Raw genomic sequence first — 144,179 nt, forward strand, 5'->3', positions numbered from 1 at the left:
GGTATTTTATAGCGCTGTTTTGCCACCTAAATGGGAATTGCCTTTTCAGCCTTTGTTCTTCTGCCCTAGGGACCGTGACATTCAGAATCTCTGTCTTTTGGAGATTAATTTTAAAATTACTAATTTTACTGAATCTGTTGAACTCTTGTAGCACTACCGGGATGCCGACGCTTGGGCAGGACAGGTAGACCAGGAGGTCATCAGCGAATAGGGATAGTTTGTATTCCGCCTGACCTGCTCTGACGCCTCTGATGGAATCGTTTCCTCTGATCGCGTTAGCTAACGATTCCATCGTTAATATGTAGAGGGTGGGTGATAGTGGGCATCCCTGTCTAGTTCCGTTATGGATAGAGAAGGATTCCGACAGGACCCCGTTGACCCTCACCCTAGCTGTGGGGTTCGTGTACAAGGCCTTAATTCTCTCTAACATGCGGGGTCCCAGACCCGTGCTCCGCAGGGATGCCTCCAAAAAGCTCCATCTCACCCTGTCGAAGGCCTTTTCGGCATCGACAGCCATGAGGCAGAGTGGGGTCTCCGACTCCCGTGCCCTCGAGATCAAGGATATGGATTTGATCACATTATCCCTACCCTCCCTTCCTGGGACAAACCCCACCTGATCCCTATGTATAAATTTCGGGATGAAGGGTTGCAGACGGGTCGCAATCAGCTTGGCAAAGAGCTTAATGTCTACATTCAGGAGTGATATGGGCCTGTAATTACTACAGACTGCAGGGTCTTTTCCCGGTTTTGGTAAAACCACTATATGCGCCTGCATAGCCTGAGCTGGAAAGGCACACCTCCCATTCACCGAGGTAAACGCTCCCAGCAACCATGGGGTGATTTCATTCCTGAACATTTTGTAGAACTTGGAGGAGAACCCATCCGGGCCCGGACTCTTACCCGTTTTAAGCTCTTTTATTAAGCTGTTTAATTCAGGTGTCGAGAAGTCCCCCTCCAAGTCCCCCAGCTCATCTACATTAGCTAATTTTGGGGCAAAATTATTTAAGTAATCTCTGGTATCCTCCTCATCCGCCTCCTTGGTTCTCTCTGAATCTGATTTAAGGTTATATAGGTCCTTGTAATAGGTTCGAAACACCTCCAATATCTCGGAGGTCGCGTGGGCTACGCCCCCTGATTTCTGTATTTTGGGAATGTGGTTTATGGGGGCTTTCGGGTGCAATGTTCTCGATAGCCACCTTCCGCTTTTATCCCCGTATTCAAATGCGCATCTGCGTAGTCTTTCTCTGGCCCCGAGGGATCGTTGGTCTAGAATTTGCAGGATTTGATGGCGAATCACTGAGATTTCTGCCTTTGTTACGTCCGAGGGGCAGCTTTTATTACGGGATTCCTTTGTGTGCAGCTCTCCCAACAACCCCTGTAGCTTGGCTGATCTAAATTTCTTCAGACGAGCCCCATGCGAGATGAATATTCCCCTCAAAACGCACTTGAGCGCTTCCCACTTAACCGGGGGGTCTGTGGTGTCATTACTATGGGTAGCCTCGAAGTCCGCTATTGTTTTTTTAATGTCATCGACACAAAGTGGGTCATTAAGGAGGTTTTCGTTAAGTCTCCATAGGTTCGAGCGAGGTCGTCCCCCCAGGTCCGACAACCCCCCATATATTGGGGCGTGGTCCGACCAGAGGAAGGGCCCCACCGAGCATGTCGGGTTCTGGTCCAGGAGGCTATGGGAAATTAGAATGTGGTCTATGCGACTATAGCTATTGTGGGCTGCCGAGTGAAAGCTGTAGTCCCTGACACCCGGGTGCAAGATCCTCCACATGTCCGTTAGGTGCATTCTTTCTAGCTCCCTTTTCAGTGCTTTTCGTGCTGTGTGTGAGATGGGGGACTTACCCACCGATGTATCCAGCTCCGGGTCCATTACCAGGTTAAGGTCCCCTCCAAGTATCACCTGGGATCCGGCTGCGAATGATTCCAACTTTCTCAGCGTGGTTATCCCGAAAGGAACCTGGCCCTGGTTGGGGAAGTAGATGTTAGCAAATGTTAGTATTACCCCTGTAACTTCCAGTTTAATAAAAACGTAGCGTCCCATCGGGTCTGTCTCATGGTCCACCACGGTGTGCTGCAGAGATTTATGTAACCCTATTGAGACACCTCCTGCCTTTTTCTCAGGATGGGGGCCGTGAAACCATATTGGGTAGTATCTGGAAGAGAAGCGTGGAACACTGTCTACCTTAAAATGGGTCTCCTGCAGCATGGCAACCTTAATCTTCTTTCTATGCAAGTGATACAGAATCTGATTTCTTTTTTCTGGGGTATTGAGCCCCTTGACATTGAAAGTACACATAGATACATTAGCCATCAGGGGGGGCTGTCGATTAGAAGCTTATGAAATCCCGGCATCCACGCCCCTTTAGGGTGTTGGGAAGGAAGGAGGGGGAGGGGGAGGGGGGAGGGGAAGAAAAAACCAGAGAAACATGAGGCTTAGGGCCTCTCAAACTAAACAACACAGCAGTACGAAATGCCATTTCGATATAGCACATAGGCTATAGCCCCTATGGGGGGGGGGTGATAACCGACAGCAGGGCCGCCATCCCTAGCGGCTTCGGCCAAATGACAAACATTATGCATTGAGATATTAGCACATTACCGGCATGTGAAAATGACGTTTAGCGAGGGGTTCTTGCCATCTTGGAACCTAGAACATGAAGCAAACAAGAACCCGCCAAACAGGCAAGCGTTACATCACATTAGACTCAGACTTATGATATCAGCGTTTGTCCTTGGCTCCCACTTTCTGCCAGGGGGAGTGAAGGGCAGGGGCTAATATCCCCTCTTGGGGGGGCCAGTCCGGAAGGGCTATCATCGGAAGTCCCAAGGAGCCTAAAAAGCCCGGCAAGTCCCCCAGAGCTCTGAAGGAGACCCTCTTGTTTCCTTTTCTTGCCGTCAGTTGGAACGGGTATCCCCACTGATATTGTATTTCTTTTTCTCTCAGGACTAACAGCAGAGGTTTCAGCGCTTTTCTTAACTGTAGTGTACGTCGTGACAAGTCCTGAAGAAGGAGGATGGGGTTGCCCTGAAAAATCAGCTCCCCGGCCTCTCTAGCTTTGCGCATTAACAATTCCTTATCCTGAAAAAAATGAATCCTGCATAGGACGTCGCGAGGTCTCGCCGGATCTAAGGCTCTCGGGCCCAGCGTGCGGTGAATCCTATCAATTTCGATAAATTTGTCTGCCGGTCTCTGAAGAATGTCATTGAAAAATTTTTGGGCCCAAGCTTCCAGCTGATGATTTTCCACCTTCTCGCTTAGGCCTCTGATTCGCAGGTTGTTCCTCCTATGCCGGTTTTCTAAATCATCCAGATGCACGAACAACTCTTCAATTTGCGCTGCCTGTTTCTGAATAACTTTTCTATGGGATTCAGTTGTTTCTAGAATTTTGTCTTGGAGATCTTCCACCTCGGTCAGGCGTTGGCCCACGTGGACGATGTCCTTTTGTAATGCTGCAATGTCTCTCTTGTGGGACGCCTCTAACTTATGTAAGGCACCGTCCAAGTCTCCTTTTGTGGGTAGGGATCTTAAATGGGCCCTCCAGTCCCATCCCTCTCCTGTGTCGCTATTGTCTGCAGCGCTGTGCTGGGGGCTGCATTTTTGTCTGGATACATGTGTACTTCTGTAGGGGGACTCTGAGGGGCTATCGGGCTCGCTGTTGTCTCCCCTCCGACCGCTATCTTGTTCAGCATGGCTATGGGCTGCGGGGTGTATGGGCCTGGACTGCCCTGTTTGCTGTTGTGTTCGTGGCAGTCTCTTGTCAAGGGGCACTGATGAAGGTGAGTGTCTTGCAGGGTCAGGGTCTGCTGTCTCCTGCTCATCCCCCCCCCTCGCTGGGTACTGCTCTGGGTGTCTGTGGGTTGCAGGGTGAGTGGTAGTAGTCTGACCTGTATGCTGCTGCTGCTCCTGTATCTGGCCGATGGTCTCCTTCTGCCTCTTGGAGTGGAGCGTCTGTGGTGAGGAGTGCTGCGCTGCTTCAGCCTCCGCTGTCTGCCGCTCGCCTCCCTCCGTCTCTGGGTACTTCTCATGGGCTTCTGCCCGAACCCTTCCTTCAGCGGCCGCACAGCCGCTCCGCGCGCTCCCCTCCCCCGCCGGCGCCATCTTAAGTTCAGCGCCGCGGTCAGGAGCCTCTCTCTGCGGCCGTGGGAAGTGCTGCACCGCTTCAGCCCCCGTTGCCTGCCGCTCGCCTCCCTCCATCTCTGGGCTCTTTTCCCTGTGCACCTCTGTCCGAGCCCGTCCTTCGGCGGCCGCGCCGCCGCTCCGCGCGCTCCCCTCCCCCGCCGGCGCCATCTTGGGTTCAGCGCCTCGGTCGGGAGCCTCTCTTTGCGGCCGTAGAAAGTGCTCCAGTCCTCCTCTTTCTCGTCCCAGCAGGTGTCCAGAGGTACTCTGGGCTCTCCTGCGTCCCATCTTGCCTGTTTGGGCTTGTTCTTTGTGCCGGTAAATAGCTTTTAGGGCCGTTGCCGCGGGAGCTCACTCAGGGCACAACTTCCACTCGTACTGCTGATTTTTGCCTTGTATCATTTGAAGTTATTATTCAGTAAAGTTATTCCAAGCCTTGACCATTCCGGGAGACCTGAGGTACTATACTACTGTCTGTAGCTCATTTATTTCCTTGCCGAAGATCATACCGGTGGGTGCCGGAACGGTGGCATCACCTGTGATAACCCCTTCACCTGTCCTAATGTTTACTGGGCATGCCCATGCCGGGGGTGTCTGGAAGAGGCCCAGCGCTGCCCTGGCCTTGGCTGCATATGTCCCTTCACGAGGGAGCATGGTAAGTGTCGCCGTGACAAACCAGCATCTTGCCCTCCCATCTCCTCAGCATATGCCATGTGTCCGGGATGCTGGACGCTGCACAATCACTTCTAATGCCTTCTCTTTTCCTAATGAGATCATGCATCTCTGCAACTAGGTTCCAAAGTTAGCCATATGCAAATGAGTAGAAAAGGGTAATTTGGCTAAGAAGAGTCACGCTGATTCATGAGTTGCTGAGCTAACTAAACCCCCTTTCCCTTTGATAGACACTGTTTCCTGTATAATGGAGGGGGAGGTGCAACAAGCTGTCTCTCAAGAGAAAGGGGGCATGGTCAGCTGAGCAGTTCATGAGTCAGCATGACTTTTCTCGAGCATGATCTCTCTCTGCTCATTTGCATACAACATGGGGTAACTTTGGACCCCAATTGGAACCTAATTGCTGAGTTGCAAGAGCTCAATCTCATTAGAAGTGTTTGATTTTTCTTCCCCTGTCGAGGCAGTGAGGTTAGTTTTAGAAGTGAACTGGTGGGGACAGGTTCCCTTTAACCCCTTAATGACACGGCCTATTTTGGCGTTGAGGACCAAGCGATTTTTTGGTATTTTTCCATCTCCATTTTTCAAAAGCCATAACTTTTTTATTTTTCCGTGGACGCGGCCGTATAAGGGCTTGTTTTTTGCGTGGCGATCTGTAGTTTTTATCGGTGCCACTTTTGGGTATATAGACAATATCGTAAAATTTTTTTTTTTTTTTTTTAATGATAACAGGGAGAGAAAACGCATCAATTCTGCCATAGATTTTTCTTTTTTCTTTTACAGCGTTAATCATGCAGCATAAATGACACACTAAATTTTTTCTGCGGGTCGGTACGGCTACAACAATACCAAAATTGTTATATTTTTTTTAGGTTTTTACACTTTTTTGCAATAAAACCCCCTTTTTTTGGAAATCTTTTTTTTTTCTCTATAGCTGCATTCAAAGTCCTGTAACTTTTTTATTTTTCTATGTACGGAGCTCTTTAAGGGCTTTTTTTTTGCGAGACGAGCTGTAGTTTTTATTGGTACCATTTTGGGAAATGTACGGCTTTTTTGATCACTTTTATTGCATTTTTTGTGAGGCAAAATGCTAAAAATTAGCATTTTGCCTCTGTTTTTTAGCGTTTTTTTTTATGCTTTTTGTCGTACAAAATAAAAAGCGTGTTCAACTTTTTGTACACGTCGTTACGGACGCGTCAATATCCAATATGTGGGGTTTTAGTTTTTTTTCCCTTTTTTTATGCTAATATTAGAAAAAGCATAAAAAAGGGGTTTTTTACATTTTTTTTTTTTACATTTTTCTTTTTTTTACACTTTTCTTTTCTTTTTTTTATACTATTTGAGTCCCTCTGAGGGACTTACATCACTGTGCCTATGATCGCTGTCATAAGGCATGGCAAAGCTACTGCTCTGCCATGCCTTATCGCTTGTACAGCGATTATAGGCACAGGCAATACAGGACGCCAGTGTCTGGCGTCCTGTTGCCATGGTGACAGGCCGGGCTCTCGCGATAACATCGCGAGTTCCGGCCGGAGACACACAGGGATCGCGATCCCTCTGTGAACTCTTTCCCTGCCGCGATCTACTTAGATCGCGGCAGGTAAGGGGTTAACAGCGGGGGGCGCATCTCCGATGTCCCCCCGCTGTTGGAGCGGGACGCCGGCTGTGACTGACAGCCGGCTCCCGCTGCGGGATAGCGCGGGATCTTATGTGATCCCGTGCTATCTCCAGGACGTACCAGGTACGTCATGTTGCGGGAAGTACCAGGCTGCCATGACGTACCAGGTACGTCCAGGAGCGGGAAGGAGTTAAGCACCTGTGGGTGGCAATGCCTTCTATGACATTTTCCTGATACACACGTGACACTATGGTTTGGATAGAGGAATATTAAATGCCCACACAACTTCAGAAATGGAATGTCCAATGCATCTGGCACCTATTATAATGCTTTGTTCAAACACTAATACGTTGCCTTGCCAAGTGCATGCTGGACAGTATTCAACCTCACTCACAAGATAACACCTTATAACTTATACAAGCCATCACCTGAGGTAGTGCCACTTCGTAATCAATTTACATACTTCTATCCCGTAAGTTTTGGCATGTCAGTGTAGTAGAGATCTATTATCTCCCCATAGCCATGTATGGATGTGAAAGCTGGACTGCGAAAAAAGCTGATAAAAGGAGGGTTGATGCGTTGGAGCTGGGGTGCTGATGAAAGCTGCTGCGTATACCCTGGACGGCGAGAGTAACAAACAGAGAAGTCCTGAATCGTATAAGACCCGATATATCACTGGAGGGCAAGATGACCGGGCTCAGACTCACAGAAGACAAGGCGACCGGGCTCAGGCTCACGTATTTTGGCCATGTGATGTGAGCAGAGTTGCTAGAAAAATCTATAATGCTTGAACAGATCAGTGGCAAAAGAAGACCCGACCACCAAAGGACACGGTGGCTGATACTGTCAGAGCTGATACTGGCATGGATATCACACAACTGAAAGAAGCAGTGCAAGACCAAAAAACATGGAGGGAGCTCGCCTTTAGGGTCGCGAGGGTCATAAACAATGAAACAGCTAACAATAATAATATCTTGCTGCTCTAGGGCAGGGTTTCGAAATTCCAGTCCTTGGAGCACACCAATAGGTCATGTTTTTAGGGTAACCTATAGTAAGAACACCTGTGGCAATAATCACATCACCTGTGCAATACTGAGGAAGTCCTGAAAACATGACCTGTTTGGGTGCCCGGAGGACTGGACTGGGGGAACACTAGGGGATCAGCCTGAGGCTTTGTTGCAAATGTGCCTGTGTTTTATGTACATACTAGTCTTTTATCAATACAAATCCTGGATATTTAGGAACTTCAGGCTCCTCTGCTAGATAAATTGTACAACACAGTACCACTTTGGTGACCACAAGCCACTGATTTTACCACTACCAGTAACAACTGATGTAGTTTCCACTGGCTAAATGTGCTATAGCTCATTAACCCCTTCCCTCCACATGACATAAGGGTACGTCCTGGCAGCGTGGTACTTCCCGCAACTGGACGTACCCTTATGCCCTGTGGATAGTGCGAGATCATAAGAGATCTCTTGCTATCCGGCAGTGGGAGCTGGCTGTCACTGATAGATGGCCTCCTTCTGCAACAGTGGGGGTGCATTGGAGATGCGCCCCCTGCTGTTAACCTCTTCCCTGCCGCGATCTATGTAGATCGCGGCAAGGGAAGGGTTCACAGAGAGAGTGTGCTCCCTCGGTGACATTATCGGGCTCTCGCGATGTAATCGCAGAGAGCCTGGCTGGTTGCCATGGTAACAGGATGCCACCTATAGGTGTTCTGAATTACCATTGCCTATGATCGCTGTAATAAGCGATAAGGCATTGCAGGAGAGAAGTCCTGCAATGCCTTTTTATAGCGATCATCGGTGCAATGGTGTCAGTCCCCCAGAGGGACACAAATGGTGTAAAAAAAGATCAAAATAAGGTACAAAAAAGAAAAATGTAAAAAAAAATTTGAAAAAAACCCTTTTTTTGTTCTTTTTCTCATTTTTGCATTAAAAATTCCACATATTTGGTATTGTCATGGCCATAATGAAATTTAAAAATTAAATAAAATTGTTTCTTTTTCTATAAATTTTATACTTGGGGGAAGCTCTTTTTTAAGAGAAACCCCAATTGTTTCTGCTGCTCTCCCCATATCTGGAGGATAAGAACTGTTCCGCTTAAACAATCAATTGGCGACCCTGAGGCGCTTTCTGAACACCGTTTGTATACCAAGATGTCCATAATTACACGTACTATAAGCTGAACATGCTTTTTATCCTGCACTGCAAAAAACGTTTTAAAAAAACGCTAAAAAATTGAGGCAAAATGCTATTTTTTAGCATTTTGCCTCCCAAAAAATGCAATAAAAGTGGTAAAAAAAGCAGCTCGTCTTGCAAAAAATAAGCCCTAAGAGCTCCATCCATAAAAAGGTTCTAAGACTTTGAATGCAGTGATTTAGAAAAAAAAAAGATTTCCAAAAAAAGTGTTTTTATTGCAAAAAAGTGGAAAAATCTAAAAAAAAGAATTTTGGTATTGTTGTAATCGTACCGGCCCACAGAAAAAATGTATTGTGTCATTTATGCTGCATAATTAATGCTTTTAAAAAAAAATTATGGCAGAATTTTTGCGTTTTCTCTCCCTGCGATCATAAAAATAAATAAATAAAAGTTTTACCCTAAAATAGCACGAATAAAAACTACAAGCCCTCATAAAAAGTTATGGCTTTTGAAAAATAGAGATTAAAATCCGCCAAAAATCGTTGCGTCCTTAGGCCCAAAATAGGCCATGTCCTTAAGGGGTTAACATACATGTCTGTCATAAGTTGTCACTTTGACCAAAATTCCACCCCCCCCAACCCAAGTAACAACACATCCAAATAATATATATATATATAAACAAACAAGGGAAAGGAAAGAAGGCAAAAGGGGGAGGTTATATGTACATGAGGGGAGCATAAATCATTTTTAACCCTTTCCAATCCACTGTCTGACGTCTAAAGACATTCTAATTGAAGGCTGCGCAGCTTCGGTGTCGGAAGACGTCCGACAGGATATTCTTACTGTAAACTACTGGACGCTCTGTTGTCGGGGGGCCTCTCCAGCATGTCCCATACCGCAGTACTGGTTCTAGCCAGCAGATGGCGCCATGGCGTAATGGCAGAAAGAGAAAGCCCTCTAGGAAACCCTGAACCCAAAATTGGATTGCAAAGGGTTAAAGGGGCCTCACACTAATATGCATTAAGTCATGTCAATAAGACATGATGCAAGGAGTGTGATTGGTAGGCATCTGATTACTGGAGCCCCCACTGATGCTGGAGGAAATGGGTCCAAAATCTCACTAGCCTGTTTCTGTAAGCCCCATTCCCTTTTATGCAGAGTGGCTTCTGGTGGCCAAGACATTTTACACAACGCTCACTTAACCAGTTTATTAAAGAATTTGTTTTTTTGTGGGGTGGTTTGCCATTGACTTCTCCAGTCATCTTTAGGTTAATAGATGGGGCACAAATGTTGCACTGAGCCAAAACTAGAATAGTATGTGTGAGAGGGATGAAAGGAGAAAAAAAGGGATATCATCTGACAATTATTTTAATAATTAAATTATGGAATACATTTAACCCCTTGAGTGGCGGGTTTCCTACCACCCTGTCAGACCCACCAGGGCAGGTTTTTTAAAATGGTCTAATCATTTAATTTCAACTCATTTTGCAGTCGCGTTCCAAGAGCCATAACTTTTTTCATTCTTCCATTGACACGGCCATGTGAGGGCTTGTTTTTTGCGGGACAAGTTGTACTTTTTGATGGCATCATTTTTGGGTATATATAATGTATTGCGTAACTTTTGTAAAAAAAATAGTAGGGAGATTGGGGGGGAAAAAAGACATTCTGCCATTTGTTTTTTTGGATTTCATTTTTACGGCGTTCAGCGGGCAGAATAAATAGTGTGATAACGTTATTCTCTGAGTCACACGATTCCAGCGATATCAAGTTTTTTTATGTTTTGCTATTTTTGTACATTTAAAACATTTATTTTTTTTATAAAGGTTTGCTTTTGTGTTTCCACATTCCAAGAGCCGTATAAATTTTATTTTTCCATTGCCAGAGCTCTAGAAGGCCTTGTTTTTTGCGGGATGAACTCTAGTCTTCATTTATCTAATTTTTTGGAACATGTAAAATGTTGATCGCTTTTTATTCCATTTTTTCTAGGGGCAGGATGAACAAAATCTGTAATTTTGGCATGTTTTTTATTTTTATTTTTCACTGCCTTCTCTGAGTAGTATAAATAATATATTAAAGTCATTCTACAGGCCAGTACAGATTATGCCAATACCAAATTGTAATAGTTTTTTTCTTTTTTGCAACTTTTTCACAGTTTAAAAAAAAAGTTATAAAAGTTTAAATCACCTAATTTTGCCATACCTATAATAAAAAAATCTAAATCATAAGAAAAAATACATATTTGGTATCGCCGCGTCCGTAAAAGTCCGATCTATCAAAATAGTGCATTATTTACCCCACACGGTGAACGAAGTCCAAAAAAAAAAAAAAAGAACCCCACAAATGCACTTTTTCAGTCACCCCGTCTCCCAGAAAAAATGCAATAAAAAGCGATCAAAAAGTCGTATGTATTCCGAGTTAGTAAGAACGTAAACTACAGGACAACCGTCGAAAAATGAGCCCTTGCTCAAGTACGTCGACGGAAAAATAAAAAGGTTATTGCGCGCCGAAGATGCAGCAGAAAATAATTTTAAAAAATTAAATGTCTTTGAAAAAAAATGCAAGTACTGCAGCAAAAAAAAACTATACAAATTTGGTATTGTAGTAATCGTACCGACCCATAGAATAAAGTTATCATATCGTTTTTGTTGCAGTTTGTGCGTCGTAGAAACAAAACGCACTGAAAGATGGCGGAATGTCATTTTTTTTCCATTTTACTCCACTTGGAATTTTGTAAAAGTTTTTCAGTACATTATATGGTACTTTAAATGGCACCATTGAAAAATACAACTCGTCCTGCAAAAGACAAGCCCTCATACAGCGACGTCAATGGAGAAATAAAGGAGTTATGATTTTTTAAACGGGGGGAGGAAAAAAAGAAAAGGGGGAAAAAAAAAAGGGGGCCGTGTCATTAAGGGGTTAAATAATGTACTAACTTCCCTCTCTGGGTCATTATGACGCAGGAATACCACATGGGGAATTTTGTTTTAAATTTTTTACAAAGTAAAGGGAGACAAGTGTTTTTATTTTTTAAATAATTTTTTTACTTTATTTTTTTTATTTTTGTCCCTTTAGGGGACTTCCACAAAGACCCATCAGGACCCCCTGATCACATTCTGGGGGTCTGATGGTGACAGCCCTTTACATGCTGCAGTCGCATAGACTGCAGCATTTAAAGGCTTAACACAGTAGAGATTGGAGGTTTTCTCCATTCTCTGCTGTGTAGAGCTGGTGCCCGGCTATCCTCTGACAGCCAAGCACCAGCTCTCCCTGCCACAAAGACCATTGGCTGACTTCTGACAAGCTGATGGTCTCTATGGCAACCTGTAAACAAAGCAGTGCAGGACTTTGAAAATTAGAAGCGGGAGATTGCCGGCAGATTGGCGATGTCTTCCTTCTTCTGCTTTTTAAAGTCCTGCACTGTTCTGTGTGGGACTGTGCAGGCAGAGCAAAATGCCACAGCTTGTGGCATTGTGCTCTGCAGCTCCCATAGTGAAACATAGCCTGGAAATCTTCCGGGCTATATCGCTATGGGTAGTGGAGCTCGTCCCGGAAAATTTCCAGGTGTGCCACTCAAGGGGTTAAGCGGATGCAGCAACTAGATGGATATACTACATACACCCCCTCTCTGCAGGACCCCTAAATTGCCAGAGCTTTTTAGGCTGGAGAAATTTTCATCATGGAGGGGGGTATAATTTTTCTGCAATAGATCCATTCTGGGGTCCTTTTTAAATGTTTTTGAGCAATTTAGAGAGATTTATGATGTTCCCCATAATCGTTTCTAGTTCCTTCAGTTACGACACACATTTGCTGCTCAGGCCCGATCAGTATCCGTGCTTATAGTTCAACACTAGAGATGAGCGAGTATACTCGCTAAGGGCAATTACTTGAGTGAGCATTGCCCTTAGCGAGTACCTGCCCGCTCGGAAGAAAAGATTCGGCTGCCGGTGCGGGGGAGCGGTGAGTTGCGGGAGTGAGCAGGGGGGAGCGGGGTGGACAGAGGGAGAGATCTCCGCTCCCCCCGACCGCTCCCCACCGGCAGCCGATTCAACACCCTTTAGTGAATTGTCTTGGGTGTTCTGGAGCTACGAAGGGTGTAACATCTTATTAACCCCTTAATGACACGGCCTATTTTGGGCTTAAGGACGCAACAATTTTTGGCGGATTTTCTTCTCCGTTTATCAAAAGCCATAACTTTTTTATTTTTCTGTCGACGCGGCCGTATAAGGGCTTGTTTTTTGCGTGGCGAACTGTAGTTTTTAATCGGTGCCACTTTTGGGTACATTTGACTATATTGTAAAACTTTTATTTATTTTTTTATGATAGCAGGGAGAGAAAAACGCATCAATCATAGATTTTTTAAAAATTTTTTTACAGCGTTAATCATGCAGCATAAATGAGACATTCCAATTTTTCTGCAGGCCGGTACAATTACGACGATACCAAAATTCTTACATTTTTTTTAGTTTTTCCACTTTTCTGCAATAAAAACCCTTTTTCTGGAAATCTGTTTTTTTTCTAAAAAGCATTAAAAAAATGTTTTTTTTACTCTTTTTTTACATTTTTTTAAATTCATTTTTTTAATCTTTGTGTTTTTTACAACATTTGTGTCCCCCTGGGGGACTTTAACCACTGCCCTGATGATCGCTGTCATAAGGCATGGCAGAGCTACTGCTCTGCCATGCCTTATTGCTTATACGGCGATCTCAGGCACTGGCATGCCAGTGTCTGGCATCCTGTTACCATGGCGACAGGCCGGGCTCTCGCGATAACATCGTGAGAGCCGGCCGGAGACACAGAGGGAGTGCGCTCCCTCTGTGAACTCTTTCCCTGCCGCGATCTACTGAGATCGCGGCAGGGAAGGGGTTAACAGCGGAGGGCGCATCTCTGATGCCACCCCGCTGTTGCAGCTGGACGCCGCCTGTGACTGACAGCCGACTCCCGCTGCGGGATAGCGCGGGATCATATGTGATCTCGCGCTATCCCCAGGACGTAAGTTTATGTCCTGTTGCGGGAAGTACCCTGCTGCCAGGACGTAAACTTACGCCCTGCAGCGGGAATGGGTTAACCCTTTCCAATCCACTGTCTGACGTCTAAAGACATTCTAATTAAAGGCTGTACAGCTCCAATGTCGGAAGACGTCCCGCGGGGTATTCTTACTGTAGATTACTGGCTGCTCTGTTGTCAGGGGCCTCTCCAGCGTGTCACATACCGCAGTACTGGCTCTAGCCAGCAGATGGCGTCATTGTATAATGGCAGAAAGAGAAAGCCCCCTAGGAAACCCTGAATCCAAAATTGGATTGCAAAGGGTTAATATAGACAGATGCTTATTTGTCATTTACACGAATTCCCTTTAAAGATAAAAGAAAAATGTTAAATAGATTTTAGGCCACATTAGCGAATATAAATGGGCCACAGTGTTGCATACGATTCCAATGATCTCTGCCTGAAAGTCCATGAGTATAGCAACAGTATTTAGTGTATAGAGTCTATCGTACTCCATTAACGCTCTTTAACACGGGTATTAGATTAAACTCAGGCTGTCCGGAATGTGACATGGATGCTGCAGATTTAATGCATAAGGTCTGCGATTGTGTCAAATTGTGTGAATTTTGGAATGGGATACTAGAGATAAACTATATCTTGTCAATATTGGTCTTGATCCCAGAACTTGTATATTGGGTGTTGTTGATGGTCCGGTAGGTATACTCTTTCGAGAAGTCAGAAAGCATTATATCAGGCATGGAAGCTGATTACTGCCCGTTGGAGAGCGAATTCTTTCTTTCTATATTTTTGAGTGAATTTCTGGTTTTGAATGTATTTCGTGTGTCATAGGCCATGTCAGCAACCTGACTACACAACCCACTGGAATTTTTAATCAACTTAGTGTGCCATCTAGTGGAGATTTCTGGAACAGGCATTAGTACCACTGCAAGAAAACACTTAACCCCTTGAGTGGCAGGTTTCCTACCACCCTGTCGTGCCCACCAGGGCAGGTTTTTTAAAATGGTCTAATCATTGAATTTCAACTAGTTTTGCAGTTGCGTCTCAAGAGCCATAACTTTTTCATTTTTCCATTGACACGGCCATATAAGGGCTTGTTTTTTGCGGGACAAGTTGTGATTTTTTAAACAGGGGGGAGGAAAAAAAGAAATGGGGAAAAAAGAAAAAAGGGGCCATGTCATTAAGGGGTTAAATAATGTATTAACTTCCTTCTCTGGGTCATTACGACGCACATGGATACCACATGTGTGATTGTATTTTTGATTTTTTACAAAGTAAAGGGAGACAAGTGTTTTTTTAATTTTTTTAATAATTTTTTTACTTTTTTTTTTTTTAATTTTTAAAAAAATTTTTATTTTTTTTTTGTCCCTTTAGGGGACTTCTACAGGGACCCATCAGGACCCCTGATCACATTCCGGGGGTCCGATGGTGACAGCCCTTTACATGCTGCAGTGACAGCCCTTTACATGCTGCAGTCACATAGACTGCAGCATGTAAAGGGTTAACACAGCAGAGATCGGAGGTTTTCTCTGATCTCTGCTGTAAGAGCTGGTACCTAGCTGTCCTCTGACAGCTAACAACCAGCTCTCCCTGCCACAGAGACCATCGGCTTGCTTCTGACAAGCCGATGGTCTCTATGGCAACCTGTAAACAAAGCAGGAGGTTGCCGACATGTCGGCAATATCTTCTGCTGGTTTTTCAAAGCCCTTGCTTTGTTCTCTGTGGGTCTGTGCAGGCAGAGCACACTGTCACAGCTTGTGGCATTGTGCTCTGCAGCTCCCATAGTGATACATAGCCCGGAAATCTTCCGGGCTATGTTGCTATGAGCAGTGGAGCTCGTCACGGAACTTTTCCGGGCGTGCCACTCAAGGGGTTAAAGGGGTTGTCCTGCGAAACAAAGTTGGGGTTCAGCACTTCTGTATGGCCATATTAATGCACTTTGTAATATACATCGTGCATTAATTATGAGCCATACAGAAGTTATTCACTTACCTGTTCCGTTGCTGGCGTCCCCGTCTCCATGGTGCCGTCTAATTTTCAGCGTCTAATCGCCCGATTAGACGCGTTTGCGCAGTCCGGTCTTCTCCCTTCTGAATAGGGCCGCTCGTTCCAGAGAGCTGCTCCTCGTAGCTCCGCCCCGTCACGTGTGCCGATTCCAGCCAATCAGGAGGCTGGAATCGGCAATGGACCGCACAGAAGACCTGCGGTCCACCGAGGGTGAAGATCCCGGCGGCCATCTTCACAAGGTAAGTAAGAAGTCGCCGGAGCGCGGGGATTCGGGTAAGTACTATCCGTTTGTTTTTTTTTAAACCCCTGCATCGGGTTTGTCTCGCGCCGAACGGGGGGGCTATTGAAAAAAAAAAAAAACGTTTCGGCGCGGGACAACCCCTTTAAAGGCATTTGCGTTACTAATTGTAGCAGTCGGTATTTCACTAAAGAATAATAAAATGGAGCATCTAAACCTTTTTATTTCTTTTACCCCTGAATTTAGTTCTTTATTTCTTGGGTCAGTTTTACAAAAAAAACCCTACTAATTTTTTAGTCTATAAATTGGGTGAAGCTCTGATCAATATGGTACGACTCTGATCAACAGAAAGATATTACAGGTTGCTCAAGATTATATAGATTTTTAAGAAATACATTTGGTTATGGTATGTCACACAGAATTGTTTTGCTACCAATTGAACAGGGCCCCTCCATAATGTTAAGTGTTTGTCCTGTGCAATCGTGCTGTCAGTATCTTCTATGTTGAATGCATTTGATGTGTATTGCATCTCTGCAGCACTGAATGGGTTAACGTCTGGGTTATGTCTGAGAAATGTATCTTGTTGTATGTCACATGACAGTATCATATATACGTGTTTGCAGGGTGTACGCAAGGGTCTTTGGTTTTTCGGGCTTCTGCTTCCTGCCAGAGAGATCTACAAGTGAGTCACACAGACACTGTCTGGTCTGTCTGGTCCAGAATGGAGGAAGCTAAAAGATATCCATCACCTTAACCAGTGCCTGCACTGAGGAGGGAGAAGAATACCAGAGGAGTGTGTGATGACCGGTAGAGAGTATGAGAGTTTTTTGCCGGGAGCAGGATCTCACAGACAACTGAGACTGTGGACTTACTGGGTTACCTCGATAGTCCTCCCTGTCTCACCACCTTCTGAAAATGTAAATGGGTTATTCTTTTGAATTGTTACTGTTTTATTGGATTTAAGTAAACGCGCATTACCGACTGTTCCCGGTTTGCTTTAGAAAGTTATCCCTCTGCATGGACTACTTTATTTCCGTCTCAAGGTTCACCTCAGAGGAAGGAACGGTGGCGTCACGAGTGACAAATAACTGTAAGTTAACCGCTAGTTACCCTTTCTCTTTAACCTCCCCCAACAATAACTTAGACAGGTCCCGAGCTAACCCCAGAGAAGCAGATGGTAGAGCCACCGTGACAGAAACCTTTATCTACCCCGCCATCTCCTCGGCTGTATGGCCCGCACCTCGGACGCTGCACAGTCCTGGACTGAGCAGAGCTGATTACTTCTTTATGGGCTGGGCTTATACAATTTTAGTATTAGATGCTGAAACGAGCAAGGCCAATTACTTATATATGTACTGTGCTTACATGACTTCCATAGGAGCTGATATGACCATATATGACTTCAGTAGGGATTATCCACTAGCCAGTGTGAGGATGTTTTTTGCCAAGCGGAGCTCAAAGTTAGCTCTGCTGCCTCCCGCTATTGACTAATGGCCCTAACATAGAGGTGGTATGGTGTGCAATGCTATTCAGAGGGCACAGTGTGGCAGTATTACCTTCAGGGGCACCATATGTGACACGATTATATTGGTATAGAAGAAAAGAAACAACATCTACAGAGAAGCCATTAGCTCTCCTGACCTGTCTATTATGGTAAATTCTTGTTTTGGAGCATCTACTTAGAGTTGCACTCTTTGTCAAGAAAAATCAAGCACCCAGGAGTTGTCGTTTTGATGCAAAAGTCTTTATGCAGTTACATCTCAGGCAGATATGTAAATTTTAATAGAGTTGTGGTTGAGTAGAGGAATGGTCTTGACACCCATAGCCTGAGAGCCTTTTTATAGGCCACTTGTGTGTAGTGACCTCTTTTTCCACTTGTTGACCACTAGAAATGACTCTACAATGTAATCAAAGAGACTGCGCCCAGTTAATAGAGTTGGAGGGAGGCGGGGTTGGGGGTGGCGATAAGGGGCGCATTATTGAATGCCAGAAGATGAATGGTTGTATTGACGAATTGCTATCAACTGGGCCATTCTGACCGGACTGTTAGGAGGTGTTGGGACCAGAGTTATCATACAACAAGCAGCTCCAACTGTTTTGTTGTCCATCATCCAAAGACAGGTGGCGCCATCATTACAGAATTCTGTATCTGTCAGAACCATTTTCAGGCGCTTGGCTGAAGGACATTTGGTCTCACGTCACCTATTAGATTTTTCCGCCTTTGATACCCACACACAGTTCTCTCTGTTTACAGTGGTGTTGTGAACAATAAAATTGTGCGGCTATGGAGTGGAACTGGGTGGTCTTACAGCTACAAATTCAGGTTTGGTTTGGGTGCTAATAATGGCAGTGTTGGTCACTGCTTGGGTCTCCAGAGACTACCTCAATCCTGCTTGTGCTATGGAACGGCACAGTGCCCCCACTGCTGGTGTGATGGTCTGGCAGGAATCACATACAACAGTTAGTCCCCCACTAGTAGTGATACGAGGGACTATGACAGCTCAGTGATATGTTCAGGCCATCCTGCAGCCACATGTGTTGCCTCTCATTGCAGGGCTTCCAAGAGGCATCAGGATAATGCTTGGCCCCACACAGCAAGAGGGTCCACAACATTGCCATACTTCTGTGGCTGCCTGGTCACCAGATGTATCGCCAATAGAACATGTATGGGAGCATATATGGGACATAAACTTCAACAACCTATGGGTTTTATTCAAGCTAGAGGTGGCTCAGCAGGGTACCAGAGCCTCCATGCCGCCCCGTATCGCATCTTGTATCCAAAGCTAAAGGCAGTACAAGAGGGTACTAGAGCCTCCATGCCTGCCTGTATCACATCCTGTATCCAAGTTAGAGGCGGTACAACAGGGTACTAGAGCCTCAATGCCTGCTCGTATCACATCTTGTATCCAAGCTAGTGGCAGTACAACAGGGTACTAGAGCCTCCATGCCCGTCTGTATCACATCTTGTATCCAAGCTAGAGGCGATACAACAGGGTACTAGAGCCTCAATGCCCACCCGTATAACATCTGTATCCAAGCTAGAGGCGGTACAACAGGGTAGTAGAGCCTCCATGCCTGTCCGTATCACATCTTGTATCCAAGCTAGAGGCGGTACAACAGGGTACTAGAGCCTCAATTCAAGGGGTCAGTTTTCCGTAATAAACCATCCCTTTGCTCTGATACTGTAATCACATACTGCAGTTATGACGGTGTTTTTTGGAATGATTCATCATATTGTAATGATCGATAGCCCATAAAGTGGGTTTCTGAATTCTATAGAAACGGTCTCATGGGGAGGTGTGTCCCTTTGGCCGTCTCCACCTCCAAGATGGCCGCCGTCAGAGGGGACACACACAGTTCCTGGAGACACCTATGAAACTTCTAATTGTAAGTTATGTCTATATATACTGTTAATGTAGAATGTTTTTATGCTTGAAAAAGGCCATCTCTACGGCCGAAACGCGTTGCAAATAAACCAGGAATACTTCTTATCATTTAGTGGAATATTCTTCCCCAGTGAGCGCTGGGGTCATTTTTTCTTTTAACTTTTCTGTAATCCTTGTGGGTCCCCTTCTGGGTGATCCACAGATCCCAGCAGCTCTCCCAACAACTGGATTTGGAGGAAGAATTTCCTTTATTAAGGCGACCTTGGACTAGGAGATGCTGGCGGGGCCTGTCCTCTGTGGGGCCCTGCTTAGTACCGGGTAAGTCCTTTTGAGTATTTATCTTAAACCTCATATGGTCGACCGCAGGAGCGCCGAATTGACCTCTGTTCACTTTACCTAGAATGTGAGTTTGTAGTGAATCACTCTAGACTGATAGGTTATCGCAGAAGCACACATTTGGTAAAAAGGCCAGTGACCCTTAGTGCACTTTTATATGGGGCAGAATGTGCCATCCTGGAATTCCGCATGTCTAAATGCGGATTTTAATGTGGAGTTGAAGACAGAATTCTGACATTTTCAATTCTATATGTTACCAGTTCGGATTTTGATGCAGAATATTCCACAACTCTCCATTGCATGCACACACATTCCATCCCGTGTAAAAACACTCTTTAAGGCCCCCGTGCAGACAACAGTTGTGCAAACTCTACAATTTCGGAGGGATCCAGAGGAATCTTCATGTGTATGAGGGGACCTCCTCGCTTTCTCCTGACAGATGTTGGGGTAAAGGATCAGACTTGTTGCATTTCAGCAACTGATCCTTTTTCCCACCTAACTGGAGATAAGCCGCCACCAGACCAGTTTGAACGGTCACCTCCACTGAGTGTGATTTTACGCTTTGGCCCGTTTGACCATTGTTGTGATTAGTTACACCCCCGAGTGCTGGTATATATTTTCTTTCCCGTATATGTTGAGATTAGAGATGAGCAAGCGTACTCGGTAAGGGCAAATACTCGAGTGAGTATTGTCTTTTGCGAGTACCTGCCCGCTCGTCTCAAAAGATTCGGGTGCCGGCGGAGGAGAGCGGGGAGATTTCTCTCTCTCTTCTTCCCCCCCGCTGCCCACTCCCGCAAATCATCGCTCACCCCCGCCGACACCCGAATCTTTTGAGACGAACGGGCAGGTACTCGCATAAGGCACTACTCACTCGAGTATTTGCCCTTAGCGAGTACGCTCGCTCATCTCTAGTTGAGATTCAGAAACTGGAACCAATTACAAGATCAGTGCGCTTCTCCTGGGCAGATGTCCACCTTGGACTGGTGGACAGATTCAGAAAGTCACTATTAATTGTTTTAAGACTTCCAAGTATTGACGGTGTGAGGGAGTGCTGTCGGGCGCTGCTATCACACTAGGAGAGTCCTAAACTTGTTTTTATTGAACAAGTCTGCAGATTTGCCAGTTAGAGCACATTGTGCTTTAAGTTCGTATTGAAACTAGGAGCAGGTTGCAAACTGCATATCACGGGTCCTGAAAACAAATGAGGAAATGAAAATTGAAGCCTAAAACTAAGGGCTTATGCATAAGGCCAGATCCGTGTGTTTACAAAATCGGACCCAATTACCCATTTACACATGTAATTTTTTTTTGCTCAAAACATATCCATAGGCTTCAACCCTTTGCCTGCCAAGGATGTTATGTTCTATGTCTATGCACAGTGTCCAGCAGCCAAGGATTATGAGAAATGTCCTTGCTTCAAACAGCTATATCTCAGGCTGTAATGCAGATAGAGTTTTGACTGTAGTCTTGTTTTAACACGACTAATCATAGCTTTTAAAACGACCATATATAATACAGCCATCTGAAGTGGGAGTTGCATATACCTGTAGCTCTCGCTGTAGCCTCCACTCCCAATTATAATAATAATAATCTTTATTTGTATAGCGCCAACTTATTCCGCAGCGCTTTCAGGCATGGATAAATGCAACACAATACAACAATTGCAACAATTACAATGTGAGATACATTGGGTTAGACACAAATGGGTTGAGGGTGGTACAGGAGGTGCAGGGGTTGGGGAACACAGGCAATAGGAAATTTTATGTACAGATCATTTATCAGAAGGCAAACAGGCTGGGGCACCATAGGGAGGGGCGAGGGACTAGGTCAGGAGATTTGGTATGCTTCCCTGAAGAAGTGCGTTTTTAAGGCACGTCTGAAATTTCGTGCATCGGGAATTGTCCGGATGCCTTGGGGTAGAGCATTCCAGTGGATGGGTGCTGCTCTGGTGAAGTCCTGTAGGCGAGCATGTGAGGTTCGTATTACAGGGGTGTTTAGTCTGAGTGTGTTAGGCGATCAGAGTGAGCGGGCTGGGTGGTGTACTGACAGTAGGGAGGCGATGTATGGTGGTGCAGCACCATGCAGAGTTTTATGAGTGAGGTAGAAGAGTTTAAATTTAGTTCTGCAGTGGATGGGCAGCCAATGCAGCGACTGGCATAATGCAGAGGCCTCTGAATAACGAATGGATAGAAAAATGAGTCTAGCTGCTCCAATTATATTTCTACCCCCCATATATCAGGCTATATTGCAGCTAGAGCTTTGCGGTCTAGTTTTAAAAAGAGCATTGATTTTGGTTGTTTTAAAGCCAGGATTTCGCATCAGCAAGACGGCCTGGTATATAGTGAGATAATGTGAGTTTCGGGCACAAATGTTCTGCATGAAGAATCCGCAGCGGTCCTGATTTTCCCTGTGGGCATGAGGCCTAATGGTATAAGCACTCATAATATGTTGACCAAAGACTTGTATTTTGTAGTAAAGTTTACTTAATCGCCAGTATAGAAATAAGACTTCTGGATTTATGACAACATTTTTCAAAGCTTTATTCAGTGTTGTGAAATGTGCTTTCGGTATAAATTATAATTCTAAATTTAAAAAGGAATGTAACCAAGAAAATGAAAAATACAAAATTGCAGTTTTTACCTAAATTCCTTCAAATCTGAAAGTTTGCAGTTCTATTAAGCGTGAAACGGAGGCTAATAATTATCTCTATCGGAAAACCACATTTACCATTGCCAGAAGGGCCATAGAATCAGTAGGAAATGACAACCACAACCTAGCAGTAGGTTGTGCCTTCCTATGGATATACCAGATGACCCATTTAAGAGTAGTAGAAAGACATTAAAGCTTTCCTCCATAGACTGTACTGGGCATCAGGCACGTCTGACTCTATGGAGTATGTCTAGGGATAGATATCACAATTATATAACAAAAAGCAGCTATATAATATTGGAGACAACCATTATAAAGACAACGCTTTACTACTCAAGAGGCAGCAACGATACTTTATATAATGTGATATATGTTTTCTTACCAGTGCTAATAGAGAGAACAACTGACTTCCGATTTCAGTGTTAAAAGGGTCAAGTTGTAAACTATTTATGGGCTATCCTCAGTCAAACCGTAAAGTTTCCACTGAAATGAATGGGAACTTTGCTTGTAATACCAAATCTGGCCACTGCAGTGAGAATGGAGCTGTCTGCTTCCTGCAGAAATCAGCTCAGTGCACCAACTGGAGAACAACTGATCAGCAGAGCTCCTAGGCAGCGGACCCTCAACAATCTACTATTGATGGCTTATCCCAAGGATAACCCATTAGTAGTTTACATCTGGACAACCCCTTTAAAACTTTAAAAAAGTGGTATTTAAAAAAATAAAAAAAATATATAAAAAGTGTAAAAGTTAACTATCATCTAATCAAATCAGCAAAAGCACAGGCAAATAAAAGAATCTACCGATTTCCGTATAAAGTGTATAAGCAATATATCATTCTGAGATAAGCCCGCTGCTGAATACTATTACAACAGACTACGGCTTGAAAAAAATAGAGATTTCGCTCACAGTTTCGTAACTTAATCTATCATGCAGGCAACAGATAAACTACGGAAAACAACATTTACATCGTTTTCCATACAGGGAGTGGCGTCCAAATGCTATAAGAACACTCCCCAAAAGCTTCCATCTATTTATCAAACGTTCTCCGGGATTATTTGCTCCCCTCATCTGAATTAACAACGATCCAACTGGCTTAGGGTGGATTCAGACGACTGTATATCGGCTCGGTTTTCACGCCAAACAGATATACGTTGACTCATCTGCAGGGGGGGGGGGGGGAATGGAAGAGCCAGGAGCAGGAACTGAGCTCCCGCCCCCTCTCTGCCTCCTCTCCGCCTCTCTGCACTATTTGCAATGAAAGGAGGTGGGACAGGGGTGGGGCTAAGTTCCAAGAATTAGCCCCGCCCCGTCACCCCTCTCCCCATTGCAAATAGTGCAGAGGGGCAGAGAGGAGGCAGAGAGGGGGCGGGAGCTCAGAGCACTGCTCCCAGCTCTTCCAGCCTCCCCCCACGCAGAGAGACGACGTATATCGGCAGGCGTGAAAACCGAGCCGATATACGGTCGTCTGATTCCAGCCTTATACTGAAAAAAGTGAACAATGCAAAATAACATTTCGGTCTCGCATCCTTATATGCTCTCCATGACTTTGAATTCACTGAGCGCCTGCACGGGGTTGACGTGCTTCTTCTGAGAGGCCCGTTTGATTTTGGTCTGAGTCTCGTCCTGTTTTTCTCTCTTGACCAGGGGCTTTTTCTCGGGAGCCTTCATTTTCCAAGAAACTGCGGGGAGGTTTAAGGAGGCCATTCCTTGTGATTTCTGGTACTTTGTAGAAGCCACGTAAGATGCCTTCACTGTTTGCACCACGGCATTCATCAGATTCTTGGCAGCTTGAATGAGGGACATGGCGCTATCCACCTAAAATAGTCGAAAAACCAGATTATAGTTACCAGAGAACACTGACTAGAGATGAGCGAGCACCCAAATGCTCAGGTCCGCGTTATTCGAGTCGAGCTTTTCGTAAAATTCGAGAGCTCTACTCAAGTAACGAACCCCATTGACTACAATGGGAGACTCGAGCATTTTTGTATGTGGGACGCCGGGTCCCGAGCTTTTTTTTTTTCCCTTGGTTCGTCTCTCTCCCTCTCCCCGTCTCTCCCTCTCCCCCTCCCCCTCCCAGACCAAAAATTTTCAAATGACAGGCACAACACAGCGGGGAGGAGCCAAAAGCTGGGGCGGGGTCGAACGGGATTTGATGCTCATTCGAGTAACGAGCACCATCGAGTACGCTAATACTCGAACGAGCATCAAGCTCGCCCGAGTATGTTCGCTCAACTCTAACACTGACACGTCTGCATTGGTTGCACTATAAATATTTCTTCTAGGTTAGGGATGCACAACATGTGGCCCCCAAACCAAGTTTATAGAAGTTGGGAAAACTTTGCCTATTTCCACAACACCCATGATCTAGAATGGAGAAAGCCAAATGCATGCATGCTCTCCTTCTCTCTGGGGTGCTAAGTGGTGGAAAGGTCGAATCCCATTATATAGATAAGTGGGAGTCCTCGAAATAGAGCTACCACCTAGTAGATATACCGTGTTTCCCCCAAAATAAGACCCTGTCTTATATAATTTTTTGCCCCAATAGAGGCTCAGGGTCTTATTTTTGGGGGATGTCTTCTACTCAACTAGCAGGCAAGGTCCGGGTCCCTCCTGCTGATTTCCAGCATTCTGTGTAGTTGTCAGCGTGACAGTGCATCTCTTGTTGCCTGCAGCAAGAGATTGCTCTGATTGGCTGAGCCGGCAATCAAGAACCAATCAGAGCCGGTGCTCGATGAACCAATCACAGGAATTCATTAATTGAACACCGGGACAGCAGGAGGGACCCGGACAGCGCCTGCTAGGTGAGTATTTATTCATTTTTCACGTAGTGTAGCTAGGGCTTATTTTAGGGGTAGGGCTTATATTTCAAGACACCCCTCCCTGGAAATCAGGGTAAGGCTTATTACTCGGGTAGGTCTTACTTTGGGGAAACACAGTACATGTTATATGTTTTTGATATATCTCAGATTGGAAAACCCTTTTAAGTTTTATTGGACGTGCTTTATTATGACAACGGGGCTCTCAGACCAGACAGAATAGGCTGCACAGGGCAATTCAATATCACCGTTATCATATCCTTAACATCAATATTCAAAAACAAATATCTGCCATGATGCAACAGTTAGGACAGTAACAAGATGTACTGATATCATTCACGCTGGAAGTTCAGTACGATCACACATTAGAGCTCCGTTTCCAAGGAGAATCTGTGCTAAAGTAGATCATTTCATTTAAAGCAATCAAATAACTTATTTTAAAGCTTTTTAAAAAAAAAAAAAAAAAAAAAGGTTTTGTTATGGATGGATATGAACAAGTCAAACGGAAAAAAAATATATAAAAGAGTCCAAAACATATGCGTGTCTATACTTTATAAACGAGGTGCAAGTCTTAATATAACGAGAGCCGCAGACACAGCATATCTCCCAATTCACTCAGATTCTGCGCTATATGATCCGACAGCTTATGCTTACAAGGGGGAATATTTTCTGTTTTTTTCCCCGCACAGGGGGCGTCTTAGAAACTTAAAGGGGTTGTCCCGCGAAAGCAAGTGGGGTTATACACTTCTGTATGGCCATATTAATGCACTTTGTAATATACATCGTGCATTAATTATGAGCCATACAGAAGTTATTCACTTACCTGTTCCGTTGCTAGCGTCCCCGTCTCCATGGTGCCGTCTAATTTTCAGCGTCTAATCGCCCGATTAGACGCGCTTGCACAGTCCGGTCTTCTCCCTTCTGAATGGGGCCGCTCGTGCCGGAGAGCGGCTCCTCGTAGCTCCGCCCCGTCACGTGCCGATTCCAGCCAATCAGGAGGCTGGAATCGGCAATGGACCGCACAGAAGACCTGCGGTCCACCGAGGGTGAAGATCCCGGCGGCCATCTTCGCAAGGTAAGTAAGAAGTCACCGGAGCACGGGGATTCGGGTAAGTTCTATCTGTTTTTTTCTTTAAACCCCTGCATCGGGTTTGTCTCGCGCCGAACGGGGGTGGGGGGTGGGGGTGTCTATTGAAAAAAAACAAACCCCGTTTCGTCGCGGGACAACCCCTTTAATGAAGTTACAAAATCGTTATTCAGAAACGCTCTTTTCTCCTTAGGGAGAGCAACTAAATACTATAAACTAAGTGAGGAGACTCAAATGGCCACGCACGCTCCTCTGGGTAATATGCAAATAAGGGAGATGGAATAAATCCTCCACAGTGCCACCTTAAAAGGAATGCTGCCGTTCAATAGGTGGCACTGTGGAGGATTTATTCCATCTCCCTTAGTAAAATAGTTAGTATGATACTTTGCATAAAGACACAGGAGCCGACTTACTCCAGAGACGACCAATTCACCTCCGAGATTCTGAACTTCAGCTTTAACTTTGCTGCAGATGTTCAGCTGGTGGCAGTATAGCGCGATGCGCTGCAGATACGCCAGAAGATCCTGTTTACAAGTGGAATCAGGACACTGGGAAATAAAAGAAAGTTTCAGGTGAGCACAAAGTAGAGACTGTTTATTTAGCACCAATAGGTTTTTATCTTGCTTGCAGTATCAGCTCCCAGTTCTCCTGAAAGGGCTAGCTCCATGCCAATAGTGAAAACAGACAGCAACTCGATTAAAGGTCCCTTTAGACATCTCTCAAAATTTGCTCAAAAGCCATCCTTTGAGCGATAATCGTTGTGTCTAAATGTGCCCATCTTTCAGCTTTCAGTTCTGCTTAAAAACCATCATTCAGCAGAACAGCTGATAAGCAGGTCCGCTGCTGTGTTTGCTGTCCATGGTGCTGAATTCTCCATGGGAAGCTAGAGATTACATTGTTTTCTCTTAGCAGCCCCTGGCTGAACTGAACAATGGAGCTAATTACAGAGCTCAGACCTCCTGATTTCCACAACAGCTCCCAGAAGCTCATTTGCATGCAAATGAAGCTGATCCAGTACTGATAGCAATTAGGGCCCATTAGTACTTCATGCAAAATGATCACTGATCTTTCAAACTTTTGAAAGATTATCTGTGTGTGTAAATGGGCCTTCAGAGACATAAATTAGAATTTGGGAAGTTCTGCAAGTCAGAGAAAGTAGAAGTGATATAAAAGCGGTAGATGCACAATGGGAATATAGTACCTGCCTTGGCTTTAAAGAAGGATTAAATATACTTACATGATCAGCTATGGTACGTCCCAATTTGTCCATACGTGACCCAGCTTCTGCAATCTTCTTTGCTGCACTAATTACATCTGATGTATTTTTAAGTGGTCCCTTTCCCCTGTAATTAAAAGTGTATTTAGAAGATTTTGTGAAAATAAAAAAAAACAAAAAAAAACACACAAACCTCAAAATATTAAGGCCGCGTTCACACGGGCGACAAAATTGCACGATTTTCTCACAATACAACAGTGCTACAAATCGCATGTATGTGAAGCCGCAATTAGCGATGTTTTGTAGCCCACGTGTCCCTATGGAGCCTTCCTTTCTGTTGCTTCGGTTTTCGTGCAGTGCGATGCAACTTTCACAGTAGGAAGTCCTATTGTTTGTCCCTAAAATAAGGTCTGGCTACATAAAAAAAGGAAGAACACCACATTACCTAACAGGCGCTGTCCACTCCGCCGCACTTCTCCTAAAGCTCCGGCACTTGTTTGTAGTCTTCAGCCAGCGCTTCCTGGTGGACGGGTTAAAAAACCCCACCTCCAGGAAGCGCTGGCTCTGATTGGTTCATTGAGCGCTGCAGTGATTGGTTGTTGTGCACCGTGGCTCAGCCAATCACAGCCGGTCACTAGGAAGCGCTGGCTAAAGACTACAGAATATAGTGCTGGAGCTTTGGAAAAACAGCGGCGGAACAGATCGCGCCTGTTAGATAATGCATTGTTTTTTCTTTTTTAATGTAGCCAGGGATTATTTTCGGGGGTAGGGCCTATATTTAAAGCCTTCCCCCGAAAATGCCGGCAAAAAAGTGCAACAAAGTCATGTGACTTTGTAGCGCCGCAAGATCATAACAACACAAGAAAATGCAGCGATATCGCACAAAACACAGATGCGATATCGCTGAGATTTTCCCACGACGATATCACTGTTGCCCGTGAGAAAGAGGCCTAGAACACTGATGCTACTGTGCATGCCATGTTCACTGCCCCCATGGGGGCATAGATGTTCACTGCCGTCATGGGGGACATAGATAGTAAAAAACACAATTACACACACATATAAAACAAAATAACAGAATAAAACCCGTTCCCATACTTTATTTTAGCATAAATATACAAAATTTTTAAAAAACTATAAAAAAGTAAAAAAAATCATTTTCTTTACCATTTTACTCCCAACAAAACTCAAAAAACAAAAAAAAACGGGAAAAAAAGTTAGTGAAAAAGATATTTAAAAACAAATAAAATTAAAAAAAATAAAAAAAAAAAATAAAAAAAAAATCACCCTATATGTCACAGAAAAAAAAAACGCAGTAAAAATGGGGCAGTAAAACCACCACATGGGTAAAATCCCTAAAAAGTGTCTGGTCCTTACGGTACAAAACAGCGTAAGGGGTTAATAAAGAACCATAGTGCGTGCAAGCAAGTCCACATTTCCAAATGGATTCTAGAACACGGCTGACCTAGTAAAGTCGGTCATCTCCATCATTATCATACACATCTGCTTGGCCAGAACGATGATGTCATTGCCGCTGTCATCCCATTTCGATACTTCAGCATCGAGTTTACTCTTCTCTTCCTGGAAGCTGGCGACCTGCTCAGCAATCTTAGCTTTCTGTTCTTGTGGCAGTTGAGCCATAATTGCCTAAAATATATGAAAAAGAAATTATTTTTCTGCCCAACCAAGAAGTAACCTGTTAGTTTCAGAGGCCGGTCAATCCCGCCAAGCTAGCAGGGAGAAGCCATTTGTTAAAGGGGTTTTGCAGGGAGATGACCTATCATCAGCATAGGTTATCAATAGTTGATCGGCTGAGGTCCGACGCTCGGAACCCTGACCGTTCAGCTCAGCGGGCGCATGAAGTCAGCGTCGCAATAACGCAAGAGGTCGGAGCAGTAGCCTCCGCACCGACATCCATGTAGTGGCCGGCGCTTGGAACTGCAGGCCATGGTGCTGACTGCATGCGCCCGCTCAGCTGATAGTTTGGGGTTCCGGGGCGTCAGACCCCGACCGACCGACTAAACTGTTGATAACCTATCCTGATGATAGGTCATCAATAGAATTTCCTGGAGATCCCCTTTAACATTTAACCCTTTCCAATCCACTGTCTGATGTCTAAAGACATTCTGATTGAGGGCTGTACAGCTCCGATGTCAGAAGACGTCCGGCAGGGTATTATTACTTTATATTACTGGCTGCTGTGTTGTCGGGGGGCCTCCCCAACATGTCCCATACCGCAGTACTGGCTCCAGCCCGCAGATGGCACCATTGTAAATTGGCAGAAAGAGAAAACCCCCTAGGAAACCCCGAATCCAAAATTGGGTTAAATTCTACAGAACGTCTGATACCCTAGTAGTAACAAACAGATACAAAATAAATCAGTTGAACTCAGCTGGCACTTGAACGTTGCCGATTCCAGCAATGAAATGTATAGGGCAGCGATGTATATACAAAGCCACTATTCCATTATTTCAGCGTACACAGGACCCCTATTCTTGGGATCGGTGGGGTCCCAGTGGTCTTACTCCCATTGATCAGCTAGTAATCCCCTATCCTACGGCTGGCTAGGTGTTAAAAGGAGCATTCTGGTAACATGCAGTTAACTATTGTGCGATTCCCAACTTACATTCCTACATCTAGGTCAGCAGCATACAGATAGACAAACTGAATTTAGGAAAGTGATTAAATGAATACTATTTGATCAAAATCCCAAATAAACTCACTCTAGCACTCTGTCCTGCAATAAGCTGGTCATCTTCCGTCTGGACGCTGGTTCGACTTCTTACATCAAAGTCTTCAGTCTCAAAATCGGAATCATCCAACTCTTCAGGAGTCTGGAACAACAGCAATAAGAGTGAAAACAAGATCTATGATCATTTAATTGCATGTATGGAAATTACATATCAATTATAAGAAAATCTGTGCCGATCGTTACTTTCTCAATCATCAGGGGTGGCCAAATTGCAAATCTGGCAGGGACCCGTAAATATTGATCGGAGGTCACTAGGCTATTCTCTTGCTGGCTTCACATATTTGCCCTCCTGTATCAGTAAGTATATGGCAATTGTCAGCGATTGTTTGTTTTTATATTTCCCTTTCTCTGATACATTTATATTAGTGTAGGGACTCACAAAATGCGAGGGGCCTTGGCGATTGGCTTGTGAGCTTAAGTATTCTGGCCAAAATCAAACTCATACCTCGCATTTGCTATGTATTATTCACATGCAGTGTGGCTTTAAACGCCGGGGGTGGCAGAACCAATGTGGTTCACTCTTCGAGGTGCAGGGCAACCCGCCGAACGATTATGGCATCATTAATAGGTTGCTACTCTGCATGGTGCACTACAAGTATCAGAAGGTCTGGTACTTTGTATCTACTCTGTGAAGGAGTATGAACTAAGCAGCCACCCCCCTCTATATTAGGAGTTTGTGTGAGTGGCTGTCTCATCGGTGTCCCCCACAGGTGTAACTGGCTCCCTCATTTGTTAGTTTGGCAGCCTGCATGTTGAGGTGGTGCACATATATGGCAGTTTTCAGTGATTGTTCAACTCTGAAAGACACGTCTACAAGGATGCAGTATTGCCAATTCTATGTGTCTGTTAACTAGTGAAATGCTCATAATCTAATCGGAGAGACCAGCAGAAATTGACAAGAGGTAATAGCAAATTTGGTTCTCACACACTCCCTGACCACTAATATACAGAGTACAGGGCAGAGCAGAGGAGCAGCAGCGCCGTCCTGTATAAATAATGGAGAAGGCCTCGAGGCGAAGTAAGGGTAATAAGTAACGGGGTTTGGCCGCTACAGCCGTTACGGTGGCCATCTGGAAGAGGCATGTAAAAAGTCAGCATTGTCTTTCAAGTAACAACTAGTCCCATGGTTGATTATAAACTCAAGTTAAACTTGTAAATTTGCTGTTCTGTCTCATCACTTTCCAAAATGAGCAGCGCCTGCCCAAATGGAATATTTAACATAAATCTTGTAAAACCTACTCTTATCATTAGCACTGCCTTCCGGATATCCCGAATCCCATCGTACACTAAACGAGATGCATCAATGAACTCATTTTCATCCATCGGCTGATTGGTGTCCCCGCTGAGAGCCTCCACTGCTGCTTCCACTTGCTCTGTGAATCGTGGCATGACTGAAAAGAACATTGACAGCTCAAAACACGTAGTAGAACGGGACTGCGGAGCCTACAACTCAAAGCGACAGACAACAGCACTGACTCCAGCATAACAGTGCAGCTCGCGAAATACAATTATGCATCAAGACTTCCTTTTCTTATAGACCCATTTTTAACCCTTTCCAATCCACTGTCTGACATCTAAAGACATTCTGATTGAAAGCTGTAAAGCTTCCAATGGTGGAAGACGTCCGGCAGGGTATTCTTACTGTATATTACTGGCCGCTCTGTTGTCGGGGGGACCTCTCCAGCACGTCCAATACCGTAGTACTGGCTCTAGGCAGCAGGTGGCACCATTGTATAATGGTAGAAAGAGAAAAACCGCTAGGAAACCCTGAATAAAAAATTGGATTGCAAAGGTTAACCCCTTTCAGACATATGTAGTGACCCAGAAGGATACTATGACTCTCTAATGAAAAACTGAGGTAGTTTTTTGAAATAACCCCAGGTTCAGGAATGGGTGAAAGCAGCACCCCTGATGAGTAAGTCTGCCTAGCAACAGGGTACAATAGACCTTTGCTATTGGTTGCAGGAAGTGATTTTTTTTTTCTCATTGGCCAGTCTGCTAAATGTGAGAAATAACGTCACTTGCCAGAAGACAGTGGTGTGAGAAGCCTGGAATTGGAGGATCAGTTGCTTAAGGTGCTGCTGAGAAAGTCCCGCACAGGTAGGAAGTGTGCAAGGAGTCTTCCGGTGCTTGCCGAGAAAGTCCCGCACAGGTAGGAAGTGTGCGAGGAGTCTGCCAGAGCTTGCTGACCACCACTGATTCAACCTTACTCTCTGCTTCTGCATTACTGCTATTAATTCCATCATTGTGCTAAACGGCACTGGCGTCACGATTATCATTGACTGTAAAAAGCATAAACACCCATTTCAACCACTGCAGATGGCATTGGTGGAGGAAAGTGCTGGTGATAACCACTGTGATCCAAGTTACCTACTGCCACTTTCACCATCCATAGCTCCCTGCAGCACATACAATGCTAACTTACCAGTAATAACCTAAGCAGTATAATTAGTTTCAGCCCAGCTCAGTTGCATCCACCCATTTTTGAACGCTTTCGTTAGGGACCGCTATATCATGTGATCCTCTGTGAACTGCCAGTCCATGTCAGACTCTGCCGTGTGAAGGACTTCCCGTGAACTACAGGATTACATCAGCATCTATCAAATGGCAGTTCCTCCTGGTAGCTTCCATACTCTTCTCCTAACCACCAGATTCCAATCTCCTTGTCTTTCTGCAAATCCCTCCCAACATGTAGACTGCTGATGACTGTATCATTCATGCCTTATCAGAAAGGCCGAGAGTGCGGTGAAATAGTAGGGAAGTCCATACAACGATTAGTTGACTCACAATAACTACCCTGACTCACACTGCTCTCCCGTCTCCTGCTTGTTAAACCTGACGAGGTACTCGAGTATCGTATACAAGCGTTAATCATAGAGTAGATTACCTGTAAGGAGTACTGACTAATAAATGTAGGTTACGTCCCAATTTTTACATTTTTGTTTTTTTAGACATGAGGGAGCAATTTTACTTTTCAAAGATTCGGCTTTTCTGAATGCTAATCTTGGGTTTCTCATAAAGACCATATTTAAAATTGGGTCATTTAGAAAGAGGCTAGAGTTGAGCGAACATACTCTGCCGAGCTTGATGCTCGTTCGAGTATTAGCGTACTCGATGGTGCTCGCTACTCGAACGAGCATCAAGCCGTGTTCGACCCCGCCCCAGTTTTTGGCTCCTCCCCACTGTGACGTGCCTGTTTTGGCCCCTTAATGTTCTCAAAGTATGCTTCCAACTCTACCCTCAAACCTTTCCATAAGTTGCTTAAAGATAAAAAAAAAACCTTGAAGACAATAACCCCCTTTCAATCTCAAAAGCCCACATACACAAGTCTTCCTACCAAAGATTTTGGTTTAATCCTTCATTAACCCTTTGCAATCCAATTTTGGATTCAGGGTTTCCTAGGGAGCTCTCTCTTTCTGCCATTACACAATGTACTTCAGTATGGGACATGCTGGAGAGGCCCCCCCCAACAACAGAGCGGCCAGTAATATACAGTAAGAATACCCTGCCGGACGTCTTCCGACATCGGAGCTGTACAGCCTTCAATCAGAATGTCTTCAGACGTCAGACAGTGGATTGGAAAGGGTTAATTTCTTAGAGTATTCTACATCGCATCGAATGCCACAGGATTCCTTATGATACTACCGCATAATCAGAGTCCATAATGAGTATACCACCAGCGGAATGCACATTCTTAAAGGGCCACTCCGTTCTGGTTTTTTTTTATTCATTTATTACGCAGCTATCCCCCAGTGTACAGAAGTGGGCTAATATTACCTTAAGTTATTTCTTTTTCTGTCTGATTCTTCCAGCCTTTTTTTCCTCAGATGGTCATGTGATCTCAATTCTGACCAGCTCAGGTCTACTTGGGGTTATGTAGTCATTTTCTAGTCAGATTCTCAGTTTGTGCAATGCTGTTACATGGAACTACTACAGAAACAAACTTACAGGAGGAGACCGGTATTCCGGTTAGGACTTATTCAGACGGGCGTATATTGGTCGGGTTTTAACGCCCAGACGATATAATGGGGAGGAGGCTAGTGCACTGAGCTCCCGCCCCCTCTCTACTGTTTGCAATGGGCGGGACGGAGCCAAGTTCTGCCCCGCCCCCTATCAAACACAAAAGGAAACCCTGCAGACCTGAGCAGCCATTGTACCTGTATTTGACAAGAGTTTGGTCGCTTCCAGCACTTTCTCCGTGTATACGCCAGGTTCATAATTATCCATCTCCGAAGTGACAACATAAATGACTCTAGCTGCGCGGCCGCGTATGGCACCGGCCGTACGGTCCAGACCATCAACATCTTTTTCCTGAAGCGCTATGACACATTTGTTGACATCCTCCAAAATATGATTTTCTAGGATAAAAAAACAAAATCATACAATTATGAAAAAGTTACAGCAGTGGCCAAAAGTCAATTCCAGTTATTATATATTTTTTTCTATTTGCTTGCACCGGCTGTTGTCACTAAAGTAAAACCGGGAGGTGCAGCCATCTCTTCTGACTTCCGCTCCTCAAAAAACAAATTAAAAGTACTTGGCGGCACGTTTCATCGATAGCAAATGGTCAGCGCACAGAATAGATAAATAAAAGGCCAATATATCCACGTGTGGAAGGAGAATTAAAACACTACTGCTCTTGCCTATAACTTACAATTTATGAATATTTTTACATTTTGGATGTTTTATGGGTCTGTTAGAAAGAAGGGACGAAGCAGGCAGGATGATCTGCGCCCGTGACGAAGCAGGCAGGATGATCTGCGCCCACGACGAAGCAGGCAGGATGATCTGCGCCCACGACAAAGCAGGCAGGATGATCTGCGCCCACGACAAAGCAGGCAGGATGATCTGCGCCCACGACAAAGCAGGCAGGATGATCTGCGCCCACGACAAAGCAGGCAGGATGATCTGCGCCCACGACAAAGCAGGCAGGATGATCTGCGCCCACGACAAAGCAGGCAGGATGATCTGCGCCCACGACAAAGCAGGCAGGATGATCTGCGCCCACGACAAAGCAGGCAGGATGATCTGCGCCCACGACAAAGCAGGCAGGATGATCTGCGCCCACGACAAAGCAGGCAGGATGATCTGCGCCCACGACAAAGCAGGCAGGATGATCTGCGCCCACGACAAAGCAGGCAGGATGATCTGCGCCCACGACAAAGCAGGCAGGATGATCTGCGCCCACGACAAAGCAGGCAGGATGATCTGCGCCCACGACAAAGCAGGCAGGATGATCTGCGCCCACGACAAAGCAGGCAGGATGATCTGCGCCCACGACAAAGCAGGCAGGATGATCTGCGCCCACGACAAAGCAGGCAGGATGATCTGCGCCCACGACAAAGCAGGCAGGATGATCTGCGCCCACGACAAAGCAGGCAGGATGATCTGCGCCCACGACAAAGCAGGCAGGATGATCTGCGCCCACGACAAAGCAGGCAGGATGATCTGCGCCCACGACAAAGCAGGCAGGATGATCTGCGCCCACGACAAAGCAGGCAGGATGATCTGCGCCCACGACAAAGCAGGCAGGATGATCTGCGCCCACGACAAAGCAGGCAGGATGATCTGCGCCCACGACAAAGCAGGCAGGATGATCTGCGCCCACGACAAAGCAGGCAGGATGATCTGTGCCCGTTTAGGACAATTTTAGGGCCACTGAACACGATCATTTCCATAAAGTGTAAAGGTACCTTTGAACGGGCCAATAGTCGCACGAAATTGCTCAAACGAGTGATTGTGAGCAACTGTCAGTCCATGTCCACACTGTCAGGACTCGGGGTCCGGGAAACTGGAAGTCCCTGAAAATACCCACAACCCCTGTCCGTACCTACTTGCCCCCCTGGGCTAAACGCAGGGCGACAACTGGGCGACGGTCCCTACACTCACTAAGTAAGGGGAACACCAGGACTAACAAACAGACAGACACTGGAACAAACAACAGCAAGGAGAGTCAGACTATCCGGGTCGGCAACGAGAGGGTACGCGGTACAAGAGGGTCAGGCAAAGGCAACGTCAGGTCAAAAACAGGGAGTCAATATCAGGAGTCACAACAAGAAGTACGCTGGTGTAGCGGGAAGACCAAACTAACACTGGCACTGGTCTGCAGACACAAGCAGGTTTAAATGCTGTCAGAGCTCCCGCCCCAGCAGCTGATTGGGGCGGGGAGTCTGACAGCAGCTGAGTGCACCCAGCAGCACTGGGGAACCTGCCCCCAGGCCTGCAGGAGGCAGGGAATAAGACACATGCCTGGTTGCCATAATACCGAGGACGCAACGCGGGGCAACACCCACCACGTCCCTAGCAACCAGGTGGCGAAGAGGAGGTTGGCGGCCAGGGGAGGGGACGAGAACCGGGGCTCCTCTGTGCCGCACAGCAGCAGCCCATGTGACAGGGCTGGCGATGAGGGCACGAGGGACCCATGAACCGCTGGTCCTTACACACACGGCCCCCAGCAGGGCACCGAGTGAGAAGTTCTTAGTGGTTGTCCCACTTCATCTAACTGAAGCGGAACACCTACTTAGCGGTGTCCGTAAACAAGGGTTGCGCAATTTATGAGCGCTTGGTTGTAGCGAGTGAACTCTGGCCCACGTCAACGTCAGATGGCACGCAATGTGCAAATCCCAATAACAGAGGGATTAATCCTAAAGACTCAAATGGAGGGTGACGGTGGGTGTCAAAGGCCATACTAGTAATGGGCACCCTGAGACCAAATGTTCTTCAGCCAAGTGCCTGGAAGTGGATGCAACAGACACAGGGGTGTAACGATGGCGCCCCCTGTCTCTGCATGGCGGATAACGAAACAGTTGGCGCTGCTGGTGCTGGTTGAATGATCAGACGCTCCGCTCTATTGGTGGTCTGTCGATTACGCCCCGAGCCCGGTCACCTTGTGTGCACTCCCACATCCACTCCTTCTAGTGGTTTTTTTGACAAAGTGTAATAATATATCTCTGCCACTTTATGAAAAAAATTATATTTTTTAAAAATCTTTCCTTGAAGATGTGATCACTGTGTGACCAACGAAGTGTAAGCAGTCATATCTTCAGCTTTTCATTATTCAATACGCTCATGTCTAGAGCATACTTGCTAAGGCTAACTTCTCAAGCAAGTAGTGCCTTAGCCGAGTATCCTCCCGCTTGTCTCTAAAGATTCGGGGGCCGGCAACAGGGGATCTGTCTCTCACTCTCTCCCCCCCCCCCCCCCTCTCTCACCGCCGCAACTCACCTGTCACCTGCGCCGGCAGCCGAATCTTTAGAGACGAGCGGGGAGATACTCGGCTAAGGCACTGCTCGCTCGAGTAGTTAGCGAGTATGCTCGCTCATCTCTACCCATGTCTTAAAAGGGTACCAACCCAAAGTGAAAGGGTTTGCGCCTGTATATAAAGTTATCCTCTCTCCAAAAGATAGGCGATAACTTTATGATCAGTAGGTTCCGAGCGCTGCGAACCCATCAACCCTGAAAGCGGTGGTCCTGAAGGTCCATGCATGAAGGAAGTCGCAATCCCACGTGCACACCACTAATGTGTTCATTAAAGGACAGTGATGAACATTGTAGAGTCCTTGTACCGGGCAACTTACAGTGTAGTCATTGAACTGAGCGGCAGCTCACACATACGACCGCCACTTCCCACATGCAGGGACCCCCATTCTCAAAGGTCTCGGCAGTCAGACCCCCACTGATCATAAAGGTATCACCTCTGCTGTGATAACATATTTTGGTACGACACCCTTGATAACTCTACATCCCATTTAAGGACATAATGTGACAAAATTAAAGGCCAGGTTTGAAAAAAAAAAAGTGAGAGATCTACCTGAAACGGCCAAGAAGTCATCGATGGACGTGATGTCATCAACTGCATCTGTCAAGATACGGACTTGTTTTTCCCACTGATCCTTGAAAAGATCCATCGTTTCTTGAGCGACTTTGCTATGAGGTTTAGCAGCGAGCGCCAGAGCCGCGTTTATTACCTTCATTAACAGAAAGAAAGAACAGGTTTGGTCGCGGCGTGTTAAGATACGCATTAGAACCGGCGCTCGATTACATGATTTATCACAGTTTTCACTTGTTCGTTGAGAAGGAGAATAGACGATCTATCACCTTCAGCTCTTTTAACCCTTTCCAATCCACTGTCTGACGTCTAAAGACATTCTGATTGAAGCCTGTACAGCTCAGATGTCGGTAGATGTCCGGCAGGGTATTCTTACCGTCTATTACTAGCCGCTCTGTTGTCGGGGGCCTTTCCAGCATGTCCCATACAGCAGTACTGGCTCTAGCCAGCAGATGGCGCCATTGTATAATGGCAGACAAAGAAAGCCCCCTAGGAAACCCTGAATCCAAAATTGGATTGCAAAGGGTTAAGCGGTGTAATATATTTCTCCATTGAAATCTACATGAAATGTGTTAAAGCCATTCTATGAGAGCAGCGACTGAATGCATGAGGGCAGCGGTGGGCTGCAGTACCGTCTGCGGGCTTGTCCATGCGGGCGGCTCCACAGAACACTAGACTTGCTCCCGCTTAGAAGAGCTTGCAGCCACTATTCTAGCCCCTTGCACACATGACGTAGTTCTCTCAGCTGCAAAATTACTACAATGTATATTACGTGCTAATCCACAAATAATGCAAACAAGAACATAGAATCCAGGAACTTTCCAGATCAAATATAGAATAAAACGTCCCGCAGTGTTGGAATGGCAACAACATAGGAGCGGCAGAAGAGGAAACCGCAGTTTACGTGTTCCAGGCGGTAGAGCCCTTAATCATGACCACATGTAATGTCGGACCACGAAAAGTATTGTAAGTCACACCTACTCCCACATGACGGACTCCTTATTACAACCACATGGACTCAAGAACCTAATCAACATATAGAATGTAATCGCAAGCAAACATAAGCACTTATTTCCATCTTAGCAGTAGAGATGAGCGAGCGTGCTCGTTTAGGACAATTACTCGATCGAGCATCGCTTTTTTTCGAGTAACTGCCTAATCGGGTGAAAAGATTCGGGGGGCGCCGGGGGTGAGCAGGGGGTGGTGGGTGGGAAAGAGAGAGAGAGATCCCCCTGTTCCCCACTGCAACCCCATCTCCACCCCGCCCCCCCCCCCCCCCCGAATCTTTTTGCCCGAGTAGGCAGTTACTCGAAAAAAGCGATGCTCAATCGAGTAATTGTCATCTCTAATTAGTAGTGAACGATCAAGTCCTTTTGATGATCCAACCCATTTACATGGGAAGTAGCAGACCCAAGGATCCAGTACCCCTCTGTCGAGAGGCGCCATTTATTCACATGACATACTCAAATAAAAGTAATAGCAAACAACAAATACAAGAGTTGTCATCCGCCACCCTCTGAAAATGCCTCCCAAGACTTTACATTCAGGGGCGCCTCAATGAAATTTTGCATCAAAGCATAACTGTAATGAAAAAGGTCATATAATAGTATGTAACCGGCCACAGTGTAGTTAAATAGGCATTCCCAACTAAAACCCTTTTAGCATCTACACCTGGATGTGGGATGCAGAAGTCACAAATCTATCCCCAGAATTGCCTCCCCCACCCTCCCCACTGTATGTGGCAACAGAGATTATGGAAGAAGCCAAGCAGGACCATGTTACGCCGTTTCCATAACTCACATAGCCTGGGATCACTCACTGACAACGGTGCGGACCGCCCACTTGACCCAGACAACGGTGCGGACCGCCCACTTGACCCCGACAACGGTGCGGACCGCCCACTTGACCCAGACAGCGGTGCGGACCGCCCACTTGACCCAGAGATAAGAGTCCCTCTAGGCAAGGGAGAACAGGGATGGAGAGAGCAAGGCTGTGGATGCAGAGCCATGCAGCCAGCCTTGCTGACTTTATCCTATAGAAAGGCCCTTTGTAATGTGTGATACAGAAGAGTGTGCAGTCCATATATTGTTCCCCAATGACAAGAAGATAAAACGAACATCTAGCAAATGAAATGTTGCCTGTTACCTGAGGACATAAAGCTTCCAGCTGATTTGCAGACATGCGAACAAGTTTAACACCTTCTTCATTATTAGAGATGGAGCACGCCAGATTGGCCACCTACAAGAGCAAGGCACGATGTAACATATGTACGCAAATCATCAACACGGTGAAGAACAAAAAAAAATATATATATATATGGATATAAAGACAGTATAACTCCAGCGGATGTTTGAACTCCTTCACACCTGAGGAGATTTTTCGTTTTTTCCTCCCTGCTTTGAAAAAAACCCGTTAACGTCTTTATTTTTCCCATCGATACGGCCATAGGAGGGGCTTCTTTTTTGTGGGAGGAGTTGTATTATTTTCATGACACCTTATAATGTACTGAAATACTTTTAAAAATTTGTAAGGTGAAAAAAAAATGAAGTTCCTATAGAGGACCTGAACTAGCAATCGTTTGATTGCTTATACAACATACTGCAATACTTCAGTATCACAGTATACTGTATTTCTGCAGGCACTCGTCACAAGGCACAACACCCCGCACAATCTCAGGGTGGATTCAGACGACCGTATATCGACTCAGTTTTCACGCCGAGCCGATATACGATGTCCTCATCTGCAGGGGGAGGGGTGGAAGAGCCAGGAGCAGGAACTGAGCTCCCGCCCCCTCTCTGCCTCCTCTCCGCCCCTCTGCACTATTTGCAATGAAAGTAGGCGGGATGGGGGCGGGGCTAAGTTCCCACCCCCATACCACCTCTCCACATTGCAAATAGTGCAGAGGGGCGGAGAGGAGGCGGAGAGAGGGCGGGAGATCAGAGCACTGCTCCTGGCTCTTCCAGGCTCCCCCCCCTGCAGAGAGAGACGACGTATATCAGCCGGGCGTGAAAACCCAGTAGATATACATTTGTCTGAATCCAGCCTCATAGCGAGATTGGGAGGTGGGAATTTGGGAGACAGAGCAAGGCCCTTGTATCCGTCGGGCAATTTAAATGCTGTTGTGAGAATAGCACTTTATAGGACTTAAAGGGGTTGTCCCGCGAAAGCAAGTGGGGGTATACACTTCTGTATGGCCATATTAATGCACTTTGTAATATACATCGTGCATTAAATATGTGCCATACAGAAGTTATTCACTTACCTTCCCTGCGCTGGCGTCCCCGTCTCCATGGCTCCGTCTAATTAAGCGTCTAATCTCCTGATTAGATGCGCTTGCGCAGAAGGGTCTTCTCCCATCTCTTCGCTCCGACACGGGCCGGCATTCTGGCTCCGCCCCCTTGTACGCGTCATCGCGTAGCTCCGCCCCCGTCACATGTGCCGATTCCAGCCAATCAGGAGGCTGGAATCGCACATGTGACGGGGGCGGAGCTACGCGATGACGCGTACAAGGGGGCGGAGCCAGAACGCAGCTGCTGCCGGAGCGCATGAAGGCCTCCTGGAAGCGCGATGCACCGTGGGACGGGACAACACAGGCGCCATCTTAGCTGCTGAACTTTATAAGTTATTATTTCATCTCAACAGTAAGTAGGAAGCGGTTTTTAAACGGTTTAAAGGGCTGCTTTATGCCGGGGGGGTGACTGGGGGAATGTGCAGATTTAAAATTTTGCGTTTTGGCTCGGGACAACCCCTTTAAAAAGTAACATGTTTAGGTGGTGTGATGATGAAAACAGAATCATGAATGATAAATTGCTATTGAACAAAAATCCCTTTTTATGCATTTTTACCTCAATTAGCTTGTTTGCATGTTCACGGAACACCTGGGCATATTCCTTCACCTCCTTCTCATTTCCATTCTTGGCAGCTTCAATCAAAACAAGTAGTGGTACATTGGTCTCCAGGAAGGAGTCGGAGACGTGATCCATAACAGCTTTACGCAGCTAGGAAGAATACAAAGAATTAGGACAAATCTGAAAAAGCGAAACAAAAGGCATTAATTTGGGGGACTAAAATATGTTCCTGCCGGTTCAAGAAAAAAAAAAACACATTTAAAAATGGATTTTTAACTTTTTTTTACCTGTCTGCGCAAGTCTCGTGTTTTTCGAGTCATTTTGTCTATTGCAGAGTTTAGGGCGTCACTTCTTTCCTTCCGACCAGTCTAAAAATTAAATACAAGGAAATGTGTAAAATGTTAAGATTTTTAAACTTTTTTTTAATGAGGTACATCTGCAGTGGAGGTTAGACTGCAGCCTTCAGCACAGTCGTAGACGAAATAGTACAGCATGCAGGGGGTCGCAATGCCGGAAGCACCCCATTATAGTCACTGGGGCCCTCTGCATACTACCCTGTTTCCCTGAAAATAAGACATACCCTGAAAATAAGACATAGCATGATTTTCCAGAATTTTTGAGGATGCAAAATGATTTTTCAGGCTTTTTGAGGATGCTTGAAATATAAGCCCTACTCCAAAATTAAGCCCTGCTGACAGTTCATTAAAAAAGTCAATTTAAATCGTGTCCAGGCAGCTATACATGTAAAAAAGTTAAACCTTTTTGAACAAAAATTAATATAAGACACTGTCTTATTTTCGGGGAAACACGGTAGTTCATGTGTAAGGAAAGCTATAGATCAATTTCAGGCCTGGCAGCATTGAGGCCTGCGAGAAGGTTTTGCTTTTCTTTTTCGTGCAAGGAGCAGAAAAAAAGAAGAAGAAGAAGAATTACACAATCTGTCACATGACGGACGCAAACGGCGCCCACTGACACATAATGGGGTCCGTCAGGTTCTGCTGTCGTCTTCATCATTTTGACAGGAATGCCTTTGGATTCTTCGTTACTCTTCTCTTCAACGGAATCCCCGTCATGTGAACAGAGCCATAAATGGCTTTTTACATGAAAATACCGAATAAAAAAACTACACATTTTTGTCAATCTCAGCGGCTCCCTGTATGTCCTGTGCTGCTGTGAGGTAGGGCAGCAGAGGAGACGTGACCCCCCAATTAGTCACCATTCTATCCTATACCATTATTTACAAGGCAAATGTTCCTATATTCACCTGACTTGATTACTAGAGATGAGCGAGCATACTCGCTCGAGTAATTGCCCTTAGTGAGTACCTGCCCGCTCGGAAGAAAAGATTCGGGTGTCGGCGGGGGAGGGTGGGGGGGGCGGGGAGCGGCGGGGGAGAGCAGGGAGGAACGGAGAGGAGATCTCTCTCCTCTCTCTCCCTCTCTCCCCCCCCGCTCACTCCCGCAACTCACCGCTCCCCCGCGCTGGCAGCCGAATCTTTTCTTCCGAGCGGGCAGGTACTCGCTAAGGGCAATGCTCAATCGAGTGATTGCCCTTAGCGAGTATGCTCGCTCATCTCTATTGATTACTATTTGGTAGTAAGGCGAAATAAGAAGTTAATAGTCCTTACATTTCCCATGTATTCGGAGAGAAGATCCTGTAAAGCTTGTCGAACAGAGTTGCACTCGGCTACTATTCTTTCCCGGCGGTCATCACGGGTGCAGGAGGAGTCGGCCATAAGAGCAGCCCCACTGATGATACTTTCCAATCGCTCCTCCAAGGATGGTCTAAATCTTTCTTCAGTAAAGCCGAGAGGATCCACAATGATTTGTTTCTAAAACAAAAAAACACAGCTATGGATCATTCCATGTTTTTACTTATATACAAAATTTCATTAACTTAAACTATATCTATGTGTAGGGGAATATAGCATATCTATCTCATAACTCACCACATAGTCTAAGGCTGGGTTCAGATGAACGTATATCAGCTCGGTTTTCACGCTGAGCCGATATACGGTGTCCTCATCTGCGGGGGGGAGGATGGAAGAGCCAGGAGCAGGACCTGAGCTCTCGCCCCCTCTCTGCCTCCTCTCCGCCCCTCTGCACTAATTGCAATGAAATGAGGCGGGAGGTGGAGGCCTAAATTGCATGAATTAGCCCCGCCGTGTCCCGCCTCTCCTCATTGCAAATAGTGCAGAGGGGCGGAGAGGAGGCAGAGAGGGGGCGGGAGCTCAGTTCCTGCTCCTGGCTCTTCCAGCCTCCCCCCCTCCCCTGCAGAGAGAGACGACCTATATCGACTGGGCGTGAAAACCGAGCCGATATACGTTCATCTGAATCCAGCCTAAGGTAAAGCAGTAAATGGAAGACAGGGAAGAGGGGGATGCAGCTGCAGATATGATGTTAAAGAGAATGTTTGCTGTTTTTACACAGGGGTGTGTGGGGGCTGGACCGATCATTCATTGCAACATTCATTGCAAAGGGCAATTTAATTTCTCGCATTGTATAGAAAAACTTACTTTACAAAACTAATGGCCCATTTACACGCAACAATTATCGATTCTAATCATTCACAGAAATCGCTGGTTAAAAACCATTGTTGGCTCCCAGCTTCCCCATAGGAGGTGAAAACCAACGAGAAGCCCACGATCCAGCGGTGAGGTCTTTCCGTGTAAACGGTCTGCACGAGCACCGACGACCTTAGTGGTGACGCCAGTGCCCCTGCAGTCGTTTACCTAACTGCTGGCCCGTGGAAAGGGGCAATAAGTAACTGCTTCACACAACTTAGGAAGCTGTGAAGATCTGCTGATTAGCCTTTACGGTAGAGTGAGCTATCTCATGAGAAGTACCCGCACATGTACAGTAGTCTAAGGCCTCATGTCCACGGGGAAAATCAGGGCCACTACGGATTCTCCATGGAGAATCCGCAGCGGGTCCCTCCTGCCCTGCGGACATGAGGCTAAAAATAACAATAAACTCACCTGCTGCGGACGGTGCAGGTCTTCCCTTCTTCGCGGCCGGATCTTCTTCCTTCGGCCCGGCGGATGTGCTCGGTACGCCGGGCCGAAGAAAGAAGATCCGGCTGCGAAGAAGGGAAAAACAGAGTTTAATTCAGGCGCGGATCTCCCGTGGATCCAGACGGCTTCCATAGTCTTCAATGGGAGCCGTCCCCACGGGAGACCCGCATGAAAATGGAGCTTGTCCATTTTTTTTCATGCTCCAGAAATTTTTAAGTTCACTTTTATCGACCATCCGCGGGTATTTATCTACCTGCGGGTGGTCAATGCATTCCTATGGGGCACGGATCCGCTGCGGATTTTAATTCTTCTTTTCCCCGTGGACATGAGGCCTAACAGTGTGAAAACAGGAACAAAAAAAAAGAGCCAAAAAGAGTGAAAAAGGAGCAAAAGAAAAAAAAAAAAAACTAAGTAGGGTTGGAAGCACAAACAACTTCAAAATCTAGCCAGAAGAAAAGATGTTGGTTGGGGAAGGAGAGTAAATGAAGACTTTCCCTGCACATCTGTGCTCCCGGCTACCTGCACTTGTGAAGGGAACAGAGGGCTATCATGAGGTTCCCCGCATTGCTGGAAGCGCAGTGAAACGAAGTGTATAAATAAGCACTGCGGTCCCTTCATTCTCAGAAACCGTGGGTTCCTATGTAATTCACGCCAAACAAATCAGAAATATGGGCTATCCTCTCCGTATGCCGTCACTTTCCGAGACATTTATATAAAGGACTTATAATATTAACCCTTTGCAATCCAATTTTGGATGCAGGGTTTCCTAGGGGGCTTTCTCTTTCTGCCATTATACAATAGCACCATCTGCTGGCTAGAGCCTGTACTGTGGTGTGGGACATGCTGGAGAGGCTCCCAACAACGGAGCGGCCAGTAATATACAGTAAGAATACCCTGCTGGACGTCTTCCGACATCAGAGCTGTACAGCCATAAATGAGAATGTCTTCAGACGTCAGACAGTGGATTGGAAAGGGTTAAATGTTGTAACATTAAAACTTACATCAAAATTGTTTAGCGCAATAGCCAGCTCCCCCCCTCCATGCTGGGAAGCCACTTCCTCCGATGAGGTGGCCTGTGCCGCGTTAGAGATGCCAGTAACCGCTTGCTGGAGCTGCTTGTAGATCAGGTCTCTGTTGGCCTTGTAAGCAGCGACGTCAGGATGTTGCAGACACGCTTGGGAAGCCGTATACAGGATAGGAATATTCTTCTGCAGAACCCCACGGGCGGCAGCCATCTGATCTCTGTGCCCCACATCCTTCAACTCCTAAAATCAAGAATAAGAGCGCAGTCAAAACGTGATAGGTCTTACATCTCCACAAATCCCTTCTTTACGCAGATCCGCATTAGATGTCCACAAGTGGATTTTTATCTTCTACCTTTTGGAAGATAACGTTGTCAGCGAGAGCGGATAAGAATTTGTTGGATCCATTACTGTTACCGGGCAGAGATTCCCAACAAATGTCTGGATCGGTAAAATCTCCCATAATCACTATGTTGTACTTTTCTGAGAACTTGGAACTTGGCCATCGGATGTAGAAAGAGTTCATCCATATCTTCTGCTCGTCCAGGCGGCCTATAGTAAATGCCTACAATGGTGTCCTTTCTGTTGTTCTCTCCTTGTATTCTCAGACCAAGTTGACATCTGCATGAGGATTCTATCTTCCTACTCCGTTATGGCAGCAAGAAAACGGAATCTCCTGGACGAACAGGATGGAAGCAAACGGACCCCATTGACCAAAGTGCGGTCCGTCCGGTTCTTCCACCTGACCGGCATTTTTACCGGACTAAAAATTCCTGCATGCACAACTTTTTCGTCCGGCATTTCCTGCCAGATCTGTGTCGGAGACTTTGAACAGAGCCTGTGACACAGATGTAAACAGGACCTTACCCAAATAGTTTCGACACAACTACCATTCTCTAATACCTTACTGATCTCCATTTGAGCAATAGAAGCCTATGGTTCCATCTTCTCAGAGTCCTGTGCCCGCTCTCCCATTGGCTATTTTCTGAGTCCTGTGCCCGCTCTCCCATTGGCTATTTTCTGAGTCCTGTGCCCGCTCTCCCATTGACTATTTTCTGAGTCCTGTGCTCGCTCTCCCATTGACTATTTTCTGAGTCCTGTGCTCGCTCTCCCATTGACTATTTTCTGAGTCCTGTGCTCGCTCTCCCATTGACTATTTTCTGAGTCCTGTGCTCGCTCTCCCATTGACTATTTTCTGAGTCCTGTGCTCGCTCTCCCATTGACTATTTTCTGAGTCCTGTGCTCGCTCTCCCATTGACTATTTTCTGAGTCCTGTGCTCGCTCTCCCATTGACTATTTTCTGAGTCCTGTGCTCGCTCTCCCATTGACTATTTTCTGAGTCCTGTGCTCGCTCTCCCATTGACTATTTTCTGAGTCCTGTGCCCGCTCTCCCATTGACTATTTTCTGAGTCCTGTGCCCGCTCTCCCATTGACTATTTTCTGAGTCCTGTGCCCGCTCTCCCATTGACTATTTTCTGAGTCCTGTGCCCGCTCTCCCATTGACTATTTTCTGAGTCCTGTGCCCGCTCTCCCATTGACTATTTTCTGAGTCCTGTGCCCGCTCTCCCATTGACTATTTTCTGAGTCCTGTGCCCGCTCTCCCATTGACTATTTTCTGAGTCCTGTGCCCGCTCTCCCATTGACTATTTTCTGAGTCCTGTGCCCGCTCTCCCATTGACTATTTTCTGAGTCCTGTGCCCGCTCTCCCATTGACTATATTTTCTGAGTCCTGTGCTCGCTCTCCCATTGACTATTTTCTGAGTCCTGTGCCCGCTCTCCCATTGACTATTTTCTGAGTCCTGTGCTCGCTCTCCCATTGACTATTTTCTGAGTCCTGTGCTCGCTCTCCCATTGACTATTTTCTGAGTCCTGTGCTCGCTCTCCCATTGACTATTTTCTGAGTCCTGTGCTCGCTCTCCCATTGACTATTTTCTGAGTCCTGTGCTCGCTCTCCCATTGACTATTTTCTGAGTCCTGTGCTCGCTCTTCCATTGACTATTCTCTGAGTCCTGTGGCCACTTTCCTATACAAGTCTGAGTTTCGTGCTGTGCATTGACTTCAGGGTGGGACACTACGGGAACTAGGAAACGACCAAGTATAAAACAGTGCAGTCCCCAGCTTCCTGCCATGTCCCCTAACAGCCCCATAACTTAGTTTATGGTGTTTTGGGGGATGGGCCAAGTTCCCTTTAAGCTTTAGCTATATACAACTCCAATAAAGTAAAAAATGTTAGCGATGTAGATGTTTACAGAATCAAATCGGAAAGTATACAGTTGTGATAAAAGTTGACTCATAACTTACCTGTTGCCGTTTTGCAGTCATTATATTTAACTTGTCAACCTCCGCTTTCAAGGCTTTGTATTGTATTCCCAGATCCTGCTCCGTGCCGGCATTTCTCAGTTTGACAATTCCTTCTTCCACCTTTAAAAGTAATACATAACTTAAAAGGGTTGTTTGCCCTCTTTTTCACTGATGACCTATCTTCTGGACAATAGTTGACGGACAGAGGTCAGCCACTCGGGAACACCATCCATCAGCTGATTGTCTGACCCACTGTCAGTGCAGCAAGTCCAGGTGCCGGCCTCATTCCCATTGAAATCGATGGAAGCGCCATGCTGCTACTTCTCTTCCTGCTTCTCTCCTAGCCAGGACTGGGTGTGGCGTCCTGACCAGGAGAGAAGCGGGAAGTGGAGGAGCAGCGCGACCCACACTTCCTCCTCTGTCTGCTGATGACAACTTCTGGCCCGCTGCACTGGACAATGGGCGGCGGATGGATGGGGTCTGTCAGTCGGGACCCTTGTCCATCAACCATTGATGACATATCCAGGACAGGACATCAGTGGAAATGAGGGCCGATGAAACAATTTAACTATTTGGTGCAATTGAACTGAACTTCACGAATCTCATCCAGAATAGGGCAGATATTGAAGTACACAACAAAAGTACTTTACCACTTTCAGCTGAACAAGTAGTTTGTAGACATCCGCCATATCAGCCAGTATAAGTAACCTTGTAACCGCGGACAGCAACGCTCGTGCAGCTCGGACCATGTTCCCACGTTTCACGGAAGAGCATGGATCATCCGCAAACTCTCCAGAGGCGCTCCTCATTAACTCTCCTGCAAGTAATTAAAAGTTTCTGTCAAATGATATTGAGAATAGAAGAAGAATACCAGCAACACAAACATTTCAAATGTGGATTCTCATTGGTAATTACATCATCTGATGCCATTGCTGACTCTATGGTTTGACTAATTAAATATTAAGCAGAATGCTGCTATGCAATGGTCCAATGCCGAAAACTCCAAAAAGAACCTTTGATAAAGATGTGAAAGCAGCCTTATCATCTTAACCCCTTAAGGACCAGGCTGTTTTGTACCTTAAGGACCAGACACTTTTTAGGGATTTTACCCATGTGGCGGTTTTACTGCTCTATTTTTTTTTACTTTAGCTACCAAAATTATTTTTACTGCTTTTTTTTTTCCCGTGACATATAGGACTATTTTTTTATATCTTTTTCACTGACTTTTTTCCCGTTTTTTAGTTTTATTGTGGGTAAGAAGCTAAAAAAAAAATCATTTTTTAACATTTATAGTTTTTTTTAAAATTATTTTTATATTTACACTAAAATAAAGTATGGGAATGGGTTCCTCTATCTGTTTCGGACGTTTTGATATATAGTATGTATGGTTTTAGCTTACAGGGCGCATTCGGCGACGGTTTTTGTTGGCGTCTGCTTTGTGTTATTCTCTTTCTTTTGTATGTATTGTTGTTTTATTCTGTTGTTTTGTTTTACTGATGTATGTAATTGTGTTTTTTACTATCTGTGTCCCCCATGACGTCATATAAGACCTCTGGGGGACATTCACATATATATATTTTTTTCTTTATTTGACACTTTCCCACTGTAGCTGGGGCGTCCATAGGAGCCCTAGTTACAGGGGAAAGCAACCCCTGTGGTGACATTAGTCACCTACAGAGTTGCCAGGGTCTAGTCTGACCCTCCAGCTCTGCAGTAGCAGGGAATCCCGGGAGGTCACATGACCCCCCGAGGCTCCGTAGTGAAAGTACATGTTACTTTCACTTTCCCCATACAGTGAGCACTGTATATTGGGGAAGCAGAAGGCAGGAAGGGTTAAAAACCCCTCCTGCCTTCTGCTCCGGGTTATCAGCTGTCACTAACTGATAACCTGTTCCTGGCTCTGACTGATTGCAGAGGCAGGAGACTTAAAGCACCGCCGTAATTTTACTGTGGCTGGTCCTAAACGGGTTAAAGTGCTGCAATTTTCAGCCTCCTTGCGGCTATGTCAGTGCCTCTTCGTGGGTTTCTACCCTCAGGTTGCTGTAAAGTCTCAACATACAACTCAGGTGTGAGTCTATCGTAAGGGAAATGGTGGTATACACATGGGTGGGGGTGGGAGATTATGGCTAGTTAAGCCCTTGTCGCTGACTCATTTGGTATAGGTTTTCAATTCCAGCTTCTTCCAGAGCGCTGCTCTCCTGGCTGTGACTGGTCACTACAGCAATGAGTGCTGAGGGTTCATAGTGGCAGCCAGAAGGAAGATGGGCCAGGCCCTGGTACCAGTCCATGGGGAGAAGGAGGTAACACAGCCCCGCGGGCCGCAGCACCACTGCGCGCACTGGACTCCTAGCATCAGTAATAAGGTGAAAGGCAGCGTAGGTAAGAGTTAAACCAACAGTAGAGTGGAGAATAGACAAGACACAAGGCAGGGTGATCAGCCACATAGCGGACAGGAGCAGTGGTTGAAGAACACAGGTGACACAGAGAGGGGAATGCTGGACTCATGCCAGGAAGGAAGACACGGATTGCGAGGTACAATGTGGCTGTGCTCCCTCGGTGGGCAAAGGAAAGGGGAGATTCGGGAACCAACTTTTTTTTTTTTTTTTTCTTTATCACATGCATAGTAAAGTTCTATAAAGAGGCTTATAGGAACCCCTCCCCTCAAATAAAAATAAACAGGGGTTTTTGAAAATAATGCCACTGACCCAACAAGCTTTTCATATACTTTTCATTACACTAGAGAGACTTTAACCCTTTGCAATCCAATTTTTGATTCAGGGTTTCCTAGGGGGCTTTCTCTTTCTGCCATTATACAATGGCGCTGTCTGCTGGCTAGAGCCAGTACTGCAGTATGAGACATGCTGTAAAGGCCCCTGACAACAGAGCGGCCAGTAATATACAGTAAGAATACCCTGCCGGACGTCTTCCGACATCGGAGCTGTACAGCCTTCGATCAGAATGTCTTCAGACGCCAGACAGTGGATTGGAAAGGGTTAAAGTAAGATCTAGACACAGCTTTTCTAGCATAAAATGGCCTGATCCGGTCTGTAATAATGAGATGTGAGCTCTACAAAACCGTCCCATTCATTGCAGGACACAGCAAGACCTTGGCTATAGCTGCTGCCACGAGGCGGTGGATACTAAGCATCAAAACTTAGTCTCTCCTACCAGCTATACCCCTCCTGCAGATACTGAGCTAAATCAGTTTGTACATAGCCAGCAGGAGAGAAAACGAAATAACACACAGAGTCTATCAATACAGACCATAACCCTAAAAGAAATAATTGTACGCGGGAAAAAAAAAAAAAAAAAAAAAAGACCAGATTGTGAATCACTTTGTGAGAAAAACCACCAACGGGATTGGTGCTGTGTCCTGGTAACAAAATCCTGTTTTCTCACGCCTCATTGGTAGACAGAGAAAGACCATGGTGTGTTCTTATTGGACAAGGGGGTGATGTTCTTGTCCAATAAGAGGTATGTCTCACTGAAAACAAGTATGGACGGACAAGGCGGCAATAGCTATAGGTAGAGATCTGATTGTCAAGGACAGCTGATCACTATAGCAGTTGATGGGAAGAGATAGATGTGATCCTCACAGGGGCTGAAGAACAGGAGAAGGGCAAGAGGAAAATACTGTGGTGGTTGGATGCAGAGGGTCAGTAGACTTGTAATGTGGGACTTCGTTTGGTCCAGTGTGCTGGATGCCATAGATACAGCCATAGCGATGTGTTGTGTATGCCCGATTGGTTAAGTATGCCACTGTTGCAATTTTCTTAGAATGGCCTAGAGCGGATAATGAGATAGTGAATTAAATCAGGTCTGTCGCCTGAAGGATAGAATAGCACTGGGAAGAACAGAGATGGTGATACCAAGACAGGGTGCTTATGGGATCTGTCCCAGGACGAAAAAAGGGCATGACTGGAAAAACCAAGAAGACTCCTTGGACATTGAACAGAACTGAAGAAGAACGAGACTTGAGGCTTGATCCATCCAGCAGGAAGGGGAGATGGGGAGGTAGTAGGGTAAGGATCCACGGAGCATGCCCCTTCTGGACTAAACTAGCAATTGCAAGGGGAGAAACAGTCATGAGATTGTGTCGTGCGCAAGGGATATATCATCCTGGAGTGGTCCTAAAAACAGTATGCCAGACGCCTTGGCCGTAGGAAAAAAAAAGCAATCGACGCGACAGAATAAACCCAGTCAGATATTATGCAGAGCCCATGATGTAGGTTTTGACACTTAGCATACTAGGAACGTAGGGAATACTATGACCAGAAGCTCATAGAAGATTAAAGATGGATACCGATGAATGTACCCATCAGATGAACCTCAGCAGTGTACAAGCTTCATATAGACGGCTAACTCTTTGTATGAGAAGGATTGCCATGGGAAGCTAAAGCTGGAGCGGACCACTTAACGTGGCTGGTGCCCTGCACAGTGATGAGAGGGTAGTCTTCCCCAGACAGATGTAATGACTGGAAGGGCTTCAAGAATCCTCCTCAATATTATCAAGACAAACTCATGGAGGAACCCAGGCTGTGAAAAAGGCTGTACTTGAAATAAGGGCATCCCAGTTCACTAGGCGGGCTCGGCTAGTGTGCTGCCAAGATTTTTCTTACCATCTGGTGTAGAACAATATGTAGTGCATGGAGGAAGTAAAGGATTAACCCTCTCCAATCCAATTTGTATCCTGGTTTTCCTAGGGGGCTTACTCTTTTCTGCCGTTATAAAATGGCGCTATCTGCTGGCCAAAGCCAGTACTGCATGAGGTGACACATTGGATAGGCTCCTACAGCAGAGAGGCTGGCAATATACAGTAAGAGAACCCCGATGGACGTCTTCCAACATCGGAGCTGTACAGCCTTAAATCATAATGTCTTCAGACGTCAGACAGTGGATTGGAAAGGATTAATCCTCCATACTAGTGTGAAGTAGCATCTACATAAGAAAACAGAGCTAGGAGGGAGGGCAATCTATCATGCAGTACTGCTCCACGTAGGGGAAGGGCGAAGACAGATACATGAAGAGCTGAAGGTACCAAGATGAACTGACCCAAATATTCCCTCATGGGAGGAGTTTAATGAGGTTGTATGGCGGATGAGACCTAGTGGACTGATGGTATGCCATTATCTCTCTGGCAAGAAGAGCCTAACAAAAGTGAGGTAGAATGTAGTGATCCACACCTTCCTAAGAGGGATTCGTGAGGCCACCTGATTCTCCCAGGACTCTGTGAACCTGCTGTATAGAGTATAACAGTAACATGGTTGTGGTATGGAGGGTAGCCCTGCGGTTCATGTGGATACACTGTTACACAGTAATATAGATACTCCTCTATAAAGTAAGAAAGTGACCATCTGATAGTAGTGGGCACTGCCCAACGATGTATCGTTATGGCAAAACAGTTATGGATGGTATGACGGAGATAATATGGTTGATTGAGATTGCACTACCTTCTCAGGTAGCCATACCCAATTGTTCCCTCCATGCAGGGAGGATGAGATAGCATAAAAAAATGGTCATCGTCGAAGCCATGAACTACCGAGTTGAGCAGCAGTCTCAATGTTTGACCTATGGAGAAGGTAAGGGTGTTACCTGGTTATCATTATATTCGGATGAAGGGAGATACACGGTCCGACAATAGTTCATTCCTGCTATCCAAAGGGTATGATAGGTGGCTTTACGCCTTTACTGACTGCATCATTGTATCAATGCAAAGAGAAGGCGCAGATATTTATATGTGGAGGAGATGACATGTCGGCCATACTTACAATTATGACCCGAGACCTCAGTGGTCAATGAGGGGACAGGATGCCTGCTACAGCCGCATAGTCAAAGGAAAACTACGAAACACAGGGAGAACATACAAACTCCATGCAGATGTTGCCCTTGGTTAGACTTGACCCTAGGACTCAGGCGCTAACCACTGAGCCACCCACACTGCCCTGAAGCATAGTGCTACCGCGTGACACTACTCTACCATTTGACATAATCGCATAGCCAAAAGGGATGGAGGTTTGCAGTACTACAGTTACTCCTCCTATAAAAGGGGGAAATGAGCATGGACAATGCTTGGCATGACCGCACAGTCATGTGCGATACCCACAGTATGACAATTACTTCCACCATAGGAGAGGGTAAATAAATGGCAACCGTAATTGTGTAGTCATGTCCCATACCGGGAACCACTGTACTAAAATTACTCTTCCCAAGGAGTAATGCGAATCTGCAACTGCTGAGTATTGCGGTGGACAATGGTCGTTATTACGGTGTAGTATTGTCCGAGGTGGAAATTCAAAGTACCGCATAATATCCCTTCTGTGAAAGGGCAGTGGCAAGACCAAGACTGCTGAACATGTCATGTTAGATACAAAAACTCACAGTACTTGGGCGATGATAGTTATTGCAGTTTACGCTTATCCAAGATCCACATAACATGCCTCCTATGAAAGAGGGTTGGCGAGACAGACTGCTAATGAGGCAGTAGATGCTCGTCAATACCTGTAATTATGTCAGGTGCAGCCTGGCTGTACAACCCAATTACTCCTTCTACAGAAGGGGGTAATGAGGCGGTATATGCTCAGGCATACTTGTAATTATATCCGATGCAGTCCGGCTGTACAATAAATTACTCCTCCTACATAAAGGCAGTAACATGGCGGTAGACGCTCACTAATGCCTACAGTCAGGCAGAGTCTCATACAGCAATTACTTCGTGTCTGAGAGGCAGAGTAAAGTGTACTGAGAGTAAATTCTCGGTCACGGTAAACTACAGAGCACGGGTGTACCGACAACTAGCAGTGGCCATCCCACTTCTATGTTATTTTGTATTACGGAGTTAGATGCGACCAGGAGGTCCCATGCCTGAACTGGAAAAGAACACACTAGATATGAACAAGACCACTGCCCAAAAAAAGGGTGGGTGGGGGTGGGGGCGGGGGCATGTACTCTATGGAGCGCAGAGAGAGCCTGAATCTTGGTTACCAAGTGAGTAATATGAGGTGACAGGTGCCAGGGTAAACTGAGGGAGAGATAGTCTGGATCTAATTCATGGGGACTATATTCAACCTGAAAACGGTAACGAAATGCTGCTGATAAGCATGGACAGCATATCCCTGAGGTATCAACTTTATCTAGGATGAACTGACAATCGGTGGGCACTCCATGGCCATAAATGTGGGGAAGCTCTGGGGGTGGAAAAGGTACAAATATCTCTCCTATTACTGTTTTTTCCCCAAAATAAGACACTGTCTTATATTAAATTTTGCCACAAAAGAGGCACAGTGTCTTTTTTCGGGAAGGTGGGGCGCATACTCACCTTGCAGACGGCATCTTGTGTCCCCCGCTATGGTCTACCGGATGCTGCAGCAGGCTGCTCTGTAATCCTCCCCGGTGTCATCTCTCTCTGATAAACGGGGCTTTGAATTCCCCGGCCTCCAGCAAGTGCTATGATTGGATCAAGCGCCAGCCAATCACAGCCATTTAGTGATGTCATTCACTGAATGGCTGTGAATGATTGAGCGCAGGAGGTGATTGGCTGGGGCTCGATCCAATCACAGCGCCTACTTGCTGGAGGCGGAGGAATTCAATGTCCCGTTTACCAGAGAGAGATGACAGCGGGAAGGATTACAGAGCAGCCTGACGCACCGCCGGGGAGACCATAGCAGGGGACACAGACGCAGACTGCGATGTGAGTATTGTATTTTGTTTTTCTTTTTTATACCTAGTGTAGCTAGGGCGTATTTTTGTAGGAGGGCTTACATTTCAATCAGGGTATGGCTTATTATTGGGGTAGGGTTTATTTTCGAGGACACACGGTACAGATTTAAAAAATAAAATAAAAACACCCCAAGCATACATACTACTTTCCTAGTGGCTGATTTTTGTCCCTGAGGTATCTCTTGCGATATTAGGATAGCTAATTAGTTGCCTGCAGCACCTAGAAGCCCAGAGCCTACATATGTACCTCTATGGGCCCTTTCCTGGAGGGCTCCAGCAAAGAGTCCAAAAGTTGGGCTTGGACTTAGCAGACGACCTATCAGAACCAAGAAAGGAAGTCCCACTGTCGTCCCCGCCAGAGCACCAAGAGGAAGTCCACTCTTCCAAGCATGTCCTGTATAGGCCTGGAAGCCAGAGTTTTGTTAAGAAGAGCCGGCCGTCTGTAGGAGGACACGTACCTGCGGGCAACAAAGAAGAGACCCCGCCAGCGCAGTCCCAAGCGAAGCTCCACCATGGGAGTCCCACCACTGACCCCAGACCAAGAAGGCCTAAGATGGGACTGGTAGTGTCATGCAAACCCAATTAGAGCTGCCAGGTCGAGGTATGCAAAGTACCCATGAAGAGGAGGGGGAGACAGAGAGATCCAACCCTGAGACAGAGACTGCAAGAGACTGTCACTTAGTGTTGTGAGAGATCGCTGGATGTAAGGGAAGTAGACAGGAATCTCAAGTGACCCCATGGCTGGAGGGAAATAGAGTCGTTAGCGCTGCTCTGTTACACTTGGTCTTCTTGGAGGAGGGAGGAATACCCCGTTTCCTTGAAAATAAGACATATCCTGAAAATAAGACATAGCATGATTTTCCAGAATTTTTCAGGATGCAAAATGATTTTTCAGGCTTTTTGAGGATGCTTGAAATATAAGCCCTACTCCAAAATTAAGCCCTGCTAACAGTTAATTTAAAAAGGTCAATTTAAATAGTGTCCAGGCAGCTATACATGTAAAAAAAGTTAAACCTTTTTGAACAAAAATTAATATAAGACACTGTCTTATTTTCGGGGAAACACGGTAGTGTGTCTGATGCAGCACTGTTCACCCTCCTCAGTTAGGGACAATCAGGGAAGCTAGGACACCAAGATAAAACAGATTTATCTCAGTGTTTGGAGGAAGGACTAACTTTTTTTTGTGCTTAGTGTCGCCTCCTAGTCCCACCATATATTACCTCACCCTTAGGCTGCCTTCATACTGGCGTGAAAACTGCGCAAGATTTGTGTGGCCCGATATCGCGTTCACCAGTGTGAAGGAGCCCTTATTAGTACAGGGAAATTTTTTAAAAAGCATCATTTAAAGAAGAAGAGTAGGTGAAGGTTGGGTTATTCTTCCTATGGCACATCCATCACATACAACATACCTTGTTTTCGAACATCCTCGACTGCCTCTACCAGCTCCTGCTTGAGAAACTGACTCTCCTTGGCTATCTTGTCTCCCTTCTCCAAGAAATTTTGAGTCGCTTGCTCAACAGATGCGGCCAAAACATGAGCCTTCTTAGAACGGCCTTTCTTTTTATTTGATGGCCCCTTGTTGCTGGTATTAACCAAGGTCGTTACCTGCATATAAACATTTATACACTCAATCATGGGTAACTGATGCTCCATAACAAACCTAATCAACACGAAAACCCGTATATTAAAAAATGTTAATATTTGCAATGAAAGGAGGCGGGATGGGGCGGGGCTGAATTCCACAAATAATTTAGCCCCACCCCCACCTCTCCTCATTGCAAATAGTGCAGAGGGGTGGAGAGGAGGCAGAGAGGGGGCGGGAGCTCAGAGCACTGCTCCTGGCTCTTCCAGGCTCACCCTGCAGAGAGAGACGCCGTATATCGGCTGGGCGTGAAAACCGAGCCGATATACAGTCGTCTGAATCCAGCCTTATATAGAGACTGCAAGCAATCAAGTTATGGTTCTATGTAAAGGAAGGGACTAGGAAGGAGCTGCTGAAATGAAGATGGAGAGACACACAGATGCTGCTGAGCCTATATCCCACTGCAGTGCTGAATTCACATCTCCACTGCTCAGTACTGTTGTATTGGTCTCAGGCTAATGCAGCCTTTGAGGGTGTGCTACAGAGAAACAGGAGAGCAGGATCGCCTTTTCTATGGATGGGAGATGCAGCAGCTAGTGCTAATCCACTCTAGAGCTTAGCTCAGTGAAAACGGACAATTTAGAAAAAGCCTAAAAAATGAAAAAATTAAGAAAAATTGCAGGCTAGAAGTCATACGGTTTTCAGAAACAGGGTTATTCCTGGGCAGACAGGATAGTTTATTCTGAAAAGTCCTCTGAAGTTTAGTTACACTTTAGGCCTCATTCATATCTGAACTATGCATTTCCGCTGCTCGGTTAAGCGGTACATCCAGTATATACGGTACCCAATGGACCTCACTGATTAAAATAGTGCCAGCCGGGCGTCCGTCCTGCTGCTTGTGCTATTCTGTTCAGGATTATTATTACTGGTTCTGCACCGAAGCCTCCAAACTGTCTAACGCCCATGTGAGCACAGCCTTAGGCCAGGGATACACTTACGTATTTCGGCTCCATGTTTGGGGCTGTAATATAGAAATGCGTCCCAGCCTGACTGCAGGGTTTCCAACCCAAACTCCAAGTACCATATATTCCTATGATGTTTGGGGTCAAGAGACACGTAGTCAGGTCGGGACGCACACCTGTATTACAGACACAAGCACAGAGCTGAAATATGTAAGCGCATTCCTGGCCTTAAAGGGGTTGTTCAGGCTTTAAAAAAAACACCATGGCTGCTTTCTTCCAAACACAACAGCAGCTGTATTCATGGGTTGTGCCCGGTATTGCAACTCAGCTCCAATTCACTTCTGAGTGGAGCTGAGCTGCAATACCAGGCAACTCCACAGACAAGGGTGGCGCTGTGTTCGTAAGAAAGCAGCCATGTTTTTATAACCCTGAATGTGTGCTATGAGCTTGGCTTTGTCTAATCTGTATATCATCATATATCTTGGAAAATGGGGTACAGGCAAAAGAGAGAAGGATCTTACATACCTGAGTAACCAATGGCTCAAGAAGTCTCTCAACCGCAAGGGTTCGAATTTCCAGACTTTTCGGGTCCCACTTAAAGTTAATATTTCCTGCGTTCAGAGTCATTTCTGAATAAGTAAAGAAAAAGTTATTGGCGTTGGTTGACCTTAAATGTGGAGCCGATGTATCTAATCTAGAACCTCCCACGGCACACAGTACGGAAGCGGAGCAGTGAAGATATATATCGTATGCCTGTGAAGCGTACGGTAAGACATGGCTGACAGCATTGTAAAAAAAGTTCAATCTGGGGGTTAATCATGACTGCAGGAAAACGGGTTCCCAAAACTGAAATTAGCCTTCGGCTCCCCACATACTGCTTTAGTGTAAAAGACAAAACAAGATGTACACATTTTAGTATTACAGTTCTTCCCTGACTGTTAAGGCCCATTTAGACAACGATTATCGCTTTTGAGCGATAATCATTTGGTGTAAATGTGCCCATCTTTCACTTTTCTGCCAAACGATGGATTTCAGTTCGGCATGAAATCCATGGTTCGGCAGAACAGCTGATAAGAAGGACCGCACGCTGTGTTCTGCCTGAGGAGCGCTGATTACATTGTCTCAGCTGTCATCCCCATGGCAGAACAGAGGGAATGTATTCAGAGAACAGCGGGTGGTCTGCTCTCTGAATACAGCTCACATACTACTAATTGGTACTAATAGGCATAGTACTAATTATGCAAAGCCATCATTTGAGCGATCTTTGTGTCTAAATGCACCTTTACATGAAAATCCAATGAAGGATCTTGAAACTAGAATTGTCTGGAAATCTAGTAATTTGTTTCAAAACTAACAGCGATAAAACTACTTATATATAAAAATGAGCTGAAAAGTGATGAAAGATGAAATAATCATCGTTAGTGTCCTGTACGGCCCGGTGTACAAGAGAGGAGGTGGGACTTTAGGCTTCTGAGACCCAATACAAAATCTGCAACAGGGCCCGGTGTGTAACTAAAGTCAATGGAAGCCGTCCGTTCCGCGGCCCCTCCGCAATCATCATTGCTGCGGGGAAAGGCCTGGGATTCTCATCATCGCCTAGTGACGGCACGGCATAATCTGTACTGAGCATGCGCGCTGGCCAGCATCTCCGCAGTACAGATAAAGAAGAATCCGGACAGGTAAGCGGGGTCACCGGCCAGGCACAGGGTCGGACCACGCATGCCGGATCCGACCCGGTCGTGTGCAGGAAGCCTAAGGGGGTTGTGCTAAGATTGAAAATTATCTCCCATTCACAGCATAGGAATAAAAATCAGAACGGTGGGGGCGGACCATGAGGACCCTCCCCTGCTCATGAGAGCGCGCTAAGGCGGCATTCATCTCTGTAGGCTAGCTGGAGATAGAGTTCAAGCGTTCGCCATCTCCAGCAGTCCCACTGAAATAAATGGCGGGGCTGAATGCTGCTCCATTCATTTAATGACACTAGGGACCCCCATTTTCCTGATTGGTGGGGGACCCAATGGCTGGCCTCCACAGATCAGTTATCCCCTATACTGTGGGCAGCAGGTTCTTACACTACCCCCCTGTATGTTAGGGTTCCTTCACACGAACGTATTATAGTGTTGTCTGCGCAGCAATCTACCATCGGCTTCCATACTGCTCGAAATACGCCAAATAAAGATGGCAGCAAGTTCTTTCCTGGCGTGTATTACGTGCGCACACATGCCAAGATGGCGAACGGCGGCCTACAGCAAGAACCCAATTTCACTGCGTGCCGCGCGACTGTTACATGCGGGCGGCACACAGTGAATTACACTTAGAGCGCAGAAGCAACTACTGTTATTCCCATGTAGTACAGGATTTCACTATATCTGTTCTAGAGTTCCCTCCATCTTTTTCGCCGCACAATGCGGTTCGGATACCTGTAGCGGTATGGTATTGGGTGTCGGCAGCATTTTATTTTAGGCCTCTCTCATACGGGTGGTTTCTCCTGTTCGCCGTGGGTGTATTTCCTGCTTCGGGGATGCTCTGCGTACGGATGTGCGCTTACCAATCCCCATACACTATCTTAGGCATGCGTAATATGCGCCTAAAGCAAGCAAGTTGCTTCTTTTTGCACGCTGTGTGTGAGAGGTACCGCGGAAAGTCATGTAAAGTCAGAACTCGTAAACCTTGGTGAAGAACACGGATGTGACCGCCTCACTGCAGAATGGGATTGATAACAACTGCCAGGCGAAGCAAAGTTAGAAGGAAATCGAGGTCCAGGAGGCGCAACTACCGGGCGAGGAGGTGGAAACTCCCCAGGGAGCTTATTTACTCATCACACTCATATTAAACCAACAATCCCAATAGGAACACTTGAGGAGCGGCATAGCAGCGGGCCGGGCGTACAAGCAGGGCGGCTTCACACACTGCATGCCTGTGGAAAACACACCCGCAGTTTTTGATGCCAAAGCCAGAAGTGCATTAAAATATAAAAAAAATTAAGAAAGAATGGGTACGATGAAAGGAAGGACTTCTATTCCCGCGTCCCGCTGGATGCACTTCTGGCTTTGGCTCAAAAAACTGCAAGTGTGTTTTCCAAAAAATGCTGTGTTTGAGCCCTTAGAGCTGCTTGCCACAGGTGTGTTTGAGCAACACACAGAGAATAGAACCCATCGAATTAAAGTCTCCCCGCCCCTAGCCCAGAGAGGTCACGAAGAACCGCGGTATGCACACACAAAAAGAAAACGCATCATGCTGTACTTTTCTGAGCAAAACAAATATGATACGTGTGCAAAAAAAAATCATAGTTCGTTCCGCAAATACATTGCGCCGAGACTCGCGCAAAAGTGCATACGCTCGTGTGAATGAGCTCTTAGGGTACAAACAAGGGGCAGCCATCGTAGATGGGTGGGTTTGGGCTGAGTGCAGCCAGCCGCACCAGGTTTTCACCCTTAAGCTAATTTCACCCGGGCGAGTGCGATATCCACCTGTGAAACTCGCCATCGTGCGATCTCCCCGTGGATGTGAGTGTTTGCGTCAAAAACGCCTTGCATCACTACGCTGTGCGATACTTTGTCAGCCCCACTGAAAACAATGGGTGATGCGAGGGCAAATCGCTCATGTGTATGACCCCATTCCAAAGAATGGTCTTCATATTCGTGCATCTCAACGCACAAATCTCGCACGATTTTCTCGGCCGTGTTAAAGCAGCCCAAGGGACCTTTCACGCAATATTTCTGCAAGACGCACCTAAAGATGCAGGAAACTCCACCCCAAAATCTGCATCTATACACGAGGGCTATATAGAGTAGACATCCACAGCAGCAGATGAGGCCGCATCTATAGGTGCGCCTTGCAGGAATATTCGGAAAGTCCCTCAGCATTCATCCTCTATCAGCAGTCCATGGCACATGCATCTGACCCCAGTCCCAAAACACTATAGGTGGCCATACGCCTTATAGAGTTGTTGGTCTCCCACACACGTGATTCAGGAAGGAGGGTGGTGAGCAGCTGCCTGGCAGTGCCAACCTCCAGATCGCCACTTGTGGACTTCGTGGGGCACATGTGGAATGAAGACGCTGGGCGACACCGACATGGAGAAGGATTTTGGGATTTTAATTAACTGTAAATGTAACTGGATTGTTTAAATCGGCAACTTATTTTTCATACATACCCCGTTTCCCTGAAAATAAGACCTACCCTAAAAATAAGACATGGTGTGATTTTCCAGAATTTTTGAGGATGCAAAATGATTTTTCAGGCTTTTTGAGGATGCTTGAAATATAAGCCCTACTCCAAAATTAAGCCCTGCTAACAGTTAATTTAAAAAGTCAATTTAAATCGTGTCCAGGCAGCTATACATGTAAAAAAGTTAAACCTTTTTGAACAAAAATTAATATAAGACACTGTCTTATTTTCGGGGAAACGGTATATATAAAATTTATGGCCATATGTCATTTTTTTTTACTTATTTCTCTTCATTGCTTTTCCTTTCCCCTTCCCATGATTACTGTTCTATCTAGCCCTTCTAAGGAAGAGACTGCATTTCTAGAACACGTCAATAGGCTTGTTGTTCTCCATAAAGAGGAGTTGGGTTACTTCTCTGGCCTAGTTGTCATTTATTAACAGAGTTGCACCAATAGCCCGATTGTTCACCTCCGTGACTATGCACGTCATACGACTGTTGGCGTAATTTGAGCCGGCAGCGCCTGAAGATCTGCACTATTACCTAGTGGATATATACTTACACACCCCTTAGGGATTCAGCTACCTTTGGAGTAGCTCCACTACTTTGTACCCGCTCAAGCTCTGATATGTCTATCTTGAGTACCGGAGCCCAAAACTGTCCACAATACTCCATGTGTGGTCTGACCAGTGACTTGTAAAGAGGAAGAGCAATGTTCTCATCATGCGCCTCTACACCTCTTCTGATGCCCCCCATGATCGTATGGCCTTGACAGCAGCTGCCTGACACTGGTTGCTCCAGTTAAAGGGGTTGTCCCGCGGCAGCAAGTGGGGTTATACACTTCTGTATGGCCATATTAATGCACTTTGTAATGTACATTGTGCATTAATTATGAGCCATACAGAAGTTAGCAAAAGTTTTATACTTACCTGCTCCGTTGCTGGCGTCCTCGTCTCCATGGTGCCGACTAATTTTCGGCCTCCGATGACCAAATTAGCCGCGCTTGCGCAGTCCGGGTCTTCTGCTGTCTTCAATGGGGCCACTCGTGCAGAATGCCGGCTCCGTGTAGCTCCGCCCCGTCACGTGCCGATTCCAGCCAATCAGGAGGCTGGAATCGGCAATGGACCGCACAGAAGAGCTGCGGTCCACGGAGGGAGCAGACCCCGGCAGCCATCTTCAGCAGGTGAGTATGAAGACGCCGGACCGCCGGGATTCAGGTAAACACTCTCCGGTTTGTTTTTTTTAACCCCTGCATCGGGGTTGTCTCGCGCCGAACGGGGGGGGGGGGGGGGGGGGGGGGTTAAAAAAAAAAATAAAAACCCGTTTCGGCGCGGGACAACCCCTTTAAGCTTACAGTTAACTAAGATCCCCAAGTCCTTCTCCATGTCAGTGTTCCCAGTGGTTTCCCATTTAGTGTGTAATGGTGACATGTATTCCCTCTGCCCATGTGCAGAACCTTACATTTATCAGCGTTAAATCGTTTGCCACTTTTCTGCTTCCAACTTCTCCAGATCCATTTACAACTGTATACCCATCCAGTTTTAATTACCTTCTTTTTTGCTTTTCGGGGGGAGTCCGTGCATTCTATAGCGTGAACATGACGAAATTCAGACCCGGCTGGCAGCTGTGTGGAAGGAATCGCACGTACTTATCACACAGCTGCCGGCTCCATAGTGGAGGAGGAGAGCTGCCCGTACGTACAGCTGACTGGTGGGGCGGTGGAGCCGTTCCCTCCAGCGCTCACTAGTCAGCTGTTCATATGGGCGGCTCTCCTCTCCTGCAATAGAGCTGACAGCTGTGTGATAAGCATCGCAAATCCACTCCACAGCAGGGGAGGAGAGCCGCCCACACAAACTGCTGCCCCACCTCCACCAATCAGCTGTAGGTACGGGCGGCTCTCCTCCACTCCGTATCACATAGCAACAGAGGTGATCCGCCCATAGGTACGGCTAATCGGTGCTGAAATGTACACCCTATAGTCACCATAATAAGACATGACACGCAGGTTTCCTGGAAAGTTGGGTGACCACCAATGGAATCATTGTTAGATTGTCACTCAGCTCTTCCAGAATCCTGAATGCCAACCGCAGAGTTTTGCAAGCATTTATACAACATCGCTATAACTAGTCAAACATTGCATTCAGGCCTCCTGGAAAGCTGGGTGACAAGTAATAAGATCACCATTACATTTACCCTCAGCGGTCCCTGGATCCTGAACGGCTGGTTGACCTAGTGGTATATACTTCATTCCGAGGGGGTACTTCTGCTCTTTATTCCTCCTGTAATACCTCCCTCACTGATTGGTCTGGGGGAGTTTTTTCTATTTTCCACCTCTAAATCTGGGTGCGTCTTATCATCAGATGCATCTTATAAGGCAAAAAATAGGGTACTTGGCACAGTTTTGTTACATGAAAATATTGGTATTCTACAATCTTTCTACAAGGTTGATAATATATTGTAGAAGTGCAATGCACAGAAAAGCCTGTAGGGGGCTGTAAAACAGGCATGTGGAGGTGCTAACGAGCAAGGACAGCTGTATTGGGGGTGGCTGGAGAAGTTAAAACCTCCAGACACATTAAGTTTGGGGGGAGAAACCCAAAGCATGGCTGAAGGAGTTACTCTCTGGGCGGAGGCTAAAGACCCGAGGTCTGTGGCAGAACAGGCTGCGGTACAGCCAATGAGTCTGACAGGGAAGGACGCCCCCTGGACCGTCGCCCTGGTTGGTTACACTGTTGGACATTGCTATGATGTATAGTGGCGCTAGGCCACTGTTTTAGCTAGCAGAGAATCCAATGTGAGTAGCCAGACAGCTAGGATTTTGGTTGTTGATGCATGTGTGCGCTGTGACAGAACAGGGCGAAGAGTTGTTACTGGTGTAATTAGTTACTGCCAAAATAAAATGAACTTCCTGAATTTTACCACCCACTCAGGTCTGGATATGGGCCATTGAAGTATGCTCACGCACCTAGATGGAGGAAAGCTGGCGATCCTGCGAGGCGACTAATCCCCTAATTACCACATAAAAAAAAAATAGGGCTCAATACTGCCCCCTGTGGTACCCCACTAGTAACCGTGAGCAAGTCAGAGTATGTACCATTAATAACCCCCCTCTGTTTCCAATCATTGAGCCAGTTGCTTACACACATTTTTGCCCAGACTAAGGCTCCTTATTTTATATACCAAACGTTTATGCAGCACAGTATAAAAAACTTTGGAAAAGTCCAGATACACAAGATCCCTCATAAACCCATCCTGATATGGAATTATACAGCTATTTTCCTTGAGGTCCTCCAGGAATGCATCTCTTAGAAACTCTTCAAGCATTTTACCCACAATAGAAGTCAGACTTACTGGCCTGTAGTTTCCAGTCACTTTTTGACCCCTTTGTGAATACTGGGACCACATTGGCTATGCGCCAATCCAATGGAACAGACCCTGTCACTACAGAGTCCTTAAATATAAGAAACGGTCTATCACATTACTTAATTAACGTAGAGCCCCGGGGTGTATGCCATTGGGACCCGGTGATTTGTTTATTTAATCTTTTTAAGGTGGCTTTGCACTTCTTCCTGTGTTAGACTGGTGACATTTATTGGAGAGTTTACTTTTGCACTCTGCATTTTGCCAGACATATGATTTGAGTGAATACACTGGCGAAAAAAACTATTTAAAGGGGTTTTTCATGGCATTGATGACCTACCCTAGACCCTGACCAATCAGCTGATTGTAATTGCAGCGCTGTCAGCAGGTGCACACAGGGGTCGAAGCGGAAGCAGCAGGAGTCTCTGCTCCGACCTCTGTAGTGGTCTGCGCTTATAACTGCAAGCGCACCTCTCATTGAAATCAATGGGAGCCACCACGTGTAAATGGGCCATTAGTTTTACTCACTGTCGCCACTTTTGCTGCTTTAGGGCGCTTACCCACTAGCGCTGTTTTCTTGCGATGCGAAAGCGAGTGAAAACACAAGCCTTGCAGCACTAAGAAAACTCTGCGATATCGCTCATTGTTCTAAATGGGGCCGGCGGCGGCAGCAGCTGCGCCAGCCCCATTGAAAACATAGGGAGCACATCGCGGACTTCTGCCACAGCTGTGACCGCTATGGCAGGGGATTCCTTCATCCTCGCGGGGACCACGGCAATGAAGGAATCCTCTGCCATAGCTGTCACAGCTGTGGCAGAAGTCCGCGATGCTATCGCATTGCTTTTAATGGGACCAGCGCTGCTGCAACCCCATTGAAAGCAGTGGGTTGCAGGCAAGCACGAAAGCGATGATTTTCAGGGAAGGGCTTGAAATATAAGCCCTTCCCTGAAAAACCTCCCTAGCTGAAAAAAAATAAAAATGTACTCACCTAGAAGATCCGTCCAGCTCTTCTCTCCGGCCCCAGCAGCCATCTTCTGGAGGCGGGGGATTGAAATCAATGAATGGCTGAGTGCTGCCTGTGATTGGCTGAGTGCTGTGAACAATCACAGGCAGCGCTCAGCTGTCATTCAATGGCTAAATGCTGTCTGTGATTGGCTGAGCGCTCAGCCAATCAAACCAGCGCCTTCTGGGGACGGGGATTTTTTAATCCCCGGCCTCCATAAGACAGAAGACGACTGCCGAGGCCAGAGAGAAGAGCCGGACGGCTCTTTTAGGTGATAATTTAACTTTGTTTTTAAGCTAGGGATGATTTTTCAGGGAAGGGCTTATATTTAAAGCCCTTCCCCGAAAATCACTGCAGGGGTGCCGGCGTCCTATTGCTTTCAATGGGGCAACACCATCCTGATTGAAATCAGTGGGAGAGATTCGCGATCCGGAACGGATTAATGGCTTTTCCATTCATTTCAATGGGGAAAATTGATTTGACTTACGAGTGTTTTGTGTTAAGAGCTCCATCACAGAACGAATTAAACTCCTAACCCAAAGCACCACTGTATCTTTAACTATTGACAGAAACACATTTTCTTTTACGAGATCCATGGGTGTCAGTCCCCCATAATAATTACCTGATTGTGATTTGCAGCTTCATATATTTGCTCTAGTAGTACATTTTGGGTGGCTTCTGCTATATTTGGCGACGTATAGAAAACCTCTGAGGATTTTATTATTGTTTTTCTCCTCCACAGATCTCTACCCATAGACACTCCACATGCTCATCTCCTTCAGATGTATCTTCCTGTAGTGGAAGCTTCAAACAGGACTTTATAAACCCTCCCCCTATTCCATTTTTTGCAATGCCTTCTGAACAAACTATAACCCTTTAAGTTAACCGTCCAGTCACAGCATTTGTCCAACCAGGTCTCAGTTATTCTCACTATGTCATACTTTTCCTTAGACAATATTACTTCCAGCTTGTCAACCTTATTGACCAACCGACTTCTATGGGGCAGAAATATGCCTTTAGATAGAAGTCAGAGGACGCTTATTTTTGACTGTATTGAAAAACTTTTCAAATGAGCAGCCAGCCCTAGAGCAAAAGTGTACTTTGTGTAGATTGCAGGGATCCTAGGGCACGCTCCTGATGTTTAATTCCATATTTGAAGTTCAATGGTGCTAATCCGTGGCTTAACGGCACACAAAACTTGCGTCGGATGCGGCTCGCTCACTGGAGCAGATTTACTCTGGTGTATGTGAATGGGGAACAATATAACAGAATCGAGCGCAACTGTTACACATTCTGTCTGACGTTAGGTGGGGAATCCACGATGTGCAAACATGCACTTACATGTCCTACTTTGACAACAACTTTTGAGATGCACGTAGAAAATGACATAAATCCACCATCTTTGACAGCCCTGTCATTTTGCATCCCTGCATTCCTTTTTTTACTTTATGCTTGAGGGAGCATAAAATGGGTCAGATCAGCTGCAGGTCTGACACCGAAGCACTGCTTTGAAGGGAGGCTATGCAGGTACTATTGTATCTTGTCACCACCGGAAGCTAGGGGTTTGACAAGGCTTGCATGGAAGAACGCCCTGTCACGCCCTTAGTTCCCGATTGGCTGTCAAGGTCCTAGCAGAGTGTCTATGGATTTTTGCCTGGCCTGGAGGGTTAGGGTTAGTTTTCCTGTTAGGTTTACATTACTAGCCGTAAGAGCGGCCTTGACTGACAGCCAGGCCATAATGCAGGTGGGGACACTAATACATTACCCAATCAGTTCCTGGGGGCGTCACTGGCCTGTCAAGCTGCCTGTATCTTGTCTCCACCCATACTTCCGATGGTGACAACATACAATAGTACCAGCTATGCATGCTAATGCAACCAAGCCGTGTGATGCGTTGGGGGACTTGCATCTTTTGACCCCCCCCATAACTATTGTTCTTTTATCGGGTTGCATGGGGACTCATTTTTTTGAACAGTGGCCTTACGTTTTTACTAATATTTTGGGGTACATACGACTTATGGATTACTTTTGTTCCTGAATACAGGGTGACCAAAAATTCTGGCTTTTTTTTTTTATTTCCCGAGGAGATGACTGTGTGTGGGGGGGGGGGGGGGGGGGGAGTGTAAAAAATAAGGCTTTATTAAATATTGGAAAAAAAAAAAGTTGTGAAAAATTGAAAAACACTGAAGTCCTCATAGAGTCTAATGCAACATCCCAGTACTGCATCATACTGTGTTCTGACAAGCTGCCTATCAAGACGTGCCACATGCACGTCTTGATAGGCAGTCATTCACGGCAGCACTGGGGGCCTTCAGAAGTCACCAGGCTGCCATGACAACTGAAAAGAACCTCGATTGTTCTGACTGGGTTGTTTAAATGTTGCTGCCAGAAGTGACAGCACTTAAAGGGTTAACAGCCGCGATGGGCAAACGGTGATCGTGGCTGTTGTCGGCAGGCGTCAGCTGTCAAAGATGGCTGACACTTGTTATGTATGTAGCGAGCCCGGCTTCATACAGACACCTGACATCCGCCGTACATGGACGATACTCGTCGGGAAAGGGGTAGTACAAGGTCACAATAGGGTTAACTCGCACACTTTTGTGAGGTTTTTTTTTTTACTTTTAAAACAAAAAAAGGCATCCTTTTCATGCAGTTAGAGGTCGGTGATGCCAATCATGAGAGGCCATTCAGTAATGGGAATTGGACAAGGCTTAAGTACTTAACCCCTTAAAGACAGAGCGCTGTAAATTTACGGCACTTGGTCCTGGGCTTTAATCCTGACTGATAGCAAAAACATAGCAAAAATCAAGCAGAAGCAGGTTGGGTGCTCGGCTGTTAGTCACAGCTGAGAACCCGGAGGAGAAGCAGTTTTTAGCTACTTCTGCCTTCTCCTTTTTCGGGTACATAACGCTCAATGAGCGCTAAGTACTAAAAAGCGGAAGTGGAGGGTTTCTTCCACTACGCAACCCGGCGGTCACATGACCCCCAGGAGCCCCCTGTTATAGCAGAGCGGCAGGGTCCTGGCAGAGTGACTATTGTCACTACAGGGCTATCCTTCCCTTGAACTGGGGCTCCTATGGATGCCCCAGCTACAATGGGAAAGTGTGCAATATGAAGCTCTTATATGAAGCCATGGGGGAGGGGGGGGGGGCATAGATGGTAAAAGAAAAAAAGTTACATGAAGTAAAAAAAAAAAATACAGAGTAAAAAAATATATATAAATGTAAAAAGAAAATTCTTTTTTTAGCCCTTTACCCGCAATAAAATTTAAAAAAAGGGGGAAAAAAAGTCAGTGAAAAGGATATCAAGAAAACAGCTCAATACGTCACAAACAAAAAAGGCAGCAAACACAATTTTGGCAGCTAAAGGGAAATAAATAAAAAGGACAGTAAAACCACCACATGGGAAAAATCCTTAAGAGGTGTCTGGTCCTTAAGGGGTTAAAAACGTGCACTATGAAAATTATAGCATTCTGAGTAGAGATGAGCGAGCATACTCGCTAAGGACAATTACTCGATCAAGCATTGCCCTTAGCGGGTATCTCCCCGCTCGGGAGAAAAGCTTAGGCTGCCGGCGCAGGTGACAGGTGAGTTGCGACAGTCAGCGGGGGGGGGGGGGGGGGGGGGGGGTACAGAGGGAGAGAGAGATCTCCCCTCCGTTCCTCCCCGCTCTCCCCTGCAGCTCCCTGCCAGCCGCCGGCAGCCGAATCTTTGGTCCAAAGCGGGCAGGTACTCGCTAAGGGCAATGCTCGCTCGAGTAATTGCCCTTAGCGAGTATACCGCTCATCACTAATTCTGAGTAATAAGAGGATTCTAGCTGAATGTAAAAATTGACGCAGCCCCCTATTGGGAGGGGGTCCCAGGTGTTGGACTTCCACCAGATATTGATGGCCTATCCTGAGGATTCCAGACAACCCAGATAAACCCTTCTCCTAAATTGTAGAAGTAGCGGGCACACCGCGGGCGAGACTGGTTTCTTCTTAGCTTCTGTTAGAACCTGCGTCTCCACCCCGTGTGACCGCACCCCACCAGTGAGGAAAGCCAATAACTGATTTTCTATCACCGTTTCCACATCCTGGGTATCAATGTTTTTGATAACTGCCGGCTTAGAGGACGGGAACAGATTTATAGCAAACTTCACAAAACTCCTAAATTACTGCAAAATATGCAACAGATTCCGCATCTAATTAATTAGACCAGATTTATAACAGACATGGTCTTATAGTCCGGGGTCGGTACATTCAATCCACTCCAACTCCGCAGCCCTGCTGTAAACATGACATCCTGAGGGAGGCCCAGGTGGCGTGGGGCACAGCAGGGCGAGGGGGGCATGTGCCCATTTGTTGTTTTATGCCAGGGAGAGATGGGTTTTATACTTAAAAAAAAAAGGATCTTGGAAAACCCCTTTAACAGGCAGACCTGTACGGCAACCTGGGGTCCTTTATGAGACCCCTAACTGCCAGGCTGCAGGAACAGTTACCACCATTTCATTACAGCAAGCTGTTCCCGTGACCGAGGGCGCCCCCTCCCTGTAGTGGGTCATTAAAACACCGCTGTCAGAATGGAGGACATCTAAATGGTTAACAGCTGCGACTGGAGTCATCTCCGATCACTGGCGGGTGTCAGCTGTCAAAGAATCCGGAATCCACAGCGGCATCCGGCTCTGACCCCGGCCGGCGACCCCGCGTACCTTCTCTGTATTGCGGATGACCGCAGACGCTCGCTGTCAGTCACGGGCAGGGCAGATTTTTTTTTAAATGTGTTTCCCAGGCCGGCGCTGGGCGATGAGGCGGGTCCCCATGTTAATTGCCGATGGGCTGCAGGTTGAATGACTTCCATCGCCTTTAACGGAAGCCGTCCGTGCGGAGTCCGCACAAAAATAGAACATTATGCGCTTTTAAATCCGCTCGCTGCAATGGCAGACCGCTCAGCGGAGCGACACGAGGATGTTCTATTTGTTGAACGGGTGTGGGATACCGTCGATCGTCCGCGAGGGTGACGATCGTGGACTCCGCCATTGAAATCCGGCATGTTCAGCGGATGGATTACGCATCCTACTAGATCAGTGGAATCCATCGGCGTGCGTACGGTCGCAGGAGCCGTGGATTCACGCAAAATCAATGTGATTCTGTGCATTTGCTTCAGGTGTAAAAAGATGGCAGAAAAGCGAAGCAGCGTCGTATCCCGGCCCGCGCTGCGTCGTATCCCGGCCCGCGCTGCGACGTATCCCGGCCCGCGCTGCGACGTATCCCGGCCCGCGCTGCGACGTATCCCGGCCCGCGCTGCGTCGTATCCCGGCCCGCGCTGCGACGTATCCCGGCCCGCGCTGCGTCGTATCCCGGCCCGCGCTGCGTCGTATCCCGGCCCGCGCTGCGTCGTATCCCGGCCCGCGCTGCGTCGTATCCCGGCCCGCGCTGCGACGTATCCCGGCCCGCGCTGCGACGTATCCCGGCCCGCGCTGCGACGTATCCCGGCCCACGCTGCGACGTATCCCGGCCCGCGCTGCGTTGTATTCCGGCCCGCGCTGCGCTGTGTCGTATTCCGGCCCGCGCTGCATCTGCCGCTCCTTGCGGAGTTTGTCGCAAACTCTACTTCTGCGGGGATTCCAGCTGCTTTCACTTCCCATCAGAATCCAGGAGTGCGGCGTCCGGAATGCGGAACATCCCGCGGGGGGAAGGAGCCCCAGGAGGAGGGAGAAGTTAGTGGGAGGCAGGAGGGCGGCTGCGGGGACATTCCTGGGGGAGCAGTGCGCAGGAGGGGCCGCAGCCGGACACCCGCAGTCCGCAGGACCTCCACAGCTGCCGCGGGACCGTCATGTGTCCCGGACTAGCGGGCGGCACAAGTACTGAAAGTAACTCCAGAGCCGCCATCTGCCCCGCAGACCCCCACTACTCCACCAACAGGTGTCCGCACGGTCCGGCGCGGCTCCCCACGACTGTCCGCAAGCACCTACCTGCAGCGGGTACAGCGGGGCCCCAGCCCAGACTTCTCCCACCTCGGGCTGTAGGAAACAGGATGAGCCGGGCAGTTCCTGCCAGCAGACTCCTCCCAGGGTGCGGGCGGCCTCATTCCACAGGCGTCATGTGAGCCGGGGCTTCACCTGGCCGGTCGGGACAGCAGTGGGGGCATCGCGACATGACAGGGGGGCACCGAGACATGACAGGGGGGCACTGCTACAAACTTCATGCTGCTCCTTGGGACGGGTAGAAAGTCCTGCTCAACTCCTGGGCTGAGAGCAGAACAGGGACTGAGCTGTAGGGGGCGTCACAGATCCTGGTGCAGGGACTGAGCTGTAGGGGGGCTTCACAGACCAAGGTGCAGGGACTGAGCTGTAGGGGGCTTCCCAGACCCCAGTGCAGGGACTGAAGTGTAGGGGGGCTTCACAGACTCCACTGCAGGGACTGAGCTGTAGGGGGCGTCGCAGACCCCGTTGCAGGGACTGAGCTGTAGGAGGCGTCGCAGACCCCGTTGCAGGGACTGAGCTGTAGGAGGCGTCGCAGACCCCGTTGCAGGGACTGAGCTGTAGGGGGCATCGCAGACCCCGTTGCAGGGACTGAGCTGTAGGGGGCGTCGCAGACCCTGGTGCAGGGACTGAGCTGTAGGGGGGCGTCGCAGACCCCGTTGCAGGGACTGAGCTGTAGGGGGGCGTCGCAGACCCTGGTGCAGGGACTGAGCTGTAGGGGGCGTCATAGATCCCGGTGCAGGGACTGAGCTGTAGGGGGCTTCACAGACCCCTTATGGCCAAGTAGGGCACACTGGCTTTATCATATGTCCTATTGTGGTCCATATCCCTGACCGGACTCACCCATTGCTTGAGGGTCTCGCGCCGCATACGGACACATTTCTGTGGAAGCAAGTTGTGTCCGAGAGCGTCAAGCGGCTCATATACGTGCGTGTGCGCGCGCCCCGGCTGCAGCTCTGCCAGCTGTCGCGTTTCACCTGCAATCTTAAACTTGAGACTAAGCAGCAAAGGGGAGGAGATTTGCAAAATCTCCACACGCTGCGGTCAAGCCACGCTGAAACTGACATGCGGTGCGCGATTCAAAACCGCAACATTGTATCTCCGCTTGCACTGCGGGCTCTCATCTTTCTATGGGGAGAGATGGCCGCCGCAAAATAAGCTGCTTTCCAAACCCACGCCAAATGTCTCGGGACTTCAGCTGCGGAGTTTCCATGCGGTCCCACTGAGGATATGCCGCAAGACTTCTGCCAAGCCTAGAACCGCGTGCTGCATTAACCCCTTGAGGAGCATGACGTCATATAAGACCACTGGGGGTCATTCCCACTTTTCTACTATAGCCAGAGGCTGTGACAGGGGTCACTTTCACTTTCTCTATTCATTACATGGCACTCATTGAGCACTATGTAGTCTGCAAGAAAACCGCTTCTGCCTTCTCCTTCGGGTCCTCAACTGTGCCTAGCAGCCGAGGACCTGAGCTGCTACATAGCAGGAACTCTAAAGGGGTTTTCCATGGAAAATACTATTGATGACCTGTCCTCAGGATAGGTCATTAATAGTGTCCAGCATGGAACTGCTGGCGCAGCTTGCCTTGATTTCAATGACAGCTGGGCCTGCAGTTACAAGCGTCGGCCACTACACAGAGGTCGGCAGGCAGACGTCTGCTGCTCCAGCTCAGACCTCTGTGTATTTGCGCCACTGACAGCATGCGCCCGCACAGCTGATCGGTCGGCGTTCCGGGCAAAGGGACCCCGGCCTATCAGCTATTGGTGACCTATCCTGAGGATTGGTCATCAGTAGTATTCTCCCTGGAAACCCCCTTTAATCCCGCGCCGTACTTTACCATCATCTGGGATTAAAGCCAAGGACCAAGCCCTGTAAATTTATGGCACTTGATCCTTATCAGGACGTGGCATCTCATGCCAGTGTGCCCTAAGGCTACTATTATGCAAGCGCTAGTGTTTCTTACAGCCGACACCCAGCGGCAGCAACTCTGATCAGCCACGTGGCTGATCAAAGCTGTTAACCATTTAAACGCTGCTGTCAATTCTGATGAGATGGAAGGGAGCCATGTGGGTGTTATTGAAGGAAGGGGCCTCCTGAAAATTCCCAGGGCTGTCTTGGCACGTTGCCTATTAAGCCGTCCCTATGGGGTGGCTCGATAGACTACCTGCCCGATCGCAGTATGCCGTGCCAATCGCGTGCGTGAGAAAAATATATGTCTGAATGGGCAAATGTACATCAATGCCCTTTTGGGACTGTGTATTACACACATAATATGCAGCCCCCATACGCCTGTGTCAGCCATTAGGGGGCCTTTAGGCAGAGCGAGAAATTGCTCACCCGAGTGAACGATGTCGCAGTGTGCTCATTCGCTCTGCGTTCTGTTTAACCCCTTAGGGCCATGGCCCTTCCCCCCCCCCCCCCATTTTCGTTTTTTACTTCCCCATTTAAAAAAAATCGTAATTCCTAAATTTATTCATCAACGTAGCTGTATGAGGGCTTGTTTTTTGCGGGCCGAGTTGTATTTTTCAATGCAGTGTACTGAAAAACGTAAAAAAAATTCTAAGTGGAGAGAAATGGAAAAAAAATGAAATTCTGCCATCTTTCGTTGCCTCTTGTTTTTTACGGCGCACCAACTGCCATCGCTCTGTGCGCCCAATGTATGAAGAGGGGCGCATCTCCTTACATACTTGGCGAATCTCTGCTCTTCAGTACATGAACACACAATCTAAGCTAGTTGGAGCAGCTTATAGTTATGTCCTAGCGTATGCCATTCTGGCTTTAGTTCTACATACAGCTATACGTCCCAGACCGCCATACCACCTTGCCGAAAACCCTGCCCATTTCTCAGTCAAGCATCGAGGCCAGCGCACAGGTCATGAAAGTCGCAATAACTTTGCGCAAGCATTGCCTTGCGCCACATTTTGACTTTTTTTACCACGCTGATGTTTAGTAACGGCATGTTTTAGGAAAACCTCTAAAATGGCAGTTCACATATTTTGCCAGCCATAATTAACCCTTTCCAATCCACTGTCTGACGTCTAAAGACATTCTGATTGAAGGCTGTACAGTTTCCAATGTTGGAAGACGTCCGTCAGGGTATTCTTACTGTAGATTACTGTCCGCTCTGTTGTTGGGGGCCTCTCCAGATTGGGCCCCCTGACCAGAAATTGCTGGCGCCATATAACTCTCCGGGCTGCGATACAAGCTAGTTTGGGAGTTATATCGATGACATGGTTCTGCTAGAAGTAATTGGCAGGGGGAGGATCTAGAAAGGCATTGTCAAGATGTCTTGTTTGGATTGGATGAACAGATAAATAAGAATCTGGAAGAGACATTGTCCTTGGTTTGGCAGTTGGAAGGGGCAGGACCATTAATCAAAACCCAAATCCTCGTTATTTCTTCCAACTTCTACTGCCTGAGATGGAGCAAATTACAACTGTACAAGTGCCACAGTGAGGTCTACAGAGCAGTCTAGGAGATCCGGCACTGTTTTCTCCCCATCCCACTCCTGTCCCCCTCTGGCAGCTACATACCCTGTCCACATCCACCGCCTAGTAGCCCGATGCTGCCCTTCCACACTGCTTCCACCTGCATAATACATACCACCTCACCGTGTCCCAATGCCGACACAAATATTGGTATTCACCAGCACACTTCCCTCTTCTGCTCGCCTGGCAGGGGCTTTCCTCCCCATGCTAACCCTACTTCAAAGTGAGGGAGAATGGGGAGAGGGCCGTCAGCCAGGAAGACCAAGGAACTATCATAAGGGATTTACTAGCCCTGGGGGTGTTTGTCAGCACATCTGGGCTCACCCCTGCCCTGCTTAAGGGCACACAGGGAGGGGGACTTCAGCCCGGAAGACCAAGGCATCCTCATAGTGGTAGTACTGACTTTGGGTGTGTTAGTCAGCGTAGATGGGGCGTTCCCCTTCCATGCTTCATGCTCGCCCTTCTTTAAAGTGTAGGTGCAGAGAGAAGGGGCACCAGCCAGGACCAGCAAGAAATCCACAGAATTTAATTCTATACAACTGTTTAGGGAAATTAAAAAATACATAAATATCTAAATTAAAAACCTAAAACATTCCCAGAGAACATTACAGAGCGTTCCCACCAGAAAAATACATAAAAAGCAAATTTAAATCATTCAGTTTTGCCAATCCTCGCATTCTGGTTTGCGAAATTAAAAAATTTTCAAATTGGCCTCGGTGTTGGCTGACCTGAGTGATGGAGTGCGGTTCAGGAACATTTGGGCCTTGGGCAAGCGGCTCCAGTTAATCTGTAGCGATGTCAGGAGGCCCCTTGAACAAAATAAAGTTATGCAAAACAACGTAGGCCTTGATGACATCATCAACTGTTTTAATTGGATGGGCCAATGGAATATTCGCCATTTGGTAATAAGTATGCCAAAAGCATAATCAACCCATGACTTGAGTAAGAATTCATCAAATTGCCAAATATTTGGAAAGTGTCGGCTAGAAGAACGAATGGGATGGGTGGCCCATCAGTTACCAGAAATGGCTTTTGGCGCTGGGAGGCCAAAATCCTGGGACAAATACCTCAATGTGAGCAGTCGGCATGCTTCAGGTGACACATTTCTATGAAAGTAGCCTTCCCTTTGAAGAAGGCTGTAGAGACGCAGAAGAAGGTCATCCAATGTATCCACAGTCATTCGGTAAACCTCTCGGGGTACTTATGGAGATCTTGGTATAGTGTGTAGTATGCCTCTCGTGTCATCCAGGCAGAGGTAATGGGGTGAATCACCCTTCTATACTTGGCCTTCTCTCTATGCTGCCACATTAGGGCATCAGATCCGAAATACACGTGTCCTGGAAGCATCGCCGTATTATGAGTTCCAGGCGACGGACTACAAAACGGCTTTTCTAATCTCTGGTTTTGAAATGAGGAGAAAAGATGCAAACCCTATATATGTATATCCTTCATAAACAGAAAAAAACGAAGAAAACGAGTAAAAACAGATCCGTTACTAATGGAAGGAAACTGATTACACATAAAAAACAAAAACTTTGTCTTTCCCTTGGATTGTTTGTCTTCCGTTACAGTTTTCCATTCATGAAAAAAAAAGCATCAGTATTAACCCTTTCCAATCCGCTGTCTGACGTCTAAAGACATTACGATTTAAGGCTGTACAGCTCCGATGTTGGAAGACGTCCGTCGGGGTTCTCTTACTGTATATTGCCAGCCTCTCTGCTGTCAGTCTATCCAATGTCTTACCTCATGCAGTACTGGCTTTAGCCAGCAGATAGCGCCATTGTATAACGGCAGAAAAAGAGTAAGCCCCCCCTAGGAAAACCAGGATACAAATTGGATTGGAAAGGGTTAAATGGGAGATCGAGCGCAGGTTTAAATGTAGCCACACTAAGTAAATATTCACAGTGCAAGGAGGAAAATTCACAAACCTTGAATTCACATAACTTGAATTCACAGCCGAGAAAATTGCAGGAGATTTGTGAGTTGCGAGATGCAGATGAACCCCGTTCTTTTGAATAGAGTCAGATCCATAAAAATCGCGGCATGTCTTATATTTTAAAATTCCTTGGAACGATGTGCCCATTGTTTTAAAGGGGTTGTCCCGCGCCGAAACGGGTTTTTTCTTTTTTCAATAGCCCCCCCGTTCGGCGCGTGACAAACCCGATGCAGGGGTTTAAAAAAAAAAAAAACGGATAGTACTTACCCGAATCCCCGCGCTCCGGTGACTTCTTACTTACCTTGCGAAGATGGCCGCCGGGATCTTCACCCACGGTGCACCGCAGGTCTTCTCCCATGGTGCACCGTGGGCTCTGTGCGTTCCATTGCCGATTCCAGCCTCCTGATTGGCTGGAGACGGCACACGTGATGGGGCGGAGCTACGAGGAGCAGCTCTCCGGCACGAGCGGCCCCATTCAGAAGGGAGAAGACCGGTCTGCGCAAGCGCGTCTAATCGGGCGATTAGACGCTGAAATTAGACGGCACCATGGAGACGAGGACGCTAACAACGGAGCAGGTAAGTGAATAACTTCTGTATGGCTCATAATTAATGCACGATGTACATTACAAAGTGCATTAATATGGCCATACAGAAGTGTATAACCCCACTTGCTGCCACGAGACAACCCCTTTAAATGGGACAGGAAAACGATTGCCGATCCTTCGATGCAGCTGAAAGCCACGCCGAAGGATCAATACTTTAGTTAAAGTGATGGGAGAAGTTTTTAAAGAAAAACGCCTTGCTTCTGCACATAAAACGCACGTTGGCGAGCGCGATATTCGGCCAAGTTTCACGGCCCGATATCGCGCTTGCTTGTGCGTAGCTAGCCCAACAATCATCTCAGCGGAATATTTCCTGTAACTGGAAGTAAGATCGGCACAACCTTTTCAGGCAGTCAGTTTCTACATTGAAATCAAGTCGATTGGCTGAAAACTGCATTGCAAAATCACAGCATTTCACAGTAAAACAGAAATGGTTTTCATGCACTTTTCTTTAAACACAAACATTGAGGGCCTATGGGCTTTAATATACAACGCTGCAGGAGACCCCCAGTACTGAACGCATACGCCCCTGTAAATGAGCCCTTTAGCTGAGATCTAAAAGGCTGACAGCTACCTCCCTGAAAATCCCCTGGTTAGCAGCACTCATCAGGCCATACAGGTGGGATCTAGCTATTGCCTATACCTGGGCATCCCAGGTACCTTGCATAACAGAGATACTAACAAAAAAGGACTTCTAAGGCACTACACTGCAAACTAGCATTCTCTTTTACTTGTTCTTCCATTACAGCCTGTGAAATTACAATCCCTTCCACAAGAGGGCACATATCTAATCTACTGCCTATCTGTATAAGGGATCGGCAGACGATCCCTTCCACAAGAGGGCACATATCTAATCTACTGCCTATCTGTATAAGGGATCGGCAGACGAGCCATTATTCTTCAGTATTCTCACTTCCATTACGTGATCCCTGCCATTCCTATTGTTGCCACTAGAGGCTGATACATTCCCAACAAATTCAAACCTACATAGATACAACCCTGACTACAACCATAGCAGCTCCGTCGTCCTTGGAATATAATCAAGGCTAAAGTATATAAATATCTCCTAATCTGAGCTAAAACCTTGCAGCACAGAACCCGTTACTGGGAGAAAATCAGCCAATCTGAATGTGAACCATGGGTGCCGAGGCATTCTGTCTGCACAGCAGTCTTTATGTGATGCCCTACTTCATATATACATCCTCCATATTAAGGACCTACACAAGGACTTATTATCAAGTCTCTCTCATGTCCTTTATAGCTCCCACTTTTTAAAATAATCTCTGCTATTCTTAACATTGCCACTAGGGTTCACCAAACTCCGTCATAAGCGTTTCCCGCTGTGTTATCTGACTGGAATAGAAGGAAAAAGAGAAAAAACACTCCTAACCCCAATACTCCCTCTGATAACTCAATTGCAGGTTCAACCCCGAAACATTACCTCTGTTACAGGAGCACATAAACCAGCCAATCCATGATTGATCTACCAGGCCCCAGAAATTACAACTGTGTGTCTAACAAAAGTCTCCCTCTCCAATAGCATCGATCACATGTTGACACTTTCGGATCCATGACTTGACTATTTAGAATTCCCAAATGTGATCCAACCCTCCAAAGACATTCACCCTTGGGGGTCTATATCTAGCTAAGTAGATTGAAGTTTATTGTCCAACAAGACTCCAGTATCTCCCTACTCCTCTATTATTCTAGATCAGTGGTCCCCAACCTTTTTTGCACCAGGGATTGGCTTCAAGTACGATCATTTTTCCATGACCCAGCAGGGTGGGAAGGGGATGGGGTTTTGGTCATGTGGGGGCAGGGTTTCAGTGGCTTCAGTAGTAATGCTATTACTACTGGGGCCGATATAGAAACACTGTTAGCGGCCCCCTGCAGTATTAGTGACATCCCACAGCGGCCCCCAGTATAATAATGACACCCCACAGTGGCCCCCAGCATAATACTGACACCCCACAGCAGCCTGCAGTAGTAATAGTGACATCCCACATCGGCCCCCAGTAGTAATAGTGACATCCCACAGCAGCCCCAGTATTAATAGTGACATCTCACAGTGGCCCCCAGTATAATAGTGACATCCCACAGTGGCCCCCAGCAGTGACAGTTCCCCCCTGAGACCCATATATACTTACCACCTCCACCTTGTGGCAGCGCCACTGCTCCTCTGCCCAATGCGCCCCTAGCAGGTCAGTGTGCTGCCGGACGCATCCTCCCCTCTGCTCTCGCGGAACCAAGTAGTAGAAGACATCGGGGGAGGGAGAAGGAGGATCCCAGCTGCACACTGACATCACAGTGTGGCCGGAATCAGTGCCACTAGTAGCGCTGCTTAGTGAATCCTGGCAGGGGAGCCACGGCCCCTGCCGGTATTCACCACTGATGTGGTGAGTGGCTGACACTGCCGCCGTAGACCGGCAAGAAACCCCCAACAGCCCAGTCCGTGGACCAGTGGTTGGGGACCCCTGTTCTAGATCATGTAAAAGTTCCTTTGTTGCCAATCTTCTCTAATAGCTCGAAAAACTACCCAAAACAAAAACTCAAAAACACCTGATTCCCAACCGCCTCACTGCCACCACTATCCGGAAGAAAGACAAAGCACCAATAAAAGCCCATGAATAACAAGTCAGATCCTTGTCATCTGCTCTATCTAGGTTAGCATGGTTGCAAGATTCTTCCATTTCCAGATGAAAAAGGACATATTGAGGGCATTCAAAAAATCTCCATTGCTAATGATAAATGATCATAAGATCCTAATTTTTCAAGACTACTCTGCCTTGGTTACCCAATAAAGACAGGTCCTCACTCCAATATGCAAACACAAAATGTTTCAACTACACTATCAATCAAGGTTGCAAGTGACCATTAACAACACAACCATCTTCTTGGACATCCCCTCTGATGCAGGAGACATCTCCTATGCCCAACCCATGAGGTCTTAACCTTTACTCCCTGTCTCTGCATTCAGCCCTCCCCTCCTTCCCCAGCAGAGGAATACATTGAAAAATCGTTCTTAATGTTTCAATTCACACCGTCTACCATCTATATATTGTTTATGTTGGTTGGGTCCAAAGACCCATTCATTTCTATAATTGTTCATTTCCTTCTCTTCTAGCTTTTCCCTTCGTGTTTCTGTTCAGGAACTCCTATCGACGCAGTACTCTCCACAACAGGCATTTCTTCCTGCTTGCTGGGAGTAGATGGAACCACTATCCATTGGATTCATCCAACCTCCACACTGGTACTGGTTTTGGAGTACAAATGAGTACTATGATACATAATGGGACCAACACGTAAGTAACTTCCGGCAATATAAGTATAGTCTTCTGGAATGTTGTGGGCTTAATCCAATTTCCAATTCTATTTGTTAAGTCATGTTCAACTCTTGGATATTCTGTAGGCCGGTCCTCTCCATGCTTCTCTACAGCTGCTTTTAATTGCCTGATACCCTTTCCCGTGTCCTTCTTGATGGTGTCCAACTATCTTGTCCTTTGTGTTCCCTGTTTCCTTTCACCAGGGACCATCTCTTTTTCTAGCAAATTCGCCCTCATTGCATGTCCAAAGTAAGTCCGTCTCTGTTTCGTAATCTTCTCTTGCAGGGACACCTCTGAGTTGATACGGTCTGGGACGTTGTTATTGGCCACCCTAGCTGTCCAGGGAATTCGTAGAGCTTTTTTCCAACACCACAACTCAAGTGTCAATTTTTCTTCTGTCTGCTATCCTCAATGTCCACGTCTCATAGCCATATGTTGCAATCAGGAAGACGATGGCCGTAATTAACCTTCGTTTGTTGGTAACTGAGACATCCTTGCACTTCTATATTTGGTCCATGCTCACCATGGCCGTACACTCCAGTGCTAATTGATGCTTTATCTCACCTGTCGAGTTGCCACTACGATGGATGAGGGACCCAAGGAAACCGAAACCTGTTAACCACTTTGATTTCCTCGTTGTTGACCTTTATGTGCAATTCCTTGTTGGCAGTGGTCATGATCTTTGTCTTCTTGGTTTCAGGTGAAGTCCGATCTTCTCACTTTCTTCTTTTAGTTTCAGGATCAGCTGAAATCAAGCTGGATTCCGCATGAGCACAGGGACCTGTGACTACATCACAAACCTTAGGTGGATCATGGATTACACTAAGGCTTTCGACTGTGCTGAGCATGATAAGCTTTAGGAAGCACTGAGGGAGGTAGGAGTACCAGCGCGCCTCATCATGTTCAGTAATCAAAAAGCCACAGTGAGAACCCGGTATGGGGATACAGAATGGTTCAAGATCAAAAATGGTACAAGTCAAGGATGCATCCTCTCCTTTTTTTTTTCAACCTTTATGCGGTAGTGATTATGAGGCGGCTGGACTTAAATGATCAGGGTATTGGGCTGAAAATAGGTGGAAAAACCATCACTAACCTAAGACACGCAGACGATAAGACCCTGGTAGCAGAGGCAGCAAAACATCTGAAGACACTGATCCTGAAGCTAAAAGAAGAAAGCTGTCGGTTTGAACTCTTCTGAAATAAAATCCTCATCCACATAAAAGCAGCCATGGTGTTTGTTCAGGAAACACATTGGAGAAGGAATGATCACCCTCTTTGGAAGCATATAGGCTTTACCGCAGTCTTGAGGCTGCTTTTGTATGCAAAATTAGGGAAATGGCCATCTTTTTACAAGAACTTAACGCATTCTTAAAGGGGTTGTCTCGAGGAAGCAGTGAAATTTTTTTTTTGCCCAGTCCCCCTTATTAAGCATACATTACTAAGCACCCGTGTAAATGACTTTTCTAGCCGGTTTCTACTTACAGTTCGAGCGTTTCAGCAACCTTTAAAAAGTTTCCTCAAGATGGCCGTCGGCTCTTTTCCCGTCGCTTGCTGTAGCCCGACGTGCGCGCTCCCGAGACGCTACCAGCTGTGTCTCCCTGACAACCAGACGCCCCGCAGCCTGCCGACCGGACCCACCGCGGCCGCTGACCACAGCACACGCTCTTGGGCCACAGTCACCCACCGCCAGGCAGCAGGTAACCGGCGCTAGGCCCCGGCTCCCCCGCGCTAGGCCCCGGCTCCCCCGCACTAGGCCCCGGCTCCCCCACGCTAGGCTCCGGCTCCCCAGCGCTAGGCCCCGGCTCCCCACCGCTAGGCCCCGGCTCCCCACCGCTAGGCCCTGGGGCCCAGCGGTAGGCTCCGGGGCCCAGCGGTAGGCCCCGGGGCCAAGCGGCAGTCCGTCACTCGTCACCCCCGTCAGTCCGTCACCCATCACTTACCTGGGCGACTGGGCGGCACGGCTGGGCGGCACGGCTGGGCGGCACTGCTGGGCAGCTCAAGTTTCTGCACCTTCCTCTAAGAGAGGATGGTAGCAGAATGGCCGCTCCAGCGCGCTCCCGAGAAGTTACAGCTCGTCTGCGCATGCGCAGAAGAGCTGTAGCGGGGAGCACACTGAAGCGGCTCGTGCTCAGGACAGAAGACCGGACTGCGCAAGCGCGTCTAAAAAAGCAAGCCGCCAGCGAAATTAGACGGAACCATGGAGACGAGGACGCTAGCAACGGAGCAGGTAAGTGAATAACTTCTGTATGGCTCATATTTAATGCACGATGTATATTACAAAGTGCATTAATATGGCCATACAGAAGTGTATAACCCCACTTGATTTCGTGAGACAACCCCTTTAAGGCCCATTTAAACACAGCGATAATTCGCTCAAAAGGCAACCAATACAGTCCACTAAAAACATTCAGAAAGCCATAGCTATAACCATTTATGGCCAAGATCATTCAATACACCTTTGCATGATTCTAAGTTTGGATGGTAAAAGCTTTCGACAAGGTTGCATGGCCTTTTTCCTATGGTGCCTTGTCCAGATTCAATTTTGGCCCCCTTTCCTTTATGGGTTAGGCAAGCCTCTTCAAGATGATTGACATTTCTAAACTAATGTACATGTTGTGAATGTTGCCAGTATATCTCCGCCCCAGGGCCGAAAATCTAATTTACTATCTGTACCAACAGTATATCTGGGGTGGAAAGAGGTCTGAACTCTCACTTCAGGTTGTGCAACAAGCTAAGGAGAAAGGGGGACTCAATTTTCCTGACATTAGAACTTTAAACATGGCAACACAATTTAACATAAAAAAGTGGATTCAATCTACTGCGGTACATACAGAATTTCCATTCTGGACCAAGCCTTTTCCCCGCCCTCTCATTGCTCAATTTTCTCCAAACTCCTTCCACTAATTTGCCACCCTCTATCCATAAAGGGGCCTTCACACTAGCGAGAAAATCGTGCGAGATTTGTGCACTGCGAGACGCACAAATCTTGCACCCATTCTTTTGAATAGATTCATTCACATTTGCAATGTTTTCCTGCATAGCACCGCGATGCAATGCTATACAGGAAAGAAATTGCAGCATGTCCTATCTTTCGTCAATATCGCCCATTGTTTCCAATAGGGCCGGCTGCAGCATTGCTGGTCCCATTGAAAACAATGGGAGAACTCCGCGATCCTCTGTGACAGCCGCGGAGGGGAAATCCTTCAGCCCCGCCGTGATGCAAGGTTGTTTCTACATGGAAACAACTAGCTTCCTGGGGTTTCACATATATTGCGAGGGCGATATTGGGGCGTGAAACACGTCCCAATATCACCCATGCTAGTGTGAAGCCGACCTAAAAACATATTGTGTAAAGACATGAGTCAAAAAAGTATTGACCACCTGGGATACTTTTATTAACATACTTCCTTCCAGAATTCAAGGAAAATGAAGTTCCACTTCCAAGCCACTGCTTGGTACATTGATCATGAATTAGTGGGTAACCCTCCTATCTAGAACAGATTTGTGCCTCGCTACTGAGCTCCTTGGAGTTCATGGATCCTTTTTTTGTCTCCCTCTCAATCACAAAATATGATTCAGCTATAACTTTTGTTATATTGGACAGAATCTTCAACTTACCTGTTTGCAGAGGGCCTTTTTCTAGGAAGCCAAGGCGTATAGCTTTGAATTTCCTCTTAAAGGGGTTGTCCCGCGCCGAAACGGTTTTTTTTTTTTTCAATAGCCCCCCCGTTCGGCGCGAGACAAACCCGATGCAGGGGTTAAAAAAGAAAACTGGATAGTGCTTACCTGAATCTCCGCGCTCCGGTGACTTCTTACTTACCTTGCGAAGATGGCCGCCGGGATCTTCACCCTCGGTGGACCGCAGGTCTTCTGTGTGGTCCATTGCCGATTCCAGCCTCCTGATTGGCTGGAATCGGCACGTGACGGGGCGGAGCTACGAGGAGCCGCTCTCCGGCACGAGCGGCCCCATTCAGAAAAGAAGAAGACCGGACTGCGCAAGCGCGTCTAATCGGGCGATTAGACGCTGAAAATTAGACGGCACCATGGAGACGAGGACGCCAGCAACGGAACAGGTAAGTGAATAACTTCTGTATGGCTCATAATTAATGCACAATGTACATTACAAAGTGCATTAATATGGCCATACAGAAGTGCTTACCCCCACTTTGTTTCGCGGGACAACCCCTTTAAGCTTTTCTCTGCGACTCCAGAGGGCAATTGTAATGTTTACTACAGTCTTTCTTTGCACATGGATTTGACACAATTGTTTTAGTATTATGTTATTTTGCCACCCCTGTTTATCAGATTTTGTCCTATTACTCCTGTTTTAAAGTTAAAGAAAATGGTTGGCCTAATAAAATAAATTGTACAAATACTTCATTACTTCTGCAAATGTGTGCTGGTCTTGTACTGTTTGGATGTATTTGTCTTGTTCCCACTCAGATCTGTGCTTGCAAGTAGGTCTGTTGTGTCCTCTGCTTCTCTAAAGACAGTTTGGACACCTGTAGTCCTAGTCTGCAGCACATGCAGCTCCCCTTTTCCCTTCCCCTGACAGGTGCGGCCTCCAAACGTCTTATGTCTTGCTCAGTATGTCAGTTGGTGGATCCCTGACACAGTTCCCTATGTCAGCACGGTGGCTGACTGTCTATCCCCCCTGATATGAGGACACATAGACTTGCTGGGAGTTTCATCTGTGTGCATGTGAGCTCTGGGTAGAGTCTGTGTGGTTTGCACTATATGTTGTAGTCTGCTGTGAGTCCGTGCCGGTAGAGTCCGTGCCCTGTGTTATGTTCCTGTCCTGTTACAGTTTGCTGTGTGACCTGTGTTCTGTTCCTGTCCTGTTGCAGTTTGCTATGTGATCTGTGTTCTGTTCCTGTGCTATTGCAGCTTGCTGTGTGACCTGTGTCCTGTCCTGTTGCAGCTTGCTGTGTGACCTGTGTCCGGTGCCACTGGATTCCTGGTTAGTGTAGGGACTAGCGATATAGCCAGGAGCCGTGAAGTGGCCCGCTAGCTTCCACGTTTTGATCAAAATGTCAACTAATACCTGGTATTTATATTTAGCTTATCACCTGTTACTAATAGTTGCATTTTGCCTGCTGTATGCTGTGTTTTCTGGCTCTGTGTGTCTTGTTGTTCTGTCCCTGTCATGTGGCATGTGTATCTATCCTGTTCTGGTGCGTGGTTCCTAGGAGCAGCCAGGGCCCAGATCTAAAGACCGCTGGGCTGCCCTTTATCAGGGCGATGTCCCCGCTCAGGTAGGGCCATGTCATCCTCCCTGTAGTTCAGGGCCAGTTGGCTGAAACCTGTTGTGAGGAGCGTGGGGACTGTTGTACATCAGGGACCGATTCCCCACATCTCTTACATATTCCCTCCTGGTATGATCCCCCATCTCTGAAAACCATGTCCCCATTCAAGGCCCCTAAATTTATTCCTAGGCTTCTGTCTCTGCTTTCCTTTAGTAATACTCTGATACAGATACATCAGTTGATGGGGCCTCAGAGTCCCTAATGTCTGTTTTGGCTTCCTTTAAAAGTTCATATGCCTTCCCACTCTTTAAATCAGCAAGATCCCTAATAAACTGATTGTGTTTACGTTCCTTAACCTCTTATTGACCACTCCATAGACTTTTTACGTCCTGCTTTGGTGGGCTTTAATCCCCAGGGTCGTAAAAAAATCGCTCGCTCTGGGGATTAAAGTCACGTGGGCTGTTGACGTGACAGCTCCATGCTGTTGGCTACCAGAGGTCGATCAAATTATATACCAAGAACCTTGCATTATTTAATATGGTTAGAGTATTGATTATAGGTATGTATACCTCTGATAATAAATGTATTATGAGTGCTGTTGCTACTTTTTGGTTTCTGCTTCTATTGTATGTTGTAGCCATGGTTTAACATGCAGCTATAAATTTCTTTTAGGAAGTGCTGACCTATTTTATCCTTTTTTTCTACAAATATTGTGGAATTGCGACTGCCTACACTTGGTGGTGCACGCCCACTGCCCATTTACCCTCTCTGATTTTACCTGTAGGCTTAATCCCAAGAGAGGAGCATTCTTAGAGGTAGGAATGATCACCCTCTTTGGAAGCATATAGGCTTTACCGCAGTCTTGAGGCTGCTTTTGTATGCAAAATTAGGGAAATGGCCATCCTTTTACAAGAACTTAACGCATTCTTAAGGCCCATTTAAACACAGCGATAATTCGCTCAAAAGGCAACCAATACAGTCCACTAAAAACATTCAGAAAGCCATAGCTATAACCATTTATGGCCAAGATCATTCAATACACCTTTGCATGATTCTAAGTTTGGATGGTAAAAGCTTTCGACAAGGTTGCATGGCCTTTTTCCTATGGTGCCTTGTCCAGATTCAATTTTGGCCCCCTTTCCTTTATGGGTTAGGCAAGCCTCTTCAAGATGATTGACATTTCTAAACTAATGTACATGTTGTGAATGTTGCCAGTATATCTCCGCCCCAGGGCCGAAAATCTAATTTACTATCTGTACCAACAGTATATCTGGGGTGGAAAGAGGTCTGAACTCTCACTTCAGGTTGTGCAACAAGCTAAGGAGAAAGGGGGACTCAATTTTCCTGACATTAGAACTTTAAACATGGCAACACAATTTAACATAAAAAAGTGGATTCAATCTACTGCGGTACATACAGAATTTCCATTCTGGACCAAGCCTTTTCCCCGCCCTCTCATTGCTCAATTTTCTCCAAACTCCTTCCACTAATTTGCCACCCTCTATCCATAAAGGGGCCTTCACACTAGCGAGAAAATCGTGCGAGATTTGTGCACTGCGAGACGCACAAATCTTGCACCCATTCTTTTGAATAGATTCATTCACATTTGCAATGTTTTCCTGCATAGCACCGCGATGCAATGCTATACAGGAAAGAAATTGCAGCATGTCCTATCTTTCGTCAATATCGCCCATTGTTTCCAATAGGGCCGGCTGCAGCATTGCTGGTCCCATTGAAAACAATGGGAGAACTCCGCTATCCTCTGTGACAGCCGCGGAGGGGAAATCCTTCAGCCCCGCCGTGATGCAAGGTTGTTTCTACATGGAAACAACTAGATTCCTGGGGTTTCACATATATTGCGAGGGCGATATTGGGGCGTGAAACACGTCCCAATATCACCCATGCTAGTGTGAAGCCGACCTAAAAACATATTGTGTAAAGACATGAATCAAAAAAGTATTGACCACCTGGGATACTTTTATTAACATACTTCCTTCCAGAATTCAAGGAAAATGAAGTTCCACTTCCAAGCCACTGCTTGGTACATTGATCATGAATTAGTGGGTAACCCTCCTATCTAGAACAGATTTGTGCCTCGCTACTGAGCTCCTTGGAGATCATGGATCCTTTTTTTGTCTCCCTCTCAATCACAAAATATGATTCAGCTATAACTTTTGTTATATTGGACAGAATCTTCAACTTACCTGTTTGCAGAGGGCCTTTTTCTAGGAAGCCAAGGCGTATAGCTTTGAATTTCCTCTTAAGCCTTTCTCTGCGACTCCAGAGGGCAATTGTAATGTTTACTACAGTCTTTCTTTGCACATGGATTTGACACAATTGTTTTAGTATTATGTTATTTTGCCACCCCTGTTTATCAAATTTTGTCCTATTACTCCTGTTTTACAGTTAAAGAAAATGGTTGGCCTAATAAAATAAATTGTACAAATACTTCATTACTTCTGCAAATGTGTGCTGGTCTTGTACTGTTTGGATGTATTTGTCTTGTTCCCACTCAGATCTGTGCTTGCACGTAGGTCTGTTGTGTCCTCTGCTTCTCTAAAGACAGTTTGGACACCTGTAGTCCTAGTCTGCAGCACATGCAGCTCCCCTTTTCCCTTCCCCTGACAGGTGCGGCCTCCAAACGTCTTATGTCTTGCTCAGTATGTCAGTTGGTGGATCCCTGACACAGTTCCCTATGTCAGCACGGTGGCTGACTGTCTATCCCCCCTGATATGAGGACACATAGACTTGCTGGGAGTTTCATCTGTGTGCATGTGAGCTCTGGGTGGAGTCTGTGTGGTTTGCACTATATGTTGTAGTCTGCTGTGAGTCCGTGCCGGTAGAGTCTGTGCCCTGTGTTCCTGTCCTGTTGCAGCTTGCTGTGTGACCTGTGTTCTGTTCCTGTCCTGTTGCAGTTTGCTATGTGATCTGTGTTCTGTTCCTGTGCTATTGCAGCTTGCTGTGTGACCTGTGTCCTGTCCTGTTGCAGCTTGCTGTGTGACCTGTGTCCGGTGCCACTGGATTCCTGGTTAGTGTAGGGACTAGCGATATAGCCAGGAGCCGTGAAGTGGCCCACTAGCTTCCACGTTTTGATCAAAATGTCAACTAATACCTGGTATTTATATTTAGCTTATGACCTGTTACTAATAGTTGCATTTTGCCTGCTGTATGCTGTGTTTTCTGGCTCTGTGTGTCTTGTTGTTCTGTCCCTGTCATGTGGCATGTGTATCTATCCTGTTCTGGTGCGTGGTTCCTAGGAGCAGCCAGGGCCCAGATCTAAAGACCGCTGGGCTGCCCTTTATCAGGGCGATGTCCCCGCTCAGGTAGGGCCATGTCATCCTCCCTGTAGTTCAGGGCCAGTTGGCTGAAACCTGTTGTGAGGAGCGTGGGGACTGTTGTACATCAGGGACCGATTCCCCACATCTCTTACATATTCCCTCCTGGTATGATCCCCCATCTCTGAAAACCACGTCCCCATTCAAGGCCCCTAAATTTATTCCTAGGCTTCTGTCTCTGCTTTCCTTTAGTAATACTCTGATACAGATACGTCAGTTGATGGGGCCTCAGAGTCCCTAATGTCTGTTTTGGCTTCCTTTAAAAATTCATATGCCTTCCCACTCTTTAATTCAGCAAGATCCCTAATAAACTGATTGCGTTTACGTTCCTTAACCTCTTATTGACCACTCCATAGACTTTTTACGTCCTGCTTTGGTGGGCTTTAATCCCCAGGGTCGTAAAAACACGCTCGCTCTGGGGATTAAAGTCACGTGGGCTGTGGACGTGACAGCTCCATGCTGTTGGCTACCAGAGGTCGATCAAATTATATACCAAGAACCTTGCATTATTTAATATGGTTAGAGTATTGATTATAGGTATGTATACCTCTGATAGTAAATGTATTATGAGTGCTGTTGCTACTTTTTGGTTTCTGCTTCTATTGTATGTTGTAGCCATGGTTTAACATGCAGCTATAAATTTCTATTAGGAAGTGCTGACCTATTTTATCCTTTTTTTCTACAAATATTGTGGAATTGCGGCTGCCTCCACTTGGTCGTGCACGCCCACTGCCCATTTACCCTCTCTGATTTTACCTGTAGGCTTAGTCCCAAGAGAGGAGCATTCTTAGAGGTAGGTACCCAACTTTCCAGGTTAAGATTAAACCACTTGGTATTAGCGTTAGGACCCATTTAAAAGCTTGGTCACCTGGACGTTGGTAGATGGGCCAATATGATTTGATCAAACTATATACCAAGAACCTTGTATTATTTAATGTGGTTAGAGTATTGATTATAGGTATGTATACCTATGATAGTAAATGTATTATGAGTGCTGTTACCACTTTTTGGTTTCTGCATCTATTGTATGTTGTAGCCGTAGTTTAACGTTCAGCCATAGATTTCTATTGGGAAGTGCTGACCTATTTTATCCTTTTTTTCAACAACCTAGAGCTGTCAAGGGGGGCCGCAGGAAGACCCCTCTGGTCACGAGATCGCCGGTATCTGGTGATTGCATAAAAGTGTAAAAAAAGTAAATAAAAGTTAAAGCTTCAGCTCCCCTCATGGATCGGGTCCGTGAGGGGAGCTGAAAGTACTCACCTCCGTCCTCTGCGATGTCCTGCGACGATCTGGTCCTTCCAGGACCTTACACCGGCTTCTGCATATATGCGCCACACGTCATACATTGGGCGCGTTCACAGAAAGGCTCGTGGCCTGAGAAATTTAAAATCCCTCTGCTCCCAGCTATCATGTGTAGCCGAGAGCAGAGAGATATCACCAGGAGCTGCTGTATGCGGTTCCCAGTAACATGATCGGTGTTATCCAATGGATATCATTTAAAAGTAAAGAAAAAGTGTAAAAAAAAAACAGAGGAAGTTTAAGTTTCATCTCCCATCTCTGATCATATCCGTGGGGGGGAGATTGAATTGTGTACCTAAGGCCCCCTGATTTATCCGCGGACCTTACCACGGCATCCGCGCATGTTGCCAAAATGGTGGACGCATGCGCAAAAGCCGCAGATTGCCAGGGTAATTTAAAATCTCCCTTCTCCTGGCTACCAAACGTAGCTGGGAGCCTGAGAGCTCATGGGGTTCCGCTGTTCGCAGTTCTTGGTCACGTGATTTCTGTTATCTATTGGATAACGGCGATCACGTAAAAGTAAAAAAAAGCTAAAGTTTCACCTCCTGTCGCAGATCCAAACTGTGAAGGGAGTTGCAATTACTTACCTAAGGCCTCTGACGATGTCCCCCAATAGGTTCTTTGTTCGCTGACCTTTCCCAAGCTTCAGCGCATGCGCCCCTTGCCAAAATGGCAGATACAAGTGCAGAAGCTGGCAAAAACCCAGGAAATTTAAAATCTCCTTGCTCCTGGTGACTAAAGGTAGCCGAGAGCGTGGAGCAGTGACCGAGGGCAGCGGTGAGCGGTCTCCGGCCAGGTGATCGCAATGGATAATGGCGAATACGTAAAAGTTAAGAAAAGAGTTGAAGATTAATGCTCCTTTCGTTTTGGGCCCCGTTGTGCATACAGACATAATATTAGGGCCACAATGGGTATGTCTCTAAACAAACGACCAACAGGGGGATACATTTTTGGGTTAAAGTTTTATTCTTATGTATGTTGTACAAAAAAAATGCTTTTTTTTAAATGACACAATTGCCAAAAAAATTTAAATTGTAATTTTTCCCTTCTGCTTTGTTCAGATTAATTCAAAGACTTTGGCGTCAAAATACGCAGTACACCCCTAGATGAATTCGTTAAGGGGTCTATTTTCAAAATGGGGTCATTTTTTGTGGGGGTTCTCCATCGTTTTGGCCGCTCAAGGGCTCTACAAGTGTGCAAGGGGGCCTAAAACACCTTCAGGCAAAATGTCTGTTCTGAAAGCCACCGGCTGTTCCTTTCGGTTTGGGCCCCGTTGTGCATACAGACAGAAGATTAGGGCCACAATGGGTATGTTTCTGAACACAGTAACAACAGGTGGATCCACTTTGGGGTCCAAATCCTCATTTTATATTCAAATAAATTTTATTGCACATCGACAGCTTGGTCACATTTGTATATCACTTCAACCTTATCAAGACAAGCAGTGAAATAAACTTGGTAAACTATTATAGATGTGTCTGCTTCAGAGACTTATTATGCGAGCAGAAAATTAGCAGAGAAGAGGAGACAGAAAACAGAGTATCATGGGGGATTAACGTTGCGCTTCCCCCAGTAATTCTAAGGCATCTGGTTTGCGTTGACTCCTTGTTGTGTATTATCCCCTTCTCTCCTCTCCGTCTTGGTCTATGTTACAAGACTGGGTGTCCAGTCTCGTCCCGTCTTGTAGTTCTGATATGGACCTTTCCTTTGCTGTCGACATTAGTTTTGCTTACTCTATGACACACATTGGGGGGGGGGGGTAGTGGGGTAGGGAAGGAGGGAGGCGGAAAGAAGGGGACTGGGGAGGGGGAGAGGAGAGGTGTGTGGAGTTAGAGGTAGGTATGGTCGCGTGTGTTACGCTCAGGGGGTCTTTCTTACGATCTCACTGGTCTATAGAGCCTTGCTCTATCCATTTTCTGAGATTATCCGTTCCCCTGAACGCCACCCACGGCTGCCATAGCTTGTAGTAGGCTTCCCATAGTTTGGGCTCGTCTGCCCCCAGCTCATCAAATCTCATGAGAGTATGGAGTTCTTCCACCCACATGCCCCTGGTTGGGGCGGCGGCTGAGCGCCACAGTCTTGGAATGAGTCTTCTCATTGCTATTATAAAATGTTTTAATAGACTTGCTTTCGCCTCCCTCACGGAGCCCGGGAACAGCGAGAGCAGGGCAAGCTTGGGTGTCATCGTAACGTCTGAGTGATTGACTTGATTGTACAGGGTTGTCACTTCTTTCCAGAGCTCGGCTACTGGCTGACATTCCCACCAAATATGTAGCATGTTGCCTCTGCTCCCGCTGCATCTCCAGCAATCCGAGGAAACCTGGGGAAAGATCCTCTGCAGTTGGTCAGGGGTCCTGTACCACCTTGAAACTATCTTGTAGTTAAGGTCTTGAATTCTCCCTGCCGTGGAGACCTTATGGGTCAGATTCCAGATCCTTCCCCAGTCCTCCTCTGTGAGGTTGTCCCCCAACTCCCGCTCCCAGGACTCCCTGTACCTCAGGGCCTCGTCCCCCGTCTCCCGGCTCAGCAGCATTTTATATAGCTTAGAGATCATGTGCCTCTGGGTTAGGTCTGAAAGACAGATTTGTTCGAACTCCGTAAGGGACGCTGTTAAATTCACTTTCGGCATCAGCGAGCTCACAAAGCCCCTTAACTGTAGGTATTGCAGCCAAAAACCTGGCTGTGGTGGAGCCTGGTCTAGAATCTTTGTCAAAGATTTCAATCCTGACTCTGTCACTACGTCTCTTAGTCTGGGGGTTGGTGTAGCCGGGAGGGACAGGAGACCCGTCCTATTTTTGGTGGTTTCAAATAAGGGATTTGCAGTAAGCGGTGTTAACGGCCCGGGAACCGTGACCAGGTCGATGCGAGGCGCAAAGCCCGCCCATGTGGTAAACAGTTGGAGACTGAAGGGGGAAATATTAGGAATATTTTTTATCCACCTGGTTGGTATCCAGGGGGCTCCGTATAGGCCATCCGTCTCCCCTGCGTGCTCTATTTCCACCCATAGCCTTGAACTCCTGCTTTTGATAATATCAAGGGCACAGTTTGCTATGTTGGCTTTATGGTATAACGAGAAGTCTGGTAGGCCCAGGCCTCCCTTTTCTTTTTCCCTCGTCAGTATGGAGTGGCGCAGTCGTGGTTTGCACCCCTTCCATACAAAGTTAATAATCAGGGATCTAATTTTTTTGAAAAAAACTCTTGGGAGACCTATTGGAATGGTTTGGCAGATGTATAGAAATCTGGGTAGCACGTCCATTTTTACCGCATTAATTCGCCCATTCCATGAGATGTAGAGGGGGTTCCATTTGCCCAAATCCTTCTCCAGGCTTTCGACAAATGGGATAAAATTTAATTTATAGGCTGCCGTAGGCTCTGCTGAAATATTTATTCCTAAATACTTTAAGTGTGAGTCGACCCACCGAAAGAGGAGTACCGACTTCAGATGAGAGACCTCGGCCTGCGGGAGTGTTATGTTCAGGGCCTCTGATTTCTGTGCGTTGATTTTGTAGTTATTAATTCTCCCGAATTTCTCGAATTCCTTTAAGAGCACAGGCATGCCGATTCGGGGGTTAGACAGGTATAGCAGCAGATCATCGGCAAATAATGCCATTTTATGTTCTCAGGTGCTAACCCTGAAGCCCTTTATTGAGTCGTTGCTGCGAATAGCGTTCGCTAGGGTCTCCATAGTAAGAATGTAGAGAAAGGGGGAGAGGGGGCACCCCTGTCTCATCCCGTTGCTTACTCTGAGCGTGTTGGACAACGTCCCGTTCACTCTGATTCTCGCGGTCGGGTCCTGGTAAAGTGCCATGATCCACTGGAGCATCCGTGGGCCCAGTCCGATTTTCTCTAGTGTGGCAGAGAGGAAGGTCCAACTCACCCTGTCGAAAGCCTTCTCTGCATCAATCGACAGGAGGCATAGGGGGGTGTTAGTCGATTTGGCCCTAGCTGTTAGGGACATTGTTTTTATAGTGTTGTCCCTTGCCTCTCTGCCAGGGACAAAGCCAACCTGCTCCAAGTGAATCATCTTAGGGATTTGGTTTTGTAGTCTGTTTGCTATCAATTTAGCAAACATCTTGAGATCGACGTTTATCAGCGAGATTGGCCTGTAACTCCCGCAGGCCGAGGGGTCCTTACCCGGTTTAAGTATAACTGTGATGTGGGCCTGCAGAGCCTGCTTGGGGAACGGGTGGCCTTTGTTTACCGCGTTAAATGTGTCTAAAACTATTGGGACAAGTTCTTCCGCAAATAATTTATAGAATCTGGCTGTATATCCATCTGGACCCGGGCTCTTATTTACTTTCAGATTTTGGATTATATCGGTCAGTTCTGGGGGTGAGAAGTCCTGCTCCAGGGCCTCGGCCTCTGTTGGTGCCAGGCTCTTAGGTGCATATTCAGAGAGGTAAGTATCTATCTCGTTTTTAAGGGTCTGGTGTGGAGTATGTGTCTCTATCAGGATGTTGTACAGTTTGTCGTAGAAGGATTTAAATTCCTCCAGTATATCCTTGGTGTTGTGTACTACTTGGCCTCTGGCGGATTGAATTTTAGGGATATATGTTTGGGGGGACCTGGGATGGAGGGTCCTAGCCAGGTACGCACCACATTTGTCCCCGTATTCAAAGGACCCTTTTCTGATTTTGTCCCTGAGGGCCAGGGAGCGCTGGTCTAGTATCTCTAAGATCTGTTGGCGGACCAGCGAGATTTCCGCACGCAGTGTTTCGTTTTGCTGTCTTTTGTTAGTGTTCTCTTTGGCCCTCAGGGTAGCCAGTAGCCCTGTCAAGGTGGCTGCTCTTTCTTTTTTAATCCTGGTTCCCTGGGAAATCAGCACGCCCCTTAGTATACACTTGAGGGCTTCCCATTTTATTGGTGCCGGGGTCTGATCTGCTTGGTGTGTCTCCTTAAAAGTTTCAATTTCTTTTCTAAGTGTTGATACGCATAGGGGGTCTTTTAGAAGATTGTCGTTGAGTCTCCAGGACTGACATCTAGGTGTGGATCCCCATCCCGCTAGACCCCCAAAGACCGGGGCATGGTCCGACCACAGCAGGTCCCCATGTGAGCATGAAGGGGAGCTATCTAAGAGGCTGTGTGAGATCATAAGATAATCGATCCTACTGTAGGAGTTGTGAGCCGCTGAGTGGAACGTGTAATCCCGGGTGTCTGGATTTAGTGTTCTCCAGAGATCTATTAAGTGTAATGCATCTAGCTTTTTTTTAAGTGCCCTGATTGCTGCCCGGGAGACGGAGGACTTACCCGATGAAGTGTCCACTGCGGGGTCCATTGCCACGTTAAGGTCTCCGCCCAGAATTATTCTCGATCCGTCCGCGAATTTGGCTAAGGCGGTCAGCACTCTCATCGCCGCAGGAATTTGGTTCTGGTTGGGGAGATAGATATTAGCAAAGGTGGTCACTGTACCCGTTATTTCAACCTTGAGAAAAATATATCTGCCCTCTGGGTCAATAAAGGAATCAACTGGCTGGTATTGGAGCGTCCTATGTAGGGCAATGGAAACCCCTCCTGCCTTTCTCAGAGGGTCGGGACTATGGAGCCACTTGGGGTAGTACGAGGAGGAGCAAGTTGGCACGCTCCCCTCCCTGAAATGGGTCTCCTGTAGCATAGCTACCATTACTCTTTTTCTATGGAGGTGATAGAGGAGCTGTCGTCTCTTCTGTGGGCTGTTTAGCCCCTTGGTATTGTGGGTGCAAAACGTTAAATTCGCCATTTAAGCCTAGGGACCGGGGTGGATGCGTATCTCCCATCTCTCCTCAGGTGGGTTAGGGGCGGGGAAGGGTAGAGGGGGATGACACAAGAGGAAACGACACATCGGGGAAGACCAAATAGGGGATAAACACGTAACTTAAGAACAAATAACATCTGGTAGAGGGCCGCTAGCGGTCCCCTAGAACTAGTGGTACGCCTATACTAGGCAGAAAATAACAGCTTAAATTAGCTGTCAGCCCTATGTGGGAGTGTGGAGGCCAAGGAAGGGTGGGCGGGTGGGCTCCCTCCCTCCCTCCCGCCTCTCAACCCCGTCGAGAGTGCATCCCGTGTGTGGGAACCGGGATCGTTAAACATATGTGTCGGCGTTCCCAGACCCGGCTACGTCAAATTCGTCCCCCCTGCTAGTAAGATCTTGTGGCATGTTCACCCTATACAGGCGCATTTGAGGAAGGGGGGGGGGGAAGGGGTTATAGGTATAGTAGGGATATATGCATGGAAAGAGGAGAAGCAAGACAGTATGAGGTTGTGGAATAGAAGTGGCTGCGTCCCGGTCACTCTGCCGCTCCGCCTCTGGCGTCTTCATTTCCCCCCTGGCGTTGGTCTCTACGTCGTCGTCTGGATCTCGGAGGTACCGGTATCCACGTGTTTCTTGGGGGTGGCACCGGAAGGGAGCACGGTGTTGGCCAATCTGGTAATCGGACTGGGGGTAGTTCCAGAGTTCCCAAGAAATGTGGTAAGTCCCCCAGTCCTCGGAATGTTGCTGCCTTGCCATTCTTGGAAGCATGTAGTTGGAAGGGGAAACCCCAGCGATAGGGAATCCCCCTATCCTGGAGGATGGTCAGCAGCGGTCTCAATGCTCTGCGCAGCTGCAGAGTTCAACGCGAAAGGTCCGGAAGAATCAGGATCTGGGTACCCTTGAAGGACAAATCTTTGATGGCTCGTATTTTTTGTAGAATTAAGTCCTTATCTTTGTAGAAATGTATTCGGCAGACCACATCTCTGGGTCTGCTAGGGTCTGAGGATTTCGGGCCGAGTGACCTGTGAATTCTATCTATTTCTAGTAAGGCGGACTCCGGTCGCTTTAGTATATTATTGAAGAATGACTGGGCCCAGCTTTCAAGTTGTGATGGTTCAACTTCTTCAGTAAGGCCTCTTATCCGTATATTATTTCTCCGATGACGGTTTTCTAGATCATCGAGGTGCGTGTAGAGATCCAGGATCTGCTGGGAGTGTAGGAGTAGCTCTTGATCATGCGCCTCAAGCGTTTCTGTGACCTTCTCCTGGGCCTCCTCTACTGCCTCTACTCTCTGGCCTATTTGTCGTATCTCCTGCTGGAGAGACGCTACGTCCTTCTTACGTGCGGCCTCGAGTTGCTGGAAAAGGGTATCAATGTGATTCTGTGTCGGTAGAGCCCTTAGATGACTTTTCCAGTCCCAGTCCTCTCCCACTTCTGGTTCAAGGGTTTGGTTGTTGGGTTCGCTCTGGGCTAGGTGTCTGAAGTTCAATCGTCCTGTTCTGTTGCCGGAGTTGTCTGCGCTGCCTGTCCCCAGGTTCGGTTTGTTGGCTTGCGGCTCGGGAGTCTTGGGTTTGGCTGCGCTTTGCACATCGGTCTGTGTGTATCTTCTCTGTCCCGCGCTTCTTTGTGGTAGCGGGGCGCTGTGATATGGTTGTACTGGTGGGCCAGTCTCTGTCTTGGGCTGGTGGTAATCTGTGGGTTCTTTGGAAGGGGCTCTGGGTCCTAGAAGTTGCTCTGGCGAGCCGTGTGTCAGTGGGAGACTGGACCGCGGGGGAGCCTGATCCGGTTGTGGCACAGGGGGTGTTGATGCATTCTTGGCCCAGTTACTGGACTCGTTCTGCATGTTTGGCCTCTGTGGTGGCTTAGTTGTGGTTGTGGCCTGCTCGTCGGCCAATCTGGTCTTTCTTTGTGATGCACTTTTTTGCAGCTGAGGAGAGCTCGGTCGTGGCTGGCTTGTGTCTGCGTCCAGCGTGTTTATGTCGGGCTGTGCGTAGGGCCCTTAGGCGTGTCTCCTTGCTGGGAGGGCGGCTCTGGGGAGCTGGATATTGGTGGGGTACTGTTCTGCCTTGAGAGACTGTTTCCTGGTGGGGGGTGTTTGCCAGCCAGTCCTGCATCTTGCTAGGGGGGCTCGTCCTGCCTCACTGGGTGCTGTAAGTCACTTTGGTTTGGCTGTACCCCCTTGCTGGGCTTGTTGCCTGTGTGGGTCGTTGCCCTTTTCCCCTGCTCCACTAGGGGCTCTTCTGCTGGGGGTGGTTGTCGGGCTCTCCCCTTTTTCTGGACTGCTCTCCCTGGTCCCTTTTCCCCTGCTGGGTGCTGCAGGTCTGCCTGTGGGGGGGCTATCTGGGCCGCAGGTGGCTCTGTTTCTGTGCTGGTGGAGTCTCCCCTTATCCCTGGGGCTGGCTCACTGATCCCCCTCGCCGCTCTCACCTCCTCAGTTGCTGTAGCGCCCTCGGCGCTTGCTGCTCCTCCTCCCCCCTCTGTTAGGCTGCTGCTGCCGGCGGGTTCCGGCGGTCCGCCGTCCGCCACTGGTATCGTGCCTTCACCTCCTCTCTGCTCGATGTGGTGATCGGGGTCTTCCGCTGGGCCGCCCAGGCTTCTGGTTTCTCCCCTGCTTCCAGCCGGCTGGTCGCTGCCCGATGCAGGGCTGGGTTGCCGCTCCGGAAGTGGAGCGGGCGCCATCTTGGGTGCGCGCTCCCGGGACTCCGCTCCCGCTGTTCTTCTCAACAGGGTCGCGATGCTTCTCCTGGAGTCGTCTGGGGAGGTTAGTGCGACTCCTCTCTTCTTCCCCTTCCCAATTTTTGCGGATTGCCGGGTCTGGGTCCTCCACGTGTAGGCTAGATGGGGCTGGATGCGGGAGCCGAGCTGAGGCACGTCTCACTCCTCCATTAGCTGGCCACGCCCCTCCCAAATCCTCATTTTCATGTGCACTATAGAATTTAATCCTGTCTTTAAAATGACCTATTTGCAAAAATTTGACATTTTATTTTTTCTCCTCTAAATTGCATTAATTCCTGAAAAGAAATTGTGGGGTCACAATACTCATGAACCCCCTCAGTGAATAGATTAAAATGTTTTTTTTTTAATGGCCACATTTGTGGTGGTATCTATCATTCTGATACCTATAAGCCTTTGCTATCTTGACTTGGTGTAGGAAAACAAAGTGTTCCTCAAAATGTTATAATCAATGTTAAATTTGTACATCTCTTAAATAGTTAAAAAAGGAAGTTTTTCCAATGTGCTTCCATAATAAAGTAAACAGATGAAAATATATATCTCATCAAAAATGTGTACAGTATGTTTGCACATATTTGAGATATTGCAGTTGGAAATGTGAAAAAATCTCAATTTTTTTCAAACTTTTCCCAATTTTGGCGCTTTTAATAAATACACACAAATTCTGTCGGTCTATTTTTACCACCTAAATAAACTATAATATGTGGCGAAAAACTGTGGAAACATAGAACTTGTAGACAGCAGCACACTTACAAACCACAATTGTTGTAGGAAGGATCCTAACACCGCACACTCCATATACGATCCCAACCACGGATCAAGTCCATCCAGCCAAAGTATGGTAGGAGCAACCAGGTGCAATAATGACATCCTCCTATCCAGAGGATGCTCCTTTATTGTAATCCACATAAAGACACGACGTTTCGGCTAGTGCAACGTTACTTGAAAAACGCTGGTTGCACATAGTTATAATGATCGAAAATGGAGACTCGTTGCATTGACACAAGAATGGAGGGGGGGGGGGAGGATATCACTATGAATGTTCACTCCATGGTAACCCAAACTACTAGCCAAAGGGTCAAGAATGATAGTAAGCCTTTATAGCATCTTACTGCAGATGTACTAAGCAGGCATGCACTACATCAAAAACCCATCAGAAAAAGGAAATAATGAGAGGGTCTCAATCTGACCTCCAGGTGCCATGGCTCTCAGCCTATGGATCCATTAGGCTTCTTAACGCAGTATTTTCCTATCCCAATCCTCACCGCGGGGTGACTTCCTAACAATCTCTTTGGCTTTGTGTTTTTTTTGTTTCTATGGTAACGAATGTTACATCACATGAAAGCCTTATGTGTCTAATATATGTTTTCAAAATGTTGTGTTTGTAGCTTATGGCAACAATGATCTAGGCTCGCAGAAAAACAAAAATGGCGGAGTCTAAGGCGATATTCACAGCAAATGGGAGCAGAGGAGTGATAAAATTCTTGTTTCTGCAAGGAAAGTCCGCGAAGGATATTCATGGTGATATGTGGCAGACATTGGGGGATCAATGCCCTTCATATTCTACAGTTAAGAACTGGGGTGCCAAATTTTATGGTTCAAAAATAATTTTATTGTTCTGCCATGTAGTAATAAAAAACAATGTAACATTGACAAAGTTAGCAAATAAACAACATATCCGTGTACAAACATTCTTTGTCTTTGTTATTCTTAGTTTAGTTTCTTGTCGTGAGGCAGTTTTTTTTTTTTATCTAATAAAACATTCCTAAACTTCCAAACATCTTTGAAGTCCGAAGAGAGTCGGAATTGGCTCCATATCATCCAGGTCGCGGTACATTTTTTGTGTCTTAATTCATCCCTGGCACAGAGCTCTTCCATATGTTTCAATTGGTCTAGGGTTTCCAGCCACATCAGTCTAGAGGGGGGTATCGTGGACTTCCACATTTTGGGAATTATCTGTCGCATGGCCATTATAAAAAATCTAAGTAAAGAGCTTTTGGAATGTGCCACTGATCCCGGAAACATAGACAGTAATGTTAATTCTGGTGTAAACTGGATATGGTTTCTGCTGACCGTGGAGTAAAGAGCGTTAATCTCCTGCCAAAGGGGGCAGATCCGAGGACAGGACCACCAGAGATGAACAAATGTCCCTTTATCCGACAGGCATCTCCAACAGGTATCCGGATACTGGGGGAAAATCCTGGCTAGAGTCACTGGGGTCCGGTACCATCTTATTAGTATTTTATAATTTAGTTCTTGTAGTTTACTGGAGATCGACATTTTGTGTGACAAGATGTATGATTTTTTCCAGGACTCCTCTGGGGGTGAGCCACCCATGTCCTGTTCCCACAGCCTCTCTATATCTTTGGTTGCCAAATTTTAAACGGGCCACTTCAGCACCAATGATGAGGAAAGTTCTGGATGACCGAGAGAGGTTGTTGTTCCAGAGATCGTCGATGCTGTGCACAACCTCATACTGGAGAATCGGCCAATTTCAGCTGCAGGAATAGCAGACATCATGGGGATTTCTGGTGAACGTGTTTGTGTCATTATCCATGAACATTGGAACCTGTAGAAGCTATCTGCAAAGAGGGTCCCTAAATGTTTGACAACAGATCAGGAAAAGCATGTGAGTGAAAACTACCCAGTCCATTTGTCAGTGTTTCCGGACTGATAAGAACTTCCTGGATTGACTGGTCACTATGGATGAGACCTGGGTTTATTTGTATGACCCTGAAACCAAGAAGCAGTCAAAAGAGTGGAGGCACAGTGGTTCTCCTTACCCAAAGAAGTTCATGGTGCAAAAATCAGCCATTAAGGTGATGGTATCTGTGTTCTGGGATAAGGATGGCGTGCTGCTGGTGTACTACCTTCAAACTGGTTCCACCATGAATGTAAGGTATTACATTGAACTTTTGGACCAATTGAAGGCTGCTCTGAAGGCCAAAAGGTACGGCAAGCTGTCCAAAGGAATCAACACCTCCGCTTACACTGCACAAACCACCACGGCAAAACTGGTGGAGCTAGGCTTCCAGCTGGTTGACCACCCACCTGATTCACCAGATCTAGCTCCCTCCAACTATTATCTGTTTCCAAACCTGAATAAACACCTCAAGGGTACCAAATTTCACACCATTTCTGATGCCATGGCTGCTACGGATGACTGGTTTGAGGCACAACCGAAATCCTTCCTTTTGCAAGGCTTACAGAACTTGGAATACTGATGTAAGAAGTGTGCTGACATCAGTGGAGAGTATGTGGAAAAAATGTAAAGTTTCATTTTCCTATCTCGTTTCTTTCTGGGTAAAGCCAAAGACTTCTCAGCAGCCCCTCGTATCATCTCCCCAGATGGTCTGAGTATGGACCCTAGCAAAATTAAAGCTGTAGTTGATTGGCCCACTCCAAGAAATCTAAAAGACCTTCAATGCTTTATAGGATTTGTGAATTTCTACCGGAGATTCATAAAAGACTTCTCAAAAATCATCCTACCAATCACTTTGCTTACAAAGAAAGCCAAAACATATCCACGGCCCGTAGAGGCACAGGGTGCCTTTGAAAAACTAAAAGCTCTTTTCACTTCTGCACCAGTGTTGGTTCATCAAAATCCGTACCTTTTGTTGTGGAAGTGGACACCTCCGATGCTGCTGTGGGAGCTGTCTTGTCTCAACAATTCAGAGACAAGATGCATCTGCACACATGTGCATTTCTGTCTCCTATCATGTCACTTACTGAAAGAAACTAGGAGATCGGAAATAAAGAACTGTTAGCCATTAAAATTGCCCTCTCCAAATGGAGATATCTTTTGGAAGTTGCCAATCATCCTGTAGTAGTTCTTACTGACCACAAGAATCTAGAAATTATCTGTGTAGCTAAAAGACTGTCAGCAAGACAAACATGATGGACCTTGTTCAATTTAATTATTTCCTATTGGCCTGGTTCAAGAAATGGCAAGACAGAGGCCTTGTCCAGGATTTTTGCTGAAGCAGAGGAGGAGTCTAGCATATACAAAGAGGGTGACAGCATTCCAGGCGTATCAAATCAGAATATAGCTTTTATTCCTCTATAGATGCGACGTTTCGACCCGCTCGGGGTCTTTGTCAAGCAGAAGGAGGAGTCTAACACAAACTGTACTATTCTGCCCTCCAATAATTCCTGGGTGTTCTTGACTTTAAAGAGATCTTAACAAGATTCAAAGAGGAGTATGAAAATGACTCTTTCCTCAATCACCCTTCTGAGAACCCTTCTAACTTTTTTTAAATAGGGGTTTTAGGTGCAGGAAAACAGACTGTATGTTCCGGATTCTGTTCGACTCGAAGTCTTAAAACTTGTCCATGATTCTAAACTTGCAGAACATCTTGGGGTCATGAAAATTTTGGAACTATTGCTTCATTCATTTTGGTGGCCTGATTGCAAGAACAAAGTAAAAAATGGCCGCCTCCTGTGAAACATGTGAATGAAAGAAGACACCACAACCTTCTCCCTTAGGATTTCTTCAACCACTTCCAGTTCCATTCAGGCTGTGGAGATCAATATCAATGGATTTTATTGTTGATCTTCCCCCTTCTAAGGAAATGACTATTATCTTTTTTTGTAGTGGATCGACTCACAAAAAAGGCCCATTTCATTCCCACTAGTAAGATTACACAACAGAACAAACTACTGAATTAATGATCCAGGAGGTATTTAGGCTGCATGGAATGCCTGATAATGTAGTATCTGATAGAGATGTTCAGTTTACATCAAGATTTTGACAAAGCGTCTGTACAGCTTTAGGGATCTCTATTAATTTGTCTTCTGCTTTCCATCTGCAGTTTAATGGTCAGACTGAAAGGACTAATCAGACTCTTGAGCAATACCTCCGCTGTTTTATTTCCTACATCCAGGATGATTGGCTGGACTACTTACCAACAGCAGAATTCGCCTATAACAATTCCAAACATAACTTTACATCTCAAAGTCCATTTTATGCTAACTGTAGCGCACATTCAACATTTATTCCCGATTTCCGTTTAATACTCCTACTCCTACTGTTAATCACAGACTAAGGGCTCATGTCCACGGGCAAAATGTGATTTAAAATCCGCAGCGGATCTCCCACGCGCGGATCCGCACCCCATAGGGATGCATTGACCACCCGCGGGTAGATAAATACCCGCGGATCGTCAATAAAAGGCATTTAAAAAAAAATGGAGCATGAAAAAATCTGGACCATGCTCCATTTTCATGCGGGTCTCCCGCGGGGACGGCTCCCGCGGGCTTCTATTGAAGCCTATGGAAGCCGTCCGGATCCGCGGGAGACCAAAAATAGGAATTTAAAAGAATTACTCACCCGGAGCGGACGCTGAAGTCTTCTCTTCCTCACGGCCGCATCTTCCTTGCTTCGGCTCGGCGGATGTGCCCGGCGCATGCGCGCGGCACGTCGACGACGTGCCGGCGACGTGCCGCTGGCGTCAGGGATTCATCCGCCGGCCGAAAATGAAGATCCGGCCGTGAGGAAGAGCCGCCCGCTACGGACAGGTAAATGCTTTTAAATTTCTATTTTCAGCGCTCATGTCCGCGGGGCAGGAGGGACCCGCTGCAGATTCTACATGTAGAATCTGCAGCGGATCTGATTTTCCCCGTGGACATGAGGCCTAACTATGTTGCAGGAAACCCAGAAAAATCTAATAGAGATGCTACGAGAAGCCCAGGAAAACTATAAGCAGGAAGCCCATAAACAGTGCAAGGCCACTCCTTTCTTTCAAATTGGTGACAAAGTTTGCTTATCCACAAAGAAATTATAAACGCACATACCCTCTCCCAAATCGGGTCAAAAATTATTAGGGCCCTTTCGGATTACTACAAAGATTAACCAAGTTGTGTTCTACTTGGAACTCCCTGACAAACTGAAAGTTCACCCAGTGTTCCATGTGTCACGGCTCAAGCCATTCAGGGAGAACAAATTTGCTGGGAGAAGTCAGCCACCTCCTCCATCAGCAAAGTCCAAGGGGAGGAAGAGTTTATGGTTGATAAGATTCTGGACTCTAGAATTTTTAGAGGGGACTCACAATGCCTTGTACAGTGGAAGGGGTTCAGGCCAGAAGAAAATTCTTGGTAGCTGGACTGGAATTTTCATGCTCCGAGGCTCACGGAGCAGTTCCACAGGAAGTATCCGGGAAAGTTGGCCTCTGGGCTGTCAAGAGGTCTTCCTAAAAGGAGAGGGCTACTGTCAGGGTTTGAATCCAGGAGCTCCTGTGTTCCAGGCAGCAGCTCTATCTGCTGAGCTATTCTGCTCCCTGGACAGCTCCCTGCTAAACCTTGTTCCTGGTTTTCTTTCCCTGATTGCCCCCACCCTGTTCCTTGATTGCACATGCTATATAAATCTATTCTAGCACCTCCCATCCTTGCAAGATTATTGTGCTTTTTGTCTTTAGCAAAGCTTTACTACCAACAGCTTCTCCCTACACAATTGCTGCTACCCATTAACGACCTCTGGCTAAATTCTGACTACACTACCTGCCTGCTCCCTTGTACTGCAACAGATATTTACCCATTACAAACCCTTGGCTTTCCTTGACCATGCTATCTGTCAATTTGGGTTACAATATGAGACTCAGAACTTGCTCTAGACTGTTACATGCTGAGTGGTGACCTATATGGGGTATTATTGATGAGTGAGGGCCTATAAGGGCCTTGTGTGGTGCAGAGTGTTAAGGCAGCAGAATGCAGTCCTGAGCTCTCAATCACATTGCGAGTTCAACCCCCGCATGGTTCAGGTAGCTGGCTCAAGGTTGACTCAGTCTTCCATCCTTCCAAGGTTGTTAAAATGAGTACCCGACTTGCTGGAGGGTAAAGAATAAATTACCTGAAAGGGCTGTGCCCCCTTCCTATAAGGGGCATAAATACTGAGTGGGTGCATTATGGAGTGGGTTTTTTTGTGAGGGAGCACAAAAAGGAAGATATTATTACTGTCACTTCGGGTTTATATTTTATATTACTAATATAAAACTGAGGAGGAAAAAGGTCTGTGTCAAATTCTGCAGAGACAAGTTATGATCAGGAGAAGTCATCATGACGGTCTAGGCCAGATGAAGAAAAAAGGAAAATGAATGGCTCCAATCAGAGGAGTGATCAAATAAATGATTACAGTGCCGTTATATCCTGTTATGTCCCCCCATACAGTTACCATATATCAGTATATACTAGATCTACACAGGCACTTTGCAGATTCTATAAATGATTACAGTACCATTATATCCTGTATTCACTGCATAGAACAGTACTGTAATCATTTATAGGGTCTACAACGTGCCTGTGTAGATTTAGTATATATGGTAACTGTATGGGGAGGGGCATAATTTTGGTCTCCGTAGGGTGTTTTTTTTCAGCAAAAAAAGACAACTGAAGGGCAACCTAATAGCTTATCAGATTGTCATCTTTTCTCCACCAGTAAACCACATCCAGACTAGAAGTTTAGTAAAAACTTAGTAAATCCTTCCTTTATGGAGGTAAATCAACAGCAATCATATCAGAATCTTTCATATCAGATACAGTTGTATGTATTCGCAATACACTGTGACGAATAACAAGTCCCTGGCTGTCTGGCCGCTATATAACATAGGCTTTGTTTTAACCAGCAAACAGGCCTAATGGCTTAGTATATGTCAAAGGCCATCCACCCTTGTTAGACTCCTGGTTCTCACAACTAGCAGCAGGAGTTCCACAGTAGCCCACTGCTTGGTCTCCAATGGATCAGAATGGACCCTGGGCTTTTCTGTACTGCAGCCACACCCAGTCAGGTGTTGGCTGATTGATTAGGAAAAGAAACTTCTGTGCTGGAGATTTTCCTCTCAAAATCTGATCTCAAGCCCCCTAGAGGCCGCTTCTGCTAGTGCATTCCTATACCATGTATAAATATATTGGAGACCATGCAGAGCTCTCTCGTATGATCTATTTATACCCAGGACTGTGACTGTAGGGTTCATACGTGTCATGGACAACCTGGGATTTGATGAAAGTTATGGAATACCTGGAAATGTCATGGAATTTTCTGATATGTCATGGATTTTTGTTTTTTTTTTACATGGAATTCTTTCTGCATCTTGCTAGGAGTTGAATCGGTGCTTTTTTCACCCCCATCACTGAGAGATTACTTTTTCTTGTATTTAAGTTAATTGACTGCAGTTCATACGTTAAAGATGGGAGGATGGTTGGGGGATCGACAGAATAAAAGAAGCTAGTTTGTTAAAATATTAAAAGTTGTTTTCTATCTGAGAGTAAAGTCTGTTAAAAATTTTTTTTGGCAAACTGGCTTAACCCTTTCCAATTCACTGTCTGACGTCTGAAGACATTCTGATTACAGCCTGTACAGCTCCGATGTCGGAAGACATCTGGCAGGGTATTCTTACTGTATATTACTGGCAGCTCTGTTGTCGGGGGCCTCTCCAGCATGTCCCATGCAGCAGTACTGGCCTTAGCCAGAAGATGGCGCCATTGTATAATGGCAGAAAGAGAAAGCTCCCTAGGAAATCCTGAATCCTAAATTGGATTGCAAATGTTTAAGACATTGTTTTGGATAAACAGAACTAAAAACATACAAGAATCCCAATACTCACAGTCTTGAAAAACAACAAATATTTCAGATTTTAAAGTGAATTGAAGTTTTGTTCTCAATTGGCCTCTCATGGTTGGGGATTTTTTTTAGTTAAATATATATATATATATATATATATATATATATATATTTAACTGGAAATAGCTTGACTTAGCAGGATGAGTCTCTTATTATTTTTGTATACAATTACAAAAACCAAAACAATAAGGCCTTATGTCCACTAGGAAATTTGGGCCCGTGCGGATTCTCCATGTAGAATCCCACAGCGGGATCCTCCTTTCCCGGGGATATGAGGCCTGAAAATAGAATTTTCTTACCTGTCCGGATGCTGCGGGTTCCTGTCCGTCGCGACCGGATCTTCTTTCTCTGTGCCCGGCGGATGCGCTCAGCAGAAATTCAGCTGCGGGTGTACCGCGAGACCGGACGGCCTCCATAGGCTTCTATGGAAGCCTGCGGGAGCTGTCCGCGCGGGAGACCCGCAGAAAATGGAGCATGCTGCGTTTTCTCTCACGTGCGGGAGAAAACGCAAATCCATTAAAATGCCATCTGTGGGTGCAAATTACAATGGCTAATGGATCCCTATGGGCAAAATCGAATGCGGATTCCGCAGCGGAAATCCGCAATCTGATTTTGCCAGTGGACATGAGGTCTAAACCTTTGTTTGCATGTATTTTGAGTTCCGCGGGTGTCATTGAAAATCAGGATTTTGTCATGAAATTTTTTTTTTTAAAAACCTCTATGAACCCTGGACTGTAACAAGGGGGCCCCCTCTATGTCTAGAGGAAAGAAGGTTTCCATACCAACATAAAAGGGGGTTCTTTACTGTAAGAGCAGTGAGACTATAGAACTCTCTGCCTGAGAATGTGGTGATGGCGAACTTGCTAAAAGAGTTAAAAAGGGGCCTGGATGTCTTTCCTGAGTGTAATAAGTAATTAGTTATAGTCACTAATTACTACAGAAGGGTCGGTGATCCAAGGGTTTTGTTGAATGACAGTATGGAGGTCATTATATGGGCTATGATTATTACATGATACGGTGTGTAGTAGCTTATTTTTCTTCACTCTACAAAACATAGGATTACTTACCAGTAATCAGTTTTCCATGAGCCCATAACAGCACCAGTTAGAGTCTACCTCCCATCCAGACAGGAAACATGAACCTCCCAGATTTCTTTAAAAACAGGCACACCCTTCACCTCTATTTAAGACCTATCCCTTATTTATACTTCAAAATATGGTAATACTGCAGTAGGGGTGGAAATCAGTGGTGCTGTAACTGGCTTATGGAAAACTGATTACTAGTAAGTAATCCTTTATGCTCATGACAGCACAACTAGATCGATAACTAGGGAGGGTTCATAGCCTGAAATAATATTCCACAGATAACTAATTACTAATTGGATTGGAGTACTGGTTTCTCTATTAGAGCCAACTAGAACATGGAAGATGCTTTGATGATTCCAAGAAAGAAACGCACTATTTACACAATACTACACCAATATATTGTACTTAGGATGAATCTAAGCCAAAATCCTTGCTTGGAGTTCTCGATTTTAAAGTTAGGAGGATCCGTTTAGATAGCTTATCAAAAATGTTCCAAAGTATAAAAGCATCTTACAATTACTCCACTCCACTAGACCACAAGGCAAAAACCACAAAAGTCATAAAGGTTTTCAGGCAGAGCTGTAAGGCTATGTGCAAAGCCGTAAGGTTATCAGGCTAAAGACAGAGCCGTAAGGCTATAGGCAATGCCTTAAGGTTATAAGCAGAGACATAAAAGCTATCATGCTACAGGCAGTGCCATAAAGCCTAACAGGCTATCAGGCAGAACCGTAAGGCTATAGGCAATGCCATAAAAGCTATCAGGCAGAGCCGTAAGGCTTTTGGTCAAAACAGTAAGGCTATAAGCAAAACCATAAAGTCTATCGGGCAGAGCCATAAGGCTATAGGCAAAGCTATAAAGCCTATCGGGCAGAGCCATAAGGCTATAGGCAAAGCCATAAAGGCTATCGGGCAGAGCCAATTTTGTTGCCTGTGTGAAATCAGCCTTAGTCCCAAGAGAGATGTCTGCTAAAAGTCGGAAACCCATCTTTATCAGGTTGTGATTAAACTGCCTGGTATTAGTGTTAGGATCCAACTGAAAGCTTGGTTACCTGGACGTTTGTGGATAGGCCAATATATTTTGATCAAACTATATAAACCAAAAAGAAACACATACATCACCTAAGAGGCACTGTCCAGCCCCTTTTAGTTCTCTGGTAGAGCTTCCTGGTCAGGATTTTGTAAAAATCCTTTGAAAAACCCCACCTCCAGAAAGCACTGCCTCTGATTGGCTGAGCGCTGTGGTACTCAACCAATCAGAACCAGCGCCACACGATAAAGTAAGATAATACATCTCCGGCAGTGACTTATCTCCTGAGGACAAAAAGATTATGACCTCCAGCATCTGCAGTCAGGAGTGCACTATTCACATTGCACAATGTTCACATAGCATAATTTAATGCAGAATTCATGTGGCATCTCCACCAATTCCACTTCCACTCCATGAATGTATGGCTATTCTGAAGACCCTCTGGGCCACTACAGTTCCACCCTACTTCAAACCACAGCAGCCCTTTGCTGTACTGAGCTGTGAAGAGCGGAGAGGTGTACCTACTGAGTTTATGAGTCAGCACATTAGTGTTAGAATTTTTACAGTACTTGCAAGTATTTTTTGAAGATGAGTTGGGCTAAAACAAAAACTTAGATCCCAGCTAGCTATGGGGCACCTACATAGTTTTTCTCCCCAAAGGCAAACAGGATTTGCATAAACATTAATGCAATAAATAAATGACATTGTGAGAACATGTACTAAACAGTAGGCAACCTGGAAGGGAAGGAATTCACTTTTTGAAACAAGTCACATACCATTATTCTTATGTCCTGTGCAAAGTCCATATGCATGTAAAGACCTGAAAGAGAAACATGCAAAAAGACAGTAGTTTTCAGCTTGGCAAACCTTTTCTGGTGGCTACCTTGCCACGAAGGGAAGGCATGAGTCCATGTGATGAGCATGGAAGAACAAAGAGACCAGAATGCTTTTGTGCGGTGCACTAAGTTTAGTGTCTCTGAAAGAACAGGTTAAAAGGTGAGCATTTAAAACATTATGAACAACAATAACTTGTAGAATCATCAAGAGGTCTTTTGAGGCACATTTCTTAAATGTTACATAACTTGTAGAACACTCTGGAAAGTCTCTCAGAGCACAAACTTTAGTTACTGGAACTTTAATAAATTTCTTGCAGAATCCATAGGATTTAATAAATAAACCTGAAGTAAAGTTAATCCTGCAGCCACAGGGGCAATTGTCCAGGAGTACTCCTTGTGGATTTCCTGAGAACGGGTATTCCTGAGGATCTTCTTGGCGTTGGTGAAGTTGGCACTGGTGATGGTGAAGAAGGAACTGAATTTATCGGTGGTGATGAAGTTGGAACTGCTGGGATTGGAGGAATACTTGGTGGTAGTGATACAGGTGCTGGTTGTTGTAATCTGGTGAAGGGATTTTGGTATCACATCATTTGATTTTTCCAGTCGAATAGTGAAGGGCATTCAGTATCTGGATCTTTACTTAACTCAGTCTCTGAATCAGTTTCAATCTCTTCTGTTTCAGAATCAGTTGATACAGATGAAGAAGGTGGGGCCAGGCACATTTTTAAGCGGTTTCTGTGTACTATCTGAACAGTTCCATTACGATGAGCTATACGGTACAGTCCTCTTTCTGCTGAGATGATAGTGATGATGGTGTAGGTTTGCAATTCCCATCTTGGATCTAATTTTCCTGTACAGCGTTCCTTTCTTAACCATACTTGGTCTCCTACTTGCAATTCTGTAGCATGGCCATTTCTGTTGAAGTCTGTGGATTGTATTTTCCTTATTTTTACTAAGCGGGTGTCTTTTAATTCTTGTGCTTCTTTGAGACAACATTGATGGTCTTGGACCCATTCTGTTCTAGACAAAGGGCTATTGTCATCTGAGACTTGTACTCCAAGTTTGAGATCTGCCGGCAATTTTCCTTGGCGACCAAACATTCGATAGTATGGACTGTAGCCTGTTGAACAGTGAGGAGTATTGTTATAAGTATAAATTAACTCAGGTAGCAATGTTGGCCAACTGGATCTTTGTTTCTGTGGGATGGTTCTTAATAACTGTAGGATAGTTGGTTAGCTTTTTTCACATAAGCCATTTCCTTGGTGGTGATATGCTGTAGTTCTCAGTTTCTTGTAGTCATATACATCACATAGTTCCTGGAAGAGTTGCGATTCAAAGTCAGGCCTTCTGTCGGACAGTATTTTATCAGGACATTCATAATTCAGGACAGAGTGCTTCCAGACGATAGCTGCTGTGGTTTTTACGGTTAAGTATAACTGTGACTGCCACGGTGAATTTTGTGTAGTGGTCAATGAGAGTGAGTACATAACTGAACCCAGACTTACTGGTTTCAATTGTAAGGTGATCAATTGCTAATAGCTCGAGTGGTTTAGTAGAAATGATGGGCTGTAGAATGGCTTTTTGGTCATTTTTAGTTCTCCTACGATTTTCACAAATGGTACATTCTTGACACCATTTCTCAATGTCGTTGCGCATGCCGATCCAATAAAAGCTTTGACGGATAATAGCTTCAGTTTTATGGACTCCAAAGTGACCCGATTGATCGTGATAGGCTTGTAATACTTGACTGACATCTCTTCGTGGAATTAGGATTTGTGAACTCTATTTCCAGAGGTGGAATCAGTAGAACTTCTAAGTATAAGGTTCTTTTTTAAGAAAAGCCTTTTTCTCTGTCTCCATAACTGTTGTAACTCTGGGTCAGTGGATTTGCCAAGATTTCCCTTGGGTATAGCTCCTGATAACAGATGCTCCTGTAACTCTCCAAACTTTCTGCTATCTTGTTGCAGTAGGAACCATCTTTGTAGAGTATCTGTAGATTCAGTTGAGGAGTAAAGCTCCATTTAGACGGTTCTAATAGCGGTCACCTGCGATCCAGTATCAAGCAATGGCACACCGTCCACATATAAAGTTACTTCAGGATGGGGTTCTGCGTATTTAGAAATCCCTTTCGGGGTTTGTGGACCTACTGTTTGTCCTCCTGAGGTACGGTCCTTCTTCCCAGGGCTTGCCCATTTAAACGGTAGCAGGAATTGAAACTAGTGGCAATGATCACAAAATGGCTGTGGGGTACGTGGGTAACTTCTAGTCGGCCAAGGCAGTCCAGGTGGTAGCCTACGCTCGGGGCGATGCATTTACGCTCTCCAGCTCACCTTTTACATAGAGCAGCGACACTGCTGGTGTTCCGCCATCTGCATCTCTAGCAGGGACTCGCTAGCAGCATCGCTGGCCTGCACAACCTGTCGGTGCATGACATGCTTGTGGGGATGGGACAGCCTATAGTCACCCATTTGAGTCACTCCATGCTTAGACTCCTCCCCTTCAGCGGCCGGGTGCTTAGTACCCAGAATTGTAATAGCCAACTCTTAAATGCAGTGTCCGGGTGCCATGGAGCTCCTAAACTATACGGCAATGCCAGAGGCATGAAACCAGACGCACTAGGGACTACCGATGCGGCTGCTGCGGGCACATCAGCAATTGGCGCGGCAGCAAGCGTGGGTTTCAGGGAAACTACCGGGGCATCAGGAAGCGCTTGTTGGTTGCCGGAGGGGTTATTTTCACTTCCTGACATTTTTTAATGCTCCTTTGAATTTTGAAGGTGATTACTGTTAAGGTTTGCGGTAACGCAACCACATGTATGCGGCACAGAGGCGTTTTATCCTGTTCATGACACCAAAGCGGCGGGTATGCAGCGTTTGAGCGAAACGGGCCAATGTGGCAAGATGGGTGTCTCTCTAATCACTCCCGACAATGACAGCAAAGGGTGTCCTACTCGGTCCACGCACAGTGGCACAAGAGATATACATAAATTTCCTTTTATAATGAACGGTGGTTTGTCACGTGACGCCAGCACTCCATCCGGAACTATAAGGGTCAATGGCGGAAATAACTTGACATAAGTCCCGGTAGCTTTTGATTAGTAAACTGGAAGTGCACAGTTTTACTGAAACTTGAACTTGGTAATGCAATACAACAATGGCCGTCTCGCAGAAATTTGGCAGAGCAATTGGTTATGCAGTAAAACAACACGTTATAATACAGCTGAATTTTGAATTAAGAGTTTCCTCTTCAACGCTCTAACTGGATCTAGAGGTTACACAGTAGAAAGTTCCACAGGCCAAGTTATCTGATAGGCTTACTGGAAGTTAGTGATGCAGTTGAGTTGAGATTAAGATGGACCTCTGTACTATCCCTGGCTTTGACTTCATCGGGTGTTGTGTAACTCACTGTTTAGTGGAATGGGTCCCAGCTTCGCTCCTTCTCACTACTGGCAGGCTAGGGAGCTGATGGATCTTAGCTTTCCTGCTGAAAATAGTGTGTTGTAGCTGCTCGCTCTGCAGACTCCTCTGACTGCTCGCTCTGCAGACTCCTCTGACTGCTCGCTCTGCAGACTCCTCTGATTGCTCGCTCTGCAGACTCCTCTGATTGCTCGCTCTGCAGACTCCTCTGATTGCTCGCTCTGCAGACTCCTCTGACTGCTCGCTCTGCAGACTCCTCTGACTGCTCGCTCTGCAGACTCCTCTGACTGCTCGCTCTGCAGACTCCTCACTGAAGACTGCCCTGACTCCTCCTTCACTTCCTGTCTTGTTCTCGCACTTTGCCTCCACTCCTCCCCCTCAGCATATTGGCTCACTATGAAGTTTCCCACTCTGAACTCTACCCCTCCTCCCTAGACCAATCAGTGAGGGCATGACATACAGCCAATAAGCAGCCAGCTGTTGCCAAACTTTAAGCTTAGGGAGAAGTTGGAAACAAGGTTTCTCTGACGTACTGCATGATCTATGTCTCCTGGAAGCACATAGCAAAGTGTGACAGGACTAGGAATGTGTGGCTATTCTGGAGACCCTCTGGGCCACTACACCTGTATCCCAGTAGTAACAGTGTCCTCAGTAGTAATAGTAACCCTCACAGTAGCCTCGGTAGTAATAGTGTCCTACGCAGTAGCCTCAGTAGTAAGTGTCCCTTTTTATCAGCCCCAGTAGTAATAGTAACCCCAACATTAGTCCCAGTAGTAACTGTCCCCCACAGTGGACTCAGTAGGACCCTTATATTGGCCCCTGTAGTAATAGTAACCCCCACAGTCGCCCCGGTAGTAATAGGGTGCTACACAGTAGCCTCAGTAGTAAGTGTCCCTTTTTATCAGCCCCAGTAGTAATAGTAACCCCAACATTAGTCCCAGTAGTGTCCCCCACAGTGGACTCAGTATAGTGTTCCTTATACAGTTCCTAGTAGTAATAGTGGCCCCCACACAGTGGCCTCAGTAGGACCCTTATATTGGCCCCTGTAGTAATAGTAACCCCAACAGTGGCCCCAGCAGTAATAGTGACCCTCCACAGTGGCTTCAGTAGTAATAGCTTCCTTTTATTGGCCCCAGTATTACTAGTAACCCCATCAGAAGTCCCGGTAGTAAGTGTCCCCCCCAAAGTGGACTCCAAATAGTGTCCTTTCTATTGGCCCCAGTAATAAAAGTAACTCCCACACAATGGCCTCAGTAGTAATAGCGTCCCTTATTTCGACCCCTGTAGTAATAGTGATTCTCACCGTGGCCTCAGTAGTAATAGCGTCCCTTATTTCGACCCCTGTAGTAATAGTGATTCTCACCGTGGCCCCAGTAGTAATAGTGTCCCTTATTTCGACCCCTGTAGTAATAGTGATTCTCTCCGTGGCCCCAGTAGTAATAGTGTCCCTTATTTCGACCCCTGTAGTAATAGTGATTCTCACCGTGGCCCCAGTAGTAATAGTGTCCCTTATTTCGACCCCTGTAGTAATAGTGATTCTCACCGTGGCCCCAGTAATGATAGTGTCCCTTATTTCGACCCCTGTAGTAATAGTGATTCTCACCGTGGCCCCAGTAGTAATAGTGTCCCTTATTTCGACCCCTGTAGTAATAGTGATTCTCACCGTGGCCCCAGTAGTAATAGTGTCCCTTATTTCGACCCCTGTAGTAATAGTGATTCTCACCGTGGCCCCAGTAGTAATAGTGTCCCTTATAATGGCCCCAGTGGTAATACTATCCCCCACAGTAGCCCCAGTAGGATTACTATTATTACCAATATAGACCCCATTACTAACAGTGACCCCCACAGTAGCCCCTGAAACCCAAATACCCTTTTTCTGGTCTTCAGAGTGCTGCTGTGGGCAGCAGTGTGAGCGTTCGTACTCCTTCTCCCCTCTCCCCTGGTGGAACCAAGGAGAGGAGAGGGGAGGAGGATCCCGGGTACTCACAATGAGGTCAGTGTGTGCCTCCCGCAGCAGCACTGCTGAGTGATTACCAGCCAGGGAGCTGCGGGACAAATGGCTGTCCTACTTGGGACTCTGGGGAAAGCGAGCGGTCTGATCACCTTACAGTCACACATAAAAAGTGTCATTGGCTTCGGAGAACTTCCAGGGGAGGGCTTATTACATGCGGCAGTGAGTGTGCGCGGGGATCAGACCTGTCCGGCGAGCTACCAATCACTGTGAATCAGCCAACCCAAACAACCAATCACTGTAAATCAGCCAACCCAAACAACCAATCACTGTAACTCAGCCAACCCAAACAACCAATCACTGTAAATCAGCCAACCCAAACAACCAATCAGGTTGTGAATCGAGCAGAAGTGTTGTGGAATATAGATACATGCGACCCCGTCCACCTGCTGACGCACCTCACAAGTCGACCGTCCTTGCGTGACTAATAATCCCGCCCTTACCTAAGCCCCGCCCCCGGCTGTCACGCAAGCGTTGCCTGCCCGACTGTGGGAAGCGTCGTGCGGTCTGACGTCACATGATTGACGTCTCTTTTCCGCATGTCTTTCAGGAAGAGGGGCGGTCACCTGAGGAAGTGAGTGCAGTAAACTCAGCCTGAAAGCGAGGCTGACGTCCGGAGAGTGACAGGCCTCTCCACCAACCAGCTGCCGGATGCCTCTTCTCTCGGCCAATCATCGAGCGCTTTGTTTCCCAGGGGCGGTGCTGACAGGACAGCAAGATAGTGTGGCAGAAGTTCATGGGGAGACGTTTTAGGATTTCTTTTCCCCGAACTTCCACTATGTTCTGAGTCGGGCCGCTCGCAGTGCAGAGACCGGAGCGGACTGTCAGCGGGACCCGCGGCGCCATGCAGAATGCTGAGGTCGGCTCGGGGATGCTCACCGGCGGCTACGAGCATGAGATAGACTCGGTGACTCCGCTCTCGCCCCTCGGCATTGAGGCTGAAGTTTTCCTACCGGGGAAGAAGGTGCATTTTATCGCCGACCTACCGGCCGGGAGTGACACGCTGGACTTCAAGCTGGCGGCGGCGGCGGTGCTGTCGTCCGGAGCGGGCTCTGGCAGCGACGAGGACGAGGTGTCTGAAGTAAGTGCGCCCCCCGCCCGGGCCGCCGGCCTATTCTGGGCGGTGAGGAGCCCCAGTGCTAGCTGTCCCCTAGGCAGCTGGCTGCCTCCCAGCACTGAGGCCTACAAGCAGTGGCCACCACCGCCGCCTCCACGACTCGCTGGGTGAGTGGCACCGCCGCCTTAAAGGGACGGAGCGCCGCCGGGCCGCCGCGTTCACGTCCGCGAAGCGGGATTAAAAGTAGCGGTAGGAACCCCGGAGGCGATCTCTACGGGTGCGACCGGACGGTTCGACGGTTTTCGCTCAAGTCGGTTGAAAAAAATCGTGAAAATGACGGATTTGCCGCATTACGGAGGCGAACCGTGCCCGACGCACCCGCCGTAAGCAACGCAGGTTCCCGGTATGCTGCGTGGCGATGTATCGGGAGGAACGGCGCCTTCTCTTTTTGTCTTGTTGCGGGCGAAACGATTTACGGACGTGTTCGCACGAGCGCCAATACTAGAATTCATTGATTTCAATGGGCGAGCGCGTGAAAAAAAAAATAGGCGCACGGACTATCGTGATGTGACCTACGCACCGGAGAAGCCTGCTGAAAACAACACACGTGCGAAAACGGGCCGGAAAAGGCGTATTTACACAAACGGGCGATACGTTTTTTTTCCCCCCCCCCCGTACATTCTGCTGCAGCGGCGACATTCGATAACCGGGCAGCGTATTTACGCAACTGAAGCGCGCTAACGCGGCGTGACGGCACTGTAAAAAGAACATCCGGAAATGGCGCTTTCACTCGGTGCGATTTGTTTGCCGCGCGCCGATTAGGCATGGCATGTGGGCGCAGAAAGTGCAGCTAAATACGCCGATGCGCACGCAAAAAAAAAAATCCTCGTCCGGCGCACTAAGGCGCGCACTAAGGCGCTTATGTCCGCGTGAAGCCGCCAGCGACGCGCCGTCGTGTGTCGGCCGTCCTTCCTCTTCACATGAACACGTTTGTCCGCAGTGAATAAAACCCACTCTTCAGATTGGCGCACTTTTATCACACAACGCGCCGCCACGTGAAGAAATGCGCAGCGTTGTCATTTCTTGGTGGGGTATTCGCAACGCAGAAGCCGACTGAAATCGATGGGGGTGCGTAAATACGGAGGGAACCGGCGTCTGCGCACGAAAATGGCAGCTATTAAACGTAACCGCCCGCTGATATTAATGGCGGCATGTTGTGTTGTCTGTGCGAACACGTAGGGCGTGCGCCAAAAATACAGTAAAACGTATGCTGTAACACTCCGCCCATTGCGCGCACACACTGCACTAATGCGTACATAAATACCCTTGTCCGGTGTGCGCCGCCTCACATCGGCGTAGGCACTAAAATGCACGTGAAAGTGGCATGTCGCACATTTATCTGCACTGTGCTGATTGTCTGCGCCATAATTTAAAAGGCTGCGCAGCCTGATTAGTCCTATGATTTTTTTTTTTTTGGGACCTATGTGATCCTATTTCGACCACTGGGGGGCGCTCACATGGTCTTTTAATCTATTAGTGTCGGTTTCCCGCTGTAGCCGGGGCATCCATAGGACCCCACCTTATATGGGAAAACATCCCCTGTAGTGACATCAGTCAACGGACAGAGCTGATCGAAGTCTGCTAGGACCCTGCAGCTTTGTCGTGGCGGGGGGCACCTGGTGGTCATGTGATTGCCCGGTCCAATAGCGGAAGTAACACTTCCACTTTTTCTATTCATTACATGGCGCTCATGTAGCCTTCTCCTCAGGGTTCTCGGCCATCACTGACAGCTGAGGACCTCCTCTGCTTCATTGCCAGAGCCTTAATACCACATTCTATTTTTACTGTCAGGCGGGATTAAAGCCCCGCACCCGGCGCAGTAAATTTACGGTGCCGTGCCTCAAACGGTGAGAGGGGTCATCCAGGGTCAAATCTGGGTCAAATCTATTTCTTAAGCTCTTCATGGTAATGGGGAAAAAAATCTAAATCTATCCCCCCCCCCCCCCCCTCTGCCTGGTGTCTTGTGGCTGTGATGACCTTGACACCAGGGACATATGAAGTCAGCTGATTGGCTGCTACAGTCACATGTTCCTGGTATTGCAGGAGACGGCGGGGAAAAGGGCGCCTGCAGAACTGAAGGATTGCGTGGAGTTAGTAAGACTTTTCTTAAGGCCTGATTCCCACGGGCGGATGTCCACCGCGTTGCCCGCAGCTATTAGGCTCTATTGAACCTAATAGTGCAATTTTCAGGTTGCGGAATTCCACCCCGTGAATTCACCCGTAAACGCCCGCGGCATGTTCTATTTGCCGCGGGCTAACTCGCGGACTGCTTCCTTCGCGGTCAATGGAAGCCGTCCGTCACGCTATCTTCCACAGTAGCGCAGCAGTAGATGCCGTGAAAATGCTTCCCCGCCCACGTCACGCGCGGTAGTGCCCATTCGCGTCGATATGGGACATCAGGCAGCGGATCTGAAGGAGTATGGGGTCTTTGGGGGGGGGGGCGCTGTGACGGACTCTGCTGCGGAATTCCGTTTGCGGAGCCCGGCACGGCCGTGGGCACTAGGCCAACGGTTTTCCACCATCCTGAGCAAGTTTCAAACAAAGACTTCTTCTGGGGCAGAGAACCCCTTAAAGTAATACTTAGACAGGGCTGACTGCAGTTATCTGGAGGCTTTATGGACGGAATGTACCAATGTTTATGGGTCTGTACGCTTAAAGGGAACCCGTCATCAACTAGAAGCACCATAACCAATGGGTATCCCAGTTTAGGTGACGGGGAGTCCAGGGAGCTGTGCCTCATGCGCCCCCGGTGGCCTGTTCCTGCGGTGTGCGCACCAGCTTGACTCTTCTCAGCAGGTTGAGCACGCACAGCCTTCTGACCTCACCGGGGGAGTCATCTAAACTAGAAGCACCACCCATAGGTTATGGTTGAGGACCGCTTCCCTTTAATGGGAACCTCCGTGTTTGGTCTTGCAACCAAATATTCCAACAGGTTTGGATTTCTTGGGGCCTTCGTGGCACGGACGCAGGAAGTCACATGTCACGACGTGACCACATAGATGCAATGTAGCAACGTGACATTGGGATCTTCATGCCGCGTCACCACGTAACCCTAAGCGACCCTCCGGTGGAGAATTGGAGGGGTTGCAGAGAAGAACAGTGGCAGGTAATCTACCATCTGTTTCCCTGTAGCAGTGAGCGCGACTACGACGTGGGGCAGGGCAATTAGTCCAATTAGATTAATCACCATTTTGCTGAGGCACAATTCTAAATTTTGAGAGAATCATAAAATTTGGATTACTCCTGCCCCCTGTGGGTAGAGCTGATATTGCACTTCGGGAAGTGGTGTGTATAAGACGCCTGTGAGCGTGGGGTGGAGGAAAGTACATGGGGGCTATGATAGGGGGTACAGGACGTTATAATGGAGGCTGTAAAGAGGGGATGACTGTGGGGAGCCAAACCCCATTTTTGGTGTGTGTGTGTGTGTGTGTGTGTGTGTGTGTGTGTGTGTGTGTGTGTGTGTGTGTGTGTGTGTGTGTGTGTGTGTGTGTGTGTGTGTGTGTGTGTGACTACCATACCCCGTTCTTTTACATAAGGGGATCGTAGGCAGAGCAGTTCTGTAATAAGCACTAATTACCAGAACTGTACTATTCCACTTTAATAATCGCTATCTATTAAAGGGGTTTTCCCACAACTTATCCCCCCTCTGTCCTGACCGGGACGTGTGACCTTCTATAGCCACTGATTGGCTGCAGCCGTCACATGTCCTGGTCAGCAGCAACCAGGAAGGACTGAGGGGTTGTGAAGCAATTCTAAATTGTGGTAAAGCCCTTTAAGGACTTGCTGTGTATGCGAATGAGAATCCCTTATGTGAAGGAGGGTAAGAAAACCAATCTAGATGAACCCTTAGTGCCGGCCTATTCTGTAGGTAAAGCTAATTTCACAAAGGCGACATCGGGCTGTGAAACTCGGATGCCACCTTTTTTAGGGAAGTAGCAGAGTGTTCATTGGGAAACCTCGCACGCCGTGCCATGCTTTGCCGGGCCTATGGAAGACAGTGGGTGATGCAAGGTGCTCCGAGGGAACGCCCAAAGACAGGACATGCCGTGATTTTATTATTTTTTTCCTCCGCGATCGCTCATGTGTATGACCCCTCCAAAAGAATGGGCTTCGTATTCATGTGAGTTTTGTGCATCTCCCAACGCTCATCTTGCACCATTTTCTCGGCCGTGTCAAAACAGCCTGAAGACCCAGTGATTTTCATCAAGAGCCGCAACTTGTTAACAAAGCCAGTTTGTAATTTTTGGGACCAGTTTGTCACCAATTTGAGGAACAGGAAGGGGGGGGGGGGGGTCGTCTAGAAGTTTAACCATTGTTTTTGGGTTTTGTTTTTACAGCGTTCACTAAAAGTAACGTAACGTTCTTATTGGTTCGGCACGATAACTAATATCGGGGATACATGATACAGTGGGTAGTAGCTGCCACTAGGAGGCGACCTAAAGCTGGAACAGAAGTTGACTCCTCCTGTCAGCTGTACCCCTTCCTGCCTGCTGGGTAAGGTCCGTTTTAGCTTTATGACTTGCATGTCTGTGAGAAGAATTTTTATTTTATTTTATCAAGACACGTTTGGGGGTCCGGGCTCTCCTATCATTCCCACGGGAGTGGGAAACGAGCAGCCTCGTAGTTCACTTGATTTTCCCCACTCCTGAAGGTGATTGTGGCACTGCCATCCAGGTGAGATGCCCTCCGGCCACGGTGTAGGCTGCTCTGCACCCCGTTTCACGGAAGATGCGCAATTCCGGAGGCCGCGTGCAGTGGGGTTTTAACAAACGGTGCTCCGGTCGCTGCGGGAGTCCATCAAGATATAGAGGCTTCAGGGGTGCCCAGCCGGGTTAGACCCCCAGGTTAGTGCAGGGACGCAGGCTTCTCCTGTTTGTTTCTCACTGCTGACTGCCACTGTATCAGCTACAACCACAGCTCAGGACCCCCAGCTGCCCTCTACTGCGTCATGCCCTATCTCCCCCTTTCTCGGCCGCTTGGTTTCGGCGCGGGGAATACCCGTTTAGACCACGTGCCTCTGCTTAGGCCACTCCCCTTCACATGTGAGGGGCGTGGCCTAATGTGTATAGCTTACTGTGAAGGTGGGGTACACTTTCCAGCTCCTCACTCTCGCCGTGTGCGTTGCGGGCACATTTTCTCAGGGGACTCTAGCATCCAGTGCACAGTGGGTAAGGCTGGCATTAGGCAGCGGAAGATATCCCCATATTGTTCTCAGCCGGTGGTAGTTGTTTCTAGACTTCGTATTACCATCATGTCTGAGTTCTGAGGGAGCCGAGCTTATGCCTGGTCTCCCCACCTATTATGTGTGCGAACGCTGCCAGAAGCACTTCTCCCGTGGCCAAGTAACCCTGCTCTGCAAAGCCTGCATGCCCCTGAGACCTCTCATTCAGAATCTGATCCGGCTGCTGTGGTTTCCCAGCCGCCACCCACCTCCGAAACCGAATGGCTAAGACCCCTCACTCAGGTGGTTCTTTCCATGGTGGATAGGTTTGACCGTGTCATGCCCTCTCGCGGTAGACCACTCAAACGCTCCAGGCATTCATGGTCCAGCCACCGCAACGTCTCTCCAGAGTCCACTTGGCTGTCCTCCACCTCCTTTAATCCATCGCAGGCAGCTGATCCGGCTGTTTCGGAAGGGGAACTCTCAGGATTGTACCGGAGTTGGATGCGGAGTGCTCATCCAAGATGGCGGCTACAGTTGATAGCCTGATTACCCCCATAAAGGATAGCCTTAATATATCTGAGGAGCGCTCCTCTGCCGATCAGGAGGCTCACTCCGTCAATCACCATAGGTGGGCTCCTAAACTCTTTCCCGGGCACAAGGAGTTTGAGGAAGCGCTTTCCCTGGAATAGGGAAAGCCCAATAAACGTTCTGCTAAATTGAAAGCTTTTGTTTTATACCCTCTTACGCAGGATTTGATCCGTAAGTAGTCCGTTCTCCCTACAGTGGACCTGCCGATTGCCCGCTTATCTAAGCATACCGCCATTCTGGTGGAGGATAGCGCGTCATAGAATGATGGAATCCCTCTACAAAGCGATTATTGAATCCGTAGGTTCTGCTCTGTGACCGATGTTCGCAGCAACATGGGTATGTCACAATGTGTGTCACATGGGCCAAACAACTTCAAGAGGTCCTCCCTACGGATGTTTCTCTGCAAGCTGAGGCGCTTCTCGCAAAACTAGAGGTTGGCTGCTGTTTTGCGTGTGAGGCCACCCTAGATGCCTCGCACCTATTAGCATGTGTCTAGGTATCGTCCGTGATGGGATGTCGCATCCTCTGGCTAAAGGCATCGGACGCAGACACCGCTTCTAAGAAAAGGCAAACTAATCTTCCCTTCCTGGGCCCCCATTTGGGGACAAACTGGATGAGATTATTTCAAAGGCCACAGGGGGCAAAAGCACTCTATTACCTCCAAGTGTACTAGCCCGCACACAATGTCAACACGTCCAGTCGGCACTCTAGCCTTGTGATCATCGGACCGTGCTATGGGTTGGCAGGAGCAAAAGAAATGTTCCTCTTACAAACCGCGCCCTGCATGGCAACAGTGATCTCACCCTGCAAAGCCCTCTTCCTCCAAGCCCTCCGCATGACTGTCGACCACTGCCAATCCTTGCAGTAGGGGATCGGTTGAAAATATTCCAGTCCACATGGCTCCAGTTTGTGCCAGACGCCTGTGTTTGGGGGATCGTCTCCTCTGGTTATGCCATCAAGTTCATCACTCCACTGGCTCGTTTTTTTTTTTTTTTGCATCCCCTGTTCCCAGATGCCCCACCAAGGCCAGAAAGCTCCTGGGTGCCATCGCCCATCTATTGGTGCAGCAGGTCATAGTGCAAGTTCCTCTAGGCCAGCGCTTTGCAGGGTTTTACTTGATCCTGTTTATCATGCCAAAGAAAGACTGCTTAGTTCATCCGGTACTGGACCTCAAGCGACTGAACCAGTACGTTCAGGTACGGCATTTTCCCATGGAGTTCATCCGCTCATTCATAGCATTCCTGGACCTTCACAAATTCCTGTCGTCTATCGGCATCCAGGATGCGCATCAACAGTTCCTGCGGTTTGCCACTCAAGGCAGGTATTACCAGTTCCTGGCCCTCCTTTTGGGGTTGGCAACAGCTCCCAGGGTCTTAACCAAGGTACTGGCAGCCATAATGGAACCCCTTCACTTTGGATCATAGCCATATCTTATCTGGACAATATCCTTATTGATGCTCCATCGCAGATGGCCAGCCTGGAGAGTTTGCATATCTTCTCACTTGCTCTGGAACTGTTTGAATGGAAGGTGAATTATGCCAAGTCATCGTTCATCCCCTCACAACGTCTAGAATTCCTGGGGATGACCCTGGACACTGTGCAGGCACACGTGTTTCTACCGTTCACAAAGCGTCAGGCTCTGGACCTTCACCAACAGCGCTCTGTTTCCATCCATCATGCAATGAGTCTTGGGTTGCATGGTGGCGTCCTTTCCTGCCTTAGCCTTCGCGCAGTTTCACTCGCGGGACCTGCAGAGCATCCTGCTTTCTTTTTGGAACAAGGAGTCAATGAGCCTGGACTAGCGGTTCAGTCTTCCAGAGTCGCTCTGCTGCTCCCTGCAGTGGTGGGTATCAACTCCTCTCATACTCCAGGCTCAGTCGTTCCTCAACCTCCACTGGAGGACGATCACTACTGATGCCAGCCTATCAGTGTGTGTGGGGGGGGGGGGGCGCGAAGCTCCCTCCTCACACAACCCAGAGCCTGTGGTCCGCTGTGGAAGCATGTCTCCCAATCAATGTCCTGGAGCTTCGGGCAATTTATCTGTCGATTCTCAACTTTGCACCTCGACTACAAGGCTACCCACTCCGGGTCCAGACGGACATCGCAACGACTGTCGCATATATCAACAGACAAGGCAAACTTGCAGCACTCGGGTAATGGCAGAGGTGACCCGCATTCTAACCTGGACCGAGGTCAATGTTCCGGCAATATCGGCAGTATACATACCCGGAGTGGACAATTGGGTTACTGACTACCTGAGCAGAACGATGGTAGATCCAGGCAAGTCGGGACTTCATCCAGACGTCTCTCAGCAACTTTGTAATTGTTGGGGAAGGCCAGATGTGGATCTCCTGGCCTCCAGGCTGAATTGCAAGTTCTCTGCAGTTCGTATCGAGTACCCAGGGCCCTCGGGCCTTAGCAGTAGATGCCCTCATTGTCCTGTGGTCCGGGTTCCAGTCTCCTGTACCTATTCCCACCCTTCCCTCTGTTACCACAGGGTCATCAAGAGGGAACGCATTCCAGCGCTGCTCATTGCTCCGGGAGGCCGCATCGGGTATGGTATGCCGAATTAATGGATCTGCTCGTCGACATGGCATCTTCCGCTCGGCGAAGATCTGCTGTTGCAGGGGCCCCTCTTCCACCAGCATTTACAAACTCTGTGTTCGGCGTGGAAGTTGACTCCGTGGTGTTGAAAGCTTGAGGATTCCCACATCTGCTTATCCACACCATGATTAGGGCGTGGAAACGGTCATCTCCGAAGAGTTACCATCGCATCTGGAGGCGCTTGTTCGCCTGGTACCAACGTAAATCCATGCATCCCATGCAGTTCTCCCAAGGATCCTCGCCTTCTAGCAGGCCGGATTAAAGTTCGGACTCAGTCTCTGCTCTCTTAAGGGCCAAGTGTCGGCACTTACCATCTTGTTCCAGAGACCGCTGGCTACTCTTTCATCAGTCCACACCTTCATACAGGGGGTGGCGCACATGGGTCCACCATACCGTTCACCTCTCCCGGTGTAGGATCTCAATTTGGTATTGGATGTGCTACAGCGACGTCCCTTTGAACCCCTTACGAAAGTTTCACATCACGTGTTAAAGGTCAAGGTGGCGTTCCTAATGGCAATCGCCTCCAATTGGCGGGTGTTGGAATTGGCGGCACTCTCAGCTGTACCACCCTTCGTGGTTTTTCATCAGGGCAAAGTGGTTCTGCATCCCAATCCTGCCTTTTTGCCAATGGTGGTTTCGGCCTTCCATCTCAATGGCGACATTGTGTTGCCCTCCTATTGTCCACAGCCGTGGAATCACGCGGAGAGCGCCCTTCACAAGCTCGATCTTGTCCGAGCTGAGAATTTACTTGGTGCTGACACCTCGTACTGGCAATCTGACACCCTGTTTAAGGTCCCCCAGGGCGCACTCCTAAAAGTCAAGCTGCCTCCTAAAAAAAAATAAAAAAAATTGAACAAAAGAAAAAAGTGGTCAAGAAGATAAAAATGCTACTGGGAAACTACAGTTCACTCCGCAAAAAATGAGCCTTCACACAGCTCAGTTGATAAAAAAAATAGTTGCGTGTGCCAGAAGATCATGACAAAGTAATTTTTTTTTTTTTTTTTTACCCCTAGCAGTTTTGCACAAGCTCCTCTGTTCATTCTGCAGGAACAGGACATTACAGTTTAAGACGGACAGAGCTTGTTCTTCTTTAGGTCTAGTTCTATCAGGGCTACCTACATGGCTTTAGGTATTATTTTAAAACTGATGTTCTGGGTTTTAATACAACACCAAAGGCATGTCCATAGCCCTTACAGAACCGCAGTTACAGCCGTTTGAAGTGAAGTTGTAATTTTTTTTTTTATTTTTTTTTTAGTGTACGCATGCGTAGAGAAAAGATTAAGGGAGAGAGGGGATCAGTGGCAGTAGAGATAATCAGTGATTCTTCTCTAGATCTTCATGTTCTAAGGTAGTGGTGACATTAATCTTTGTTCATGTGATCACCCCCACCCTCATCAATCAAAGAACATATTTACTCTCTGATTGTCACTTATGGGTTTTTTTCCCAGAAAAGAAGTGAAATGATAGGGAATTGCTCATCTAATCACTCCTACACTGCAGATGCCGCAGTCATTGCTGACCTGGGATCGTAACGGTTCTAACAAAAAATAAAATGTGAAAACTTATTTTTTTTTTCCTTTCTCTCCTCTTACACGAGGCTTTTAAATATTGAAAAAATATGGGGGTTGGGGGGGGACTGTCACTTAGTGCTCCAGACTAAAAAAAAAATATTACCCAGGAGCAGAATGTAAATATATACTTGACTATAAATTACATATAAACATCCAAAAAGTGAAAATGTACTAAATGTGTAAATATTGCCAAAAAATGAAGCGTTCCCAATTTTCACACAAATCAAGACAATGTAAAAATAAACATAATTGCCCGCAGTCAGAAATATCAAATTATCGCATTGTTTATCGTGCACTATGAACACTGTAAAAAAAAGCAAATGCGCACGTCCTAATATTGCCAGGAGATGGTGAGGAAATAAAATGGGGCATTCTGCGGTTCTGTTTTTTTTGGTTTTGTTTTGTTTTTTTTGCATTTGTGGAAAATGCAACAAACACAGAAAATGTGCCAAATTTTTAATTTATATATATTATATATAATATATATTTTTGCATGCAGCAGTGGAAGCTGCCCATTGACGAGGCAAATTCTGTATGCGGATCTGCGCCAAAATTCGCAGCAAGAAGATTCAGATTTTGACAGTTTTTTTGAGGCAGCAGGTAGAAACGGAGGAGCGGTTGCTTCAGTGGAGGGCGGTCATCCCACACTGCTGGGAGGTGCCATCCATAGTGGGTGCAATACATACGTTTTTACTGAGGGAACGCTCACTAGGTGCTAATGTGGAATTTTTCAGACTGCGCTGGGTTCTGCTTTCCTGCTCCATTCAGGGAGAAGTCCCCCCGACGGAACCAAACTGCGCCGGGTGGAATTCATTCACTAACGGGGTCCGCCCAACTGCCTGGTTTTGGGATGGTAGAAAGTGTTGAATGCAGCGTTTTGCTTTCCGGGACTTTGCGACTGAACCTCCGGCCAGATATGAAACTGGGCTTCATGTGTGTTTGGCTTGTCTTTTAACGAATGTCCCTGCGTATCGCGCTTCCGGTTCGCAGGTAATCCACAACTTGGGTTTTTGTTACGTATTCTGACTTCCTCAATAAACTCGATGGCAAAAATTGACAAGCGGTGTACAGTATGAAACGTCATGCGGAAGGTTTACCATCCGCACCGCAGATACGTTTACACTGCAGATTTTCTTAAAGGGGTTGTCCCGCGCCGAAACGGGTTTTTTTTTTTCAATAGCCCCCCCCCGTTCGGCGCGAGACAAACCCGATGCAGGGTTTAAAAAAAAAACAAAAAACAGATAGTACTTACCTGAATCCCCGCGCTCCGGTGACTTCTTACTTACCTTGCGAAGATGGCCGCCGGAATCTTCACCCACGGTGGACCGCAGGTCTTCTCCCATGGTGCATCGTGGGCTCTGTGCGTTCCATTGCCGATTCCAGCCTCCTGATTGGCTGGAATCGGCACACATGACGGGGCGGAGCTACGAGGAGCAGCTCTCCGGCACGAGCGGCCCCATTCAGAAGGGAGAAGACCGGACTGCGCAAGCGCGTCTAATCGGGCGATTAGACGCTGAAATTAGACGGCACCATGGAGACGGGGACGCTAGCAACGGAACAGGTAAGTGAATAACTTCTGTATGGCTCATAATTAATGCACAATGTACATTACAAAGTGCATTAATATGGCCATACAGAAGTGTATAACCCCACTTTCTTTCGCGGGACAACCCCTTAAAGTCTCTCCCACCTCGCTGCCGCAGATTTTATGTTCGCTAATTCCTGGCGTGAAACATGCGGTATATCCGCCCCATGTGATCAGACCCTTAAAAGTCCAATGACTCTCTAAACCAGACCTCCCAGCTTCCTGTACTTTGTGAGGCACACCCAACTTTGTGTGAAGGTCCAGAGCCATGGAATTAAATGCGAAGAAACAAGAAATCATGAATTTGAAAACATTTGTGACTAGTTAAACATCAAATAGTTTGGTTAGGATGAGTCTCTAAGGGCTTATTCACTCGCGGGTTTTGAGCGATGCGATTTGCACGAATTTGAAATTGCGTTTATTTATAATTTTATTAGTGTGAGCGATTTATTTTTATTTTTCCGTTTTTGATGTTCCATTTTTGAGTATTTCCGTAGAAGGCTTCACCTGTCCTTTTTAAGCTCCCATTGAAAACCTCACCTGGCACATGCGTGCCGTGCAGCGTACATGCGTGTGCGATGCTTCCCATTGAATCCCATGGGAAACATTTGTGCTCATCTGATGCAAGTGAAACACGCGCCGCAGGATCGTTATTTTACAGAAATGAGTTTTTGAATAATCGCAAGTTGGGCGAGCGCGATATCAAGACGAGAAACCCAGCCCAATATCACGCTTGCCGTGTGAACCTCACCTAGCGCTATAAACCAGTGTGTGTGGTTATAACCTGGGACTCGCCTGTGCCTCTAGTTGGTGAACACTGCTATGTTATCGGAGATTCGTCACCTTGGAGGGGTTTATTCAGGTTTTAGGTGGGGTCAAACGGAACGGAACTTCCATGCGGCCCCTCCGCGCGGGAATCCCACGGTATCTACAGCAGCAGTAAAGTGGGTGAGACTTTGAAAATCTCGACCACAAGCTGCAGAGATGAACCCCCAAAAAACCCGTGCGGGAATGGACTGGCGGCGCAGAATTCTAAGCCGCGGCTTGTCAATCTTATCGCTTTCTCTGCTGCAGAATTTGCGATGAGACCCCCACCAAAGGTTGCAAGTTTGGAGGTAGGCATTCCGCGGCTGATCTGTAGAAGAATGCCCGCTGCAGACATTCCACTGGAATCCTGCCCCCTGTGGGCCAGCCTATATTCGATAAAGCTGATTGATTGGGTAACGACTACTTGATCTTGTTCCTTCTCCCCAATAGGTAGAGTCTTTTATTTTGGACCAAGAAGACAATTCGGTGCTGAAGACCGTATCAGAACTTTTTTTATCAACTGCTGCGGAAGTGGCCGACCTGCGGACAGTAGACCCAGCCACACAAGCGCGCCTGGAAGCTGTCCTGGAAGCCGCAGGTATGCACTGCTTTCTGTAATGGTGCAGGTAAAAATATTCGTGCTCACGCTGCTTATTTATTTTTTTTGTTCCAAATGCCCTCTTTTAGGGTATGTTTACATGCAGCGGAGACTTCACCCCTTCTTATGGTGATGCGGATTTTTAAGCGGATTTCACCATGGATTTTACCATGGATTTTTCCGCCATATACAGTTGTACCCTTTCTGGGGTTTTTTTTTTTTTTGAGGGGGAATTTTTTGTAAGCATATATGACCATGTAATATCTGACTATATTGTATGTTTTTTTTTTTGTTTTTTTTTTGTTAAATGGGTGATGTCCTACAGTGATGATATTGCGACTACGCATATGTTACTATGACAGTGATTGGCTGTGGTGGTCATGTACTGTAGGTAGACATACTGTATTCACTGCAGGACAGGGCGTCTTCCAGGTAAGTAGTACTTTGTTGTATTATGACAAACCATGCTTTCTGCCAGATTTTTAAGTGGCCTGGACAACCCCTATGTTCCCCAGCTCTAGAGAGAATCGATGACCTATTTTCTAGATGGCTCAACGATAGCTGATTGGCAGTAGAGGGCTTGTGCTGTTCGCCAGGCTGTTGTACGGAGCATCAAACAGATGGGTTCCTACAGTGTGCAGTGGCCTGGCCCAATATTGCATGCACAACTACCATTACTTCCATGAGAGCTGTGCCTGCAGTACCGTGCCTGACCACTGCAATGTTTGCGGAGCTATCTGCTTGTTACATGACGGGAAGCCTGGTGAACAGCTGATCTGTGGGGGTACGAGCAGCGGACCTCCAACAATCAGTTACTTTGTAGCTGGAAATCCATTTTCAACATGCCGTTTTCCGTACTATAGATGCGTCTTTGACAATGCTGAGTAGCAATGGACTGCATGGAAGAAGTATTAATTCAAGCAGGGGGCGCATGAACCCAAAACGGGTGACTGCTGTGCGCCATACCTGACCAAATCGGTTGCTTTGTAGAAAATACATTCTAATGTTTTTGGGCTACAGTGATTTAATGATGATACTAGAACTTCTAGAAGTAAACCTACAAATATAGTAACTTGTGTTTATTACACTTTTTTCTAATTTTTCTAAAATTCTTTTTCCCATAATCGTCTGATTTCAACCCGTCCTAAAGGAATTGGTAAACTGTCCACTGCCGATGGAAAAGCCTTTGCAGATCCTGAAGTGCTTCAGAGATTGACCTCTTCTGTTAGCTGCGCCTTGGATGAAGCTGCTGCCGCTCTGACTCGGATGAGAGCAGACAATTTCCATACGGGACAGGTGGACAAGTACGTATAACGCCGCCGTACATCATTCAGTGTCACTTTGGTACAGGCAGTTTATTTTAAAATGTTTCAAAGTTATCGGTAACTTTTCCTAAATCGCTACTTATATTATATACACAGTTTTACTACACCCATCCCCCCCCCCCCCCCCCATGTCTGGTTCAGATGGGTAAAAAATTGCAAAAAAATGATTCCCCATCCCCTACATTTAACTGGAGATGGGGAGAGATAATTCCTTCTGGCATAGGCCAACAAGCTAAGCTTGGTTATGTTACTGTATCGATGTAGTAAGCTTGGCTTTATCAAATCTATGTAGTAAGTTCAGTTCCAGTATTGTATTTATGTTGGAAGCCTTGTTCTGGTACCGTATCCGTGCAGTAAGCTCTGTTCTGATACTGTATCCATGTTGCGTTTAAGGCTTTAAACTGGTGTGGGCCCCAGAATTTTCATATAGCCCAAGGCCCATGTAAGACTTAATCCGCCCCTGACTAGAGATCACAAGAATGGTAACACCCCGAGTGCCCCAGTAGAAGGAAGCAGTGGTGCGCATGCATGTCCAACACCTTCATTCACTGACTTAGGTCGTGGCCTTCTTGTGATCCCGGGGGCTGCAGTGATTGGATCCCCAACGATCAAACATTTATCACCCGTCCTGTGGACAGGTAATGGTTTTGATGTGTTAACCCCTTTTAAGGGAATAGGTGTGGGGGACGTAAAGCACATTTTGCTACAGCTCGCATTGAGTGAAATCTTGTATGTGGGTTGGTAGGGTTGGTCTGCCAGGGCTGCTGTATTGGTCCCATTCTGGCCCTGGTCTGACACTTGCTGTTACATAGACCATCGGTCAGGGGGGAAAATTGTTCTTGTGAATGGCCTTACAGAATATAATGGGGCATCTGCTCTCCTTGGAATTCGGGTGTGTGAATGGGCCCCAAGACTGAACGTCTACAACCATATTATGACTTGCTGCAGAGGGTGTGTCAAGCATGGGAGCGAATCTCATCTTTATAAAACCCCCTTTGCAATAGACCCTGCCCTGGTGAAATGTTGGACAGTTCAGTAATTTTTACATTTACTGATTCTTAGCTTTTTAAGAGAATGTACTTGCATCCAGTCCTTCGTTCTGCAGGGAGGTAAGCCGCTGACACCGGTTGTCTTTCTCTTCCATATTGAATAAATATGTACATCTGGCAGCCTAACTTTTTTTTTTTTTTTTTTTTAAACTTGTTTTAAGAAGTGTGGGGTTTTTGTTTGTTTTTTTTTTTTTGTTTTTTATTTGTTTTTTTTAAATTAAATTCTCGGCACTGGAAAATGGAAGTGTAACTTTGTAAGCATAACACGACACTTTCCATATCTAAACTGCACATTTGATATTTGTCATGCTGTAATATTTTACTTCTGAAATTCACTATCCTGTATTCTCTGATTTCGGTCTTAACGAGCGAAGTAATAAAACTTGTTAAATAAAAGAAAATACAGCGATTTATTTTGTAATGAAGTATCTGCACTCTTAACAATCAGATGGCTCGTTATTACATGGAGGTTTCTTGTTTCTCAGTCGGAGTTTAGCAGAAGCTTGTTCAGATGGAGATGTGAACGCCGTCCGTAAACTCCTCAATGAAGGTAGAAGTGTAAACGAGCATACGAAGGAAGGCGAAAGTCTCCTCTGCTTGGCATGTTCGGCTGGATATTATGAACTGGTACAAGTGAGTATGCATCAATAACTACAGTGTGGCCCTCTTGTGTCTGACCGACCTCCTTCTGCCTTTAATCTTATGCCCCCCCCCCCCCCCCCCCCGCCTACAGCAATGTCTTGTTGATTGCAGCCAATCGATAATCTCGGTGGTGTTGGCTTGTAACCTCTGCAGCAGTTAACCCTTTCCAATCCACTGTCTGACCTCTGAAGACATTATGATTTAAGGCTGTACAGCTCCAATCTCGGAAGACATCCATCGGGGTTCTCTTACTGTATATTGCCAGCCTCTCTGCTGTCGGAGCCTATCCAACGTGTCACCTCATGCAGTGTTGGCTTTAGCCAGCATATAGCGCCGTTGTATAATGGCAGAAAAAGAGTAAGCCGACCAGGATACAAATTGGATTGGAAAGGGTTAATACTTTGGGACTATTTGATGCAGCAGTCACACACATTATCACTGGAGCCCTTGGCAGTTAACGGAGACTGGCAAGGGACCAGGAAAAAGTTGGCATTGGTAAGGTGATTATTGCTACTGTTTGTTTTATACAGTTGTCTAGTGTTTGTTAAGAAAAAGAAATTGTGGAAAACGTCTTGAAGACGTCTTAACATCTGGGTTTAGGCCGCACATTGGGCCGTTTTGTTTTATTTGATCATTGTTAAAATTTGGGGTGTAAATTAAACGCTGAAGTTATACATTTGAAAAAGTAAAAAAATTTGCGTATTCAATCCCAAGCCGGTTTACACATGTAGTGTTCGTAAGGGAAATATGACACATATGGCCATATTACCAGGTCTCAATATGCACAGGGAGAGCCGTCAATCAGTGACAGGTATCTTGGGGAGGAGGGTGTGAGCAGTGACTATATGGATATTAATTAGCAGCACCAGACGCTTTGCTGCAGACTTTGAATTTTCTTTTAACTTTTATAACTCCTGAATCAATCCGCATGAGTGTCAGACTGCAGAAATCAGCTCAATGGACTCCCTTTTAGGCCGCTTTCCCACATAACTTAAAGGGGCTGTCCAGGGATTTAAATCCCTTACCGGCACTTGCTAAATCAGACCAGCCACTACCGGCTGCGTTCCGACAAGGAGTTGCGGTGATGGAGGGGCCTGCTTAATTATTATGAGCCGTCAGCCTGTCCCTAGCTATAATGCCATCGACACCAGAGATCCGCAATACCATGTGACTCCTCGTCGGAACGCAGCCAGACGTGCCTGGTCCAACTCGGCAGGGGTGGAAAATATAAACGTAGGACTTCACCATGAAGTAAGATAAAAATCCCAGCACTTCCTTGAAAGTTCAACTTTATTGTTAATCTATAAAAATGACAAAGGTAGTACCTGCACACCACCTAATCTAAGCAGAGAATGACTTCTTATGGTTAAGTTGAAGTTTTAACCCTTTCCAATCCACTGTCTGACCTCTGAAGACATTATGATTTAAGGCTGTACAGCTGTGATGTTGGATGACATCCGTCGGGGTTCTCTTACTGTATATTGCCAGCCTCTCTGCTGTCAGAGCCTATCCAACGTGCCACCTCATGCAGTACTGGCTTTAGCCAGCAGATAGCGCCGTTGTATAACGGCAGAAAGAGTAAGCCCCCTAGGAAATCCAGGATACAAATTGGATTGGAAAGGGTTAACATTGGAGCTCTGAAACACTTTATAGTGGCCCCTACTGACTCTGCACAAGCATGCGTTTGTTATATTGTATATGGTTATATTACAGCATTATTTGACTGCGTTATGTTTCCTAATAACTCCGCAGGTATTACTGGCAATGCATGCGAATGTCGAAGATCGAGGGAATAAAGGGGACATCACCCCTTTAATGGCAGCAGCTAGCGGTGGATTTTTAGATATAGTAAAGGTGCTCCTCTTGCATTCTGCAGACGTCAATGCGAGGTCCTCAACTGGTGGGTAACTTGGGTTTTCTCTTGCTCTATGCATTCTTAAAAAAAAAACTCATCTTCATAAGCATTTTCTTCCTAGGCAATACTGCTTTAACCTATGCCTGTGCCGGAGGATTTGTCGGTGTGGTTCAGGTTTTGCTGGAAGAAGGTGCCAATATAGAGGAACATAATGAAAATGGGCATACAGCATTAATGGAAGCTGCCAGCGCCGGTCATGTGGAGGTCGCAAGGATTTTGCTGGAAAATGGAGCGGGCATTAATACCCATTCAAACGAATTTAAAGAGAGCGCGCTGACGTTGGCGTGCTATAAAGGTTCGTATTACGGAAAAACATCCCCATTTAAATAGTAGCTTGTCTTACAGCGAACATAAAGGAACACTGACAATGAGTATTGTAATGGAAGGTAACTTAAATACAAACCAGTTCGTTCTGCTGGGCTTCGCATTCTGTTCCTGAAACGGCGTGGTCCAAATTCTGTAGATCCGGGGTCCCCAACTCCAGTCCTCAGGGACCCCAACAGGTCATGTTTTCAGGATATCCTATAGTAAGAACACCTGAGGCAATGTCTGAGGCATCAACAATAATTACATCACCTGTGTAACACTGAGGAAATCCTGAAAACATGACCTGTTGGCGGTCCCTGAGGACTGGAGTTGGGGAACCCTGCTGTAGAGAACAGGCTTTGCATCTGATGAGCAGTTGAGGGAGAGCGGCTAATGCTGCGTCTGGACCGCACGATGAGCGCTCAGAAAATTGTTCAAATGAGCAAAAATGAACGATAATCGTTCCGTTTAAATGCAAGCCAATCACTTACTAGAAATGTGTGGTTCTCGTTCAGTGTAAAGGAGCCATTAGCAAATGAGATGACGCTTAGTCTCTGTATCCTAGTGTACACAGGGGAGGCTTATGTTACAGGCAGAGGCCAGATTCATATAAGCAGAATACAGCCGTGATTGTGAACTAGTATTATGGCTGCAGGTCCCAGACTGACTGCACTCATAGACCCTCCTTTGTTAGTATAAGGCCTCATGTCCACGGGGACAGATCCGCAGCGGGCCACCCGCACACGTGATCCGCACCTCATAGGGATGCATTGGACACCCGCAGGTAGTTAAATACCTGCGGATGTCATTTTCCCCTGAGGCGCGGATTGCGTGTGCGGGAAAACACCCGCAGCATGCTCCATTTTAGTGCGGGTCTCCCGCGGGGACGGCTCCCGCAGGCTTCTATTGAAGCTTATGCAAGCCGTCCAGATCCGCGGCACACCCGCAGCTGAATTCCCGCTCTCTGGCACGGGAGAGCAGGACTTAAAAAAATTAAGTGCACGGTGCATGCGCTCGGCATGCTGCTGGCGTCCCGAGCACATCCGGCGGGCCAAAGAAAGAAGATCCGGCCGCGACGGAGGGAAGATCCGCAGCGTCCGGACAGGTAAGTTATTCTTTTTAGGCCTCATGTCCGCGGGAAAGGAGGAACCCGCAGCGGGATTCTGCATGAAGAATCTGCGGTGGGCCTGATTTTCCCCGTGGACATGAGGCTTAACTCTCCCCCCCCCCCCCCCCCCTCTCTAGTCTAGGGCTACATACACAACGAACGTCAGCTGTATATTATAGCTCTCTCCCTGCATGTTGTGATCGATTCTGTCTTTGTGATTAGAGAAAGTGTGAGGTCTCCCTCTGTTATCCCATCAGCCTTCTGTGTGATGATAGGTTCTCGGACCAGAGGGACCATTTATTAGGTCCCAGACTGTTTATACCATTTTAGCACTTTTATATTGATAATGCTGACTGGCAGAATATACTGCAATAAAGCGTTGCGGTGTATTATACAAGTGGTCGCATGGTAAAATTTCCCTGAACATGTCAAAGGTAGTCATGAGCTTGTACTACAAGAATGCTTTGTCATCGGTTTTTGAAGCTATGACCACAGTATTGGTATTAAAAGGGTATCTCCGTTTCAGAGAGGCAGTTTGGGAGTACAAGTTCATGACTACCTCTGACGCACCCAGATCAGGAATCGATGTGCTGCATGGATTTATGTACTTCTACATCGCTTAACAAATTGGAAAACTAGAAACAGAAAATTTGATGGCCCACATGGTCCATCCAGCCTGCTCGGTCTCGGGGTAGATGCTTATCCTAAGCATACTTTAAACTCATTCATTGTTGATTGTTCAACCTCATTTGCTGGAGCTTTTGTTCCAAGCATTTACTATGAGTAAAAAATAAAAAAAAATCCTAATTATCAATTTCCCCAAAACTAATCTCAGATTGTGCCGCCTTACTCTAGTATTTAACTTCCTTCCTGCCTCCCACCCCTCTCCCTGCCGTCTCGCCTCCAGGCTATATAAATTTAATTCTTTTGTCTTTCTACCATTTTTGTAGCCTGTGTCTTTTGGTTTTATCAATATATTTCTGTAGATGAGATCTGAACACAGATGTGGTTTCTCAGAGCTCTAGGCAGCGGGATCACAATCTCCCTCTTTCTACTGGTTGTACCTCTAGCTCTGCAGCTGAGCACCCCACTTGCTTTCTTTGCTGCCTGACGCAATGTAGATTGGAGGCTGTCAAATCAGAAGCCCAAATCCTTCTCTTCTGTGTTATCCAGGACTTTAGAACACCCAATAAGATTCTCAGGCCAAGAGTTTCTTCTCCCCAAGTGCATTATTTAACTTTTGGAAACCTTGAACTGCAGTTTTTCCATTGTTTTGGCAATTTGTCCAATAAGGCTAAATCTTTTTCAGTGTTCAAGACGCCATCCGAAGGATCAACCCTACTGCACACTTTGTCTCAGAAAATGAACAAACCTTACCTTGTTAAACCTCCTCCCATGTCCCTTACAAACACATGATGACCACAGGGGGCTCATTCCTGTTCAGAATACACTCTATTAACAACACTGGTATCTTTTAAGCAAATTTGTCCCTTTAGACCTTGTGGTGACATCAAAGACTTGGAACAGATCTTAAGCAAAGAACAATAAGGCATATACTCCTTGTCTATGAGATGCCCCTTCTTTTTACTGCCACACCGTTTACTCTATTCATGTTAAGTAAAGCAGTGTCTCAATACCTCATCAAGAGATCTGTGTTTTTTTTTTTTGTTTTTTTCTCTTCTCTCCTATTCAGTTTGGGGCACAGTAAGACCTTGGGTATGGCTGCTCCCACTAGGAGGCGACACTGTACAAAAAAAAAAAAGAGTTGGCTCCTCTTACCAGCTATACAGCGACTAGGGTGAACCAGTTTTTGCTTCGTGTCATTAGGAGGCAGACTTCCTTCCTTGAAGGTTGTCTGAGTTTTACTTTTTTCCTCTTGGACTGGGGACATTGGTTGTCAAGTTTTCCCTGTTACCTCATCAAGGAGGGGCATTGAAGTGGCCTTAACATCTCCGTTGATCTCCCTACCTCTAGAAGAAAAGATGGCACAAAGGAGCTCTAACTTGTCTGACCCGTTGGCCTAGCTTTCCCCCATCTTTTTGGCTGGGGCACTCCCTCTTTCACCAAGGGTGTCTCTGCTGTAATTTCAGATGCAGACTATCCTTTCACCTACGTGGGGTGAGCATTATTCCTTGAGGCTCTGCAATGTCCCCCTATTTTAACCCTCCGCGCTACCTTCCACCATTGTATGGTCAGTCCCTCTTCTCTCTTCTTTTTAAACTTACCCATCCCCAGGCTTAGTTCCTGGGTACCTCACTTGCATGTCATGCTCCTAGGCCACAGGGCAACCAAGCTGACAGCGCCTCCCCAGGTCAGTCCTTTGGTCGCTGCTGTATGATGCACCACATTTTCCAGTCTTACAATTCTAAGCTGCATGCAGCAGCCTGAAATTCTGGTTTGTGTGGCCTGCCCCCTCCGCATCACTGTGCCTGTGTCAGCCCGGGAAGAGATTTCTCCCGGCCATCTGTTTCCTACTGATCGGGGGCGGACTAACAGTGTGAGTGCCCTCCATTTCAGCTTCTTGGTGAGGGTAAGCCTTCCATGGCAGAGCTCAGGAGCCTCCTTCAGCTCTCAGGACGGAACTTCCAGGTTTCAATAGAGTCCTAGCAATCCATCGCAGGCTTCGTCTGTGGCACACTTGGTGCATCCATGGCTCCACTCCTGACATCTTCAGTATGCCTTTCTTCCACAACCTGGCATTGGTTATCCCAGACTCCACCTCTTTGACTTCTAGCTTCTCTTCATTGAGCTCAGCTGCACTGCAGAACTTTGAGGGACCAGCGTGGACCGGATAAGATCTGCCCTTAGTGGCTTTCCTTTTGCCCACACTTCCTGCAGCTTACTAGCCATTACATCAGACAGGACACTGCATACAGCTATTTTCCACTACACATTGGGTCTATAGCAGCCAGTCTACACTTCGTACAGTTACTTTATCAGGACTCCAGAGAGAAGACCTAGCCACCTGCTTTGCTTGTTCCCGCTGGTATACTGGTTTTCAATGTAATCAGCCACAGCCTTTATGCACAAACTGCCTGCTGTGACACCCGTCAGTGACCCATTCCCTGGGATATCCACCGCTCAGCACCCTCTAAGTCCTGAACCAGAGTGGGTGCGATCCCTGTCCTCAGTGGTGGCAGACTATGCCACAACATCCAGATCCATTGTGGAAATGTTGGGCCGCCCAGTCAGCTAGGCCCTTTTGGCAGCGGACAGCGAGGAATCTTCAACAGAACTGTCAGAGTGGAGCTTGTAAATGGGGGAAGATCCTCAATACCTACAGACTCTCAAGTTCGCCAGCCTCCTTCACCTTTCCGGGAGACACGTTCTGACATCATCTTTAAAGGTGAGACCCATTCGCATGGTTACATTTCGCATTCACTATTAAATGAGGAACAGTCCTCCAAGGTCGCATCCGTTATCAACAGCCTCATTGTGACTATGGAGACCCTTCATGGCAAAGATTCAGGACCACCCACCACCTGAGTAGAATCATTCTCATTTAGACAGCCCAAGCAGTCACACAAAAAACTTTCCCCGCTCATGCAGAGTTCAACCAGTCCTCGCAGTGGAGTGGAACAACCTGATCTCCTGTATCCTATGCTGGAAGAGTCAGTAAGAAGTGGTCTATGGCCCCTTTAGCAAAAAAACTAAATTTCGGCGGGTCTACTAAACGCTACATGTTGCCGGTGTCAGTTCATTCCAGGATCAACATGGCACAAAATTAAAGTTTTTCGCAAAGGCCTCTTTTGAAGCAGCTTGGTCTATCTTTTGACCTATATTTGCAACCTCTTGGGTGAGCAGAGCTGCTTCTAAATGGATAGGCAGGTGCACCATGAGGTAGAAGCCCATTTTCTCCATTTTAGAGGAAAAAATTCCTCCCTGACTCCAATCTGGCAATCGGAATAATTCCTGGGTCAGCAACCCTTTTAAACTATTTTTAACCCTTACATTCTACGTGAGCGGTGTGCGCTCCCTGGGTGGTTAACCACAAGCCTGTGACATGGTCCTCTCTCTCCCTACCTTTGCAAACTTTACAGGATGCATACTTTAGCATCAACCAGCAGTATTTCTGTAACTGACTTGCAATCCCCGAGCTTTGGCCACAGACACTCTGGCGATTTCCATGGCGCCAGTTCTCATTCTTTGACGTCTTTCCACCAGTTCTGTTGATTCCTTACCTGTTGAAGAGTTAAGTTGGAGGGCCTTCCATTGATTCTCATTGTACCGGAATGACCACGTCGAGATTGCAATGCCAATCTGGTCATCCTACTTGCCAACACACCTTGGCACCTACCATCCAGAAAGAATCTACTTTTCTCAAGGTCAATCTTCCACCTGAACTTAGCCCCCCTCTGTGTCTTGACAGCCTGGCTATTGAATCCCTTAAGGGTTCCCTGCTTTTGTGGAACTGCTTATACCATGATAAAGGCCAGAAAGCCCTCTTTGTTTCGTATCTATTACCAGGTTGGGAAGTCTTTCCGTAGCTCGTACGAACATGAAACTCTACCCCATGCGCTTTTCCTTTTTTGCTGATACTTACTTTTCTCCAGGAGGTTATAGATATGGGGGTTGAGCCTCAGTTCTCTAAGGACAAGTCGGGTTTTTTTTTGTTTTTTTTTTCTTCCAGCAGCCTTGGACATCAAAGGCTGCGGAGCATACCTTACTCCAGGGATGGTGCACTCTGTCCCACCTTACTGTCACCTTTCAGTGCCATGGGAGCTCTGTTTTGGACGTTTTAATTCACCCTCTTCGAGCCAATAAGCATCAGTTTTGTCTTCTCTCTTGGAAGGTTGTCTTCCTGGTGACCATCTCGATTTAACGCATGTCTGACCTTACGACTCTTGTAATTCTTTCCTAGTGCTCCACCAGGATAAGGTGTTACTTCAAAGGTTCCCTGTTTTTTACCCAAAGTGGTATAGTCTCTCCATCTCAACAAGCAGATCTTGTTGACTTTCTGCCTATTGGCGGCGCACCCTAGAGAGACTTCACAATCTTGATGTGGTAGGGAACTGTGACTCTTGCTCATATTGCTTGGACACTGACTCCCTTTATGGTTCCAGATGATCTCTAATGTGGCTTAGCGGTCTCCAAATGCATTGCACGCTGGATCAGATACGCTATTAGAGATGTCTACCGTTGTAAGGGCATTGATCTGCCGATCCGAGTTACTGTAACATAGTCTATAAGGCCGAAAAAAGACACATGTCCATCCAGTTCAGCCTATTAATCCCCAGTGTTGATCCAGAGGAAGTCAAAAAAAGCCCCATGAAGTAGAAGCCAATTTTCCCCATTTAAGAGAAAAAAAATCCTCGGACTCCAATCTGGCAATCGGAATTATCCCTGGATCAACAACCTTTTTAACCCTTTCATTCTACGCGAGCCATGGGCGCTTCCTGGGCAGTTGACCACAAACCTGTGACGGGGTCCTCTCTCTTCCTACCTTTGCAAAGTTTTACACGGTGCGTACTTTTGCATTTTCTGCTAGCGCTGTCAGTCGCATGAGCTGGATTCAGCAGGCTGCGGTGCACGGACCATGCTGGTTAGTTCTTCTCTGCTTTAGAACATCCCAAGTTCTTGCTATGTCGCCCAGTGCAATAGACGAGAAAAAAAGTTTGTTACAGTAAAATCCTTATCTCCATTGGGCATACCGCACCTGCCGTCTTTGTGTGGGGAACATGTCTGGGTTGTTTTTTGGCCACTCAGGCATTCACATTTGGTTGTTCCTCTAGTTCTCTGCTTTATAGTCCTATGGCTCTTGGCCTCTGCTTTTCTTATGTAAATACAAACTGCTTTAGCTTGGTGTCTGCGGTGGGGTATAGCTGGTAGGAGGGGCGAACACTTTTTTTGGCCTTATGCCAACCTCCTAGTGGCAGCGGCGATCACCAAGGTTTTGCTGTGTCCTCCAATGAACGAGGCGGGAGCTTTTACAAAGTAACCATCTTATTTTCATTTAGCCATTACGTTCTCAATAACGGAGGAATCTCACATTTCATCTTTTCTATCTACTGGCTTCCGGGGTACAAAAGATGGATATATATTCAGTATAATTTATGGTGTATTTTAAATGGTGTCGTATACAAATACAACTCCTTATACAAAAAATAAAATGGGCCCACATGAGGAGAAGGAAAGTTTCTGACTCTTGGAAGTCAGTGATGACAAAATGAAACTGTTGCTGCAGACATTGAATATGGGGTTGGGTGATATAAAATGTACCGCAGGGTGTGAGGGTATGGTCATAGCCTATTGGGTTCCACCATGTGAACGTGACTGAAGAACATTTTTTGCCTTTCTCTCGAACTC

At 46.8% G+C, this 144,179-nt stretch overlaps 2 protein-coding genes across 2 annotated transcripts in view; one reads left to right on the plus strand and one right to left on the minus strand.

Annotated features, from left to right (window-relative positions):
- Window positions 1–23,453: 23,453 nt before the first annotated feature.
- Window positions 23,454–72,902, minus strand: CTNNA1 (catenin alpha 1). Its single transcript, XM_066590421.1, has 18 exons — window positions 72,804–72,902; window positions 58,846–58,949; window positions 57,186–57,381; window positions 48,711–48,877; window positions 48,061–48,180; window positions 45,739–46,002; window positions 43,352–43,555; window positions 42,012–42,092; window positions 41,722–41,874; window positions 40,022–40,114; window positions 37,859–38,015; window positions 34,206–34,406; window positions 31,288–31,439; window positions 30,020–30,130; window positions 28,762–28,943; window positions 27,318–27,423; window positions 26,494–26,628; window positions 23,454–23,992 (listed from the first exon to the last, which is right to left on the minus strand). Exons 2-18 carry the CDS (start codon window positions 58,945–58,947, stop codon window positions 23,705–23,707), a joined length of 2,712 nt encoding a protein of 903 aa, XP_066446518.1. The 5' UTR covers window positions 58,948–58,949; window positions 72,804–72,902; the 3' UTR covers window positions 23,454–23,704.
- A 45,282-nt stretch (window positions 72,903–118,184) lies between these two features.
- Window positions 118,185–144,179, plus strand: part of ANKHD1 (ankyrin repeat and KH domain containing 1) — a 67,964-nt gene continuing 41,969 nt past the window's right edge. Inside the window, 6 exon segments of the mRNA XM_066590422.1 lie at window positions 118,185–118,575; window positions 131,381–131,528; window positions 132,679–132,832; window positions 134,388–134,535; window positions 136,297–136,444; window positions 136,521–136,754. Of these exon segments, the coding sequence (XP_066446519.1) occupies window positions 118,339–118,575; window positions 131,381–131,528; window positions 132,679–132,832; window positions 134,388–134,535; window positions 136,297–136,444; window positions 136,521–136,754 (1,069 nt within the window). The 5' untranslated portion in view covers window positions 118,185–118,338.

Source organism: Eleutherodactylus coqui, chromosome 2 (genome assembly GCF_035609145.1).
Source record: "Eleutherodactylus coqui strain aEleCoq1 chromosome 2, aEleCoq1.hap1, whole genome shotgun sequence".
Taxonomy (NCBI): domain Eukaryota; kingdom Metazoa; phylum Chordata; class Amphibia; order Anura; family Eleutherodactylidae; genus Eleutherodactylus; species Eleutherodactylus coqui.

Excerpts from the sequence above, each read along its gene's own strand:
- CTNNA1 (XM_066590421.1), bottom strand. The coding sequence starts at position 58,947 with ATGACTCTGAACGCAGGAAATATTAACTTTAAGTGGGACCCGAAAAGT. Across the intron at positions 41,875-42,011 it reads CACGAGACTTGCGCAGACAG|CTGCGTAAAGCTGTTATGGA; the intron begins GTAAAAAAAAGT and ends TATTCTTCCTAG. Across the intron at positions 30,131-31,287 it reads AGGCAGTGCTAATGATAAGA|ACTCCTGAAGAGTTGGATGA; the intron begins GTAGGTTTTACA and ends CTGTTGTTCCAG.